This window comes from Cricetulus griseus, chromosome 5, assembly GCF_003668045.3.
Source record: "Cricetulus griseus strain 17A/GY chromosome 5, alternate assembly CriGri-PICRH-1.0, whole genome shotgun sequence".
Taxonomy (NCBI): domain Eukaryota; kingdom Metazoa; phylum Chordata; class Mammalia; order Rodentia; family Cricetidae; genus Cricetulus; species Cricetulus griseus.
Window position 1 is genome coordinate 68,339,992 of NC_048598.1, and position 135,776 is coordinate 68,475,767.

Below are 135,776 nucleotides of genomic sequence, written 5' to 3' on the forward strand. Positions count from 1 at the left end.
TTTGCCTAATGAGGCAGCAAGTTAGGCGGGACTAGGAGTCAAGGAGGATTGTGAGAAATGTAGTAAAGAAGCGGTGATCCAGACAGGATCCAGCAAGGAGACTTATACATAAACAAGGGCAGGAAGGAACTGGGCTGGGCCCCTTCTCTCTTCCTCCAGAGTCGCCATGTGAGCCCGGGAAGACAGGATGCTTGCCACTGGCATCCGATAAGATAAGTCTTATAAAATATATAAATTTATGATAATTAATACTGAGCTGGCAGATGAGAAATCCTAGTCATTGGCCAAGCAGCATTTGTACCTAATATAAGTCTCTGTATATTATTTTGGCCATCTACGTGGCAGGCAGAACTCGAGCATATGGCGGAAAGATTTATCGTAACAGAATGGTGTCAGTGAGTGGGATGACCCTATGCCCCAAGGTTCCCAGAGGAAGAGGGAAACCTGCTGCTATAGCAGCCCTATCAAGCCAGGCCACTGAGAGGCATCAGAGCAGCTTCCATATGCTCTCGAAGTCCCTGCGCTCTTGGGGGTTGGATTCGGCACTCCCGAGATGGCCTGCAGCCCTGGAGAGTTCTAGGGTTAGGATTCTGAGCTCTCACCGCCTCAAGCTGCCTTCCCTCGGCTAGTCAAACAGCAGCAGAACCCGGGCAGCTGGAGGTAGTGTTACCAACTTCCATGTAAACTTCACAAAAGCTTAAAAAGGGATTTTAGCAGCAAAAGATCAGAGACAAGCATGACTTCTTGTTAGCAGCATTTTCTTGGGTGGTCTCTGTTTTGCTACAGACAAGCAGAGACTCGAGTGGTTGCTTTAAGAAAGATTTCCTGACTTAGCAAAAGTGGAAAAAACCGAAGGACTCTTTTTAAGAGGCCCGCTAGCTCAGTCGGCAGAGCATGAGACTTTTGATGTGGGTTCAAACCCGATGAAGCTGGCAGTGGCAGTGACCACATCTCCAAGCTAGCGCCATGCTCCTTAAAAGACAGCGGCTAAGAAAGCGCCACTTTAATTTTGGCGGTGTTGTTTAACAGTTAAAAGACTGGTGGCCAGAAAAATGTAAAGATTTACAGTAAAGACAGATCCAAATAAAGAAAAACCTCTAAAGGTTTACACTATGTTTAAAAATATATGTAGGCTTGTGAGAGAAAAAGTAACAGGAGGAAATAGAGAAGCTGGGTGTGGTGGCACACACCTTTAATCCCAGCACTCCAAAAGCAGAGGCAGGCGGATTTCCACAGAGAAACCCTGTCTCAGGAAAAGAGAAAGAAAAGGAAGTAAAAATAGAATAATAGAAAAGCCACCTTAAGATGAAAAATACACAGAGTCTGGATACTATATGCTATATTGTTGTCTTTAAATTGTTTGATTGCCAAGGAAAGAGTTACAGCTGTTAAAATACATTTGATTATAAGTGCTGCTAAATTAATCCAATTTATACATTTTAAAAATGCTCTGACTTCAAAATTTAAGTATAAGGACAGGCTACTTGGAAAAAAAGTTTTTGCTTGTATTTCCACAGAAAATGAAAAGCTGTGGATTCCTTCCAGACTAATATGGTTTGATCAAGCAAGACCCCCAGAAGCAGTGACCCAACTGATCCTACATCAAAAACAGCTGAGATGATGCAGCCTTGCAGACTACAAAAACAAGGACTTGGCCAGATTTCTGTGTTTCATCATGATCCCCAAGGTATGGACATTGCCCCCAATCAGCAGGAAGCAGTTCGGAATGAACGATGCCCAAATTCCCAAATATTGTTTATAAATGTTTTCATTTAAATGGGGTTGGTTATAAATGGTAATGAGCATAGTCAATCTCCTTTTAAAAGAAAATAAAGGGGAATAGGATATAGGAATGAATACTTTGCATTGGTATGGATTTTCATTTATATGTATATGTCTCCTATTGTTTAGGTATTGTGTTTATACAGATCTTTTAAAATGATATGTAAAATTAAATACAGGTTATATAGTCACCTATAATAGTCAGAACTTATAATTAGGTTAGTTAGGTTTTCTAGATATACAGAGATATATTTGAGATGGATAGGTATTCTTCAAAACTTTCAAAGACCAACAGAATATATAGCATTTAAATGGTTTAGAGTTTTTCTTGGCAGTGAGACACAACTGCTCCTGGCACACCTATTACGCCAGAAAGGAGGATGGGCATCAAAGAAACTCGTTATGGAGTTGGCTTTCAACATGGCAAGATTAGCCATTTGAGCAAGAAACTGCTCTTGCCTAGACTATTGCTGTATAAACTGGACATACAGGACCCACAAAAAAGTGACTGCTGAACTTAAAAAACAAGACAGTACTGAAGGGTTCCTGTTGAAATGGAGAAGTGTGCCAAACACACTATGGCCTATAGGCTGAAGATGGATGCCCCAATGTTACAGGGGAACTTTGGGTGACTGTCCAGGTAGCAAGATGTCTCTGTCAATTCTAGAGTTTATATATTATCCTTCTGTAGTCTTTGATAGAGTTGAAGACAGATAGTTATGGTTATAGTTTTCTTCAGTAATTATAAAAGATAAGTTTCCCTTCTTTTTATTTAGACAGAAAAGAGGAGATAATGGGGAATGTACTTCTGTGTATGTTCATCTTATTGATTGCTGAATAAAGTACTGTTTGGCAAACGAGGCAGCAAGTTAAGCGGGACTAGGAGTCAAGGAGGATTCTGGGAAATGTAGTAAAGAAGTGGTGATCCAGGCAGGAAGTGACATAGCAAGGAGACTCATATATAAACAAGGGCAGGAAGGAAGTGGGCCCCTTCTCTCTTCCTCCAGAGTCACCATGTGAGCCCGGGAAGACAGGATGCTTGCCACTGGCATCTGATAAGTCTTATAAAATATATAGATTTATGATAATTAATACTGAGCTGGCAGATGAGAAATCCTAGTCATTGGCCAAGCAGCATTTGCACCTAATATAAGTCTCTGTATATTATTTTGGCCATCCACATGGCGGGCAGAACTCGAGCGGGTGGCGGCAAGATTTATCATAACACACACATACACTAAAAATGTAAACATCCTTCATTCCTTAGAGCACACAGTTTCCTCTCTTCAAACACCAGGATTCCCAGCAGCCTCTGTAGTTAGCCAGGACTGACTCCAGTTGCACATCGTCACTGTTCGCAGTAGGAGTGTGCCCTGTGAACCACACAGCCTTCATCCCCCACCAATGATGAGAGGTTCTGCCTCTTCATGCTCTTTTGCAAGAGCAGCACTCCCCACTCAACCGCAGAGCCATCTCTACAGCCCCTATTTACATGTTCTTACGAAAACTGCTTAAAAATTGAGAATGGAGTCAAATCCAAACAATACACTTGCATTTTCTAGAATTATCTGCAGTGCATTCTGAAAAGATGGAGTGACGTTTTATTTAGTATGATGTAGTGCCATGGTCTCTGCACAGAGTGACCTTAACTGCTTCCAGACTCCTTCCTTATTTTTACTGCAACAAATCACAGTGGTGAGATAAAACCTTGATGGGTCACACAGCTACCTGTGCATGAATGCAGGCATCTCTGGGGACAGGGAGGAAAGTCTCATTAATCGACTTCAATGGTTGCTCCACACCCCACCCAGAGGATCTACGCTACCTCCTTTTCTATGTGTCAGGTCTTCAGTAGCTGGGACACCTCTCTGCCTCTTGTATTGCATCCCAGACTCGCATCCAGCTAAGTCTACAAATCAGTTACCACCAGGAACATAACCCAAAAGGTAACAGGGACTTTGCATGCAGAAACTGTGGCCTGGGCATGAAGCACAGATAATCTTGCTGAGCAATTTGTGCAGTGGCTGATGTATCTGGAGATTATTGCTGGTATCTGAATCTCCTAATATAAGTTCTGCCAAAGCCCAGTAAATTCCAGAAGAATATACAATATAAGATAGAGAGCCAACTGACTCATCCATACACAGATAAACAGATCCACACTTGCGTTAATTCTCAGTGTGTGCCAGAGAGTGGAGACGTAGAAAAAGCATAGCCCAGTAGCAGAGGTTTGACCACCATGCAGTAGGTCCCGAGACCCACCCCTGCCATGCAAAACAAAGCAAGTCACAGCATATTACCAGTGTTCTAATAAACTGGCATGGTCACAGTTGTACGAAAGAGAATTCCTAGAAAGAAGCTGTGTCTGCAAAGGCTGGCTGATGTGGACAGGTTGGGATGTTTCTGGTTCAGAGCCTAATCACAATTTATCTTGGGCCATCTCTAGCCCTGGAACAGCCATTCCTTGCTCACTTCTGTCAGACCTAACATCCCATGGCTAATGGATTAAACCTTTCAGGATATATTAACAAAAGCCCATTCTCCAACATCAAAGGGCTAATAATACTATCTGGTGCCCATAGTTAAGGTTTTTCTGCTGGGCTGTAACCCACCTATGGGATGTTCCACCCATGTATTTGAAAAATACCCTGATTTATCACTGTTCTGTTACCATGAAAACATCATGAAGTGACTTCTGCATTGGAAGATGGAGTTTGGAGTGACCTAAATCTGTGTCCTTGAGCCATGGTCACTCATATGTGGCTCCAGAATAAACTAATTCGTATCCCTGTTCAGGTGAGAGCTTTTTGTGTTCACAGTTGCTAGGGTCAGAGCCTGGCAGTCCTAACAAGCTAGCATCAGTCATCATCCTTGGCAGGCCAAATGAGGACACATGTGTTAGCGAAAAGGTAGAGAAAGGATAGCGCTCAGTCTAATGATTAGAGATGGTAGTGGAGTAGTGGGGTGGGGGTTGAGAGGGTTGGGTGGAGTAGTGAATGGGGGATGGGAGGGTTGGGAGGAGTGGTGGGTGGGGTTGGGAGGGTTGGGGATAGGCAGTGGGACAGGCAAGGTCTTAGGGATGTGCTCCTGGCAACAACTCACAAGACAGAAAGGAGTCTGGAACAGGACTGGGGAGCAGGGCATTCCAGAGAGCAGAGAAAGTTCTGGGCAGTGTGGTGACCTGGTGTGTCCAGGGAGAGCAGGAGAGGGATAGAGGGCTGTGTCAGACAAGGCGGGGCAAAGCAGGTGGTGAGAGACTACATGGGAGAGTGCACTTTATTAGGAGGGAAAGAGGACCCGTCAGATGGAGATGGGGACACCAGAAGGGACAGAGGCTGAGGAGATGGTTCAGTCAGTAAATTGCTTGCCAAACAAACATGAGCACCTACCTGAGTTGGGTCCCAGAACCCACATTTCTCTGAAAAAGCAAGATATGGTGGTGTTCCTTTGTGATCTCAGCTCTGGAGATGTAGAGGCATGCACATCCCTGGGGCTGGCAGGTTGACCAGCCTATTTGGTCATCTGAGGAATGACACAGGTTGTTGTCTGGCCTCCATACACACATGTGCACCTGCATGCACATGAACATGTACACACAAAAATTAAAATGTGTTTATGAGGATGTGTGCAAATCAAAGGCAGCTCTGGTACCATTTTATAGAGGGCACTACAGCATCATGGGATGTGGCAGCCACAGGTCCTGGAAGCAGTTCTCCAACATTATAGTGGACAGTTGTATATGCAAGTGCTTTACCAAGGCCTGGTACAGTAAGCATTCTGCACACACTATCTCTTAGTCTCCCCTGAGACCTTGCTGACCCCTGTTGCTGGGCAAATCAAAATTGTGAAATGTGGCTTTTGTTGCTCATGGGAGGTTTACAGAAAGACAGTGAGCATCAGCCAGGAACCAGGAGCGTCTGGTTCTCACCACGTTGTAATAACAGCAGTGCTTGCTCTCTGTTAGGTGTTGGATGTGGGGAGACAGGTGGTTCAAGAGGACACAGACATGGGTTATCAGAGGGGTTATTGATGCCATGGACAGACAGACAGGGGCAGCTGCATGGCAGAGGCTCCAGGAAGAGTTCAGGTTCTAGCACCCGAGATAGACAGCACAATTGGGTGATAGCCAACATGGCAGAAGTGGGGTCTTCCCTTACACATTCTGAGGATGGGGGTGGGAGGTTTACAGCGACAGCCTGCAGCCCAGCGAGAAAGGGAGTGGAAAGCACTAGGCTGTCACCAATACCTGAACATTAGTACCCTTTGTTGTGAACTAACAGGTGGGAGGGAAATCCAATCAACAGCTTCCTGGGAAGGTGCCTGTCAGTGTATGTGACAGGGGGAGCTGCTGCAAAGCAGAGGCTAGATCCTAACCTTAGTTTTTAAGGTTGCAATTATTTGTTTGTTTGTTTATGGGAGAAGGGGAATGTGTGTCCATGCTTGTAGAAGTCAGTTCTCTCCTTCTACCATGTGGGTCCCAGGGATGCAATCTGGGTTGTCAGGCTTGATGGCAAGTGTCTTTACCCACGGAGCCATCTCACTGGCCCTCTTCTCAATAAGTTTTTGTTGATGTTGTTGTTGTTTTTTTTGTTTGTTTGTTTTTTTTTTTTTTTTTTTTTTGGTTTTTCAAGACAGGGTTTCTCTGTGTAGCTTTGGAGCCTGTCCTGGAACTAGCTCTGTAGACCAGGCTGGCCTCGAACTCACATAGATCCGCGTGTCTCTGCCTCCCGAGTGCTGGGATTAAAGGCATGCACCACCAACGCCCGACTCTCAATAAGTTTTTAAGTGACATAAGGTCCTGTTGGTTATGAAGGAACCTGATTTTCTCAAGCATCTTTCTAGAAAACAATAAACCTCACTTCGTGCCCAAAGGATAGAAATAATAGTCTGGTGGCTTTTTAAATGTATGCATGTGTATACTTGTTTATATGTGTGCAGAGGTACATGAGTACATATGTGTGACCATGCGTGTGGGAGTCAGAGGACAGCTCTGATGCCATCCTCAGGAATGCTGTCCAGTTCCTTTGAGACAGGACCTCTCATTTGCCTGGAGCTCACCTACTTGTCAATACTGCTGGGCAGTGAGCTGCCGGGATCCCCCAGCTCTGTCTGCCTCCCTGGTGCTGGGATTGCAAGCATGTGTCACCATGCCTTGCATTTTAATGTGAGTTCTGAAGACTGAACTCAGGTCCCTCTACTTGGAATTCAGGACCTGGAAAATGCTACCCAAGCACTCGAACCTGAACCGTGTATCTTCAGCCTCTGAAGTTTTAAAGAGGTAACCGATTCATATTGCTTAAATATGTGTCTTTTTTAAAAAGTTAAATTTTGTGTATATGTGTGTTGGGGAGGGTTTATCCATCAAAGTGCAGTGCCCACAGAGGCCAGAAGTGGGCGCCAGCTCCCCTGAAGCTGGAGTTACAGGTAGTTGTGAGCTGCTATAGGTGGGTGCTGAGAACTGAACTTGGTCTCTGCAACAACAGTATGAACTCTTAGCTACTGAGCCATCCTCCTTCCCACTTCCCAATATCTTTGAATAAGATTTGTTCTTTTGTTTGTTATTTGAGACAGGGTTTCTCCGTGTAGTCCTAGCTGTCCTGGAACTCAAGAGATCTGCCTGTCTTTGCCTCCCAAGCACTGGGATTCTAGGCGTGTGCCCCTACTGCCTGGCAAGATTTGTTTTTATCCAGAAGCCTCTCCAGCTGTGGCATCTGCATTGAACATCTACAGAGTGATAACAGAACTTGGACTGATCACACTTGGGGAGTCACCAGACCTATAAGGAAACCCAGTCACTTGAGCCCATGCTCTTAGCTTCGCCTCCACTCCCTGTCGTCAGCCAGTCATGGACCGACCCAAACAGAGAACCAAAGGGACACAGCATTTTGGCTTTATTCTGTTTGCTACTATGATGGTTAATCCCAACCGACAACCTGATGGAATCTGGAACCACCCAGGAGACACACCTCTGGGGCATCTGGGAGGGCAAAACTGAGGAGCAGAGGGAAGACTCATCCCCAGAGCAGGTGGCATCTCCTGTGTGTGGCTCAAACTTGAAGAGGTCCAACACATGTAGTCAAACTGCCTTCTCAAGTTACACCTTTAGAACAGATTAGGGGTGCCATCAACCTTGCCAGAGAAGTTTCTGTTGCAGTGGGTAGGGTTAGTGCCGAGACTCCAAACTGCTCAAAGTGTCAAGAATGAGTGACGATTGCATGCTCAGCCCTAAAGAGGACATCTGTGTCACCCTGCCAAGGCACAGAAAACATCTCAGAAGGACAGGGAAGAGCTGTGGAATGCTGTCTTCAGGACACAACACTTGTCACTTCAGAGCACTTGTGAATTCATTGCAGCTGTGGTCACCTGCACAAAATCAGTCAACATTCCAACAGGCAGCACTGATTGAACACACTGGGTTACCAGACTGGGGCGGGGGAGGGAGAGAGAAGATATAAAGGGGGATCTCATTTGGAGGCATCTGAGGGAAGTGGAAGGGGGAAGTTTGGGTGCAGATGATCAAGATACATTGTTTACTTGTATCAAATTGTCTAAGGATACAGAAAGGGCAGCATCGCTTGCCTGCCTCTGCTTCTTGCTGGCAGAGCATCTATCCTGTCATTGCTGCTGCAGCTGCTGCCACTCCATCCTGCACTGACATCAGAACCAGCTTCTTCAAACTTCCAACACAGCAGGAGACCAGCAGCTCTCCAGGGATCCTCCAGGCCCTCAGCTTGCAACTTTGTGGAGTGAGTATCTATCTACTAGGTTCTCAGCTTCTCCAGCCCATCATGTGAATCAATTTAGTGAATCCCCTTTAATAATATATATTCATTCTTGTTCTCAGTTCTAATCCACGACCTAAATGTGAAGTTTCTTAGCTTTTAAAGTATTTGAGAGACAAGCATGGGGTTTTCTACAAGATTTGGGGTCAGCCGCACTGCCCCCATCCTCTATGAGCACTTTCAGCCTTCAGGATGAAAAGGGAGGGTGTCCCCTTCTTCAAAGTAACTCCCAAAATCCTGCCACAGGTGTCCCCATGCCTCCAAAGCTCTGGTAGTGCCAGGTGGGTACAAGAAGACAGCTCCCATATTCCCTGCTGAGCAGGGATTATCTCTGTCATTGGCTAGGGAAAGTTTGTCTTAGAACCTCACAGGGCCAAATGGAGGCTGCCAGCTGCAAGGGTACCAGGAGGCATCAGGCAGCAGAGCTTCTAGAACTTGCTCACCATCTTCAGTCCTCAGCTTTGAAAAATGAACCTCAACACATAACCAGGGCATTCTGTGAAGTGTTAGCACCTCCTTGACATTCTAGAAATCAGCAAGATGGGGGCTGGGGAGATGGCTCAGTGGACCATGTGCTGGCAGGAGGAGCCAAGTCTGATCCCCAGCACCATGTAAAGTCAGGTATAGTGGTCACACTTGAAACCCCAGTGCAGATATGGGAGGCAAACAGCTGGATAACACAACTCCCTGGCCAGCAAGCCTAGTCAGTCTTTGAACACTAGGTTCAGGGAGAGACTCAAAACCTAAGGTGAAGAACAATAGAGGAAAGCACCTGGTGTCAACGTCTGTCCTCCACACATGAACCTGCACACACACACACACACACACACACACACACACACACACACACACACACACACACACACACACACACACACACACACACACACACACACACACACACACACACACACACACACACACACACACACACACACACACACACACACGGACACACACACACGGACACACACCAGCAGGAATATCAAATCTTGGACACTAGCCATCCCACCACCACTTCTGAGCCCTGGTATGGGCCATACCAGTCACAAGTTAATGGGTTTGACTTTGAGCTAAAGAACTCCAAGGCCAGCCACCCGCAGGGGGGCCATCCACCCACTCTGGGTGATGAATAAATGACTCACAGGCTCTGCCCCCAGCTTCCGGTCCTCGGCAGACTCTGCTGCCACCTGGTGGCTGACAGAGGGCAGCCAGACACCAACTACCGCCTGAACTTTGTAAGGAATGCAGGCTAAAACCACAGGAAGATATCTCACTGGAAGACCAGTGGTGGGGCAGTCATCGCTGGTCCTGAGCTTCGTATCTAGAAAATTCAGACTGCAAAAACTGACTCTGCTAGACCATTCTACCCAGAAACCATGTTTGGCCTCGCTAAGTCCATTTTTTCTATACCTGGATTTGAAGCAAGTTGTGCCAAGGGAACAAAGAAAGTGTAATTGTTCTGCTGTTTTGATATGGAGTCTACTTTTCCTAACTGGAAAACAAAGCAGGCAGAAAAGGGGGGGGGGGACAGAGGAAAGTAACGGGTCACGTGCTCTGGTTGCCTGAACCCAGGTATGATGCATCTGGAAAAGGAGACAGGAAGGCAAGGGGTTCTGGGAAAATGAGAGTCCTTCCTGGATGAGAACACAGCTGGGCCGTTGCAGAGCTGAGGGTTTGACTGGCAGACACTAGCAATCTGCCTGCCTTGTGGGAAGGCCAGCACCATGCTCACTTCATGTGGGATATAGCATTTTGTTCATCATCTGCAGTTTCTTTTGTGAGTATATGTGTGTGGCATATGTATGTGTGTAGTGTTTGTGTGTGTGCATGAGAGTGCATATTCGTGTGTGTGCACGCCCATGTCAAGTGTCTTTCTCAATCACTCTCTACCTGATTTCTTTTTTTTTTTCTCCCCGAAAGATTTCATTTTTATAACGGTGTAGATACGTGCACATGAGAGGCCAGAGGAGGGTGTCAAATCCCCTGGAGCTGGAGTTACAGGCACTTGTGAGCCACCTACAATGGGTGCTGGGAACTGAACTCATGTCCTCTGTAAGAGCAGTACATGCTCTTAACTGCTGAGCCATCTCTCCACATCCTCCACCTTGTTCTCTGACACAGTGTCTTTCGCTGAACCCAGGCTCCCCTATCTGGACAGACTGGCTGGCCAGCGAGCTGCAGGGAGCTTTTGTGTCTGCCTCCCTAGCCCTGGAATTGTAGACACACCCCACCATGCCCAGCTTTTATGCGAGTTGCTAGGGACGAGAGCTCGGGTCAGCCCCTACCAATTGAACCATCTCCCTAGCCCCAGGGTTAATGAAGCACAGATGTCCTATAATAACATGTATGCTACACACCTTGCTAGGTCATTTTCTCAAAGCCCAAGAGCAATCCTGTGAGGTCAGCATGGACATCCCCATTGAATGGAGCAGAAGACTGAGGCATCTGCTTCACCAAGGTCACTCTGCTAGATTAGTGGTGGTGGGTGTTGGTTCTTCATGCTGCCACTGCCTGACTGCCAAGTGGATGTTCCTTCCTTCTCCTCACGCTTGTCTAAAGCAAACACAGTAAGACAAATAACAACCCATGCAAAAGTGCACCATTTGCCTTTTGTAATTTGTATAATTTTAAATGTCGCCACAAGTTCATTTCTAGGTCACTTCTAAACAAGCAACTTTGCTTTAAGGCAAGTGAGGGAAATTGTGCAGTAATGTGTACAGTTCTAGAAGCCACCACTGAGCTCTCTTCAGCTTTCCAGGGACAGTTCAAAAGGAAACAGATGACAATCTAGGACACTTATCTTTCCTATGGTGGATAATCAGAACAGTATTTTGTTTTCTGGCCGGAAAAAAAAAAAGTCCTTACAAGGCACAGAATTGCCTCTGGGCACACAAGGAACTTCCTTCCAGAGAAATCCACACACAGAGATGCAGATGCAGTGCCTATGGGAGGAGACGGACACTAACTAATCCCTGGCTCTCTGTCTCTCTTTTGGAGACAAAGTCTCATGTAGCCCAGGCTGACTTTTCTGTGTAGCCAAGGGCAACTTTGAACTTCTTATCCTCTTGCCCACATCTCCCAAATGCTGGGATTATAGGCATGTACTACTATGCTCAGTTTAGTGGTACTAGGGATCATACCCCAGGCTTCAGGAATACTTAGCAAGCAGCCTACCGACTCAGCCATCCCCAGGCCCTCTAACACAATTTTTAATCATGTTTCTCAACTCCTTTTGAAATACATAAGCACTCAGATCCACTGAGCACTTTTTCCAGAGCCCAGTCCATACAAGTTTATGAAGCTGATGATATAAATGTGTTCCTTCTATACAGACCAACCGAATTTATTTTGCTATAAAATGAGTGTCAGGAACTGCCAAACTTTATTTTAAAACCCAAACACAATCTCCAACTCATTCATTCATGCAAGAAAGAGTTGAAATTAGAGTTGGTTGCAGAGAGGAGGCAAGGGTTTGTCAGCTGGGACCTCTAAACCTCCTCGGGAAATTAGCTTTGACTGAACATGGCCTATATGGGTGCGTGAGTGGGTGCGTGCGTGAGTGGGTGCGTGTGTGTGTGTGTGTGTGTGTGTGTGTGTGTGTGTGTGTGTGTGTGTGTGTGTGTGTGTGTGTGTACACCACAGCATGCATGTGAAGGTCTCAGGACAATTTGCAGAAACCAGTTCTCACCTTCTACTATGTAGGTCCTGGTGATTAAACTCAGGTCATCCGCTTGACCACACACACCTTTACACATTGAGCCACCTCCCTGGCCCACCATTTTTTCTTTTAAAAAGTATTTATTTTATGTATATGTAGGTGTGTGCTTGAGTGTTATGTGTGTGTAGCACATGCATACAGGAGCCTACAGAGGTCAGAAGAGGGTGCTAAATCACCTGGAACTGGAGTTGTGGGCAGCTGGTTGTGAGCCACCATATGGGTGCTGGGAACTGAACCCAGATCCTCTGGAAAAGCAGCTCTTGCTCTTAGACACTGAGCCACCTTTCCAGCTCATCACTGGTTTTTCTTAAGTGAGTTCTGGGGACCTGAACCCAGGTCCTCATGCCTGTGCCACAGGAACATTACCTACTGCATCCCACCCTGCCTTTACTTAGTTCAAGAGTCATACAGCATCATCTGGATACAGCATCATCTGGGACCCAAAGCAGATTTCCTCCATCTTCAGTCAGGTGCCTACAATGTCATTATTGTCTGAGTACTCACTCAGAGCCGTACAGAACAGATCTAGGCACATTTTACAAAACACAATGTGAGCAGTATGACACGCATCCTGGCAGCTTCTCTTAAGCCATTACACATTGTATGATCTCCCACTGACTAATGACAAAAAAAAAAGGGGGGATGAGTCGCCAAAGGCCATTATCTAAACTCTTATGTTCATGTTCTCACCCAAAAAGCACATTTGGGAACAGGAGGCTGACCACAGGTCTGATTCATTGAATAAATGGGTCAGATGGAAAGAAATGACAAAGTCACACCTTTTCCTCCATACCTGCACTTCCCAGAGATGCTGAAGGTGTAAAGGGGAAGGGAAGAGGAAAGCTGGGGTCTCATACTGTGGGGTCACTGTGAGGTATGGGGATGCCGAAGCCTGCAGAGCCCTAAGCCCCTTGCCCTGATGGCAGAGTTCAAGTCGCTATTAAATCAACTGAGAGAACATCTTCACATTGAGTTAACTTTCCTAATGTGACTCATCAGGAGTTTCTGAGAATAACATGAAGTGAAACAGCCATCAGGAGCCAACCCTGTCCCCCAAATTACACACAATGGGAAATATATAACAGAAGTCCAGTTTCACGGGGCATTGGTGGCACATGCCTTTAATCCCAGCACTCGGGAGGCAGAGGCAGGCGGATCTCTGTGAGTTCGAGGCCAGCCTGGTCTCCAGAGCTAGTGCCAGGATAGGCTCCAAAGTTACACAGAGAAACCCTGTCTCGAAAAACCAAATCTCCAGGACCCATGTAAAGCTGGTGGCAGTAGAGCCTGTCTATAATCCCAGCAATTATACAGTGGAATGCAATACAAAGAGGAGTATTTTCCAGAAGCCTGAAGGCTAGCTGGCTTAGCATTAGAAGGAACAAAGAACAAAGACCCTGTCAAAACAAGGTACACAGTGAGGACTGACACTGCTGACACAGGAGATTTTCCTCTGACCTCCACACATGCACACATGCTCACACATGTGAGTTCAATGCACAGAATCTACATAAAAGAGTCTCTAGGAGAGAGGAGACAGGTGGATCCCTGGGGATCCATGGCCAGCCGGCCTGGCCTGTTCAGCTAATTCCAGCCCAATGATGGAATCTATTCTTCTCTAGTCTCCATGTGCATACGCACATATGTGCATTCATACCCCACAATACACATGTGTACATACCCCGCACATGAACGTGTGTGTGTGTGTGTGTGTGTGTGTGTGTGTGTGTGTGTGTGTGTATGCACGCATACACACACACACACACACACACACAGAGAGAGAGAGAGAGAGAGAGAAGAGAGAGAGAGAGAGAGAGGGAGGGAGGGAGGAGAGAGAGAGAGAGAGAGAGAGAGAGAGAGAGAGAGAGAGACCTGTGATTGGCCTCCTCTGCCCATTAGGAAGGCAATGCAGCAATCTCAGAGCCTGCCACAAATGACAAATGTGTTACCGGAAGTGGGGATGCTTCGCCCTCCCCTCCTGTCTTCCACAGAGACCCCAGGCTGGGCCACATCCTCAGGTGTCCCATATGGATAGGATCACTGTCATTGCACATATCTGGAAAAGCATGGAAATAAGCACATTTGCTGTGGTGAAAAGATCCCCCAGGCTCCCACAACCTACCTGCTAGTGGCAGGGCCTGTGCGTTCATGTGACACAAGAAGAGAGAACAGGTCCTTCCCACTGAGGATGGCAATGATGGGCATTAAGTCCTATGGGTCAGCATGGCTGGAAGCTGCCTTCTGGTGCAGGGTGGGTGACATTCCTATCATGTTCCCCAAGTGCCCAATGCCGCTATTTTCAAAACATCTCTGAAGTCAGAACCAATGTGCATGTGTTTACATATGTAGACACATGCCAAGCTTGAATGTATACATGCGTGTCTGTGTGCATACACACATGCCACAGCTTGAATATATGGGTATATGTGCATATACACATGCCACAGTTCGAATGCAGCAGTCAGAGGACAACTTGCAGGAGCTGGTTTTCTCCTTCAATCATGTAGGTCCTGGGGATCAAACTCAGGAAATCAAGTTTGGCAGCAAGCACCTTTCCTTGTTGAGCTATCTTGCCAGCCCCAAATGTGATATACTATTGACCCAGAAGACTCAATTCTTGCAATCTAAAACAAAACAAACAACAACAAAACTCTAAGGATGTTATGCCCTAGTGAGTGGATCAACATCTATGAGGGCCTGAGTTCTTTGTTCCAAAATGAAGTTGCAGCATCTGAGACAGTTCACTGCAAGAACATGAGACATGTGATGAGAACTTACTTTGTGTCAGGCTCTGCCTATTAAGGGACCTACAGGCAGCATCTAATTTGACACTAATGTGTGCACATGTGTATTGCATAAGCTATAAGTTGTGCTACTGTCACAAGAATGCAATCCTCTCCATGGGGAAAGCAAGCTTCCTTGGTGCCCTCTGCCAGGTCTACTGAGAGGCTGAATGACCATCTGACATCTGACTGCTATGACTGAAACAAAAGGAGGCCTTTCAACCTTACTTAAGATTACAACCTTGGCTGCCCAGACGGCTCAATGGGTGCTCACTGCCAAGCTTGAGGACCCGAATTGGATCCCTCAGTCTCACATGGTGGAATAAAAGAACTCCCAAAGTGTCCTCTGATTTGCACACATTTACCACCACCACCCCCACACACATACAGAGCAATAAAATTATAACCCTTTAAAATGCATATATGTACAAAATGACAACATGTGTGTGCTCTCCTCCCACCTCAGCCTTCTGAGTACCTGAGACTACAGACTTATGCCAGTGTGCCTACATCATGCCTATATATTTAAACTATATGAGCAGGAAATGTCTTATAATGTGTACAGAAAGGTGAGCAAAGAACTAACCTTAGAATAAGGAACTGAGGGGCCAGGGGTGTGGCTCAAGTGCTTGCCTAGCACCCATGGGGTCCTATGCTCAATCCCCCTACACTAGAATTAAACTGGGTATGATGGCGCATACCAGAATTCCAGAACATGGAAGTAAAGGCAGGAAGATCAGGAGTTCAAGTTCATCCTTCGCTACAAAATGAGTTTAAGGCTAGCCTAGGCTACAGTATATATTATATATATTTATGATGCCATGAATGTAAATATATAAAATTTTATATATCTTGCACCTCTAAGATGGTTTTCACCTCTATTACTTGTGAAACTTAAAATACACAAAATAAGATAAACACTAAAATATTAACACAGGGGAAACAATTCAGAGGGAAATAATATACTAAAATGTTCACTATGTTCATGACATTTAGTTGAAGAGTTTCTTTTCTCTTCTTTTTCTCACTGTTATTTTAAATTTTCTGTCTATGTATTGGATTTATTTTTACTGACTTTGAATGCAAATATATTCTGATAAAATTAAGCATTATAGATTAAGACTTTTTGTGTCCCAATCCTAGCTTCCTTTTGTGCTCATGCATATTGCTTAAGCTATATGTCTTGTTCCTGTGACAAAATTCCCAACAAAAGCAGCTTAAGGAAAGAAGAGCTTATTTTGCTCACAGTTTGAGGTACAGTCCATCATGGTGGGGAAGGCAAGGCAGCAGGAGCATGAGGCAGCTGGTCACGTGGCATCCACAGTCAGGAAGCAGAGATACGGATGCTGGTGCTCAGTCCACTTTCTCCTTTTTATACAGCCTAAGACCCAAACACAGGGAATACTGCTGCCCACAGTTAGTCTAGTCCTTCTAAACATAATTAACCAACACAGACGCTAACAGACATCTTCAGAAGTGATTCTAGATCCAGTCAAATCCTGGTGATTCTAGATCCAGTTAAAGTAAAAAATCAATACTGACCATCACATAAGTCACTGTGTGCATTTGTGTGCAACTTATGGGAGTCAGCTCTCTCTCTCCACCATGTGGTCCTGGGAATTGAACTCAGGTCATAAGGCTTGGCAGCAAGCTTCTTTACGCATCAAACCTCATCTCACTGGCCCAATGTGCTTTTGAAAACTTGCATCACATTTGAGACCCTCTATAATTTCATTCATCATTATCTCTCAGACTCCATGTCATTAAATGACATGATGACATCATCATTGACTAACCAGGAATCTAGAACACAGAGACACACGGTTATACAAACTCTCTATTACCATCATTTAGCTTGGTTAGTTTCCTATTTTAACACTACAGCGAATTCCCTTCTTAGAGATTTCTTTGGAAAAAAGACTCCAAGAATTGGACTTCTGAGGCCCTATAATTTAAAGCTATTTCAATAGATACTCCTCCAAATTTCTCATTTAAATGACTGTATAAGATTTATTCTCCCATCAGCAGTACCTGGCACACATCATGGTCAGTGACTGCCAAACCCTTTCTTTTTTGTCAGTCTGTTAATAGAAAGTAGAATCCTGTTGTTTAACTTGATTTTCCCTGGAAAAAGGACGTGATCTTCAATGTGTCATACATACATATATTCTTTTTATTCTCTCTCTCTCTCTCTCTCTCTCTCTCTCTCTCTCTCTCTCTCTCTCTCTCTCTGTGTGTGTGTGTGTGTGTGTGTGTGTGTGTGTGTGTGTGTGTGTGAACACTGCTTGCAGTAATCAGTTTTCTTCTACCATGTAGGTCTTGGAGATCAAACTCAGGGATTTAGGCTCAGCATCAAGTCCTTTAGTTGATGACATCTTGTCTGCCCCTGTATTCCTTCTACATAAATGTTTTTAAATTTTCATTACATGGTTATCTTCTTTTCATTGATTTGCAAGAGTTCTTTAAATAGTCTAGAAACTAATCCTTCATTTTTTATGTGCAAATAGACTCTTTCAGTCTTTGTGGTTTGGCTTTTGTGTGATTTTTTTTAAAGATTCATTTTTAATTATATGTATGAGTGTATGGTTGTGTGAGTTTGTGCACATGAGTGCAGTGCCCACAGAGGCCAGAAGAGGGAGTGAGCTGGAGTTACAAGGTGGTTGTGAGCCCTGGTGGTGGGTGCTGAGAACTTAACTTAGGCCCTCTGTAAGAGTAGTATGCACTCTTAACTGCTGAGCTATCTCTGCAGCCACTGTGATCATTGACCTAGTTTTTCATATTTGTAAGTCAGATTTGATGAATATCAGAAGCCACATTTTGAGGTCTCCATCCCAAGGTCATGTACATTATCCAAACTTTCTTTTACTTCTTCCATGTTTATTTCCACTATCTGAAATGAAACCTGCACTTCTTACTGAAGTCCCAAGCTCTCCCATGCTACCTGCCTACATGCTTGCTAGTGCCTCTTAAAAAAAAAAAAAAGAAAGAAAACACAAAACAACAAACAACAACAAAGACAAGATACTTTCAGGCTGGTGGCATGGCTCAGTGAACAAACCACTTGCCGTACAAGCCTCAGGATTTGAATTAAATCCCTGAAATCTCATGGAATTAGAGAGAACTGACATTGGTTCCACAGAGCTGTCCCGAGACTGCCTCGAGCACTGTGGCACCACCTGTCCAAAAACAGCAGCAGCAGCTGCAGCAGCAGCAGCAGCAACAACAGCAATTCTTTCCCTCAAAAAACCCATCTGTTCAGTTCTTAGAGATACAGCTCAACCAGGAGTTAGAAGAATAATAAAACAAAACTAACACCTCACAGAACTGATTGCCCCTTGTCTGTGTTCCTGTAGCAGTTTGTCCTGCCATTCTAGTAAAAGCATATCTATCTTTCCCACTTACTGCAGCAAAAACTGTCTGAGGCCATCTGTGTATTCAGCACTTTGTTTAATGAACGAATGAATAAAACAAACAATCTCTGTTTTAAAAAAGGACTCTATTAAACCTTTCAACAAAGCAGAGTGCTTCTGACCATGCTAATCAGACTCTTCGAGATGATTCCTCTAGAGAGAAAACATTAGCTGCCTCAGGACTCCACCACCACAATGAAACCAGTTTTCCCTCTCTGCAAAAGAAGAGGCCAAAAGTGGAAATCCAGAGCCAGCTAGCCCTTTCAGACGATCTGAGTGGACACAGATACTGCTCAGCACCCCCAGGAACCAAGAGAATTACATTGCTCTGGAAGAATGTGGCTTCCAGGACACAGACTGCATCTCCACAATTTTCTCCTGGAAGTACACATATCCAGCTACCTACTCTCTCAACAAATGAATTTGGTTCTATCATAGTTTGCTATAATAATAGTCAGGAAATGACCAGAAAAGAAAAATGCTAGCAGCATTATTTGTGTAGGCTGATGAAAAAAAAAAAAAAAGACAAAACAAGACGACATACCCTTTTACATCAGGAAACCTCCCTACCTAATATCTCATACTCCTGGAGTAAGCAATGGCCTTGACTGTCTCTAAAGAGCCTCCTGAAATCTCTGCTCATCAGAGACAATAGCAGTTTCTCTAAAGAGTATCTCTAAACAGTATGATCTTGGTTGCATCTTTCTCTAAATTTTTTAAATTGTGTGTGTGTGTGTGTGTGTGTGTGTGTGTGTGTGTGTGTGTGTGTGTGTGTGTTTCATGTGCAGAGGGCACCCACCCCTAGCACATGCAGAAGTCAGAAGAGGATGCTGACTGGCCTGCTCTATCACTGTCTGATTCACACTTCTGAGAAGCGTCTCTTACTGACCCTGGAATTAGGCTGGCAGTTAGCATGCCCCAATGACATTCTTATCTATCCCTCCACAGCTCTGGAGTTACAAGAGCACCTGTCACAGCCTGCTTTCCATATGGGTGGTGGGGATTTGAACTCAGTCCCTCACGCTTGTACAGCAAGTGCTCTGAACAATCTCCCCAGCTCTGATTGTGTCCTTTTAAATACCCCAACATTTTAAGCCACCAGATACTTCCTAACTGCAGAAACAAATTATTTTTGAGACAGATCTCATGTAGTCAAAGCTGGCCCTGACTTCCTATACAGAAAAGATGACCCAAAGCTCCCAAATCACCTCTCAGGTTCTGGTGTCACAGGCATATGCTCCCACACAGGGTTCATTCATCACTGGGGATGGAATTCGGGGCTTGGTGCATGCTAGGCAAGCAAGAACTCTACCCACTGAGCTACACTCCCATACTCCAAGATGTGACACTTTTTAAACAACCATTTATTCCATTTTCCATTCATTTTATAACAAGAAAGGAAAGAAGGAAGCAATGAAGAGAGGGGAGGAAGGAAGAAGAAAAGTTAATGGCAGAGAGAGACCTCTATAAAGAAAAATCAAGCCAAGGATTAATTTTTTTAAAGATTTATTTGACAATTTAAAAAACTCACTTGTGGAACAAAGAAAGGCAAAGGTGTCCCCCGGGCACCTTCACCAGGATGAGGTGGGATTAGCTTTGTATCTCTTATAATCTTCTTCGCAGAAGAATGCAATTTCAGTTTCACTGGCTGAAAAGAAGAAACACAGAAAAGGAGAGAAACAGGATTTTAACGCGAAACTAGATTTTATGCAAGTATGGAAATCTGTATTACACCTAGTGCTTAAAATGAAAAGACAAGTTGTTGGTTGGACTGCATAATAACTTTTTACCAAAACAACCAGAAGTTTCAGTGTGGTTATGGGAGATTAAAACTCAAATAATTCAAAGATAGAAGGAAGAATAGTTCATGCTAGTGAGATGATAAAGGAGCTTTCCGCCCAGCCTGGCAGGCCGAGTTCAATCCTCAGAGCTAACATGGTGGGAAAGAACCGACCCTCTCAAGTTGTCCTCTGACTTATACACATGCTCACTCACATGCACGCACACATACCGCAGTGTGCACACACACACTCAAAAATAAACATAATTTAAAAATCTGAAAAAAATGACTCCTAAAATTAAAATCCAGAGTTAACACAAGAGTGAAGATTTTCAAGAGGTACCTACATTGCTCATTTATATCCCTAGGAAAAGAAAAAAAAAAAAAAAAAACCTTGATCTCTTTCAAATAGACTAGTCAGTTCCAGAAGGGAAGGGACTCCCCCGCCCCATGAAATTAGCCCGTAGGTATAATAATTTAATACTTAGAGGATCAGTAGAATATTTTACAGATCACTTTACATTCTCCCTCATGACCCATCAAAATATGTGTCTGAAGAAGTTAATTTTTGGCCCTGCTTATGATTAATTCATGAGGCTTCAGCAATATGCAAAGTGAAAGACACAAATTGGCTTCTATGCAATACCTTCAAATGCCTCTAATTATTCACGGGGGAAATGGCGCAGCTAAAGGACCCACAGAGGTTCAGGGCGGCCACGAAGCTTTCAACCTAGCGGGTCAAGGACTCTGTCTTCTAAAACAATAAGTCAGCATCATTATTAATTCAGATCTGATGGAGAGCCTTCCCATTATTAAACATGCGGTTCTTCAAGGTGTTGGCACCCACAAGTTCCGCACTGGTTTTTTAAAATTAAACCAGGAGTTAATACAGTCTGCTTGGCTTTCACAGAAGGCAAAAGGGCCTTCCGAAGCTCAACAAGAAAACAGACATGATTATTCGTAATGAATACTGAGTACTCAATTAACATAGGCACTCCAAAGAGACAAGTAAAACTCTTCAACCCAAATAAACAGGATGAGGAGTGCAGAGGATTAGCGCAGGTCTGCAGCGTACGGCTCTAATCTCATCATTAGATTCTATCACAAAAGAATGAAATTCAAGAGATTAGTATGACATTTCATTAAGAATGGTTTTGCTGTTTGCAAGAATATCATATGTAGTGTCTCTCTACCAAAAGCTATCCTGTGTTCTAGAGAAAATAAACAAACATTGAGAGAAGAAAAATGATATAGTCATATCCACAGATCCTTGGTCCAGATGTACTTAGTCCTCGGAATTAAATTTAATCTAAGTGGTTGATAATTTGATTGGGAACTCTCATCGCACTGAGTGGGGGGGGGGCACCACAGAGAGAAACTGAGAATCAGAGAGGGGTTGGAAATGAGACTCCCTCAGCAAACAGTGAGGGAGTGTGCAGCGCAGTTGTGCAGCTTGGCAAGCAGTCACATTTTAAAGAATCAACTGACTGTGTATAAAGGGGGCTGGAGGGGCTGGGAGATAGCTCCAGTGGATAAGAACACTTGCTCTGCAAGCATGAGGACCTGAGTTCGAATCCCCAGAACTCATGTAAAAGCTGAGCATGGCTGTGTGAGCCTGTTACCCCATCACTGTGGGGTGCAGACAGGAGGATCCTGAGAGCAGCCGGCCTAGCTGAAACAGTTTAAACAGTGAAACAGCGAGTTTCTGGGTCAGTGAGAGACCCTGTCTCAAGATAATAAGGCACAGAGTAATAGAGGAAGACACCAGATGCCCTGGTGTCATCCAGGGGCACATCCACAGCGCCAGAGCCATGTTTCTAGTAGAGAAAGCAAAGGCGTATGATCTATCCACAGGGCAGGCTTTGCCTTCGTGCACTGTTACATACAGAGCTCTACATTCTTTGCCCACCTGGCACTTTGCTCAAGTCCCTGCGTTGTAATCACACTGCCTGCCTTTGACACTCACCTGCCACCTCTCAGGAGTTTGATTTTGAGAAGACCTCGAGAGCAACTCAGTATTTACAGCTTGGCTTCTGCTTTCCTGTTTGTTTTGAGACAGGGTCTGACTATGTGGGCCAGGCTGACCTCACCTCACAAAGACTACTTTACTCAAGTTTGGAATCACTTTTTTTATTGGTTTAGTTTGATTGGGTCTTTGAGACAAGGCTGAACTGTACAATGCAGGCTGATGGCTGGGAGCTCAGGACCCCTCCTGCCTCTGTGTGTGCCACCACATCTAGCTGTGACTCGGTATCTACACAGCGTGGATGGATACAAAGGCTCAGAACAAAAGCACTGAAGGTGGAGATTTTATTTTCAGACCATGACCCCCAGTCTCCCTGGAAAACTGGGCTAACAAATGGGTTAATTTTTTGTTTGTTTGTTTGTTTTTTCGAGACAGGGTTTCTCTGTTAGTTTGGAGGCTGTTCTGGAACTCGCTCTAGGCTGGCCTTGAACTCACAGAGATCTGCCTGCCTCTGCCTCCCAAGTGCTGGGATTAAAGGCGTGCACCACCAACGTCCAGCCAAATGGGTTAAATTTAATGCTTCAAATTATATATATTTTAAAGCTTGACTGTAACAAATCAGAAAACACAAACTACATGTTAACTATTCAAAGGTAAGACATGAGTAGTGGGGAGGTGGCTCGGGGATAAGGGCACTTCCTGTCTAAGCACTGGGGAGGTGGCTTGGGGTAAAGGCACTTCCTGTCTAAACACTGGGGAGGTGGCTTGGGGTAAGGGCACTTCCTGTCTAAGCACTGGGGAGGTGGCTCAGGGGTTAAGGGCACTTTCTGTCTAAGCAGGAGGGGCTGAATTTGAATCCCGTACACCATGTAAAAACTTGGTATGGTCACACAAGCCTATAACCCCAGTTCTGTGGGAGTTAGAGACAGGAGGCTCCCCAGCACTTGGTGGCCACCACCTTAGCTCCAGGTCTTAAAGAAATGAGGTGGAGAGAGACAGAACAGACACCTGATGCCCTCCTCTGGCCTCTGTGAATGCACTCCCACACACGTACGCTATCCAAACACACACATACAAAGTAAAGCATAAGGCAGTTTTAATCTTGGCATAGTGGCATGTACGGAATCCCAGTACTTGGCAGGCTGAGGCAGGAGGGTCATGAGTTCCAGGCCACCAGCATGGATTACACAGAGATAACTTGCCTCAAAAAACCCCAGCTAAACTAACAAACAAACAAGAAGTACATTTCTGACATTAACACAAAGTTTCCAAGTAAAAGGAATTTTTCTTTAAACTGGATATCTTTTAGAAATATCTGCAAACATGGGTTCACGTATTTAAAATTTTTTTAACAATTTAAACAGCAATTACAAATGATTTTCTGTAAACCAAGTCTTTCCTGTGTAGATGAGGATGTCTCCAAACTTCTTACCCTGTCTCCACCTCCCAAATCTGGGGTGACAGGTGTGGACCACCATGTGCAATGCTGGGGCCAAAGCTAGGGGCTTTGTGGTGATCCACAAGCACTCTCCCAACTGGACTGCACCCCCTCCCACACGTGATAATGACCACTATATAATCACTCTCTCCACTCCTATCCCAACAACTCTTACTCCCCAAGTTCTATTTAAAACAGTTCTTTAAGCACAGCAGAGAAGAGCTGGCAGGAAGACGGCACCTGGCTTTAAATTAAATGTGCTTTGAGCACATTACAGTCAGTGCAGGGGTCTCGGTGTGGGAATCTGATGACTGTGTGAGATCTAAAGCCAGGTGTCTTCATGTCACTATCAAATAAAAACCAAGGAGAGCCCCCCAAATACATTGTGGAACCCCTTCATACTGGTATGCCATTGTAACATGAGCCAGGACATCCAGACTTTGGATATAACATTAAGAATTTGATAGCTCTTCTAAACAGATTTCTCTCTCTGCCTCTCTCTGTCTCTCTCTGTCTCTGTCTCTCTCTGTCTCTCTCTCTCTCTCTCTTTCTCTCTCTCTCTCTCTCACACACACACACCTCTTTAAGGGGAGACTGATGATTACTTGAATTTAGAGAAAGTAAGAATAAACTATTCTAACTCTGAAATCTCATGAGAAATTAAATACAGTTTAATTAATCCTCTGGCCTACTGAAACAAACCTACCAGGTATCAACAAAGACACACTACAAGCTCTCTGTCTATATCCCTGACCTTAAGCTGTGACGTATATAGTCTGAGAAAAACTGACATGTGAGTGCTGGCTTTGTGGGACATACAGGACAGACTGTCAAGTGAAGATAATAACATTAAAAAAAAAATAGTTCTCAGAGCAAAATGAGGTCCAAAGAGAAGGTTTCACTCTCTCTACTACTCCAGGTAAATGTTTTATCCTTCTTTTTGTATATATGTGAATGTATGTATGTGTACATGTATGCGTCCATGTGCATACATGTCAGTTCTCAAACATCATACACCTGGTTTTTGAGATTTATTATTGTTCATTTTATGTGTATAGGTTTTTGCCTTACATATGTCAGTGCATCACATGTATACAGTGCCTGTGAAGGCCAGAAGAGGGAGTCAGATTCCCTAAACCTGGAGTTACAGATGTTTGTGAGCCACAATGTGAATGTTGGAAATTGAACCTAGGTCCTCTGGAAGAGTACTCAGTGTCCTTAACTGCTGAGCCATCTCCCCAGGCCCCACTTGGTTGTTTTTGAGGTAGGGTTTCTCACTGGGTAGAGTACTTGATGCAGTGTGTTGGATCTCTAGCACCCATGTAAAAAGCTGGGTATGGAGGTCCATGTCTGCACTCCAGTACTTGGGGAAGGAGGCAGAGACAGGAGGGTCTCTGGAGCTCATGGGCCAGTCAGTCTAGATGAGTTCCAAGGTCTCAAAAAATAAGGTGGAGAGCTGGGCCTTGGTGGCGCTCAGGAGGCACTCAGGAGGCAGAGGTAGGTGGATCTCTGTGAGTTCGAGACAAGCCTGGTCTCCAGAGCGCGTGCCAGGATAGGCTCCAGAGTTACACAGAGAAACCCTGTCTTGAAAAACCAAAATAAATAAATAAATAAATAAATAAATAAATAAATAAATAAATAAGGAGAACAACTGAGGAAGATATTCAGTGCTGATCTCTGGCCTTCACATGAACATGCACACACATGAACTTATACCACACTGTGGTGGATTGAATAAAAATGGCCCCCATAGGTTCACAGGGAGTGGCACTCTTAGGAGGTATAGCCTTGTTGGAGGAAGCATGCCACTGAGGGTAGGCTTTGACGTTTCAGAAGCTCAAGCTAGGTCCAGTGGCTCACTCTCATTCCTCCTGCTTACCTGCCATGTCTGCCCGAGTGCTGCCATGCTTCCTGCCATGCTGACAACGGACTAAACTTCTGAAACTGTAAGCTAGACCCAATTGAACACTTTCCTTTAGGGGAGTTGCTGCGGTCATGGTGTCTCTTCATAGCAATAGAAATCCTAACTAACACACCCACATACACAAATACGTACATAATCTACACACATTTTACAAAGGTATTCATAGAACTAGAAGGCTTGCAGGGGTCAGGATATGGTGTATTTCAAAATGGCTAGAAGGACAGGTTTGGCATATTCCCAACAAAAATAAGTAATAAATATCTAAAGTGACAGACTTGTGTGTGTGTGTGTGTGTGTGTGTGTGTATGTATTTGTGTATCAAATATGGCACCCTACTCCACAGAGTGCACAAATACCTTTACTTATAAATATATACAATTGTTACAAACACATAAAATCATTATGTGTCAAAAAGCGATACTTTAACAAAAAACCATGGTAGGGGTAGAGCTTGGTGGTGCAGTGCTTGCCAGTATGTGCAAGGCCCTGAGTTTAAGCCCTAGCATTGCCAAAGAAAAGGAAAAGATAAACAAAACCTTCAATGACAAATACTAACAGGGATACAGGAGGATGAACTGAGGAGCTGGCTCAGTTGGTACAGTGCAAGCTTGAGGCTCGGCTTTTTTATTCCATTCCAGAGCTGGGGAGGAGAAAGCTGGGCATAATGGCATGTGATAGCAATCCCAGTGATGTGACAGCAGGAGCAGGTGGCCCCCTAAGGCTCACTGGCCAGCCAGCCTAGCCTACTTGATGGTTTTCAGGCTAGTGAGAGACCCTGTCTCAAAAAAACAAAGTGGACAGCTCCTAAAGAACGATAGTTGAAACTGTCCTCAGGCCTCAACACTCACATGCACACATGTGCACACCTACCTGAACACACATACACACACACACACACACACACACACACACACACACACACACACCACAAATAAAGGAAGAAGCATCTGTAGAGGTGCATTCTGAATCTGTTTTGGATGCCCAGCCAGCATTAATCACTGAGTCTAGACTGTCACTGTTACAATGTTAATGTAAAGGAGAGCCATTGTGACACTGTCAGGAAAGAAAACATGCCTGTCCCAAGAAAAGAATAGGGAAGGGCCTGGAACCCTAAAGAAATGCGAATCTCGCACTGTGAAGCAGTGGGAGCAGAGACCTGTACAGTGCTTTTCTATGTAGTACGTAGGATGTGCAGGGAGGGGGAGTGTCTGGATGGAGGCAGAGGTCAGGGAAGCTGATAGAAGAAGTGACCCATAAAATGGAAACCAACCCCAGGGGAGTTGTGGGATTATTACAGAACCAAGGTTGGCAAGAGGCCTTCCTTCAGACAAGCAGTGCTGGCGTGGTCCACTGTCACCAGCCCTCACGTCTTTACAGTAAAACACAGCCTGCTCTATGAAAGTCACTAAGCCATGGATCCTTTCTCGAAGCAGAAGAGATTCAAAGAGAACAATAGGAACACAAAGAAGAATGAAATAGACAAAATAGCACTTTTCTTTCTGAGGTGAATTAGACCATGAAACTTTATTAAGAACAACTTTTAAGTCCCATAAGTTAAATATCTTGGTGAAACTCCCTCCTCCTTCCCAGAAGTAAGTTGTATTTTCCTTTTTGATGTATGCTGTGTTGGTGTGTGCAATATCTGCATACATGTGCACTTAGAGGCCAGAGGAGGATGTCAATGTTCCGTTCCATCACCGTCCACCTTGTTTTTTCCAGAGGGTCTCTCACTTAGCCTGGAGCTAGGGTGGCAGCCAGCAAGCCCCAATGATCTCCTGTCTTTCTTTCTTTTTTTTTTTTTTTTTTTTTTTTTTTTTTTGGTTTTTCGAGACAGGGTTTCTCTGTAGCTTTGGAGGCTGTCCAGGAACTTGCTGTGTAGACCAGGCTGGCCTTGGTGATCTCCTGTCTTAGTCCCCCACAGCTCTGGGGTTACAGGTGAATGTGTGTGGCCACGCCCAGCTTTTTATATGGGTGCTGGGGATCTGAACTCGGGTCCTTATGCTTGAACAACAAATGCTCTTTAACCACCGAGTGATCTTCCCAGCCCTAAAGCAAATGATTTTCTTTATACAAGTCCACCAACAAAAATGGGCGATATGTCAGGAATATACCGTGGGGTGGTATATGCTGTATACTACTGTGTGGAATATACCACAGGGTTCCCAGAAAGAGGAAAGGCTGCAGAGGAACAGATCTTGCTCTCTTCTCCTAGTTCCCCTGCCCGCCTTTCTTTCCTACTCCTGCAGAAGTCAGGATGACACATTTATCACACTGGCATTATTCCCATGGCAACTGGCTGTGATAGCAGACTGACAGCTCTTCAGTGAGATCAAGGAGTGAAAGGGGAGCGAGTGATGACTTTGAGTTTGTCTCTTAAACCTCCCTGAAGCCTAACCAGACGCAGGCGGGAAGGAAAATTCCCTAGAAATATCACACTTGACAACTCGACTCCCACTTGTAATTTCCTGCCATTCTCGGGGGACCTTGAGTCCTCCCCGGATATAACCAAGGCTTGCTCCCCAGAGGACAGAACACAGCTCTCAGAAGCAGAGGAAATTGTATTTAGGCAGGACCCGCGTGCTGCCTGCCAGGTCTAGAGGGCATTTTGGGGATCCCTGGATCACTCTAAGCCCAGAGGTAATCCCACAAAAAGGATTCCATTTGAATCAAAGTCTGATCAAAGCCTTAAAACAAGAATGGGTAAAGCACTTGCTTGGCAAGCATCAAGACCTGCATGTCATCCTCAAAATCCACTTTTAAAAAAATGCCAGATGTAGTGTACACACTTGTAACCCCCACACCTGGAAAGTGGACACAGGCAGGTTTCCAGGGCTCACTGGCTGGCTGGCATGTGATCCTTCCTTTATATATACACCTACAAACATAGATTACATACCTTTTATTATTTAAAGACATTTAAAAATGGTTATGTATGTGTGCATGTGTGTCTATGAGTGGGTATGTACATTGTGTATTGGGGCATTGATTCCCTGGAGCTGGAGTTACTGGCAGTTGTGAGTGCTGGGGTGCAGACTCTGGTCTTCTGGCAGAGCGTCAAGTGCACATAACTGCTGAGCCATCTCTTCAGCCCCATGTGTATGTTTTAAATGATGACGACATCACACAATATATTCTTTATCCATGGGATAAATACCCACATCAGTGATTCAGATGGGGAACATGAGAAGGAACCTGACACCCTTCAGAAGGTGGACCTGAGGAGGCAAGCTCCTGTAGACCTAAAAGATACAAGGAAAGCGGTGCTTGACCACGGAGCCCGAGAAGAACACACTCTCAGCAGATGAGAAGAAAAAGTCCTTTTCCTCACTGTAACCTCCCTGGGGCTCACCAGTTTATTTACAACTGTCAGTCTTGTACTAAAGGCTGCTTGTCCAAGGTCACCCATAATGGACATAAATGGGTTCTGAGGCCAAGGCTTGGGAGCTAGGGCGTAACTCTCACCTTCTTGACTGCTATGCACACAGCATCTATTTCAGCATGCATTTGTCACCATGACAAATGTAAGTATATTTTGACATGCTTTTTCTTCAATCTGGATAGTTTTCCATTTATCTTTTCTATACTAGTTACAAGGTTTTTTGAATGCATGTCTATGTTGTATGTGTATATATACATGTCTGTTCAGGTTCATATGTCTCTGTGTTTGTGGGTGCGTGCGTGTGCACATGTACATGTGGAGGCCAGAATTTGATATCAGAAATCTTCCTCATACCTTTAAATTAATTTAAAAATAGTGTGTGTGTGTGTGTGTGTGTGTGTGTGTGTGTGTGTGTGTGTGTGTGTGTGTGTGCTCATGCTCAGTAGTCATGGAAGTAAGAAGAGGGTATAAGAATTTGAGTTATAGGAAGTCATAAGCTGCCCAGTATGGGTGCTAGGAACTGAACTTGGGCCCTCTGCAACAGTAGTGTATATTCTTAGCTACTGAGTCATCTTCCTAGATCTTCCACCTTTTTCGTTTGAGACAGGGTCTCACTGAACCTGGAGCTCACTGACTGGTTAGCCTGGCTGGCCAGTGAGCCCCAGGGATCCTCCTGTGTCCACCTCACCAGCACTGAGATAACCAAAGTGGGCTACTGCACCTTCCTTCCTTCCTCCCTCCCTTCCATTTTTTTGTTGTTGTTGTTTTGTTTTGTTTTTTGAGACAGGGTTTCTCTGTGTACCTTTGGAGCCTATCCTGGCAATTGCTCTGGAGACCTGGCTGGCCTCAAACTCACAGAGATCCACCTGCCACGGAGATCCACCTGCCTCTGCCACCCGAGTGCTGGGATTAAAGGCATGTGCCACCAATGCCTGGCTCCTCCCTTCCATTTTAATGTGAGTGCTAGGGATTGAACTTGGGTTTTTTACACAGTAAACAATTTACCCTTCACCGCTCCAAGTCCTGAAGAGTTCTTCAGTCATGCTAGTCACTTTTTATGTGTCATCTAACATACTTAACGTAAGTATTCATAGTTTGTTACTCTTCCTTTGTGTCTGTGTCTTATTTAGTGTTTACAGTGCTGTGATGAAGACCATGACCATAAACTAATTGGGGGAAATGGGAATTATTTCAGCTTATAGTTTCACATCACAGTTCATCATTGAGGAGTGTCAGGACAGGAACTCAAGCAGGGCAGGAACTTGAGGCAGGAGCTGAAGCAGAGACCAAGGAGGGGTGTTGCTTTGGCCTTGCTCCTCATGGCTTGCTAGTCTGCTTTCTTCTAGCGCCCAGGACCACCAGCCCAGGGGTGACACCATTCACAGTGATCTGGTCCCTCCCACATTAATTATCAATTAAGAAAATGTATCACAGGCTTGCCCACAGGCCAGTCTGCTGGGGGCATTTTCTCACTTGAGGCTCTTGCTTGCCTGAATGACTTTAATTTATATCAAGTGGGCACAAGACCAGTCAACACAGTCTCTACCATTTTCAGGGTCATATTATACCTTTTCCCCTCTAAAGCCTCTCCTCTGAGGTCATGAACTCATGTTTTTATTAGATGACAAGATGGCTCAACTGGTACAGGCACTTGCTGCCAAGCCAGAAGTCCTAAGTTCCATTCCCTGGGACCCACATGATGGGAGGAGAGAATCAACTTTCACAGGTTGTCCTCTGACCTCCATACGGTTACCAAGGTACATACACATCTGGCCATCCACACACATGCATAGATGTGTACAAAAAATAAGTATAAATTTGGTTTCTGAAACAGGGTCTCGCTGTGTAGCTCTGGCTGTCTGTCCTGAAAGTCACTCTGTAGACCAGGCTATCTCAAACTCACAGAGATCCACAGCACTTCCAGAGTACTTGGATTAAAGGCAAGTGCCACTATACCCAGCAAGAAAAAATACTTTAAAATTATTTTTTCATTGTAACATTAATTCATCTAGAATTTCTTTTTTAAAGAAATTTAAGATTTAAATTAAAATCTTAATTTTAATTAAGTTGAAAGATTTGAGTTTCATTAAGTTAAAGATTTAATTGAGTTAAAGATTTGTAATTTATTTCCTAGAATATCACATGGTTTTTTGGCTAATTCATTTATTTGCAAGATGTCAACTTTATTATCTCACAGTCTTTTTACAATTTGCATTGGATTTTATATTGTTTTTCACTGAGCTACCTATCCATTCCAACATCAAAAACAGTCTATAATGTTCATTTTGGTGTAGACTTTTAAAGCAAGCCAGGCTTCATCTAGGTTTGAGAAGTCTCAATTAGACAAGTGCCACTAGCTATAAAAGCTGCTTTTGATATACCAAGTGTCAAGTTAAAAATCATCTCTCACTAACATAAAATAAACATTCAATACCTATTTGGTGGATGACTTTTTCCAAACAGCAAAACATTAATTCATTATTTATTTATATATTTATAGGCAGCTCTCAGCAGATAGTTTAGATTGGTCTTGCACTTGCTATGTAACCCAGGATGACCTGAAACTCACGATTCTCCAGCCTCTACCTCCCCTATGCCAGGACATGCACTCCGATGCCAAGAAAGAATCACTATAAATAGTCCCAAATTTGATTTACTTCCAGGGAACTTGATCCTGGAGGAAGTTACAGAAAATGATATAAGCATCGGAGAAAACAATTCCTGTGCACAATTCATAATATTGTTATTTTAATAACAATAAATGTACTATATTAATAATATAAACAGGCACTAATTGTAGCAAATTATGAAGACTTAATACAGAGATCAAGTTTATGATTTCATAGCCCAACATTTATTTATTTGTGTGTGTGTGTGTGTGTGTGTGTGTGTGTGTGTGTATAAGTGCCCATGCAGATGTAAGAGTCTATGCACACAGAGGTCAAAAGAGGACATCTGTTGTCCTGCTTGCCATCTTATTTTCTTGAGGCAGGGTCTCTCACCAAATCTGTAGCAGCTGGCAGCTAGCAAGCCTTAGAGAGACCCTCCTATCTCCACCTCCCACCCTGCTGAGGTTACAGGTGCACACATGGCCACACTCAGCTGTTTTACAAAGGTGCTGTGGATCAAATTCAGGTCCTCGTGCTTGCTTGCACAGCAAGCTCACGGAGCCATCTCCCTAGCCCCCTGACCTGTTATTTTAAATCCTGTTTCAATGAAAGGTCACTGTCAGGAATTCACATAAACAAAGTGAATCCCTCAACAGTGAATTCCTGACATGTGGCAAAAGTGACTCAACAGAACACCTGTCCAAAACAACAACAAAGCCATAAGGCTTCCCAGGGCAGCCCTCACTGTCCATGTCTCTTACCTACTGTACACGGGGACTTAAGGAGGAAGTGTGCACTGTGACACTACCTGTTCTCTAACCAGAGAGGTGCGCCACAGGCAGCATGAGCCTTCTGCTCAGAACTCCTGCTCATATTCATGCACATATTGAAGATGTAAGTAGACTAACACTGACATCTAATGGCCAGGAGATGGGCCACACAGCATTTTCTTTCAAATGGAACTGAACGTACATTCTAGGATGAAAGGCTAAATCAGGTAATTTCCCCACTGTAAACACCAGGCTTATAGTTTAAATTCCACTGCTTGTCTGGCCCTGAGAGTCTTGAGTGACTATCAGAAGTTATGCTTCGTGTTATACAAACAACATCTCATTTCATTATTCTACATTAGTTCCACTAGGTCCAATTCTCTCCAATAGTGCTGATGACAGTTGGCAGTTATTGTACTAATAGTCTGTCAGTCATTTGAAATGACCCTCACCAGAGTTCTGAACAAACCTTTAAAGAACTATTTGCATTCTGCACATATGCAGAGTGAATTCCAGTGCCCTCGGTCAAATGATCGGAACGCAGAGTGGTCTCAGCACAGTGGCTTTGCTTTGGGAGATTTTCCAGATACTATATCATCCAGTGCCCCTCCATCCACTCCAGTCCTTCTCACCTATTCCTGAGTCCTTCAGCGTTCTGTCTTCCTTCAGCAGGAGTGTGTCGTCGTCCTCCAAACCCAACACAAGCTCATTTGTCTAGAAGGAAAGAATCCCCACTTGATCAGTATGCTTGGCCAAGATGTCCCGAAGACCTGAGAGTGGTGCTTGGAAGGGATGCGGAAACAGCTGAGTCAGGAAAGTGTTCACCCTACAAGTACAAGGACCTGCATTTGGAATCCCATGCTATGTAATTCCAGTGCTGGGGAAGTGGAGACAGAAGGATCCCTAACACTCACTGGCCAGCCAGTCTAATCAAACAGCAAGTCCCAGGCCCAATGAGAGACCCTGTCTCAAAAAGGAATGTGGATGGGGCTGGAGAAATGGCTCAGAGGTTAGAGCTCACTGCTCTATCATGAAGACTGGAGTTTAGATCCTAGAACCCATGTCAGACAGCTCACAACAGCAATAACTCTAGCTCCAAAGGAACCAAGACTCTCCTCTAGACCTACAGGCATCCTCACACACTCACATGGCCACACGCAAGTAACAAACAAATATTTTAAAAAGTAAAGTGAATAACAATAGAGGGAAACACCCAACACCAACTTTTGGCTTCTCTATGCATACACCCAGCATGTACCTGTGTACACACCCATGAAGATGCACATAACACACACACACATACATACACACACAAAGAGCTGTTACGTGGAGCCTCAACAATAATCTAAGTATGTTAAATTCTACTATGGTAAGGAGATAACAGAGAAGATGCAGAATGTGGACCTATTAAGTGCCAACACTTTAAGTTACATTGTAGACAATGCTACAAACAGGCTTTGGAATTACAAGAGTTCCAAGGCAGGTTCCCTCTGTGCACGCAACACTGCAAACCTCTACAGTGTTGCAACTACAGAAGGGGAAGTGAGCGCAGTTTCCTCTTTCCCTAGTATTAATTAAGGAGGATGTGCGATGATCCAACTGGACCCTCAGTACTGCTGTCTGCTGTCATCATGTTGCATCATCAACACAAGAACCTGGGAGGAAAGCAAAAATGCAGGCCCAGGGCACGTGGCTCATCAGAGGTGGAATTGAAGACACACTCTTGACAATGTGACTTCTGAGAGAAGCAACTTGGCCTTAGTGGTCCCAAGAGCACATATCCAAGCTGACAAGGATTTCAGCCTGTGTCTTATTAACTGTCATATTTCCATGTGATTTGGAGTGGCGGTGGATGTTTGTTCTCCAGTGATATTTGCAAATCTAGTTGGATGTCTTGGGAGACAATTTAGGAATTGCTGTCTCCCCTGAATAACACCTGGAAGTTACTGTGAATTGGGCACACGGCACCACCTGCCAATCAGAATTCAGCTGTTTAGTAGTATACTCTAGTTCCATGTACCTGTGTGCATATGAGTGCATGGGTATGTGTGTAATGGGAGGCTAGGAGTCAATGTTGGGTGGCTTGCTCAATCTCTACTCCATTGTATTTTTTTGTGACAGGGTCTTTGTTGGTTTGAAAGAAAATGGTCACCAATGGGAGTGGCACTACCATGAGGTGTGGCTTTGTTGGAGTGGGTGTGACCTTGTTGGAGGAAGTGTATCACTATGGAGGCAGGCTTTGAGGTTCTCATATATGCTCAAGCCACACCCAGTGTCTCAGTTCACTTCCTGTTGCCTGTAAGATATTGAACTCTCAGCTACCTCTCTAGCACCATGTTTGCCTGCATGCTGCCATGTCCTACCATGATGATAATGAGCAGAACCTCTGAACTATAAGCTTCTACTTCAATTAAATGTTTTCCTTTTAAGAGTTGCAGTGGTCATAGTGTCTCTTCACAGCAATAGAAACACTAAGATAGGGTCTTTCACTGAACCTAGAACTCACTGATTAGCTGACATGAACCTGAGGATCTGCCTGTCCTGCCTCCCTAGTGCTGATTACAGTGCTTGCCATTACACCTGGACTTTCTTGCAGGGCAAACACTTTACTGATGGAACTGTTCCCCAAGTCCAGTCTACCCTAATTCTAGAATATATCTAAGATAGACTCCACTGAAAGGTTTCCCCACTGCCAAACAGAAGCCCCACAAGCCAGAGGCCATGTTCCATAGATCATGAACATCACTTAGTACAGAGGGCCATTACATTCCCAAAAGAGAGAGAGGGAGGGAGGGATGGAGGGATGGAGGGAGAGAGGAAAAAGGAGGAGGAGGAGGAGGAGGAGGAGGAGGAAAGAAAAAATTCATTTAGAACACAGAATCTAAATACAAAATTCCCCACGAACACAGAGAATGAAAATTGCAAAGCCACCTACCCCTATGCCCCAGCTACTGAGCTGTCCTCTGCAGAAACCGTACCTGGCCATGTGTGCTTCCTGACATCATTGATGTATATGTCACACATGTGGATATGTGCCAGTAAATTTTGCTGTGCAAAAAGAAATGTATCATGTGCATCTTCTAAAGTATTTTTTTCCTCTTAAAAATATGGATGTATGGCAGGAGAAATGGCTTACTAAGTAAGAGCATTTTCTGTGCAAGCATGAGGATGTGAGTTCAAATCCCAAGTACCCTCAAAAAGCTGAGGGTGCTTGTGACTTTAGTACTATATTGAGTGTAGACAGCAGTTGCTGGGGTTTACTGGCTGCCAGTCTAATTCTAGGCTCTGTGAGAGATCCTGTCTCAAGGGAGTGTGGTAGAGAGTGATAGAGCATGACACACAACACTCTCTGCTGGCCACTGCAATACACATATGCACATATACACACAGCAGGGTGCTGAGTCCAGCATTGGTGGTTCTCTCTGCTTCTTATTATAAATGCCATGCTTTCCCCTCCATGATGGACTACAGAATATAAAATGATAAATAAATAACTCTCTCTCTCTTAAGCCACTTTTGTCAGAGAGAAAAGTAATTAATAAAACATAAAACAAAACAAAACCATACCTTGTCTTCCCTACTATTTAGAAATCAGAATGAAAACACTCCACGGATGAAGTCTGTGGTCAGACTATGGTAGAATGTTCTGGTAGTCATAAAAGGAGCAGGTCCCACATGCAGCCTCAGATGTGTGTGAGCACAATATTTTGAGACACTGTCAAATTTTCACATGCAATAAATGTTACTAAGTCCCTAACCTGAAACCAACTGGCACTCTCAGCCACTTGCCCTGTGTCATCTGTGACACATATTTATCTGAAAGCTTGAGTTTACAATGGCATCAATGACTTGAAACAAGAATAAAATGAAATCAATTCATAAATCAATACTTCACTCAAAAACTTGTCTGGGAGAGCCAGTGAGATGGCTCAGAGGGGAAGGCACCTGAGGGCAAGCCTTAAGACCTTGATCCTGGCTCAAGGAAGCCTCCTGTCTCCACCTTCCTAGTTCTGGGATCACAGGTATGCACCACTGTACCTGACTTTTACCTGGGTGCTGGGAAACCAAACTCAGGTCCCAACGCCTGTAAGGTAAAAGCTATTGACTGAGCCATATCCCAGTCCCTACTTTTTTCCCTTTAATGGGGAAGGGAAACTGTAGAAAGTAATCCCCCCACAAATAATTCCTAAAATAGGAGAGATTTTAGGTACACGTGTCCATTTGCTTACTCCTAATTCTAGCAACACTGGTGAAACTAGTGTAGCAGAAACCGCACTCATCAGAAACCCCACCCACCAGATAACCCACTTACTAGATACCCCACCCACAGACACACCTTTGCTTTGTGAGCTTGATGAAGAATCTTTAGTGTATCTGAAAGAAAAAAAAAGTTCTTTGTTCACAGATTTATCTAAAACCTCTGTTGTGATTATTAAATGAAGAAACTGGAAAAACTGAAAGCCTTTCTTTACAAACATACCTATTTAAAATCCGTCCTACTATAAAAGAAAATGCACGTTAGCAAATTATTCAAAGTATAGGAGGCCAGAAGTGAACTCAGTAATGGACTACTCACCTGGCATATGGAGGTCCTAGCAGGAGGAAGGAGGGACCACAGGGAGAAACAGGAGAGGAGGGAAAGGAAGAGAGAGGAACAGAGAGGGAGAAAGAGAGGGAGAAAGATATACAAAGTTACTTTAAAATCGGGCTGGAGAGATAGCTCAGCAGTTAAAAGCACTGACTGTTCTTCCAGAGGTCCTGAGTTCAGTTCCCAGCAACCACATGGTGGCTCACAACCACCTTGAATGAGATCTGGTGCCCTCTGCTGGCATACAGGCAGAAGACATAATAAATAAATAAAATCTTAAAAAAAAATACTTTAAATTGATAGGTGTACAAACTTTTCACATTGAGTGATACAAAACTGTCATCTACAAAGTTCATAACCAGGAACCACTGAATTACCAAAAACAAATCACAGAAAACTTTGCAACGTTTTAAGTGTTGTGATGGAAAAATTAATAACTAAAAGACATAAAAGTTTAGGCTGTGACAAAGAGAGAACAGAAGCTCAAACCCACGAGCAGCTGCAGCAACATCTGCTCCTACCCCTTTGCCTTGAGAAGACTGGGAACCAGATAGCCTCTTGACTTACCAGTCATAAAACTAAAACTTTTGGATTGCAGGATGTACTCCGGTCATAAGCCCCTAGCCCACAGAAGTGCCAATTAATTTTTACCTAGCCAGGTGATAGTTACTGCCTTCTTCAAGGCCCTTCGTTTCATGACAACCCTGTATGGTTCAGAACCTTGTGAACTGAGATTTTCGGTCTCAGGACTCCCCCTTCCCTTTTTCCCTTTAAAAGCTTCTCTTTTTGGCTGGCTGGCATCTCATTTGCCCACCATGGAATAGGATCCAAGTTGGCCAGCTTGAACAATAAAAAGTAACTTTTTGCTTTTGCATCAGAAGTATCGACTCCTTGGGTTAGTCTCTGGGATTCTGCAAACCTGGCACAACAGTGTCACTTTTGTACTGAGCTTCATGAGGCCTGTGGGTCAGGCCTGCCCATGTGGGTTCAAAGCTTAGGCCTTTGACATATAACAGTGGGGCAGAACTAGAAGTCTAAACAGCAAACGCAAAACTCCATTTTTATCTTCTGGAGCCACTAAAAGCTAAGAGTGAACTTTTAAACTATCCATATATAAATCTTAAATTAAGACATAAGTTGGGTGTTGGTGGCGCATACCTTTAATCGCAGGCAGACCAGCTTGGTCTACAGAGAAAGTTCTGGCCAAAGCTGCAAAGTGAGACCCAGGCTTTAAATTCAAAAAAGATACAAATGAAGAAAAGTAGCTTTAAAAAAAAATCCCTAATCCCTTGGGGTAGTTACAAGGCCTGCAGGTCAAATAATTGGATGGGAAAAGTGCATTCAGAACTCAAACATTCTAGGCTCAGTATCAGGTGAGCATGTCAATGCCCACAAGACACCAATATCTGTTATTGTTATTGTTTTTATGTATATATGTGCACTTGTGTGCCTGCACATGTGTGCATGCATGTGTGTATGGGTGTATGCATGCATGTATGGGTACATAGCATACACATTTGTATGTGCACACACATGAAGACCAGAGATTGATGTCAGGTGTCTTCTCTTATTGCTCTCTACCCACTGTTAAGAGGCAGTCTTTCACTGTACCTGTAAGCGTTGGAGCTTGGATGGAAAGGTGTCCTGGCAGTTGGGAACCAAGGAAAGTCACAAGGTCACTGTAAGCTTTGCAGCTGACAGCTCTGTTCCAGGGAAAGGTTTCCCCCGTGCAAGTGTAACAACTCTGCTCCTGCTGCAGGGGAGGTTTTCCCCAGGAAAGTTGTTACATCTCTGCTCAGTTCCAGTGAAATGATACAGCTGGGCTCACCTAGCGGAAAGTTTCCCTATCAAAAGTATTAACGGTTCTGCTCCACTTCATCTCAGGAGAAAGTTTAATAACTTTGTGTATACATTTCTAATACAGCTGGGCTTCTCTTGAGCAAAAATATCATACCACACAACAAATCTAACGCAAGATTTATTGGGAAAGAAAAATCCAGGAGGGTGGCTGCCTCTATGGTGAGAAGAAGCAGCAAAGTACAGAGTTTATGTACAGTTTCTTGGGTGTGTGTGTGGGGGGGGGTGCTTTTCCAGGGTGACTTGGAATTGGTGGGTTTTTGTAGCCTAATTCTGGGGCAAGTTCAGGGATTGGTGGAATTTCATGCCCAGGGATCTCAGGGATTGGTGGGATTCCATGCTCAGAGATCTCAAGGATTGGTGGAATTCTGCAGCCTGACTCTGAGGCAAACTCAGGGACTGGTGTGATTTCAAGCTCTGGTCCTGAGGTCAAGTCAGGATCAGATGTTTTTCTTCCGCCCCTTTTACCCTATAGAACCTGGAATTCACATCTCTGTTCAACTGGCTGGCAGTGAGTCCCAGGGATCTTCCTGTCTCTGCCCTGCCAGAGTTAGCATTTTGGTTGTGTGCCACCACATCCAGCTTAGTATGTGGGTACAGGAAGTCAAATTCAGAGAGTTATGCTTGTTAGACAAGCATTTTAGCCACTGAATCTGCTTCATTTGAACCTAACCCCACTCTGGAACTACTTGTGCTGAAACCAGGCCTATCGCATTTTTGCCACATACTATTTCTCTACACTTGGGTGAAACTCGAACCCTGAATTCTCTGCTATCTGCATGTGGCTGAAGATGTGATGATCTCTGAGCTACCTGATCAGGCATCTGCTGCCATGCTTCCTCCACCATTATGGACTCTGTCTGGAACCACAATCCATATAAGCCCTTGCATTTAAAAACATTTTACAGACCCCTCTAACTCTAAGATAATAAGTCCCTGGTTATACAGCAGATGCAGGCATTCTGCATAATGAATTCTAAAAGTATCTGGTTCTCCACTTCATTTCCTAAACCACTTAATTACTGTATTATGATCACAGCTCTATCTGAATAAGCTCTCAACAGTCCACTAAGTTCCATTCTACTGCTTACATTGTAAATAAAAGAATCTAAATGAAAAGCCAGGTCTATTGAGCACACCTCAGCATAGCTAGATCATCATAAAGTCTGTCATCCAGTGAAGAATGGTACTATGCAAGGGCACTTGTGGCTCGTCTGTCTTCCTTGGGCACCAGGCTTGGACATGGTGCACATATGCACTGCAGGTAAACACTCACTGTCTTAATTAAGGTTTCCATTACTATAAAGAGACAACATGGCCAAAGCAACTCTTATAAAGGAAAACATTTAATTGGGGTGGCTTGCTTACAGTTTCAGAGGTTCAGTCCATTATCATCATGGCAGGGAACATGGCAGCGTGCAGGCAGGTGTAGTGTTGGAAGAAGAGCTGAGAGTCCTACACCTTGGAGGCAACAGGAAGTGCACTGACTCACTGGGTGGTATTCCAAGCATAGGAAACCCCAAAGCCTGCCTCGATAATGACATTCCTCCTCCAACAAAGCCACCCCTCCTAACAGTGCCACCCTTTGGGGGCAATTTTCTTTCAAACTACCACATTTATACACTGTGAATTACTCATTAACTTCAACAGTCAGGCTGGGGAGAGGGATTAGTCAGTAAAGTACTGACTGACCTGAGGTCCATCCCCAAGACCAATGTAAAAAAAGCCAAGTTTAGTGGCGCACACCTGTAATCCCAGCACTGGCGAGATGGAGACCAGTAGAGCCCTGGAGCTCATTTGCTGGCCAAGTCCAGCCAAGTAAGTGAGCTCCCAGTTCAGTGAGAGACCCTGTCTCAAAACAAATAAGTAAGGTGGATAGTGCTAGAAGAAAATACCAGATGTCACTACACAGTTGCATATATGTCCAGTCTTCCACACATATGTACACATACAAATATACATAAACACACAAGAGAGAAGATTAAACTTTCGATTGTCTATTGCAATCTTTGTTAGTTATTTTTATGTGCATTTGTGTTTTGCATTCATGTATGAATATGTGAGAGTGACAGATCCCATGGAACTGGAGTAACAGACAGTTGTGAGCTGCCATGTGGGTTCTGGGAATTGAACCCAGGTCCAGGGCTCTTAACTACTGAGTCATCTCTTCAGTCCTCACCTGGTCTGCCCTGGAACTCTCCAAGTCAGCAAAGCTGACTAACCAGCCCACACCAGGAATCTGCTTATCTCCACCTCAGTGCTGGCATCACAAGAGCCCACCACCAGGATGAGATTTTTCGCACGGGTGCCTGGGCATCAAACAAAGGTCCTCATATGTGCAAAATAAGTGCTTTACCAAATGAGCTACTGCTTAATGCAAAATACATATCTTATATTTATTTGTTTTCTATTATGTGTGCATGAGTGGATGTATATGCACCATGCAAATGCCTGGTGCCATCAAAAGTCAGAGAAAGAAGTCATGAGGGAGCAGAAAGGTTGAGTCAGGTGAAGAATAGAAGAAAGGGTATGTGATAGGTAGGGTTTTAGTTGGGGGGGTGGTAGGGGAGGAAGGGAGGGAGAAGGGAACTGGGATTGTCATGTAAATCAATCTTGTTTCTAATTCAAATAAAAAAATGATTAAATAAAAAAAAGTCAGAGAAAGGCATTTGGTCCCCATGGAACTGTAGTTAAGGATGGCTGTGAGTGACCATGTCTGTGCTGGGAGTCAAACCTGGGTCCTCTGCAAAAGCAACAAGTTCTCTAACTGCTGTGAAATATCTCCAGACCCTAATGCTCCAGTAGGTTCAGTAGGTTGGGTTCAGAAAACCCACAGTAGGAGATGCTACATTTTCTTAGCAGGACAAAAAATGTTGTGAGCAGAAATTTTCACCTAAATTTTTTCTCTTCAATAGAAATGGGCAAAACCAAAGGTAGTAAAGACAAATGTCACTTCTTCTACAGTGAGATCATCACTCATTCTGACTTTGGAATGGTTTGTTTTATTGTTGTTTTTGCCTGGTTTTGATGTCTGTTTGTTTGTTTGAAAAGGGTCTCAAGCTGCCTGGTCTGGTTTTGAACTTGCTATGTAGCCAAGGCTAGTCTTTGAATTTCTGGTCCTCCTGCTGTTAGCTCCCCAAGTACTGGGATTACAGACATGCTTATTTTGACTTCTTAAAAAATAAATCCCACAGGGCTGGAGAGATGGCTCAGAGGTTAAGCACACTGACTGTTCTTTCAGAGATCCCGAGTTCAATTCCCGGCAACCAAATGGTGGCTCACAACCACCTTGAATGAGATCTGGTGCCCTCTGCTGGCATACAGGCAGAAGACTGTATACATAATAAATAAAATCTTTAAAAATAAATAAATAAATCCCACAAACCACTTTACTAACTAAAACATCTTTCCTTAATGAAAATTCCTTGAAAAATGAAATTTTATAACATATTATCCCAGGGCTAAGGAAATGGCTTGGGGTTAAGAGTGTGTGCTGCTCTTTCAAAGGACTAGGAACCCATGCTGGGTATCTCACAATCACCTGTGACTTCACTTCAAGGGATCCAATGCTCTCCTCTGACCTCCACAGGAATACACACACATAACATCCACACGCAGAGACACATATGCAAATAAAAATAAATCTTTAAAAATGTAAACAAATGGGGTTGTAAAAGTGGCTCAGCAGTTAAGGATGCAGGATTGGTTCCCAGAACACACGATAGCTCACACGTGTCATAACCCCAATTATGGAGGATCTGATACCCTCTTCTGGCTTCTCTGGACACAGTATGCACATAAATACACAGGCAAACACAAACACACACATACAGGTAAACACTCGTGTACAATAATCACTATAACAGAGAAAATGGGGTTCTAAATATTTAAAATAAAAAATAATATTGTGTATTTGTGGAACATTTAATGTGCTAGCTCACTCATTGTTAAATTTCATACTGCATCAAAAATACACCAGGCTAGCCGGGTGTAGTGACATGCACCTTTAATCCCAGCACTCAGTAAGCAGAGATGTGCAGATCTCTATGAGTTTGAGGCCAGTCTGGTCTACGTAGAGAGTTCCAGGTCAGCCTGGGCTACATAGAGAGACTTGGTCTCAAAACAAACAAACAAACAATAAATAAATAAAATCTAAAGAACCACACACAAGGCTTAATAAGAGTGTAGACAAGTCAGGATTACTATGTATCCAAATGCATGGCAGCTGAGTCCTGGGACAGAGCGCTCAATCAGCAGCTGTAGATGATAATTAAATAGCAGAAGGGTCTCAGAAATCACAGACACTGGTGGCTGCAGGTGTGGGCCCTTCACCCAACAGCACAGAACCAATGACCTGCAGCAGAAGGGAAACCTGATGCTGCGCCCTCAACACTCCTTCAAACTCAGTGCACTGCTCTGTTGCCACAAGCCGGACAACCACCAGGTGACCATGGTAGGTGAAAAGCTGGCACCAAGCTTTTCCTAAGTGAGCCAAAGCAGTGGACTGTTCCTCAGCTGGACCCAAAGAGCATCTCCACACCTGTCAGGGTCCAGTGCTTCTGCAATTCCTCCCTATGTCCTGTCTGGTCATCTGAATATGCAGAAGCGCTGTGATGAAAGGAGGTTAATGAGACAGAGTCATCTAGATGACATATTTTCTACCCCATTGAAACTTAGCAACCTAGAATGAGTCTCCGATGGTTACACTATCTTGCTTTATATATTAAGTGTGTGTGTGTATGAGTGTATACTGTGTGTGTATGCTGTGTGTGTGTGTGTGTGTGTGTGTGTGTGTGTGTGTAGGCCAGAGGACAACTTTGACTGTCCTTCCAGGAGCCATCCACCCTGCTATTAATTAATTTATTTATCTATGTACTTACTCATTTATTTTTGAGACAGAATTTCTCACTGGTTACATTAGGCTGGTCTGGCCAGCAAGCCCCAATAGCACACCTGTCTCTACCTCCCCAGCTCTGGGATTACAAACATGTGCCACTGTGCCCAGCATGTTTTATAAGGGTTTTGGGGATTGAACTTGTCCAGCAAACACTTTACCAAATGAGCCATTGACATCTCCCCAGCTCTGCTTTCATTGTTTTAAAAGTTATCTTTTAAAAGACCTGACCTTATACACATTTGCCTTCACACACATACACATACAAAATATGCAAAAAGGGAAACTATATGTAATTTGCAGGTGGATTTAAACTTAAGATTTTGAGGTACTATTCAAGGCATTCTCCTTCAAAAACTGTGAAAGCCACAATTGAGAAGTTTCATATTTACCTCAATCATGCTTTTTATTCCTTTCTCTGCTTCAATATTGAGTATGTAAATGCTTGAGGTCTCATAAATCAAAGTACTTTCCACTTAATGCCTCTGCCTCCTGCCTGGCTGCCTCTGCAACCTCACAATTAGACACTGGGTATTAAAATGCAGGCACACGCAGACTGTGATTTCAAAAGATTGTAGGTCATTGGTTGCCCTATTAGATGGGAATGGAATGAGAAGCCACCCTGGAAAATGACTTAAGGTAATAAAAAATTTACACTTTCAAATGTCTGTGCTAATTAGCAGAAATATTTATTAGATGCATTGTAACTTTCCAGCAGGGACTCAAATTCAAGTTTGCTCAGTGCCACTCAGAGGATGGGGGACTAGATGGTCTTTATAACAAATAATGACACATAGCCTCTGGATTTATTACTGTATTTTTACTTTTTATTTATTTTGTGTGTTTATATATGTGCATACATGTGTGCCAAGGCAGCAGGTAACTGTGAATTTTAGTTCTCTCTTTCCATTATGTGTGGGTCCCAGGATTGAACTCAGGTTGTCAGGATTGTCAGCAGGTGCTCTTACCTGCTGAGCCATCTCACCAACCCTTCTCTCTCTCTCTCTCTCTCTCTCTCTCTCTCTGTCTCTGTCTCTCTCTCTCTCTACCTACCTACCTACCTACCTACCTACCTTCTATCTATCTGAGACAGGGTCTCATGTATCCCAGGCTGGCCTTTATAGCTAGCTTTATACCTAAGGATGATTTTTCACTTCGGATCCTCTTGTCTCCACCCCCCAGGTGCTATGGGACTACTCACTTTATGCAGTAGTAGGGGTCTCACTGAGGACTCTGTGCATACAAGGTAAACATTCAAACAACTAAGCCCTACCCTCAACTCCTGTTATTTAGGTCACTAATCGCAGCATATAAAGCAGGCATGTTCAAGTTGCTGGCATTAAAAATGCTAAACCACTTAGGAGACAGGGTCGGATGCACCCAGGTTAGCCTTGAGCTCCATTTGTAGCTGAGAATGACTTTCAACTTCAGATTCTCCTGTCTCACCTCCTGACTGCTGGATTACCAACCAGTGTGCACCAACACAGCTGCATCAACCAACACACTGGATTATTCCAGCACACTGGCATCGACACACCAGATTAAGAGTGTGCACCAGCACACTGGATTAAGAGTGTGCACTGGTACACTGGATTATAAGGATGCACCAACACTCTCAGTTTTATTCATGTCTGGGATGAAACCCAGGGATTCCTACAACTGTGCAATCTCCTGATGGAGCCACATCCACAACCCTAAATGACTTGTCTTAATTCTTAGGCCCCTTTCATTTGTTTTTCTTCTCTGAAAGAAAAGAAACCTCATTTATAAACAGTTTTGCCAAGCATGCTATTCCTCACAAGCATGCTACTTCTCTACACAATTACAATTGACTTTCACACATACTAACAGTCCTATATTCCTTACCAAACTTCCAGATTCTGTGTGTGTGTGTGTGTGTGTGTGTGTGTGTATGTGTGTATATATGTATATATATATGGTCAAAGACCCTCAAAAGCATCTCTGATTCATATACTAAGCAAACATCAATGATATAAAAATAATAATGGCTCACACATGCATAATAGACCATGAGTGTATGTAGATCCCTTGATGTATACATATATATATGTGCTAGGATCAAACTGGAGTCTTGCCCATGCTAAGCACACATTCTTCACTAAGCTATGCCTCCTGCCCCTCCAAAGCAACTTCAATTCATAGTAAATTAATATTTGAACACCACATTTGAACTCACACCAACAAAAATAATGCAAAATTATGTATTTTTTTTAAATTAGTTACCATATTTGTAATTTCTGAGTGGCGGTGGCAAGCTGGTTCTCAAAGGGACATCTGCAAGAGAGAATGATGATTTTTCATTACAAAATATTCAAATAGGATGCCGAGTCTTTCAGTCCTGTTCTCTAAGACCCACAGGCCAGATTCTTCCCCCCTTTTCCTTTCCTTAAGCAGGGCCTCATGTAGCCCACACTGGCCTTGAACTCCATATGTAGCCAATTATGACCTTGAGCTTCTGATCCTCCTGAGTTTACTAGTATGGAACTCAGGGCTTTGTGCATGCCAGGCAGGCACACTCCCATCTGAACCACGTCTCCAATTACAGAACACTCATTTTAAAAATGAGACAAAATGAAGCTAATGTAGCATCAAAGTCCAGGGGCCATCTACTGTAAGGAAACCATCACTGGGATGCTGAGCTGGTAGTGGATGAACTGAGAATCCAGAATGAATTGAAAGAATGATTACTGGGAATGGTGAGAAGGCTCAAGCAGAAAACATAGCTCCTTCATAAGCATGAAGATCTGGATTTGGAGCCCCAGGACCCACAGAAAATGTCAGAGAATAGTGGTATACTTTTGCAACCCTAGCCCTGGGGGAGGGAGGGGTCCAGAGGGACCCCTGGAGACCAGCTGCCATCCTACTCCCATAAATGATCTTCAGCTTTAGTGACAGACCTTTCTCAAAAAATGAAGGTGGGGAATGATGAAGGAAAGGCATTAGACATTGACCTCAGGCCTCCATACAAATGTGTGCTCACCTAAGTGTGCACCTGAACACACACGTGTAAACATGAGGCCCTGGGTTTCCATTCCAGCACTGCATAAACTGGGAATGGTGACACATGTCCATAATCCCAGTACTTGGGGAAGTTGAGGCAGGGGGATTAGAACTTCAGGGTCATCTTTGGCTACACAGAAAAGTTCAAGTCCAACCTGGGCTACATGAGATCCTGTCTCATAAAAATAAATCAACATTATTTTTCTCAAGATTTGCTTTTATTAATGTGTGGGGGTAGGGCATACACACATGACTTCAGGAGACTGCAGAGGCCGGGATGGGGGGTGGGGTGGGGTTGGATCTCTTGGAGCTGGAGTTTTAGGCAGTTGTGAGCTGCCCAACATGGGTACTGGGTGCAAATTTGTGTCCTTTGGAAGAACAAGAAGAGGCCTTAGCCTCTAAGCTGTCTCTCCAGAAGTTTTAAAAAACAAATAGTAAAAAATTACCTGGGCAGTGGTAGCTCATGCCTTTAATCCCAGTACTCAGAAGCAGAGGCAGGTGGATCTCTGTGAGTTCAAGGTCAGCTTGGTCTACAAATCAGGTTCCAGGACAGCCTCCAAAGATAAACAAAGAAACCCTGTTTCGGAAAACAAACAAAACAAAAAACCAAAACAAACCTAAATAGTATACAGGTTGGAAGGAAGGCAGTGGGGAAAAGGAGGGAAGAGAAGGAAAGGGAATCTATGTAATGTTTTGCCACTAATGGCAAATCAGGCGGTGTGCCCTGAGCCAGACAACTAAGTGATCAGGTAAAGAGCTGGCTCTGATGCAACTGTCATGTGGAAATGACGGGAGAGGGGACCATGACCAGTACACCTTTCATGGCATCTCAGCTTCACTGTCATGTCCACCGACAGCTCCATGGGCACTAGCTCCTTGGATGTTGCTATAGCCACACTGGTTTACCCAAAATGTCTCCATTCTCTGCTAATTCATAAATCCCCGAAGATTAAGATACTATGGACTGTCTTTTCAAATTCTGGGCAGAGACCACACCTGCTTTTCTTACTGTGTCGTTACTATCTAAAAAATCTTCCCTGGTGTGTGGCAGGCACTCATAAACTCTGGAGAAGGAAGAAACACTGTCACCCCTTCCTGGCAGTTGTGAGCATCAAGGCTCCAAGTAGGTAATTAATGACACTCGGTGGCTGTGGGCTGGAACATCTTGTACCAAAAATTAAATAACGCACATGCATGTGTACATATGTGCACCCATGCCAGGAATGCCAACGAAAGCCAAACACCAGGGCTACAACAATGCAAGCTAAGCTCATTATTAATACAAACGACACAGAAAGCCCACCCTCAGGAGTGAGGAATAACTCCCTGATCTTCAACTGGGGACTTCACAGAAATAGCTTCCAAATGATGGGCCCCAGGGGCTGGGCCTGGGCTCAGTTTCTGGTGTGCTTGCCTGGCAGGAGTGAAGCTCTTGGTTTGATGTCTAGTGCAGCAAAGATCAAGAGAAATGATCTATGCCTGTTATTCAAAAACTTAGGAGATAGAGGCAGGAGGATTAGATGTTGAAGGTCATTCTCAGTTCCACAGCCAGTTTGAGAACAGACCCTGTTTCAAAAGGAGACCAAAAGTAGAGCCTGAAAGGAGGGGAGAGCCGGGCGTTGGTGGCCCATGCCTTTAATCCCAGCACTCGGGAGGCAGAGGCAGGCGGATCTCTGTGAGTTGGAGGCCAGCCTGGTCTCCAGAGCCAGTGCCAGGATAGGCTACAAAGCTACACAGAGAAACCCTGTCTCGAAAAACCAAAAATAAATAAATAAAATAATAAAAAAGAGGGGAGAGCACAACTTTACAGCGGCATGTCCCATGGCAGGGTCCCCACTAGCAAGCAGATCACGGGGAAAGCAGGTGGCCTCGACAGGATGTGAGGATGGTGCCTGGGTCTCCATGATCTTCCTTCCACAAAGTCGAAGCCAAAGCTCCACAACCATGTAGAGACTTCCCAGAAAACTCTAACCAATGGGAATCCTCCCATAAACCAACCAGTCCTCAGGGCTGCCAGAGCATGCAAAGTCTGAATAACTGTCACAGCCAAGAGGAGCTAAGGACACCAGACATCCAAGGGCCCAGTAAGAGGCCACACAATCCAGATGACCCCCAGACCCTTGTACAGGCAAAAGAAGAGAAATGACTCCACAGACTTATCCTTTGATGCCACACAGGCAAGTGTACAAACACATCATACCATACTATACACAACAATAATAAAATTAGAAAAAAAAACTTATAGGCAAAAAAAAAGAAATTAGAATAAACTTTAGTCAATGGTGGTGTGTTCATCAGTTTATTAACTGTAGCCAATGTAGTGTTCTAATGTAAAGAAATACATAGATAAAAAGGAAATGTTGGGGCTAGGAGAGATGGCTCAGTCAGCAAAGTTCTTGCCACATAAGCATGATCACCCAAGCTCAATAACTGGCATCCATGTAAAGAGAGGTGTGTGGCTGTGCATGCAAGTGACCCAGCACTGGGGAAGTGGAGCCAGGAGGATCTTGGGCAGCCAGCCTAGCCAGTGAGCTCCAGGCCTACCAAGGAGAGCCCTATCTCAAACAAACAAACAAACAAACAAACAAACACAAAGAGGACAGAAGCTGGAGAGATACCTCAGTGGTTAAATATGCACACTGCTCTTGTAGAGGACCAGGGGTCCATTCCCAGCACCCACATCAGGTGGTTCAAAACTGCCTGTAACCCCAGTTCCAAGAGGTCCGACACCCTCTGTCCTCCACAGACAATTGCACACACAATGTGCACACAAACTCACATCGGGGCACACATACACATACCAGTGTGGACATGCACACACATGCACCAAAAAGAAAAATAAAAGAAGAAAAAAAGAAAAAAAAAGTCTTATAGTAGTCGGCTGTAGTGCAGTCTCGGGGAGAGCAGGCTGCTTCACAAGAACCCAAAAGCTGGACAAGGTCATTAATCACAGCTCATCAGAGATGTAGGATTTGAAATCTTAGAAAATACTGAAATGTTTCTAAATCAAAGAATACCTGGAATCTCCTCTCACCTATGTGATTGGTGTCTGTACTCTTCTGATTCCACTTTGGAAAACTGGCCATTTATAAGGAATTATGGTATTTCTATAATCAAAATGTGTGACTAAGTACTTAGGAGGCCGAGGCAGGAGGACCACCTGGTCAAGGACAGCCCTGGCTATGTAGTGAGATCCTGCGGTGGTCTGAATACATTGGAACACTTGGTTCCCCAGCCAGTGGTGCTGACTGGGGAGGTTATAGGATCTTCAGGTGTGGAGCCTTGTAGAGGAGTTAGCAAACTCTAACCTGCTGAGCCATCTCACAGGCCTAACTGGTTTTCAGTCAGGTCTCTCATTAGTCTGGAACTCATTAAGTTGGCTATGCTGGCTGGCCAGCGAGTCCTGGAATCCTCTTGCATCTGTCCCCCAAACTCTGAGATTGCAAGTGTGTGCCCACCATGCCCAGTGTCTTTTCCTGAGTGCCGGGGAATTGAACTCGGGTCCTTGTACTTGCATAGCAAGCCCTGTAGCAACTGAGCCATGGCTGCTACTTAATTTCTTTTTCCCATATTTTCAGCCCCATACTTCCTGATTTCTTTGTTCCTCCTTTCTTTACTTTTAAAATGGGGATGCCACCAATTTCTGCCCTAAAGGGAGGTTAAACTGTACAACTTTTGTTATGTATACAATTCAGAAATGCAAATATGTGGCTCTATCAACTTTTCAGCGTTCTCTAGGTCCTCAAATCAGACAGGCTGGGACACAGAGTCCACAAGCTCAAAAGAGTCCACACCCTAAAGGGTCTGGGTTTTTGTTGTTTGGGGTTGTTTGTTTGTTTGTTTGTTTGTTTGTTTTGGAAACCAAGTCTCCAGTGACACAAGCTAGCCTCAAACTCCCTAAGTAGCTGAGAATGACCTTGAACTCCTGATCCTCCCCACTCCACCTCTGAGTGCCAGGATTACACGTGTGTACCATCATGTCCAGTTTGTACAGTGTCTGGGATGGAACCCAGGGCCTTGAGCACGCCAGATCAGCACTCTACCAACTAAGTTATGTCCCCGCCACGCCTAGTTTACTTTCATAGCTACACTTCCCCACATACTCAACAGAAACAGGCAGGAGTTATGTCACTGCTGTGGCGGGTGAAAGGTCAAGCAGGCAGGTCTGAGCATCTAGCTATGATAGGCACGACTATTCTGTTGGGGACAGTGATAACCAACAGTTACTGTGAATGAATACGTTCTGTGGTACCTGGGAGGCAAAGAACAGAGTGACCCAGGGAAACCACTGTGCCACCATAGCAACTTGAAAATCACATCTTATTCCCGAGGACTTCAAGAGGATCCTATTGTGCCTGACCAAGAACATCTCGCTCTTGCTGCATTGATGCCAAGAAACACTAGAGCCCTCTACACCTGTGAAGACTTAAACACATGGGAGATGGCTCAGCAGAAGGTATAAGCACCTGTCACCAAGTTTGACAACCTGTGTTTAATCCCTGGGACCCACGTGGTAGAAAGGGAGAATGACTTCCTCCTCCACACACATACTGGTACATACATGTGCACACACAAGCACAAGAAAGCTGGTATGTGTGGTGATATATTATTTATGATTTATTAAAGCTTGCCTGAGGATTCAGAAAGCAACACCAGCTCCGAGCTATAGAGATCAGGCAGTGGTAGCACACACCTTTAATCTCACGACTCAGGAGAAAGGCAGATGGATCTCTGAGTCCAAGACCACCACCCTGGGCTACCGGAGAGTGAATCAGAGCTCATGCCTTTAATCCCAGGATTTGCGAGGTATAAAAGGCAGAGGCATTCAGTCTGAGAATTAGTCTCTAGTCACACTGAGGAAAGGATAGCAGTTTGAGTGACTCTGAGGAGCAGTGGAGTTGGGAGCAATTTGAGGATCACCCCTTTGATCTGAACATAGGTAGAAGTAAGAGCTAGTGGCCAGCTCTGCTTTGCTTTTCTGATCCCCAGCTTGAAGCCTGAACCCCAATATCTGTCTCTGGGTAGGTTATTAATCATGCTACAGACATCCACATGAACATGTGCACATACAAAGAGAAAATAAATAAAATGTTAAAAATAATTTGAAAATAACTGTAGAAATGTGTTTGTAGTTCAAACTTCGAATGTGCTGGGGGATGACTTTGCAAAAGCAGGCCACTCTGTAACTGGCACTAGAGGTGGCCAGAACATGCCACCCCAATATATGCCTACCTGGTACAAGGACTGTTTGGAGCTAAAAGCTGGTGCCTAATTTCTCTGCCCTCCCTGTTTGCCTAAGACAAAGCCTATACACCCTTTCTCCTGGAGCAACCTTAGAAGACTGTTGTGTCCCTCATCAGCCTGCAGGGGGCATCAGAGTGTGCCATAGGGCAAAGCTTCAGCAACCAGGCCTCCCTTGCCCACAAGATTCCACCCCTGAGAATCCAAAGTCCTCTTCCTTGTCTGGGCACTTCTCTGGGAATTTTTCACTCCCAAGGAATCCCACATGTATGGCATGCACTTAGCCATAAACTCCTGCTGGTTTTTCTCTTGTTCACCTGTCTCTTCCAACTGAGAACTTATGGGGCTGGAGCTGGGGAGATGGCTCAGAGGGTAATGCACTTGCTTGCCCTTGCCATGAAAGTGTGAAGACTTGATTGAATCCCCAGAGCTCACATAAAGCCTGGCATGGTAGTACATGTCTGTAAAACCAGAGCCACAGGCAAATAAAAGGCAGAGAATGGCCAGAAGCAGGAAACACAAAATACCCTGTTTCAACTGAGATGGAAGGTAAAGACTGACAGGGGAGGTGTCCCCTGACCTCCATAAATAAATAAATAAATAAATAGCAACATAACATTACATTCTAAGTGTAAGTCAGAAGTTACTTCAGGAAATGCCTTAAACAACCCCAGCAAAGGAAACTCATTACCAAACCAAGCCTGTCTATTCATCATTCAAAAAGAGAGCCCAAAGAATCAGGGTGAGTAGTTAGATCAAGGAAACAATTTACTCAGGCATGGAGAGATGGCTCAGCAGCTAAAAGCCCTTGATGCTTTTGCAGAAAACCAAGGTTCAGTTCCCAGGACATGCAGAACAGCCCAACCAAGTTGAATAAAAGAGTAGAAAAAATCATAATGATTTTAGTAAGTTTTTTTAAATTATTCGTGTGTATCTATGTGCACTTCCTTGTCTGCGCATGTATCACATGGGTGCAGTACCCACAGAGGCCAAAAGAGAGCCTAAGATCTCCTGGAACTGTAGTGATAAGAATCAAATCCAGGCCCTCTGCAAGAACAGCAAGCACTCTTAGCCAATGAGCCATTTATCCAGCTCCCTAAGTAACTTTCTGATTATCTATTGGGTTCATTCCTAGTGCACACATGTCCCTTGGGCCTGGGTTAGACACACATGCTTGAAACCTGGAAAATATCTCAGCCACTCCTATCTTGACACCTTTTGGCTTGAAGAAAGAAGAAAGATTAGAGGAGTTTAAGTGCAAGGCATTTTTACCACTTAATATACCCAAGTACATATTAAGTGACTGACATGTCTACAATCTGACCTAAAAGTTAGGGTAGCAAAGGGACAGACACAACACAAATGCAGAAACACCCAGCTTTGTCACCTTGTTTTACTCACCCAACAGACATCTACGCAGACCCAGGAGAAAAGTGAGGGCTTTAAACCAAAGTGGCTTTCAAGTCCCTGAAAAGTAACTCTAGCAACCTTCATTATCATGACACACAGCCTGCATACACATGCACACACAGGCTGGGAAGATGAATGACTTAGTGGTTAGTGCCACAAAAATACAACAACTAGAGTTCAGACCCCAAGAGCCCAGTGGGTGGGTGTGATGGTTTGAATAGGTATGGGCCCCATGGACTCATGTGTCTGAATGGTTGGCCTATAGGTAGTGGCACTATTAGGAGGTGTGGCCTTGTTGGAGGAAGTGTGTCACTGTGGTGGTGGGCTTTAAGGTCTCATATGCTCAAGCTATGCCCATTGTGAGAGACAGTTTACTTCCTGTTGCCTATGGATCAAAATATAGAACTCTCAGCAACCACTCCAGCACTATGTCTGCCTACATGCTGCCATGCTCCTCAATAATGGGCTAAACCTTTGAAACGGTAAGCTAGCTCCAATGAAATGTTTTCCTATATAAGAGTTGCTGTGGTGGGCTGGAGAGATGGCTCAGAGGTTAAGAGCACTGACTGCTCTTCCAGAGGTCCTGAGTTCAATTCCCAGCAACCACATGGTGGCTCACAACCATCTGTAATGAGATCCAGTGACCTCTTCTGGTGTGCAAGCATGCATGTAGATAACTGTATACATAATAAATAAAATCTAAAAAAAAAAGTACTTTTAAAAAAAAAGAGTTGCTGTGGTCATGGTGTCTCTTCACAGCAATAGAAATCCTAACTAAGACAGTGGGCATGTTATAACCCCAACCTCAGAAGGCAGATACCCCATGTATCTGCACTGAGCTGGCTAATAAAACCAGTCTTGTCAGGGAACTCTGGATTTGACTGAGACTCTGCACCTCCATGAATAAGGTGGAAGAGCAACAGAGGATGATTCCTGATATCAACCTTAGGCTTCCTCATGCATGCATGCATGTGCGAGCACACACACACACACACACACACACACACACACACACACACACACACACACACACAAATACACACACGTGCAAAAATGGAAAAACACAATAGTAAAAATATAGACATAGTTTTCAATTCCTGGAACTAAATATTAAAAACTGCACTGTACTCTATATCAATTTTACTTCACTTAAAAGAACAAAGGCACATGCCAGAGACTGTATCAGATGACTTTGGACTGCTTCAGTAGTGAAGAGTAATAAGGCTGTCTCAGGATGAGGGCTACATTTCTGCCCTCTGCACAATCAGAACAATAAACTAGCACCACCAGAAGACTTCCATTTCTGAGCCAGTGCAACGGCTTGGCTGGTAAAAGCACCTGCTTCCAAGCCTGATGACCTGAGTTCTATCCCAGGCCCCTCATGGTGGAAGGTGAAACTGTCCCCTGACTTGCACACTGCTGCACAAGCATCTACCCACCCCACCCCACAAGCATATACAGATGCACACACAATGAGTAAACATGAAAGATGTAAAGCATGCCATCTCTGTGACCACAGTGATCCAGTCTCTCCTGATTTCTTCAGTTCCCTGCTGCCACAGCCACACTCCCCAGCAAGGCTCCTGTGTGCTGGGAGCTACACTTCACTTCCTTGCTATTCAGTCTCCAAAGACATAAACTCACTACAGGTAGACTTGACTTTCTTTGTGTGTATGCACATGTTTATATATGCATATGTGTCTGTGGAGAGCAGATGTCAACATTGGATATCTTCCTCTATCCCTCTCCACTTTATTTCTTAAGATAGAATTCTCACTGTACCTGGAGCTCATCAATTCTGTTAGACAGGTGTAAGGAGCAAAGGAAGCCCAGAGTGAGCCAAGTCCCGAGTAAATGTGTATTTTGACATAAGCAAGGCCTGTTAATGACTCCAAGATCAATTGGTTCATGGTAAATTGGCAAAACCATTAGCCTATGGGTCAGGCTCAAGAGGGATGGCCAAGCTTGGGCATCTGAATATGAGTGATTGTGAATCAGTGCATGCAAACATTAGCAAGTGTGTTTTCCTCCTCCCAGAAGCTTATAGCCTGGGACTGCTTGCCTACAGAGACCTCCTAACCAGACTAGCCAACCCCCACCCCATCCCTTGCTGGACCAAATAAACACACTGAGGTTCCAGACAGCAGAGGTGTCAGTTAGAGAATCCCACCCAATCTCATTGTCTGTGCTTCACTTCACTCCCTTGCAATCCCTAGCCAGGGCTCTGGGACCCAAGTTATGTGGGATGAGGCAGGCAGGCTAGACAGTGAGCCCCAGGGATGCTCTGTCTCCACCTCCCCAGTGAGATCATAGGTACACACCTCCATTCCTTTATTACATACTTCTGGAAGATCAAACACAAGGCCTCCTCAGGCTTGTGTGACAGGCACTTGACAGTCACCTCCCCTGCAAACACAAGTCCTCCTCACACCTGTGTGGCAGGCACTTGACAGTCACCTCCCCTGCAAACACAAGTCCTCCTCACACTTGTGTGGCAAGCACTTGAGTCACCTACCCTGCAGACACATGTCCTCCTCACACTTGTGTGACAGGAACCTGACAGTCACCTCCCCTGCAAACACAAGTCCTCCTCACACTTGTGTGACAGGCACCTGACAGTCACTTCCCCTGCCTTGGACCTTAGTTGGTTTGAGGCTAAACATGATGGCTATAACTCCTGGTGAATATGCTTACACTCACTATTCACTAACAAACTGTGGCAGCTAGTGACAGGGCCCAGGACACAAGCCAGTCTGGCCCCTGTTAGCACCAGCTTCCAAACTACTTGTGGACTGGGGAAGAACTGCTTCAGTGCTTTTCTTGGTTGATTTTTTTTTTAATTTAAGCATAAATATTGCTATGTAGTCCAGGCTAGCCTAAAAGTCACTATATGGCCTAGGCCTAAAACTTGCTAGATAACCCAAGCTAGCTCTGCCATCATGACTGTCCTGGCTCTATCCTGAGTTCTGGGATTACAGGTGTGCACCAGTAGGCCCAGTCTAATTTTGTACTTTTCACAGATGATTATTAACATCACAGTCAGATGTTTTTCATTGTCAAAATACAAATGAAATAAAACAACTATACTTCGCATACCTTGCTTTAGAAATATTATAAATTCCTTCACAGTTTGGTCCAAATTAACTCTATGATACACTACAGGTTTGAAATTTCGATGCTCAAATGAACGGATGAGGCGAACTGTGACGGTTGCTTCCTCGGCAGCCATGTGGAGAGAATACCTGTGGTAAGACACATGGATAAAGTGCATAAAGACATTGCTGCAAAAGACTCAGCAGAGTTGTTCAGATCCACAAAAGCTGGACACATATGGCAGCCTTCTGCAATCCCAGAGCTTGGGAATCAGAGACGAGAGAGCCTGGGGCAATCTGGCTGGCAAGACTAGCCATAATTGGCAGCTCTGCCTCAATCAATAAAGTAGATTCTGACTGAGAAAGGCATTCATTGCCAACCTCAGGGCTCCTCCACACACATACATGTGCACCCAAACACACATGCACACACACTACACATACATACACACATTAAAATAAATAAAATTCAAATAAAAGTTGTTTCTTGGGCCTAGAGAGATGGCTCAGAGGTTAAGAGCACTGATTCCTCTTCCATACGTCCTGAGTTCAATTCCCAGCAACCACATGGTGGCTCACAACCATCCGTTATGAGACTTGGTGCCCTCTTTTGGTGTACAGATATACACGGAAGCAGAATGTTGTATACATAATAAATAAAATCTTCTTTAAAAAGTTATTTCTTAGTCAATAGCAGGGGCTTTAATAATTGGCATCATTTTATGTCTTAAGCAAGATATTACATATAGTGATAGTGTGTTATTTTTATGCCTTTCAATTTGTCCAAAATAAGTCCATAACACACAAATAAGTCACATAAACTTGGCTTTAAAAGTCTCTCTGAATAACTGAACTCTTGTCCAACTGTTTTACTAAGTTTGGGAAAAAACGCAGCACATTAAGCATGAAAAGCCAGACAGTTTGCTGTTTGAATGCATCAAATAATTTATAATTAAAATTAACATATAGCTATAATGAAATGGCTTCTATAAAACCAGAAATAGATTTTCCCCATAAAATAAAGTAAGGGTTCATCTAATCTGTCTCATGGCTAATAAGCCTAATAAATCTTTTGGTAATTCCAATATTGGTTGTTATAGCATTCCTCATTACCTCCTTCATAATTCTCCTCAGAAAAACATGGTTCCAAAAACTACCAAACAATAGTTCAACAAACATCTACAAAATAAAAAATTTCAACATACTGAGGCACTTAATATTATTGGCACAATCCATGGTTTCAGGGATCTTGTGATCAAATATTCCAAACCTCTTTTGCATGCTGGGGCACAGTCTCAGAGCCTGACATATCCTCTGCCAGCACTCTTCCTGTTTGTGTTCATACATGAGTGAGAGCACAGGCGCATGCATGTTGCATGATTGGCGGAGGTAAGAAGACAAAGGCGCACGTGTTGTGGTGGTTTAAATAGGAATGGCCTCCAGAGGTTCACATATTTGAATGCTTGGTCATTAGGAAGTGGCACTGTTAGGAGGTGTGGCCTTGTTGGAGGAAGTGTGTCACTACCGGTGGGCTTTAGGGTTTCAAATGTTCGAGAGGCCTAGTGTCTCTCTTCCTGCTGCCTGAGGATCCAAATGTAGAACTCTCAAACTACTTCTTGAGAACCATGTCTGCCTGTGTGCTGCCATACTTTGCAGTGATGACAATGGACTAACTTTCTGAACTGTAAGCCAGCCCCAATTATAAATGCTCTCCTTTATAAGAGTTGCGGTGGTTGTGGTCTCTCTTCACAGAAGACGATTCCGACTAAGACAGATGCCTTCTACTTTTTTTTTGTTTAGGGCAAACAAAACTCATGTCCCAAACTGACTGAGCCATCTCTCCCGCCCAGGTTTTCATTCTCATCACATTTATTTATTTATTTATTTATTTATTTATTTATTTATGATACATTTGGGTGAACTGTGCATGGAACATGTGGAGGTCAGAGGACAACTGGTGGGAGTCAGTTCTCTCTTTCCACCAGGTGGATCAAACTCAGTTTTTGCAGCAAGCACCTTTGCCCATTGAGCCAGCCAGCCAGCCCATGCTCTGGATCTTGACTGCAATCTTATTCATATTTATCTATACATAATAAAAATGCATAAAATAAATGCATGCACACATAGACATGCCTAGACATACACACACAAGTGCATATAAAACTAATGAAATCGAAACTGAAATCATAGATCGTGCCAACAGCAGTTGTTTAGCCATGAAAACAGACTACATGCAAGCCAGGTACCACCACCAGGGGGGACACTGGGTGAGAGGTATAGGGACTCTTATCTGCAGTATTTCTTATGATTTAATATAAAATTAGAACTATCTCAAAGTAAAAAGTTTCTAAAAATTATCATTCAGTGCGGTGGTTTGAAAGAAAATGGTCCGTAGGGAGTAGCACTATTAGGAGGTTAGCCTTGTTGAAGTATGTGTGGCCTTGTTGGAGGAAGTATGTCACTGTGGGAGTGGGCTTTGAGGTTTCTTTTGTTCAAGCTTCAATCGGTGCAACACTGAGACTACTTCCTGTTGCCTGTAGGTCAAGATGTAGGATACCTAGCTCCTTCTCCAGCACCATGTCTGTGCACCGCCATGGCCTGCCATGATGATAATGGACTGAACCTCTGAAAATGTAAGCCACTCCAATTAAATGTGTTTCCTTTACAAGGGTTGCTGTGGTCACGGTGTCTTTTCACAGCGATAGAAACCCTAACTAAGACATTCAGAAAAGCCTGATGAAATTATGAATGGAGGGAATGCATGGGTTAACAGAGTACTAAAACAATCAGGTAAGAGACTGGCAGAGACCTTAGAACAGAGACACCGAAGCAGCCATTGGCTGACAGCATCTAAATGCACCAGCTAATTTTAATGGATGCATCAAGCCCAGAACTTCCAGTGTAACTGCCATGACACAGTGTGAAGCCAAGCTCAGAGACACCAGAAGCTAAGAGAGCCTACGGGAGGCATGGCCTGGTTTCTTCAGAAAACTCACAAGAAATAAAGAAGGCAGTCTAGGGAGATTGCTCAGTGGGTAAAATTGCTTACTGTCCAAGTGTGAGAACTGAGTTCAGCTCCTCAGAACACATAGAAAGCCAGACTTGGTAGAGAAAATCTATAATTCCAGTGCTTCTGTGAAGAGATGGAAAGTAGAGACATGAGAATCCCAGAAGCTTGCAAGCCAGATAGCCTGTCATACAGAGAAGGAACAACATGGAACTCTGGATCAATAACATGGTGGGAGGGGCTGGAGAGATGGCTCAGCAGTTAGGAGCACTCACTGCTCTTACAGAGGACCTGGGTTCGATTCCCAGCACTCATGTCAGGCAGCTCACAAACACCTGTGATTCTAGCTCCAGAGGATCCAATACCCTCTTCTGGCTTCATGTACACCAGTGGTTCTCAACCTTTCTAATGCTGTGCTCCTTTAATATAGTCCCTCATGTTGTGGTGACCCCCAGCTATAAAGTTATTTTCATTGCTACTTCATAACTATAATTTTGCTAGTTATGAATCATAATGTAAATATCTGTGTTTTCCAATGGCCTTAGGTGACCCCTGACCAGAGTTCCATTCTAATACCCACATCGGCAGCTCACAAACACCTGTAACTCCAGCTTCATGGGATCCAGTATCCTCTTCTGTCCTACTTGGTACCTGTACACATGGGGCGCACACAGACACAGACATATAAGTAAATCCTTAAAAATAAGTAAAATAATTACCAAAGTGTGGAAGGTGAGGACCAACCCCTGAGGTTGTTCTCTGATGTCCACAAGCACACCATGCATGTATGCAACTTCATTCACACACATGACGACACACACACACACACACACACACACACACACACACACACACACACACATCATACACACTGAGAGTGGCAGTCATGTATCTGGACTGATATGGTTAGATGTGGGTTGGCCCCCAGTGTAGTGGTATGAAGGACTGGCAGACCCTTCAAAAGGTGGGAACCTTATCTGGAGACGGGGCTCAGTGGTAGAGCACATGCTCAGAATGAAGGGGGGCCCTGGGCTCAATTCCTAGGATCATGTGTTCATATTCTAGCTACATACTGAACCACCGTAATATATCCAAACAGTATTCAGTGGTTGGGGCACCAGAATCAGGTCACATGCCTGGAAGGAGTCTGAACCTGCCCGCCCAGCGCCGAAAGCCTCCCACACTCAGCCCAGCCTGGGAGGACTCATCATCACGATCCAAGTCTCCGTGTACCCTTCCGGCTACAATGACAGCTCACAGCTTCCCACACATTCACCGAGTTTGTGCCACACTCTCCCACTGTCAGTCTCCTCACCCTCCAACAATGGGACCATTCAGGAAGCAGGTCTGAGATTCCCAGAGCAGTACAGATTCAATCTCAGTGCCTCCCCGCTCAGGCTGGGCTCGGGACCTGTCTCTCCCAGGAGCTGCAGGGTTCCTTACAGCTATAGGCCTGCTTTCTTTGGGGCTAACATGATGTGCTGCAGAGGCTCCAGGAATGCAGGGCTGATAAGCAGGGCTGAGAACAACACGCATTCCCCAGGAGACACTAGCAGAGCAGTCCTGCAACAGCACAGGGCCACAGGAGAGGTATGCAAGCCAAGAGTGGTACAGCGCCTGCCTGGCATGTATGGGGCTGGACCCCAGCACCCCAAAACGCATCGGAGAGGGAGGGAGGGGTGAAGGAAGGACATACAGGAAGGAGATAGAGAACAGGGGAGGGAAAGAGGATAAGAAAGGAGGAGAGCAAGGAGATCACAGAGGAAGGAGAAAAGGAGATGAGACAAAGAAACCTTATTGTTTTCCAACAACAACAACAATTTAAAACCAAAATTAATATTTGAATTCTATAACATGTAACATTCAACAGCAACTCAGTATCTGAAGTTGAACTTAGAGTGGGCACACCCTAATGTACAGGCTTGGGCTGGACTTTGAAAAGTGAGAGTGCCTGGGGCTTAGGAAGGTCTTTAAATCTCCCATCTACAAAACCTGTTCCGGCTGGTGCCTTCTAGAGCACCCAATTCCCTGGTGGCCACATCACTGCAGCCCAGATACTCAGCAACCCCTCCAAAGCCCTCCCTTGGAACTGAGGGCCACACTGCCTCAGGGCTAGGGGTTTAGTGTTACTAGAGCCCCAAGGCATCCAGACTCCAGTCCTCTGAGCAGTAGAAATTCAGGAACCAAGGAAAGCAGGGACAGGCTGCTACAACATTCCAGGACTTTGCAACTTCCCAAGATGGCGCCTTTCCACCTGGCAGAGTTCCTAGTGGAACAGCTATGCACCCAGCAAGGCTGGCTCCTGAGGCAAGAAAAGCAGCATAGCACATGAAACATTCCCACAAACATGGAAAACACATGTTCACATGACACTGGGTTGTGGGCTTTATACTGATCTATATCAGCTCAAGAGAAACATGTAACTACGGTTGATTTTGGCTATTTGTGCATGTAGTTTGTGTCTACAAAGTTGGCTATCAACAATGAATTACGACCCATAAACCCCTGCTAAGACAAACACAGGGTCAGGTTCCTAGGAACCATGTTCTGTGCATGTTTGTAAGTTAACATTGAATTCACAGATGATGACACTGACTGTGTGTGGAAAAAAAGCTGTCTACCATACCTGTTTGCTCTGTAAGGTATACGTGGCCTTCTCACACTTATGAACACTCAATGACTCAGATCTACAGCTGGGGGTATTATCTATAGCAAAAGACAGGGCCATTGAGATGGTTCTGCCAGTTGAAGACGCTTGCTGTGAAAGCCTGAAGACTGAATTTCAATCCCAGAACCCAAGTGAAGATAAAAGGGAAAGCTGTCCAGGACAACCAGGGCTGGGCAGAGAAACCCTGTCTCAAAAATAAAAAAGGGTGGGAGGACTGATTCCACACAGTTGCTCTCTGGGCCTCTGTATGCACACTGTGACACATTTATGACCCTCATACACAATAGTACTAACTTTTTAAAAGTTAAAAACAAAACAAAAACGTAAAAGATGGGGACAGGAGATGGTTCCATTGGCAAAACGATTACCTTATCAGCATCAGAATCTGATTTTGGACCACTAAAATCTACATAAAAAGCCAGCCCAGGGGCCTGGTAAGGTGGCTTAGCCAACTAAACGCCCTTACCAGTGAGCGCAACAACCTCAGATTGAGTCTTCTAACCTCCAGTGTGTACCCCCACCACATACATATAGAGATAATTTTTAAATAAAAAAAATATATAGTTGGGGCTGGGCTCTAGGGACTCACATAGTGAAGGCGAAGAACCAACTCCTCAAGCTGTCCTTGGACCTCCACATATGTGCTATGGCAGATGCACATACACAAATATAATTTTTAAAAATTAAGGAGTCAACTTAGAAGTGATTCTTGGAAGGAAGGAAAGAAGGGAGGAAGGAAGGAAGGAAGGAAGGAAGGAAGGAAGGAAGGAAGGAAGGAAGGAAGGCCAGCACAGTGGTACATGCCTGTAAGTCCAGTGGTAATATGGTAGGAAATGCAAATCAAACTCCACTGAGAGTACATCTTACCCCAGTCAGAATGGCTGTCATCACACACGTGCAAACACACACACACACACACACCACACCACACCATACACACATACACGCTGGTGAGGATGTGGGGCCATTACAGTCCAGACACTATGAAAATAAGAATGGAGGGTTCCCAAAACAAACCCCCAAACACCCTAGAAGTAGCATTTCCATATGACCTGAAAGAAGCAAGGTCACCATTCAACCCAGATACTCATATACCATGCTTACTGCAGTACCACTCACAACAGGGAATTATAGAATCAGCAGTGTGTGTGTGGTGTATGTCTTGTGATGGTGTGATGTGTGTGTGTGTGTGTGTGTGTGTGTGTGTGTGTGTGTGTGTGTGTGTGTGTGTGTGTGATTTAGTCACAAAAGAGTGACAATATATCTTTTGCAGGCATATGGATACAATGGGAGATACTGTGTTAAGCAATATCTCTGAGGATAGTGATTTAGAGCTATGTTTCCCACCCAGTGGGTCACAACCCCTTTGAGAGAAACAAATGGACCTTTCACAGGGGTCACCTAAGACAATCAGAAAACACAGATATTTACATTATAATTCATAACAGGAGTAAAAGTACAGTTATAAAGTAGCATCAAAAATATTGTTATGGTTGGAGGCCACCACAACATGAGGACCTGTATTAAAGGGCCAAAGCATTAGGAAGGTTGAGAACAACTGGTCTAGAGTCTTTCACGTGTACATTCAAGACTGGTATAGCTGGAGGATCACTGTTTTTAACTGAGAAACCTCCATACTGATTGCTGCAGTGGCTGCACAAGTTCACTTTCCCACGGGGGTAGGGGGAGGAAATAATGGTTGTTTTTTTCCCCACATGCTCATCAGCACTGGCTGCCAGTTATCTTCTTGACTAAAGTGAGATAGAATCTCAGACTTCTTTCTACCAAGTAATTCCTGGGCATTGAACTCGTGATTGAACTCGTGTCTTCAGGCTTGGCAGCAAGTGCCTTGATCTGCTGAGCCAGCTCAGCACCCCATGAGACAGAATATAAATGCAGCTTTAATTACATTTCCCTGAAGGTTAAAGTTATTGGCTATTTTTTTCCAAATATATACTGGCCACAAATATCAATTCTTTTGAGCACCATTTCAGTTCTTTAAGACATGTATTTATCAGGTGATTTGCTTTTTCTGGTACTTTCTCCAGTCATTTCTGTGTTCTACATGTCATTCCCCTGTCTGGTATTGGTAAGGATGTTTGTTTTTTCCCAATTCTGAAGCCTTAGCTATTTCCTCTGCTATCCTAAATTTATCTCATCTTACCTGTCAATTCTTAGGACTATTTCCTATGCTCCTTTTTCAGATGCCTACATCTGTATCATTTTTAAGTGCAATGGTAGAGAAGGTTAGATGTATCAGATCCCCTGGAACTGCAGTTACAAGCTTTTATGAGCTGCTAGACGCGGGTGCTGGGAACTGAACTCAGGTCCTCTGTAAGATACACACTCTTCACTGACCATCTCCCAAGCCCCTGCTTGTATCCCAAAAAAGTTCTTCATCTAGCATTCTCTAAGTTTTAGGCTGTACACTGAGGTTTGTGCAGGGTGAGAGCTGTGTGTTTGGTTTTATTGTCTTCCTGTGGAGATCCAGCTTTCCCAGAATGTTTGTCTTTAACCAATGCATGATTTTGACACCTCTGTCAGAATTAAGTGGCTGTAGCCATGTGGGTTTATTTCTGGGTCCTCCGTTCTATTCCATTTGTCTATATGCCTGATTTTGTGTATGGCTGGAATTTGAACAGGCACTTGGATGGAATTATTTTAAAAATCTGAATCATTTTAGAGTTACATTTATTCTATCAATTTGAGTATTACAAAACTCAGAATTCCCATTGGCTTTAAAGGTCATAACTGTAGCAGACAGTGCAGCTTTCCAAAAAGGATGGTTTAACTACACCAAACAACAGTCACACTCATAGTGTAGAGATTAGTAATGTAAGTGAAAAATCTTACTGATTTAAGTTCTATTTATTGGGGTGGGGTGGGGTGGGGGTTAGAGGTCAGAGGACAGTCTACAAGGGTCCATTCTCTCTTAACCATGAGTCAGGAATGGAATTAAGGTTACCAGATTTAGCAGCAAGTACTTTTACTTGTAAGCCATCTCACTGGCCCCATTTTCTTTAAAAATGAATTTGCCTTGTATGTGCAATCCTGTGATGGCTTCTTGTTTTATTTATTCATTAGTGCATGCATGGGGGAAGGAGGCATGTCACACTGCACAAGTCAGGGTCAGAAGACAATTGTGGGATGGGCTTCAGGGATGGAGCTCACACAGTCAGGCTTGCACAGCGAGTGCTTTAACAGACTGAGTCATCTTAGCCACCAGATGGTTAATGTTGGTTGTTAGTATGTTAAGAAACACCCAGGAGACTGGCGCATACCTCTGAGTATGTCTAGGAGGCCTGTGTAGAGACCATTAGATCACAAGGACTCTGGCCTAAGGAAAGGATTAGAAGAACTCAGGATAATGGCACAGTGGGAGGCAATGAAAGGTGGGAGGTGAGGCCTGGGTGGAAGAAGTGGATCACCAGGAGCTTGTCCTTTGAGGTTATATTTGCCTTGGCCTCTTCCTCATCCCCTTTTCTCCACGTCCTATCGCATGTGACATGAGCCACTCAACTATATCCTCCTTGCCATGACAGACTGAGCCCTCTGCTGTACCCTCCCTGTATGAATGGGCTGAGCCCTCTGAAACTGTGAGCCATAATAAACCTTCACCCTTGAACTTGTTTTCTTGGGTATTTTGGTGACAACAAGAAGAAATTAACTTAAAGTATAAAAGATGAAAAATGCCTGCCACACAAGCATGAAGCCTTGAGTTTAGTCCCTGGTCCCACACAGTAGAAGCAGAGGGCTAACTCCTCCAAATTGTGCTCTGACCTCACACACACTATAGTACATGTGCCCTTCCACACACATACACAAATAAATATTCATAATAAAAACAGAGAATCTAAAACCAATAAAACCAAGGACTTAAAAACTAGGACCATTTGACAATCAAATGAACCATTTGAAAACTTCCTGCCCCTTTAGTTTGCTTACATACCACAAACCAAAGTACCATTATTCTAGAAAGACTGATGTGATCATATTTCACTGACAAAACTTTTAAGACACTTCTAACATTAATTCAAGAATGATTGTAGCTGGAAAGATGGTGTCTTAGTCACTATTCTATTGCTATGAAGAGACATCATGACCATGGCAACTCTTACAAGGGAAAGCATTTCACTGGGGGCTTGCTTATAGCTCCAGGGGATGGATAGTCCATGATCATCATGGCACAGAGCATGACGGCAGATTGCATGATAGCAGGCAGGTGTGGAGCTGGAGAAGTAGCTAAGAACTACTTAGCTGATCTGTAGGCAAGGGATGGGGTGGAGGGGGTGACTGGACCTGGCAAGGGCTTTTGAAATCTCAAATCCCACTTCCAGTGATATGCTTCCTCCACCAGGCCACACTTTCCCATCTTTGTCACTCCCTGGTGACTAAACATTCAAATAGATGAGCCTATGGGGCCATTCTTACGGAAACCACCACAGATGGCTTACTAGTTAAGAGCATGGTGCACTTGCAAGCAACTGAGTTCAAATCCCAACACTCAAATTGGACAGCTTACAGCTCCAGCTTCAAGGAATCCAATGCCCACTTCTAAATTCCATGGGCAATGGCATTTATGTGCACAAATCCACACACACACAAACAAATCTAAAATAAAAGAATGCTTTTAAAATTTGGATCATTTTTAGATAAGTTAAAAAAAATAAAACCTGTCAGTGTTTGGGAGCCAGGTTCCAAACCCCGCCCTCAGGGTGCCAAGGAGTGGGGGAGGGGGGACTCCCCTGGATTTGCCTCAGTCCACACTCTGCCCCTAAAAAGCCAGCCATTGGCAGTTCCATTCCAGAGGGCATTAAAAGCCCCCACCTCTGGATTCACCTCATGGTTCCTGTTTTTTTTCCTACCCCTGGGCCTCCCTGGAATGCTTTGCTCAGATTAAACGTGGGTTTACTAATTTGGTTTGATTGGCTTATTTCCGACAGTGGTGGGTCTTCAGTAACCAGGGATATTTTTAAACTTATCAGTCAGTATTTAAGTAACATGGTAGGTTCAAAATAAATCTGAAATAATCTAATAACTCCCACACATTTCCCATGTTGCTGAAGCTAATCACATGGTGACCTTAGCAGCTGAGGATGGGTCATTATCAATGCCAAACAAGTAAATAAGCAGAAGATCCCTGTTCACTCCCCAGCTGACCAGCTGGCATCAACACCTACAGCTCCACAGACTTGCCTTAGCCATGACCTTTCATCTTGGGCAAATGTGCAAAACAATCACTTGTTTTCTGTGCTGAAGATGTGAGACACTTAGGAAATAATCCAAGGCAGCCAAGTTTTCCAGATTTGGGAGAAAAACTATTTCATGCACACTCTCTCTCTCTCTCTCTCTCTCTCTCTCTCTCTCTCTCTCTCTCTCTCTCTCTCTCTCTCTCTCCTCTCTGTCTTTTCCTCATGTCTGTCTTCTGTCTGTGTGTCTCTCACTGAACCGAGACCTCACTGATTTGGCTTCACTGGGCTGGCAAGTGAGCTCCAGGGACCTTCTAGTCTCCACCTCCTTGGTGTCAGGATTACGAACAGGGGCCACAGTGTTTAGGTTTTTGGCCTCACTGTATATCTTTAGCTGGCCTAGAACTCACTGTATAGATCAAGTTAGCCTCAACGTTACCGAGATCTACCTGCCTCTACCTCTACTTCTGCCTCTGGAGTGCTGGGATTAAAAGCATGTACCACCATGCCCAGAGTGTGTCCAGCATTTTATGTAGGTTCTGGGGGATCTGACCTCGGGTCCCCATGCTTGTAAAGTAAGCACCACACCCACCTAGCCACCTGTCTAGTCCTTGTACTTTCCTTGTTTAACAAGGCACACAGAACATGAACCTATTTCCTTCGCTCACAATCATCAGGGAGAAGGTTCACCCTGTATGCTGGGTGTCTTACCAATTCTACATTCAGTATAAGCAGAGGGGGTGGCTACTGCTGGTTTAAGGCATTGTTCAAGGATGTGTGGCTTCTGGCAGTTCAGCAAGACAGACACAACCTCCTGCTAGCACAGCCACAGGTCTGGTTACTGTCTGATAAAACGCAGACAGGATCTCCCTGGGGGCAGGGGAATTGCTTCGGGTCCTACAAAAGGTTCAGATTGCCTAAAATTAGGGTTCTACAGCTGTGACATAAACACTTGTATGTGTACCAATTCTGAGCCACACAGCCCTGACCCCTGGGACTTTGGGGCAAGAAGAAGTAATATAAATGATAAGAGCTGTTGGCTGTGTCATGAACAACAGAGTGCTTTGTCTCTGACCTGACTCTCATGCCTTCCATCAATGTCAACAGTTAGGTCACCTGGCAGCAGATGTGGCTTGGTTGGTAGAGTACTTATGTAGCATGCACAAGGCCTGGATTTGAGCAAACCACGCCTGGTAGTGCACACCTGCAATCCCAGAATTCAGGAGGTTGGAACAGGTAATCAGAAATTCAACGTACAGTGAGTCTGAGAATGCCCTAGGGTACAGGAGACTCTGTCTCAAAGAGTGAGGTGTGTGGGACTGGTGAGACAGCTGTATGGCTAGTTCTAATTGTCAACTCCTCACAATCTAGAATCACTTGGGAAGACAGTCTCAATGTCTAGACTGGGCTGGTCTGTGTGTGAGGGGATTATCTTGATTATGTTCACTTAAGTGGGAAGACCTTTCCAGTTGGGTGACACCATTCCCTAGGTAGGGGATCCCATATCTAAGAGTGGAGAAAGTGAGTTGGACACTAGCATGCATGTGTTAAGTCACTGTTCTTTGTTCTTGACTATCTATACAGCTGCTTCAAGTTCCTGCTGTCTTGACCTCCCCACAATGATGCACTATAACCTGGAACTGTGATCTAAAATAAACCCTTTCTCCCACAAGACGTTTTCACCAAAGTATTTTATCACAGCAACAAGACACAAAACTAAGATGATGTCTCAGTCAGTTGGTGAAGTACTTGCTTTTTTTTTTTTTTTTTTTTTTTGGTTTTTTGAGACAGGATTTCTCTGTATTGTTTTGGAGGCTGTCCTGGAACTTGCTCTGTAGACCTTGCAAGCATGAGGACATGAGTTCAAGTCCCAGAACGCATGTAAAAAAGCCCAGTGTAGTAGTTGTGTATCTTTATACTACAGAGCTGGGGAGGTGGAAACAGGCAGATCCCTGGGACTTGCTGGCCAAAAAAGAAGTAGAAATGGCCTAAGAGACAACGCTCAAGGCTGTCCTCTGACTTATATATGAGTGCACATATAGGCAGGCACACTCAGAAGTATATGTACCCATACATACACACACACACATGAGACAATTCAGATGACCTAAATGTGAGGTTCTCCATTCTGATGGAAACCCATTTCATGGGAGGCACCCACAGAGGCCACTCCCTGGGACTACAGAGTTCAAGGAACTATAAGAGTGAAGCCATTAGCCTGAAGCAGTCTCCATAACCAGAGTTCTCAGGTAAGCAACTGGAAAATTGACCTGGCAATATTTCAAGTAACACACCAAAAGGACAACCCTCAATCCACTGACAATGGGACCTCCCCTCTGACCATAAATAAGCAAATGGCTCACTCCCCATACTCCTAACAAGGCAAACACCTCTCTACTTGTATCTGGGTTGTAAAAACACAGGCTGGAGATGTGGCACTGTTGTTAGAGTGTTTGTCTAGCATGCACAGAGCCCTGAGTTCTACCCCCAGCATAACATTAGCCAGTACTCAGAAAGTGGAGGTCCAAGAATGAGAAATTCATGTTCATTCTTCATTATGTAACAATGGCTAGCCTGGGCTACATTAGGCCCGGTCCTAAATAAACAAGCAATTTTTTTTAAAAGTCAGAAGAACTAATTTTGTGATTTGTGGAAGAGGGTCCTCTGTGAAGGTACCACAACATTTTCTGCCTGGTAGACCATGTATCTCTTCCTCCTGGGCCAGAAAGGTGGCTTAGGACTTGTGTGCATTGAGCTGTTAAGTTCCCACTCCCAAGTTCTCCAGAAGGACTTGGACTTGGGTAAGAGAGACAGGCCTAGTGTGACCCTCTCTTAGGTCATTTTTCTCTTGTTATGTATGCCAGTATGGACTCGACTCTAGAGCCGTGGTTCCCTCTCTCTCCCTCCCTCTCTCTGACAGAGACAGCGACAGAGAGAAACAGAGAGTGAGAGAGAGAGAGATCTGAAGTGATTTTACTTTTATTTCCTTCACTTTAAGCCAGTCATGAAATTTCACAGTGATTTCTGGGGTGGAGCAGAAGAAAAGCATCATTCAGAATGATTGAGGCCATGGCCTGGTTGGCCTGAGAAGGTGCAAGCAGGGAAGGCCTCACTGGGGAAGCTGGAGGAACACCGAGTGCCCCACTGGCACCTAGGTAGACAATGTTCCTAGAGCACGGAAACAACATCTTCAGCAGCATCCGGCTTGCATGGCTCTGTCAGGCCATCACCTACAATAGCTGGTGATTGAGCAGCTCAGCTGCCTTGGAGTCACCCTCAGCAGAGACGATGGCTGCCTTCTGCTACTCAACCTTTTCCACCACAAATCTGGTCCTTTCTGCTTCCTGTTGAGCCACCTGTTTGGCTTCCACTGCTTGTCCTAACTCCTTCCCCGAGGTCAGATGTGTGCTTCTGGAACATGTCACTCAAGATGAGTTTAAATGTTGCTGCTCACTCTGTGAAGTCATAGCTCACCTGCCTGGAGACCAGCTCTCGTTTGGGTGATCAATTCTCCAGCATCAAAGCAAACCACTCCCAACTTGAGGATATCTGTGGTGATGGATAGCAGCACCCGCTCATCATTAGTCCTCACCAATACTGGTATAGATACAAGGAAGCTAGCTGGCCATCAGCCAGAAGAGAATGTGTAGTGTGACACTCATGTTCTGCAAATCTTTGCTACCAGTGACAACCAGTACATTCCATGGTCGAGAGCAGCAGTCAAAGATAATTGGTTTCTATGCCCAGTAGATGAGAAAGTGAGTCCCTTCCCCTACCACAATGTCCTTCCCCCATGGAATTGGCCAAAGATGACAGCTCTGTTCCCAGCATCCATATTATATAAGGCAGAGTTCACCATGCTTCCTGCAACTGCTAAACTTAAGTCGAACTTTCCAATGGACTCACTTTGGCAGCCATGATTCCCCTCTGTTGCACCCACTCATACCTGCTTTTACTCTGACCTTCACATGAATTCCTCAGCCATTCTCAACCTCCCTAATGCTATGACCCTTTAATGCAGTTCCTCATGCTGTAGTGACCCCAACCATAACATTATTTTTGTTGCTACTTCCCTAATTAATTTTGCTACTGTTATGAATTGTAATGTAAGCATCTGTGTTTTCCAATGGTCTCAGGTGACCCGGACCCCCAAAGGGGTTATGACCCAAAGGTTGCGAACCACTGCTCTAGATCCTCCTGCTTCAGACCTTGAACCACTGACCTTCCAAGAACTAAGGCTGTAGGTATATGCCACTATGCCTGCCAATGCTACTGCTACAACATATTCATGGAACCCAAGGGCCAAGAGTACAGTAATAGGCCCAACAGGGATGGCTGGTATCTACTCAGTGCTGCCTAAACCCTGGCTGGGTGGGTTCTTTCTCTAGCTCTGACCTAGGAATGCATCGTCTGACACCTGCTGACCTGGGGCACAGCACACACTGGCCCCTGTCTCCCATCCTCATGCTGTATCACCTTTGGGGTTCAGCCCTATGAAATACTCAAATTCTACTAGCAGGGTTTAAATAGGATTCACAACTTGTCAAGTTTCCCATGACTATATTGCTATAGATATCTGAGATGATCAACTTATAAGTGTGCTGGTTTGAATAGGAATGGCCCCATAGGTTCTTACATTTGAATGCTTGGTCATTAGGGAGTGGTGCTACTTGAAAGGGATCAGGAGGTGTGGCTTTGCTGGAGGAAGTGTGTCACTGGAAGTGAGTTCTAGGGTTTCAAAAGCTGAAGCCAGGCCCAGTGGCTTTCCTTGCTGCCTGTGGATCTGTATACAGAACTCTCAGCTATCATGTCTGCCTGCATGCCACCAAGCTTCCTGTCATGATGATAATGGACTAAAGCTCTGAAACTGTAAGCCAGCCCTAGTTAAATGCTTTCCTTTATAAGAGTTGCCTTGGCCAGGTGTTGGTGGCTCACACCTTTAATCCCAGCACTCAGGAGGCAGAGGCAGGCGGATTTCTGTGAGTTCGAAGCCAGCCTGGTCTACAGAGTGAGTTCTAGGACAACCTCCAAAGCAATACAGAGAAACCCTGTCTCGGAAAAACCAAAAACAAACAAACAAACAAAAAAGAGTTGCCTTGGTCATGGAGTCTCTTCACACCAATAGAACACTGACTCAGACACAACAAAAAGAAGAAAAGGTTTACTTTGGCTCACAGACCAAAAGTTCTCAGTCACTTCACCATCTATGGCCCCACTGCTTCAGACCTATGGCAGTACCAAATGGTACAAAAATGTGGCAGAGTGGAACCTCTCACCTCAAGGTTAGGAGAAAAGACCAAGAGAGAAACAAGGGCTTACACCCAGTGATCCAAAGGCTTCCTACTAGGCCCTATTTCTCAGAGAGTTCTGCCACCTTCCCAATAGGATTAGCTAGAGGGCCATGCCTCTAACATATGGACTTTCAAGAGATGCTCTCTCTCTCTCTCTCTCTCTCTCTCTCTCTAAACTTTTTAGTAAAAATCTAAAAAATTCAAACCGAAGAAGGGAAGGAACTGTCACAGCCTAGTGGGTAGTCATCAGTGCCAATTCAACACACTGTTGACTCCCACAACCAGGTGTGCCAAACAAAGGGGCATCCACAGATGCTGGTGCTGCCCCACCCTCAGCAGCAGGGCCTCCCCAGTCTGCAGGAGCTACATGTGGAGAGATGCTAGCAAGGCAAGCTCCCTGCCATCTGTCATCAGTGGGTGGCCAGGTAAAGCAAATGACCTAGCTCTGGATGTCCCAAGAGTCTATTGCATAAAAGAGAAAGCTGTTGGCTGCTGAGTCACAAGTAATAATTTTGCATCCCTGACTATGCTGGGATCTCATCTCTGTCAGCAAAACTTGGTAGGTACTTCACTACTCTGGGGATGGCTAACAGCTAGATGACAGCCAGCTAGATAGGACCTAGACTCACCCAGGAGACAAACCTTTGGATAGTCTATGACAGAGTTTCTAGAAGTAGGAAGACCCACCCTGGATGTGAGCAGCAACATCCCATGAGTTGGAGTACTGGGCTGAATGAAAAAGAGAAAGTGAGCACACCAGCCTTTGTCTCTCTGCTTCCTGCCTGTCGAAGCCATGTGACCCACTGCCTCTGTCTCCAGCCGCCATGCATTCCCCACCATGATGGACTGTACCCCAAACTGTGGGTCAAATCAACCCCTCCTTAAATTGCTTTTGTCAGCTATTCCATCACAGTGACAAAGAAAGTAACATTAATGTAAGGCACATCACTTGCGTTCCTTAGGACAAGATAGGCAGCCTCATACAGCCCAGCCCCTTTGAACATCAAGGAACAATGGCTAGCTCTTCAGCCTCTCACCACCAAAAAGGAAACCTGACACACTGCTCCATTTTTGTTGTTGTTCGGCTTTCTGGTTCAACTGGCTTGAACATGAAGTCCAGTCTTTCAAGTACTGGAATTACAGGCATACAAAAACTGAGACAGATATATTTCCTTGGCTCAGGGGGAGGAACCCCTCCAATGTGGCAGTATTGAGAGGTAAGGCCAGGGAAATGACTGGGCCATGGGGGCAAAGCTTCATGAATGAGATCAGAACCTTTTAAAAGAGGTTCCAGGGGCTGGAAAGATGGCTCAGTGGATAAAGCACTTGCCATGGAAGAGTGAGACTGGAGTTTAGGCCCCATAACCCACACAAATGAGTGGCAGGCATGCTGTCAGCTGTAATTTCAGCACCTGGAAGGCAGAAACAAGGGATCCCTAAAGCAAGATGGGGGCCTTACCAGGCCAATTGTGTTTGAGAGATCCTACTTCAATAAAAAGGGAAGAGAAACAGGAAGATACCCAATGTCAACCTCAGGCCTCCACATGCACACACACACATACATACATACATGTACACAGACATATACCGGAAGGGGTGGGGGAATATACCGGAAGGGGTGGGGGAAGATCGATCAACACGTTCAAACGCTGCCTTGTTCCTTCTGGCATGTCAGGACATAGAGGTACATATGAAACTGAAAGCCAGGACTCACCAGACCCCTGACCTGACCTCTAAAATTTTGTCACAGCAATTAGACCCTAATCCAACAAGACTGGAACTCTCACAGGAAGAGTTCTGTAAAAACAGACCCTTAAGAACACCATAAAGACAGAGGACTTAGTTTACCTGTGAACCAAATGCCAGGGTCCACAAGAAGTGGGGGAGACAGACACAAGCATATTCTCCCCCAAAGGCCTTGAAGGCCTCAATGCTGCTTGTCCTGTTAGCTCTTCCTGTCAGCTTGACAGCCTACAGTCCCCTGAGAAGGAAGTCTTAATTGAGGGCTGTCTAGATCAGTGGGTACTGGGCGAAGGGCTGACTTGAGAGTTTAGCCCACTGGGCAGCGCCATTCCCTGGGCAGGTGAGGGAGCCAGCAAGCAGTGTTCTCCCATGGATTCTGCTTCCCATTCCTGCTTGAGCTCCTGACTTCACTTAATGAGCTGTGACCTGTGAGCTGAAATAAACCCTTTCCTGGGACCCCTCAGTCGCTTTTGGTCAGTGTTGTTTTGTTTTCAATTGGCTTTGGTTTTTCGAGACAGGGTTTCTCTGTGTGACAGCCCTGGTTGTCCTGGGACTTGCTTTATAGACCAGGCTGGCCTGGAATTCCCAAGTGCTGGGATTAAAGGTGTGTGCCGCCATCACACGGCTTGGCCAGTGTTCATGTAGCATCAGCAGAAAGAAAACCAAAACACTGCTGACACTGTTTCACAACGTGTGGGCCTCCAGAGCCTGGAGACAGCAGATTTCTGTTGTTTAAACCATTCTACCTGTAGCACTTTGTGTTTAAGAAACCGATAAAATGCCAATGAGTGAAGAGAGCACTCTTGAGACCAGAACAAGCAATGCATGAATGCAGGGCCCTCAACATGTGTGTGCACGTACCTGCACATGGTTGCAGAGGCTAGAGGACAACCCCAGGTGCCATTCTTAGGATTGTTGTCCACCTGCTATGGGACAGGCAGGGTCTCCCACTGGCCTGGAGCTCACTAAGACTGGCTGGCCAGAGAGCCCAGGGATCGGTCTCTGCCTCCCACTACTAGAATTCAGTGCTTGCCACCACACCTGTGATTCTCACATAGGTGCTGGGATCAAACTCATATCTCCCCCAGCCCTGAACAGCAGTTTCACATTACGTTTCTTTGTTTAAACTACAGCTTCCAATTTTTTTTCCCAAGACAGGGTTTCTCTGTGTAGCTTTGTAGACCAGGCTGGCCTCGAACTCAGAGATCTGCCTGTCTCTGCCTCCCAAGTGCTGGGATTAAAGGCAGGCGCCACCACCACCTGGGACAGTTTTTATTTTTTAAAGTAACCCAATTATTCAAATACAGACTACCACTAAAATAGGGCCTCACCAAGATCCTGGAGTACAATCCAAGCAAAGGAGGAGCGATTATATGAACAAAGGAGTCACAACCATGATGGGGAAACCCACAGAATTAGCTGACTGGAGCTAGTGAGAGATCTGCTGACAAGGGGGGAACCTGCACAAGACTGAATTAGACTCCCTGAATATAGGTGTCAATGGTGTGAATGGGACAATATATGAGGCCACTGGCAGTAGGTCCAAGATCTAACACTAATGCACAAACTGACTTAGTGGAGCCCATTCTATATAAAGAGATACCTTGCTCAGCCTAGACACAGGGGTGTGGGGGTGGAGAGGTGCCTTGGTCCTACCTCAACAAAATGATGGGACAGACTTAGTAGACTTCCTAGGGGAGGCCTTACCATCTCCAAAGAGCAGATGGGAGGAGGAGGGAGGGAGGAACAAGAGGAAAGGAGGGAAGGGGAACTGGGATTGGAATGTAAAAAATAATAAAAAGAAATGATGCCTCACTACAGGCTCTACCCCTAAATCATGCAAATGCCTTTATTCCACAAGTCCATGCTAAGAAGAACAAAGTAATTCTTGACTAATTACAACAGTGTCAATAAAGAAAGGTCACTTGGTTTAGCTGTAGTTTAAACCAAGTGGTTGCCAAATCCAAAGGCCTGAGTTTTAACCCCAGGTGGTGGAAACTGGGGTTTCTACCCCATGGTGGAAAGACAGGACTCCAATAAGTTGTCTTCTGGCCTCCACGTACACACTAGACACATGCATTTTCACACACACACCCCTACACACAGACACAGACACAGACACAGACACAGACACAGACACACACACACCCCTACTGAGCCGGGGAAATGGCTCAGTAGGAGAAGTACCTGAAGCACAAGTGTGAGAACATGAGTTCCATCCCCACACCACATAAAAGTTGGCTATTGTAGCAAATGCTGGCAGCCCCAGCACTTGGGGACTGGGGAGCAGAAGCAAGATGATCCCTGGGGCTTATTGGCCAGCCAATCTAGCCAAAAACGGTGAGCTCCCAGTTGAGACATACACACAAATATTTTTTGTGTATGTGTGTGTGTACGCGTGCATGTGAATGCACATGTGGAGATCAGAGGACACCTGTCCACTTCTGGTTCTCTCCCTCCACCACGTGGGTCACAGGGATAGAATTCGGGCTGCTAGCCTTGGCAGCAACCACCTTGACTCACTGACCCACCTGTCTTGATTCAATTCTGACATCATAGAAACACGAGCACAAGATTTGACCTCTGCCCTTATCACGTGTCTATTGAGCTTTCAGACTATGACACCACCCATGTGACAGTAACAACTGCTATTCAGGGTGTCAGCCACAAGCAAAGCTTCAGGTGCTCACTCTGTACTGACCCTCACTCTACAGATGAGGAAAGATGTTTGGAGGAGTTAAGAGTCATTCGTAGATGTCTGACTTCCATCCAGAGCAGAGGCTATGCTACACCAAGGAAGCATCTAACACACTAGAAGGAACAGCTAGCATCCGGGGGCTTCAGGGAGAACACAGAGGAGAGGTCAGTTCCAGCTGTCATTTGGCAATGCTCGTGCCAGGAAGGGTGCTTTGTAAGACAGACTATTTCTGCAGAATGCTCAAAAGTGTGTGTCTGGCCTCAGCCTTAGCAGGCAAATCAGTGAGCAGCAAACAGCTACCACTTGGGTTCTTTCTCATTTTCTTCTCTTCTTTTTTAAAGATCTTGTGTGTTAGGGGTGGGGTTGGCCATGCTGTGGCACATAACTGAAAGTCAGAGGACGGACAACCTTTGTCTCTCCTTCCACCCTGTTTGAGAAAGTTTCCTGTTGTTTGCCTGCTGTATGGTCAGGCTAACTGGCCCAACTGAGGTTGTCCCCTGGCCTTCACACATACATGTACATGCACACAAACACACACACATATGCACAAAGGCACTAAGACAGGACATGTAGCCGAGGGTGACTTAGAACATCTGAGCCTTCCCTTTCTCCCAGTGAAGGCAGGACACTTCCCTACAGTCCTCACCGCCAAGCCCTCTTGGTGCTCAGTGCTATCGCCACTGGACACCACCACACATGCTGCCTGGGTACAGAAGAGGTGAGGAGGGGAGAGAGTGATACCAAGCGTGTGCCACACACACTCTCTTCTCATACTTGCCCTGATGCAGTCCTCTCAACATAAGCATCTGAGGAACGAACAGCAAAGGAGAGGACTGTTCAGCACTTCACTGACAAGCCTCTCTTACTGACTGCAGTTGTGGGAATGTCAAGCTCACCTTCCCACCCCACTCTCTGGACTCTTTCCTCAGCCTTCAAGAGCCCCAGCCTCCACCCTTCTGTCCCCACTCCTCTCCAAAAGCACTTCCCAATCCCTTTAAAATACACTATTCTCCTCCCAGTTCTGCTGGAACCTGGCCAGAGGAGTCAGTCCAAGAGAATGGGAACCAAGTAGCGTGTTAACTGCCCGTGTGATACCGCCCTTGCCTTCCACGAAAGCTCTCTTGCAGCAGTAGTTTGTTCTTAACTCTTTTCTTAACAATTGGGTTACTTTTAGGAATTAGAGGTTTCCTTTAGAGCAAGAAACTTAATCTTAAACCACTCTTCACACTCACTGGGTGGGGACAATTTTCACCTGTTCATGCATCTTGCCCAACTGGCTTAAACTAACAGTAAGGGAAACCTGTAGATACAGAAACAGAAATCAGCCTCAAAGTGACAGAAACTTACCCTGCTGGCTAGCTTATGCAGTGCCCAAAGGTGTAATGTGTGAGAAAAGACCTCAGTGGTCTGTCTCATCCAGTATTGGATCCTGTATGCTGTAATACTGACCTGCCTGGCAAAACATGCCTTTTGGTCAAAGAGTGGTATGACAGTTATAAGGGTAACCAACTGCTTTCTGATGTGCCATGAGGCTGCTTCAGTGCAGGAATGTCATACCTGGTAAACCCAGTTAATCTAACTAAGCTGAGAGCAAGGGAAGCCTGTGGACAGACAGAATGACACATCATAGATTCATATCCACAAGAACAAGCTGCAACGTTGACAACTGCTATTGACTGGCTGACAAGTTGGCTGGGTCAGGTACCCCATCCTCCCTAAGCCCTCTGCTTCCAAAGCTGGGAATGCTACCAAAAGATTGCACAGACGTTGGGCCAGAGTTCATCTGCTTTGTTCCAGCCCATGGTATCATAATCAGCTCTAACAAATTCAGTTGTATTCCAAGTTGGCAGCTAAATAAAAGGAGCATTTTGATTTTTTTTTTTTTTTGCTATTTTTTGTTGGTGTGTGTGTGTGTGTGTGTGTGTGTGTGTGTGTGTGTGTGTGTGATGTATGCCTTTGGATGCAGGAGCATGCATGTGTGCATGAGTGCCTGTCTCTCTGTCTCTCTGTCTCTCTGTCTGTCTGTCTCTCTCTCTCTCTCTCTCTCTCTCTCTCTCTCTTTCTCTCTCTCTCTCTCTCTCTCTGTGTGTGTGTGTGTGTGCTCTGTCTGTGTCTCTGTCTCTCTCTCTCTCTCTCTCTCTCTCTCTCTCTCTCTCTCTCTCTCTCTCTCTCTCTCTCAGAGCGCAGCAATAGGCTAGAATGGCCACCTCGCAAGCTCCTGGGATCTGCCTGTATCACCTTCTCAGTGTGGAAAATAAATGTTAACAATTATGTGGGGGCTGGAAATCTTAATTCAGGTCTCTGTGTTTGCAAAGCAGACACTTTACCAACTGAACCACCCCCCAAGTCCTTTTTGTTTGCTTTCTAAGACAAGGTTTTAGTGTGGAGTCCAGGTTGTCATCAAACTCTCACGATGCTCCTGCTCCAGCCTCCCTAGTCCTGGGATCACAGTGTGTGCCAGCAAGTCTAGCCAGAAGGAACACAGCCTACAGAGAAAAGGCTTTACTCAGTCAATAAGTATTTGTGAGTTCCTAGGAAGAGCAAGCATCAAGAGATGAGGCAGTGGCCAGTGCATGGTGACTCTACTCTCCTTAGCTTATGTATGGGAGAGAGCAAACTGCAGAGAGTTGCTCATGAGGACAGAACACAGCTGAGGACTCCATGATTTCTCAGCATTCTGAGAAATATTTTGTAGAAGTATTTAATTGTTAAGAATCCATAGGACGTAACCCAAATATACTGAGCAGTTTATTTTTAACATATTTATTATTGTATGTTTGTGCAAGAACCATGGGCATTCCTGTATGCCACAGCACATATGTGGCACTCAGAGGGCAATTTGGTGGACTTGGTTCTCTCCCCACCTTTATACAGGTTTCAAGGGCTGGAGTCAGGTTATCAGGGTTGCATGGCAAGTGCTCTCCCTGCTGGGTCACCTTGCCAGCTCCTGAAGCTTATTTTTAAAAATGAAATTCCAAGGGCTGAGAAGCCTCAGTCAGGAAAATGCTTGCCACACAAGCATGGGAACATTGAGTTCAATTTCCATAAACTATGCAAAACATTCAGGTGGCATGTGTTTATAATCCCTGTGCAGGGGAGACAGAACAGAAGGGACCCCTAGGGTTCACTGGCCCAGCCAGTCTAGCCTACTTGGTGAGTTCCAGGACAAGGAAAGGCGCTGTCTCTCAACCCAAAAGGAAGGTACCTGAGGAATTACAGCCAAAGTTTTTCTATGGCCTCCAAATGCCATCCCAACTCCCTGGGGTAGAAGCACTAAGGGCAGGGCTTTAGATGACACTTCCATAGATAATACACTAACAAAGAGTCAACGAGCAGCAAGGAAAGGGACAGGAAGTGTGCTGAGAAACAAGCCCTCACTTACCCTGAAACTCTGTCTAGGGGAGACTCCAAAACAAGAAGTGCTCTTCCTTCTCAACCCTGGCTCTAGATGACTCAGCACCCACAACCCTTCAGCATGTCTGTCACCCACTTGAAATAATTTTTGTACCCTCATCTGGAGCCACTACATGGAATTAAGAAAGCGAATCTTGTTCCTAACAAGCACCCAACAGATCAATCTTGAACTACATACAGACTATCAAGATAACGGCAGCACTTGCACTGATCTGCCTGCCTGCATCTCAGTCCATTCAAAGGCTCATGGTGCCATGATCTTTTGAAAGTGACAAGGAAATTACAGAATGGAATACAAGTCTACCACAGCTATTCATCTGACCCTTAAGAGGGTAGGGTCCCCTAAATCACCACAATGGGGGAAATCCATACCCTTTATACATCACAGGCAATTTCTCCAAGTATAACTCCAAAATTTTTGTTACTCTTGCTTTCTGAGCAAAGTGGCTCGCAAACTGACCAACCTAGATGCCTTCCTTGTAATTAAATTCCTCCTTAAACATTCCACAAAACCTGACTGATGCTGTTGGTGACATCTGAAAGCTTGGGCTTAAGTTTTTGATTTTGCAGAGCTAGGAATCCAACTCACGACCTCAGATATACTAACTAGGCAGACACTATCCAGCACTGAGCAACAGCCCCAGCCCTCCCTTTGTAAACTACTAGTTATGATGAGGTGGAGGGTAGAAAGGGTGGCGATCTGTGCTCCAGGCCTCTTGCCACACATTAGATTTAAGAGGAACAATATCTTTTTTTTTTTTAAATGACTTCCAGAGAATTTTTCTATCACTCTTCTCTTCCACCTTGGTATCCAATGGCAGAAAATTCTCCTTTTGTCCCACTAAATTCTTCCATCCACTTGTGCTGCCTCCCTTCCTCCCACTCCCATGGAGCTAAGCTTCCCATGACAAGCTTGCATAAGACAGTTGTGCACTCCATCATCTCTGCTGGAAATCTGGATGGCTTCCATCTCCATCAGAATGAATGCCTGCATCCCCAGAACGACTAACCTCTGCCATCATTTAGCCAGCCTATCTCTTTCTTAGTTCTCCAGCCTCATCCCCTTTTACTCTCTCATTCCCTGCATTTCCCTTCTTAATAAGCTATCTCTAAACCAGGCGTTGGTGGCACAAGCCTTTAATCCCAGCACTCGGGAGGCAGAAGCAGGAGCATCTCTGTGAGTTCAAGGCCAGCCTAGTCTACAGAGTGAGTTCCAGGACAGCCTCCAAAGAAATACAAAGAAACCCTGTCTCGAAAAACAAAACAAAACAAAAAAAGCTATCTCTATTTCTATGTCTAAACACAGGCCTCTGGTGCAATCCTCTGCCCTGAGACAGGATGCTTGGAATTGAATACCCTTGAACCCAACGCCCTGCTGAGGGCTTTGTCACTGTTTCTCTAACCTCAGGCCTAGCTTAAAAGGCATTGACTTTTCCTCCATTTCCTTTCTTTCTAGTGTGTATCAGTATTTTCAGCTTGTCTTCCCTGTTGTCTTAAACCTCAAACTTCAATGAAATTGTCCTCAGGCTTCCTTCTGAGTCAATTTTAGATTATTTTGTTAATGAGACAAAGAACTCAAAGGGGATATCAATTTCCACAGCAACCGTTGCTCACCCCTGCTCTCTGCTAGAATGCTGCTTCCCTTACTTGCAGGAATTGCTCAGTGAAATGTTCAGGTATTATTACATTGGCAAAAATGCAGATGTAAAAGACCCCTTTAAAAGACAGACCCCTGCCCACTTCCTGTGTCTCTCTCGTCTCTCCCACTCTCGCTCTCCTTCCCCGACCTGGAGTAAACTATGGTTAATGTATCTCTCGTTCCCACATCTCATCTCTTGTGCCTTTCTTATATTTTTAAACTTTTACAAAATAACAACTCTCAGGCTGTATCTTCTCTCCACCGTGCCCCCCACCACACCCACCAGTTAAAACTCCCAACTCTTCACTTTTCTTAAAAAAAATCCATAATCTAGTATGCCAACTATTACTATAAGGAGCTCTAAGGTTGCAGAGATTCATCTGTCCACTGCTGCGTGTCCGAAGTCTAGAAGCCTGCACTGATGAGGCCGAGTGTTTAAAAAAGCATTTGAGAAGAAAGGTTATTCACTGAACAAGGGTTTGTTGGGCACCTCCCCCGTGCAAAACGTATCACACTGCCTCGGCCTTTATAAAGCACTGGTGGAACACTGGAAGGTGTTAGGGGTACAGGACTGAAAACCATGGGCAATATGCATAGGTCAAAGAATGTGCCAACAGTTCAGATGAAAAGGCTTGGGCCTGGGCTTGGTCCAAAGAACGGTTCACCGTCGCGCAGGGCACCGCGGGTTCTTTCCTAGAGTCCCTTAAAGGTGTCGCAACATCCCGTTTTCCAGGCTGAGAAGTTACTAGACCAGAGATGCAACTTCCGGCTTCTTCCCAACCGGCATAGTATTAAAGGGAAAGAATCATACTGACTACTACTCTCCTGGAGCAGCACCCCATTCCACGCGACCTCAGTTCCCGCCCAGCTCCTGTTCAACCGCCCTCACCCCGAGTACACCCCCCAACACCCGCCCAAAAACCCGTAGTGCTGCCCACCTGCTCCCGGCGTGCCCCGCGGCTCCTCGCGCGCGTGCGTAACAAACTCTCTATTGGGTACGGGAGGGGCTGGACCCTCCTAGGCTGGACACGCCCCCGAAAGCAGATCCGACTTCTGATTGGCTGCAGGCGCTCGCCCGAGCTCTGTCGGAACGCAAGGGCAGTGCTTTTAAAGGAGCTAGCTGCCTTGTGCGCTCTAGAACTTTAGTGCTACCTGCCTGTACTTGCTCCCGCGCTTTCGAGATCCAGGTCACCTCGCCAGAAATGTCTCAGGTACTGCGCGTGCCCTGCCGGGCTGCGAAGATGCAATGGGTTTGGGGCAATCAATCTGCAGGAACCCCGCGGGGTGTCTTCCCCCCGGATGCTAGCCTTCTGCTCTGGGATCCGAGCCCAGCTCATAGCCTGGGGAGCGGAACTTTTTTCCTTGCAGATTTCTGAAACTGCCACCCACGCCGGAACTGCTGGAGGGTTGCGGGTGGGCTGGACTCCTGGGTGAAGCAGGCACAAGGTCCTTGAAAGAAAGATGGAGCGAGAGGGGATGAAGGGCAGAGAAGATTGAATCCCTTTCTGAGAAGGACCGGAGTGAAACTGTGGGGCACTTATGGAGGCCCTCCCTGGCAGGGGAGCCTGGAGGTCGGGGGAAGTAATTAGTCTTGTGCCTGGCATGCCCCTGTACAGAAGAGATGCGACTATATGAGGTGGCCCAGAAGCCTTTGCCTTCCCTCCAGTGGAGACCCCTGTCTGGGACCGAGAGGGTGATCCCTGGCTCCTCCCACTGGCCTCTCCCTAATCTGGGCACTGGGACAGAGGTCAACGCTGAACTCCAGGCCCCAGTAGAAAGGGACCAGTGGGCTCCTGACCCTGGATTCCACTGCATTCGTGTCCTAAACCCTAATCGACTGTTTTGACACTCCACGTTTTCCCTCACTGCCGGGTCAATCCGCTGATCGGAGGTCTGGGCTTTGCAGGAACCCCAGCAATTGCTGGATTTGGGCCAGCGGTGGTCAGGCAGTTGGGAGGAAAATTTTCAAGGGCCTGTACATCCATTGTGTGCCAAATCTATTCCCAGCACTTGACACAGGGCTGTAACTGCATGAGTGGACAGGTGGGCCTTTACCAAATGTTGGTGAGAGGAGAGAGTTTGGGAGGAGTGCTGCTTTCTTGCCTTCCCATCCGTCCCTGTTCCTCTGCCTCTCACTTAGGCTGAATTTGACAAAGCTGCTGAGGAGGTGAAGCGCCTCAAGACCCAGCCAACTGATGAAGAGATGCTCTTCATCTACAGCCACTTTAAACAAGCCACTGTAGGTGATGTAAATACAGGTAGGTATACCCGACTTCTCATCAGAGCAAGCCAAGTTGGCTCGCAGCCCAGGAATCCAAGAACCTCACTTTCCAACTGCCTGAGGCCCTAAGGTTCAAGAGGGGTATGGTGACAGATCACTGGTGTCAAGACTTTAAGCTGGGAGGTTTTTCACTTGTAAAGACCATCTTCCTAAATTCTTTGTGTGACCCTGGGAGCAGATTCAATCTGGTTTTTAGAAGGACCTTACTGATTGTCGATTATCTCAGGAAGCAAAGGCCCCAGAGAGGAAGCCTTCCTCGATCTAAGCCCTGTTGCTCAGTAGTAGCTTTGTTGAGCCTCCTGCTCCCATCAGATGAACAGGGCCATCGAGCACTTGGCAGCCACCCCAAGCCTAATAGATGAGCAGGGACACATGTGGTACCCTGGGGCAAGATGAAAGTGATACTGGCCAAAGTCTGCACTGTTCAAATGACTTTTTCCCTCTCTTTGAAAATCTTGATGCAGACATTTTTGTACGGGCCAGGAGACCAGAGAACAGTCTTGAGTGTTGTTTCCATGGGCACCATCTACCTTTGGTGTCTTGCTTTTATTTTTTGAGACAGGATCTCCCACTGGCTTGGGGCTTGCCAAATAGTCTAGGTTGGTGAGCCAGCAACCCCAGTGATCTGCCTGTCTCTACGTCTCCAGCACAGACTGCCCTGTACCGCTGCCGCCCACCCCCTCCCCAACCTCTCCCTTTTTTTTCCCCACATGAGTTCTAGGAATAGAACTCAGGTCCTTATACTTCAAGATAAGCACTGTATTGGCTGACCTATCTCTCCAGCCCCTTGGCACAGATTTTGAAACTATGCTATAGATTACCTGGGTGTATAATATTGTCTTTGCTGCTGCCTCAGGCAGTGGCTATATACTGAGATAGAAGCACAGTGCATTCTAGCAAGGACTCATGACAGCATAGAAGAAAATGTATCCCTCAGCTACCCACCAAGTGTGGCTTCCAGTTCCCCTGGAGCTGAAGTGGCAGGCCAAGCAGGTCAGAACAGAGGGCTTATCCAGGAAGAAGAAGGAAGTGAGAAGGGAACAGGGAGGCTGGGATGCTTTGCTGCCAGAAAGTATTTTGTCAGAGCCTGGCCTCTAGCCAGGCTAGAGGTTTGCTGGCATTTGAGCATCAGGAGATTGGCTTGGAATCTATCACTTCCTGATCAGGAAACTTGTCTGCTTTTCGGCTGTACTATTCAATACAACAAAGACTAGCCAAGGCTTTAGCTGAAAATGGTTAAACCTAAGCAATTCACAAAGCTCAGTCTGTAGCTGCATGAGCTGTGTCTCAAGGGCTCAGCAGTCACGTGGGGCAAGTGGCTGCTGAATTAAATGTTTCAAGAACCAGTGAAACGGCTAGCAGGTAAAGGCTCTTGCTGCCATGCCTGGCTGCATAATGGACCCACTTGGTGAAAGAACTAACTCCCAAAATCGTCCTCTGGCATCCACACATTTGGCACAGTCTTCCTATAAGGTTCCCAGGACTTTTCCCTCAGTCTCAGTCCCCAAGCTGCATGCTCTGCAGTGTCTGCTCTTAGCAATGAAATTGTTCCCCAGGAAGGGTGTTGTGAGAACGTCTCTCCCAAATGCAGTTGCTCAGGAAGAAGCCTGGTCTTCAATTAAAAATAAAAAAAAAAAAAAAAACCTACAAATCAACAAGGAGTGCAGTGATGTGGAGGGAAAATAGGGTCAGGTTATAAAGACAAGTCACCAGGCAAGGGCACCAGAACACTGATGACAGTAACGCAATGGAAAGAAACCAGGCCTCTGAGAAAGGGGGTTGGGGGAACCTAATAGTATTTCTTTTCAGAATTGTCTTTGGGATTTTGTTGTTGTTTTAATGTTGTGTGCACTGGTGCATTACCTGCATTACCTCTTTCTGTGTGAGGGTCCCAGATCCCCTGGAACTGAACTTACACACAGTTGTGAGCCTCCATGTGGGTGCTGAGAATTGAACTTGGGTCCTCTGGAAGAGCATCCAGTGCTTTTTAACTGAACCACCTCTCCAGCCCCATTTTTTTTTTCAGAGTTTTTGGATGTTTGTTTAATTTGATTAAAGTGTATAGGTTTGATTTGATAATTTTTTATCTTTTTCCTCACCCCCTTTTTTTTCTCCCCCTCTGTTTTCTTTAAAACAGAGTCTCATGTAGCTTAGGCTGACACAAATTCACTATGTAGCCCCCCCAATAAAAACAACAAAAAAAAAAACTTGAAGTTCTGATTTTCCTTCTTCCACCTTACAGATGTGGATCACCAGGCCTGTTGTATCTGGTGCTGGGGATGGGACCAGGGTTTGGGGCATGCCAGGCAAGCACTTTGCCAACTGAGCCATGTCCCCAGCCCTTTTATTATTTAATATTTTTCTGATTTTGAAATAGATCTAACTAAGCCACCTAATCTGGCTCTAAGTTTTTTCTTTGTAGGCCAGGCAGGCCTTGAACTTCCAATCCTCCTGCCAGCCTCTGGAATGGTTGGTATCATGGGTATGCACCACCAGGCCTATCAGTTTTCTTTTATTTGTTTGTTTGATTGGTTGGTTGGTTTGGTTTTCTTCGAAACAGAGTTTCTCTGTAGCTTTGGAGGTTGTCCTGGAACTGGCTCTGTAGACCAGGCTGGCCTTGAACTCACAGAGATCCACCTACTTCTGCTTCCCAAGTGCTGGGATTAAAGGCATGAGCCACTAACACCCAGCCTCATTTTATTTTGGGGGACAAATTCTCATGTATCCTGGAGTGGCTTAAAAGTCACTGTGTAGCTGAGGTGACCTTGAATTCCTGATCCTCCTGCCGCTACTTCCTGAGTGTTGGGATTATAGGCGTGTGCCACTATTTCCTATTTATACAGTGCTGAAACTCACCCAGGCTTTGTACATGTTGGAGAAGCACCTACCCACTGACCCTCATCCCCAGTCCCAAAGAATAGTGTTGTTTTTATATAATATTTTGGGTTTTAAACATTTAACTTACAAAAAAAAAAAAAAACAAAAAACCTAGGAACATTTTTTATCCTGTTTTTTTCTCAGTTTTAAATTTGGGCTGCTATAAATCCATCTGGGTTTCTTACAATAGAATCCTCTGTGTGAGACACTGGGAGTCTGTGCATTAAAAAAAAAAAAATGTCTTTGTTCTAGGAGGTGGTGGCATACACCTTTAATCCCAGCATACGTGAGGCAGGGGTAGGTAGATCTCTGAGTTCAAGGTCAGCCTAGTCTACAGAGTGAGTTACAGGATAACCAAGGCTACACAGAGAACCTCTGTTCTGGGAGGGAAAATGCCTTGCTTTTCATGGAAAAAAAGTTGATAAAGTTCTCTATTAGAACTTGTAACAAATCTACTGTCTACCCTTCCATTGTTGCAGATCGGCCCGGGCTTTTGGACCTCAAAGGCAAGGCCAAGTGGGATTCCTGGAATAAACTTAAAGGTAACTTGTTCTGATCAACTTCCCTCCCTTGTGAGGCTGGGCATTGAAGACTCCATTCTGGAGTAGAAAGGACAAAGGTCAGGAGGCACACACCAGGAGCCAGCCCAGCCAGGCCTAGCATGGCGAAAACTAGGCCACCTCCTTTCCCTCCGAATGTTGCCAATGTCTTTTCTAAGAGCTCCTCTCTGGGCAGAGGTGTTATCTGGAGGGAAGGGATTTGGGGACCAGCCACTGAGAAATAGGCTGGGGAGTGACACTGTAGTCATGTCTTCAGAGTAAAAAGAGTTTTCTCGTCCACACCTCTATCTCCCCAACAAGGCCAGGCAGTGACCCCTTAGCCGAGTGGCCCTTCCCCAGTTCCCTTTCAGCCATAGGGCACATGAAAAAAGGGGATGAGGTAATGCATGGACAGTGAATGGGACTATTATTTGCTAAGCACAAGCATCCAAAAAGTGTCCAGGCTCCACTAAATCACGTGTTCCCGTGGCAGCAAGCCCTGAAAGCTGGCACCAAAGCTGTTGGCAGCTTTCGTACCCTCGCCAGCCAGTTGCTGAATAAGCCTCTGTCCTCACAAGGGGAAAGGCATGAACTCAGGAAGGGCCCAGCACACTAAAATGCACTGCCATGGGGCCCTGTGGGTCTGTCCATCTTCCACACCATTCTCAGGCCCCAGATACCCTAGTGCTTCACAACAAGCCTCCTCAGTCCCTGAGGACTTCTCATTACCCTGCGGGAATCTATGGCTGTCCCTCAGGGTGTATTCATTGTCCCTTGTGCTGTGACCAAGAGACAAAGATTTGCCTCATTCCTTTCCAAGATCCAGCTGCTTTTCTTCAGTCTTCACCTCTTCTCCCAACTTATCTACCTTGAGGGTAGCTGACTCATCTTTTCACAGCCAACAGCAAAGCTCTGGGAGATATGAATCCAAAATAGAAGCTGGGCGGTGGTGGTGCACGTCTTTAATCCCAACACTCAGGAGGCAGAGGCAGGCGGATCTCTGTGAGTTCGAGGCCAGCCTGGTCTACAGAGTGAGTTCCAGGACAGGCTCCAAAGCTACACAGAAAAACCCTGTCTCGAAACAGCTCTCCCCCCCCCAAAAAAAAATCCAAAATAGATAGTCTGTAAGGCTGAAGCCAAAACACGAAATCGGCAGCATAAAATCACTGCAGGGACACTTCCTTGCCTGTCTAGAGGGCTGAGGTCCATGCTGCCCCACTTTGACGGGTGGCCCATCATGTAAGAGCTTGATGTGTGTTGTGAAGCAGAACTTGTGCCCTGGAGTGCAGTGATCCCAGTCCTCAGCCCATCTCTGAGATATAAGAGAGCTGTGCTGTATGTGTAAGAAACAGCCCCCAGATAGTAAACTGGGATCATAGCAAGTGTGCCCAATACGTGTGTAGATCCTAACATCGTGTCATATGTTGAAAGCTTGAATATCTGGAGCTAGGAAGATTGCTCAGTCAGCAAGTTGCCTGCCATGCAAGCACAAGAACCTGAGTACCTGTGTAAATAAGCCAGACACAGCAATATGCATCTGTAACCCTAATGCTGGAAGGGGAAGAGACAGACAGATTGACCCTCGAGCTCACTGGCCAATCCAGAAGCTCCAGGTTCCATGAGAAACCTTATCTCACAAAATAAAGTGGAGGGTCTGGTGAGAAGGCTGAGCGGGTAAGGGTGATTGCCACCAACCCTGACAACTTGAGTTTGATCCCCAGAGCTCAAAGGATGAAAATCAGTTCCCACAAGTCTTGCCCCCTGATCTCTACCCTAGCCTTAGTAGGTATATGCACCCCTCCCCTGTCTTAATTATTGTTCTATTGCTGTAAAGACACCATAACCAAGGCAGCTCTGCTTGCTTACAATTTTAGAAGGTTAGTGCATGACCATCGTGGCAGGAAGCAGACAGACATGACGCTGGAGCGGTAGTTGAGAGCTTTCCATCCTGATCCACAGGCGGTAGAGAGGGAGACTGAGCATGGCATGGGTTTTTGAAACCCTAAAGCCCACCCCCAGTGACACACCTTGTCCAATAACACCATACCTCCTAATTCTTCTCAGACACTTCCACTAACTGGGGACCAAGCATTCAAATATATGAGCCTGTTGGGGGCTTTTCTCATTCAGGCCACCACACACCCCCTTGCAAAATAAATACATTTTTTTTTTTTTTTTTTAGGTAGCTAAGGTGGATCTAGACAGGTGGTTAATTGATCAAGAGTACATGCTGCTCTTACAGAGGACTTGGATTTGGTTCCCAGAACCTACAAGTGGCTCACAACTGCCTGGAACTCCAGTTCCAAGTGGTCTGACACCCTCATCTCACTTCTTCAGACACCTGCATGCATTTGGTTCACATATTTTCAGGCACGTATGCACACTAATTAATAAAACAATAAAGGTCTTTTTAAGTAAATAGAGAGCGATGGAGAAGACACTTGATGTGGAACTCTGACCTCCACATCGCACACAGGTGCACATTTGCTGGCAAACATGCAGACACATACATCCGTATTACATCCACTGTACAGATACAAGTTTTTTTAAAAGCTAAGGCCAGACACCCCACCAGACAAGGATGCCTCTGCATCAGAGTGCCTCCCTAATGTGTGCTCCCACCAATTCCTCCCAGGAACTTCCAAGGAAAGTGCCATGAAAACCTATGTGGAGAAAGTGGAAGAGCTGAAGAAGAAATACGGAATATAATAAGCCAGATTTGGTGGCCAGCCGCACATGTGACCCATGAGACCCATGAGGACATAATGCCTTGTTTTTTTCTAATGTAGATAATATGGTTCTGATAAATTAGAGCCAGAATTAATCGCTGATCCTCCTCCCTGTGTAGTTTTTACTTGAAAAATCAATTAAAAGTACATTTGTTACTTTATTTACTTCTCTGGGCTCTTTTATATTTTTTTAAATTTTTATTTATTTAAAATGTATTTGTTTTATGTGTGTATGGGTGGGTGTGAGTGTAATAGCACATGTGTGTAAGTCAGAGGAAAAATTCAGAGTTGGTTGTCTCCTACTATGTATGTCCCAGGGATCAAACTCAGGTTATCAGGTGTTTCTATCACTGAGCCATCTCACCAGCCCATTATCCAGGTCCTCAACATGACTTGCCTTGCTCCAATCTCTAATCCCATGCACTTTGGAGCTGGGTTTGAAGCTCAGTTTGGTAGGGTGCTGCCTAGCATACACAAATGCATGAGTTCAGTTCCCCAACACTGCACAAAGAAATCAGGCATGGTTGTGAACACCTGTAACCCTAGCACTCAGGAGGTAGAGTCAGGTGTCTCAGAAGTTCAAGGCCATCTCTTGGTGACAGCAAATTTGAGACCAGCCTGGGCTCCATGAGAGCCTGGGTCATGAAAATCAAAGCAAAGTAAAAGTAAATGAAGATGTGTTCCTGAAGCGCTTCTGCCCTCTTTCTCTGTACCTGGATGGAATGTAAGGGGTGGTCACACGTATGTGCAGCCATGGTGAGGGACGGGGTTGTAGAAGTGGTGTTTATTTCTTCCTCCTGCTTCCAGCCCCCTCAGATCAGGTGAGCTGGCTGGGACCTGAGCCCACAGATGCTCTAAGAGCCCCATCTCCAAGGCCACCCTCAGGTTCTAAAGAGGCAGGATTGACAGTGTTTCATCACTGTCTGGGTCCAACCTCTCCCTGGATCCAGAGCAATTGAGCAAGAGTGAGAGCATCTTGGGAACAGTGTGTGTGCCCTTGGTCTGAGGTCTCCCAGGGTTCCTGGGCCACAGCGGGGTGGGGGGCAGGAAGGCTGGTCAGCAATGAACCAAGGACTTCCTCAGTGGGAAGAAGGGAGAGCAGGGCTTGGGGAGGCCACAGAAAAGCAAGGCTGGACTTTCACAGAAGGATTGCTGTTCAAAAGAAGAAAAGAGACAGCAGCCAAAGCCATACTACAGGTAGGTCCCTTCTGCAGCCCTGAACATAGGGTACTGTAGTGCTTTTCCCATTTCATGGGTGAGAATATTGAGACTGAAAGGAACTCAAGAATACTCCAAGAGCAAGTAGTTCTCTCTTAACTTTCCTTTTCCAAAGTCCAGGTCCATAGCCACAGTTCAGCCTCACTCCCAGAACAATAGGAGGGCCTGAGAATAACTCTTGCCAGCTCCCGCCACTGATAAATAAATGGAGAATTAGCTTTTAAATATACGTCATTACCCTGGTTCCAAAGCCAAAGCCTGCAGAGAAACGAATGAGGCTAGCAACCTTTGTGTTTGGGTGTGGTACCCTCTGTGTCACAGGACAGGAGAGAGCAGGCTTAAATGTGTGTGATTCTGTGCTAGGCAGTGAGAGCTCAGAGGAGATGCCTGAAGATGCCATCTGAGGGCTGAGCAGTTGGTGCTGTCTATAGGACCTGAGTTCAGTCCCCAGAACTCATAAAAAGCTGGGTGTGGTAGCATGCACTTGTAAGTCCATCACCAGAGACAAAAGCAGGCAAATCCCTAGGGCTCCCTGAGAAACCAGCCTAGCCTACCAGGTGAGTTTTAGGCCAGTATGAGCCTGTCTTTTAAACAAGATGAACAAGGAAGGTGGCTCAGCAATTAAGAACACTTGCTGCACCTGCAGAGGACCCAAGATGGCTCGCAACTGCCTAAAACTCCAGTTTCAAGGGATCCAACACACTCTTGGCTTCTGTGGGCACCAGACATGTGTATGGTACACAGACAGATAGACAAGCAACACACTCATACATATAAAAATAAATCTTTTAAAAAGGTAGACAGTGCCTGAACAATGACCCTCAAAGTTGTTCTTTTACCTACAAACACAGACACACACACACACACACACACACACACACACACACACACCACACCTGAGTGTGTAGGAGATTGGGTTAACATAGCAAGAGGCAAAGATCAAACGTCTACCCAAGCACTCAGAGGGTGTGACTTCCTAAGTAACAGGGTCTTTTATGAGGAAGTGTTTTCTTGTTGTTAATGTAATACTGTGTTTGAGACAGGGCGCATACTGTCTTATTCTACCCTTCCTAGCTCCATTCCACCGAGGCTGTTAAGACCACTCCTCAATCATTTGCTTGCTCTGTTATTGCTCCCAAAGTAAACAGGCTTGATACCCCGCCAGAGAGGAGGCACACCAAAAGTGAGGCATGGACTGATGCACACCTAGATCCCCGTTACCTCAGAGGTTGAGATGGGAGGATCACACGTTAGAGACCAGCCTGGGCAAGACCCTGTAGAAAGCACAGAGGTACTTGTGCTCACAGAAGAGCACTGGGGAAACTAGGAGTGTTAAACACACAGTTTGTCTCTTCAAGGGGAGATATATCATCTGTTTTCCACCCATAAGACTGGGAGCTGAGGTGGCTAATAGCCTGGTGATGTCTGCCATCTGTATGGCCAGGCTCCCCCAGATTGTTATCCTGAGCCCATTTATCTCAGTCAATCTGTAGCACTCTCCTCTCCAGCTCTTAGGAACATTGCTTACCTTGAGCCTGCTTCTTTACCCAACCTCTACGAAAGATTTCCCTATCTTTATGGAAGATGTCACTTGTATTTAATAAGAGATGGGATATAAGCTTTGTTGTGCACATAGGATTGAGTTAATTATTGCCAGGAAACTTTTTTCCAAATTGTGCTGTCCTATGCCTAAAATAAACACGCTGGTTTTAGACTCTTGGAGTTTGAACCAATACTGGCTACTAAGTCATGTTGAAACCAGACTTCTAGCCTCTCTCAGATTGACACTCTGACATGATGCTTGCAGAGATCCCTCCCCAAAAGACACATCTCAAAGTCAACAACGAAATACACTGAGGGTAAATCACAATAGTAGAGGGTATGTTTAACGTGGAAAGAGGGAAAGACAGACAAAACATTAAGGGGAAAATATCCTTAAATGAAGTTCAAGATGTCCCTCTCCATTCAGACTTGGCTCAAGGCTCAATTTAGCAAACTCCCCTGGAAGGCAATAGTGAACCTTCATGAGACTGTGAAAGGCTTCCAGCATGGAGCTGGTGAGGCTTACGACATGAAGCTGTCACCATCAAGACTCCTTTATTGGGATCTTGTCTCCCACCAGCTTTCAGCTACCATCACTAGCGACCTTCCAATCTACAGTTGTGGGAATCCAGGAGGCCTTAGACCTGGGGCCCACAACTGTCAGCTGGTAACATGGTGTTGAGTGGATAAGGAACACTGGGCAGCCTTCTGACTGGCTTATGGCTTGTGAGGCAACTGGCCCTGCAGGGAACAGTGTCCTTGTGTTTCCTGGCAAGGAAGCCTTCAGGCCTGACACTACAGTTACATGGCTCTAGGACTGCCTTCTGACCACTTGACAGTGCTTCTCTGGGGATGGGAAGGGACCGCCCTGTGGAAATGAAAAGTTGGTGGCCTTGGGCCATTAGGGTCACCATTTCCATGGCCTCCTATCAGTGGCCTTTGTTTACTAAGGACCCCATAGGGTTATCATTAGCAGTCTTCATTTTGAATTTTGCATCCTCGGGTGTGGGGAGTGCACCCTATTACAGTGAACTTGTTCTGGGGGAACACATTCCAAAATCTGCAGACATACCTGTGGCCACTGAGTACCAAGCTGTATACACACTACTTTTTTCTTTATATGATATCTGGCTAAATTTATAGATTATACACATCAAAAGACAATAGCTAATGAGATAGAAAAGTATAATCATACACTAGTTAACCTAAAAATTATGAGTTGCTTACTTGTGGAGTTTTCCACCCCTAGCCTACGCAGTGGTGGGCATAGTAGGGGTGGGGTTGCCCTACTCTATCTCTACCTTATATTTTAAGATAGGGTCTCTCAGTGAACCTGGAATTTACCTTTCCCCACTAAACTAGCTGGTCACTGAATTCTCAAAATCTACCTGTCTCTATTTCCCAGCCCTGCCACACAGGGCATCTTATGTGAGTTCTCATTCTGGCTCAGCAAACATTTTACTCACGGAACCTTCTCTTTTAAAAGCGTTTGAAAACTTTGGCTTATTTATTATGTGTGCACTTGCATCCGTGTGTGCATTCAGGCAAGTGGTACACTTCAGCCACACGTGGGAGTCAGAAGAAACTCCTGTGCCCATCACCACCTCTCACTTTGTTTGGGACAGTGTCTCTTTTGTTCTTCCTCTACTGTCTGCCAGACCAGGTGGCCCTTGGGCTCCTGGGGATCCTCTGCCTCTGTGGGAGTGTTGTGATTACAGACCATGCTACCCAGGTTTTTGTGTCATTCTGGGGTCAGATTCAGTTCCTCACACCTACACAGTATGTGTTTTTACATCCTCCCCTTCCCATCCCCTGCATCTTCCCTTCTGTCATGTCCCCTCTCATGGCCACCGGCCACACCTCAGAGCTGTGTCTACACTGATTGTCTGAGGGCAAGAAGGACAACTTCTTGTGCTCCTAGAAGCTGAAAGTCCTGAGAACACACTTGCAAAAGCAGTTCCGTGAGTTCCATGGAGGGGGCCCAGATGAGTGAGCTTTTTAAACTTGCTTCTTAAGGTGATTCCCAGGCTGAGCAGGTGTGTCAGCCTTCACCTTCCCTTCCTCCTCCCCTGCTGCCACCCCACTACACACACTAGAGAGCAGTCCTACTGGTATTTACCTGGCATTCTAAGGTGTCAGCAATAGCTTCCCCTCCGGGGTTCTTCTGGGCTTCTGCAGTAACACAGATCCTGGACTGGCGCCACAGTGCTGTGCCTCACCTTGGCAGAGCTCCACAACAAGCAAATGTGGGTTGATCAAAGATGTCCTCCCTACACCAAAGTGGTTCCAAGATCAGAAGTCTGGAGACAAGCATCTCCAAGAAACTTGGAAGTGTCATTCACTGGACTGCAAGTCAGGGGTCTTCAGTTCTGCAGACATCCAAGTTAATGAGAGATGGGGCAAATTATGTCACCTCAGGGAGCCTTGGGTTCTTCAACAAGATGGAGTTGAGGGCTGGGAGGTAGGGAGAGCTCAGTGGGTAAGCATTGGCTGTGCAAGCAAGAGAACCCGAGTTCAGCTCCCCAGAACCCACAGAAAGCAGGGGCTGTAACACACTTCTGCAATCACAGTGCTCATACAGGGAGCAGAGACAGGAAGATCCCCGGGAGCTCTCGGGCCAGCCAGCCTAGGGTATACAGTGAAAATAAGAGGCTCTGTCTCAAACAAGGTGAAAGGTTATCACCCATCTACAGTTGTCCTCTGACCTCAGCATGTGTCTCTCTCTCTCTCTCTCTCTCTCTCTCTCTCTCTCTCTCTCTCTCTCTCTCTCTCTCTCTCACACACACACACACACACACACACACACACCTTTTTAAATAATAGAAACAAATATTTTTTAAACTATGCCAAGGAGGTTACTGTTCCAAGAAAGACCCCAGAGGTGGCTGCGTTACTAAAGTCAGGTTGGAATATTGTAAATAGATGTCTTAAACAGCCAGATGATTATAGGTACTTAAATTACAGTTATTGAAGTTGAGAATGGGACCATAGAGGTCACCAGCAAGGCAGGCTTTCCTAGAGCTTTGCCTTTGGGCTCTGGATCAGGCATCATATCTGAGGGGACTGTGTGTGACTTTGCCATGCTACGCAGGCTAGTGCACACTGTAAGTGATTTCTATGTTTTGTTTCATTTGACATTTTGGGACTGCAACTGTGTGCAGATAACTGAACTAACGGAAGTGAGACATTGATGAGGAAGGGATTGCTCTGGGGTCTTTGTAAGTATAAAGGGAAAGATAAGATCAACCTGGATTCAAGGTGGGGCCTAGCTCAACAACCAGAGAACCTAAGGTAGACAGGAGTACAAAGACCACATGAAAATGGGGCCAGATTGGAGTAGCACAGCTCAGGGCATCCACAGTCTGCTATGGCAGGGTACATGAGAGAGAATGAATTGGAAACTAAGCTGCAGTGTAGAGTCATCTCTAGCTGATCCCAGGTGAGCCTGACACAGCCATCAGCAGCTAGACACCTGTGAGCTAGAGACAGGTGGACCAGTGTATCCTAAATGAGTGTGTCTCCAGAGCCACGTAGCATCACTTGATGGTTTGTCAATGCCACACAATCTAGAATCACAGGGAAGAGATTTGCAAAGAAGGATGTCTAGACTGGGCCTGTCTGGGGAGGTGTGTCTTCATTATGTTAACTGAGCTGGGAAGACTTGCCCACTGTTGGAGACATCACTCTATGGGCTGAGAGACTGGATTATCTAGAGAAGTGAGCTGAGTGCAGGCATACATTCCTCATTGCTATCTGTTCTTCACTGTGGAGGCAATGCGGCCATCTGCTTCAAGTCCCCTCTGACTCGACTTCCCCTAGTGATGGGAACCTCACCCCAGGATTAAACAAGATAAAATTTAAGAAAAGAAAAGAAAAATCTCCACGTGGAAGCTGTAGGGTGACATGCATTGTTACTTGCAAGGGTTCATTGAGTTGTTAGTCTGCTTTGAGGTCTTTGGTTTTTGTTACATCATCAGTTCTGGGCCCTTACTGGGGCTCCTCTTAGATATCCTGTTGTTGTCCTGAGTCGTGGAGATCCTGTAACTTGTGTCTGCAGGACCGGTCTCTTCACATGCTACAGCAGATCACAGATGGGGTGGATGATGGGATGGGTCAAATCATAGTTCTGGTTCTGGGTTTGATTGGTTGCTGGGTTGGTCAGCCTGCCAACTCTCCTTCACCCTCAACACCAGGGTGAGCTCTCCAGTACTGCCCTCCCCCACATAGCTTATCCTATATAGTAAGCAGCAAGGGGTGGGGATGATTCTTTTGCTCTCATGTCCTTGGGGTCCACTCACCCACACCTACACCACCAGGGCCAGCTCTACTGTGTAGCTTAGTCAATGTGCAGGGGCTACTCTGCCTAGTGCCAGCTCTCTGGTTCTAATGACCCCAGGGACAGCTCTCCCACCTACCACAGACCTCAAAGGGATAGGGGTGCTTCTCTCCCTTGCCCATATCACCATATGGTAAACAAGGGGCAGGGCTCAGTCTCTCACACTCACTCTTAGGGCCAGCTCACCATACTTCCATCAACAAGGTCAGCTCTCCTGTGTTGCCCAGGCTCAGTGCAGGGCCCACTCTCCCTCATTTTGCATCTGGTGAGTGATGGGGGTGTCCTTCTGTATATATGTTTCTTTTATTGGTTGATGAATAAAACACTGATTGTCCAGTAGCCAGGCAGGAAGTATAGGTGAGGCTATGAGAGGAGGAGAATTCTGGGGAGAGGAGACAAGAGAGGCTGCCAAGGAGAGATGCCATTTAGAGACTGGGAAGATAAGACATGAGAGGCGTTCTCTGGTAAGATAAAGCCATGTAGAAATTCATAGATTAGTAATTATAGGTTAATAATTAAGAGAGCTAGCCAGTAAGAAGCCCTAACCATTGGCCAACAGTTCATAAATTAATATAAGTCTTTATGTGTTTATTTGGGGCTAAAGGGTGGCAGAACCAGGCAGGACAAAAACTTTTGTCTACAGGTGAGGGTCAGGGTTAGCTCTCTTGTCCACCACAGGTCTGCCAAGTATTTTTTATCACAGCAACAAAAAAAGTAAAACAAGCGCCATTGCCCCAGGTGCTTGGTGCAGAAATTCCACATTTCTGAAGTCTGTGTCCCTTCCCACACTTCACTCATAATGACTCATTTTTTCTTTGTTCTTTACTTTTTTGTATGTGTACCAAATATCTATATATATTTTGCAAGTATAAATATTTTGTTTGTTTCATGTGGGTGTTCATGTGTGTATATGCATGTGCATTTGGAGGCCAAGGATCAACCTCTGGTATCTTTCTCAGCCACTCTCTGCCTTTTCTGAATCAAGGTCTCTGACAGATTCAGCTAGACTAGCTAGCCAGTGAGCCCCGAGGTCCTGCTGTCTCTACCCCACCGCCCCAGCTCTGGGATTAAAAGCTCTTATCACCATAACCAGCTTTTTAAAGGTAGATTTGGCCAGTGCAGCTCAGGTCATCATACTTTCATGACCCTTCCAAAAGGGGGTGCTGGGAGGCTGCCCCTCACCGGAACTAAGCACAGACATGGGAATACCACAAGTCCTCTGAAGGAAGAAGGAGGGAGGGAGAGAAAACAAACAGGAGGTCCTTTTCAAAGTCCATGGTCAGCAAAGTAATGGTCTCCCTAAAGATGTTTCAAAATAGTCCAGAATGTAATCACAAGGTGTGGAAGTAGCAGGCAAAGAAAAACAAATCAGTGTCCAAGTGAGAACCACGGGCTTTGAAGACCAAACTCACAACAAGGCACAGGGAAGCTCCTAGAGACTAGAGAAGTCAAGGAAACAGTCTCCCCTGGAGATACCAGAAGGAAAATGGTCCTCTTATGCCTGGACCATGGGACCCATGCCAAACTCCTGCCCTACAGAAGTGATGGTGTGTTTGTGTGATCCCAGCATGGTGGCAGGTAGAGGCAGGAGGAACAGAACTTCACGGATGTCCTTGGCTACACAGTGAGTTCAAGGCCAACCTGAGCTACATGAGACCCTATCTCAAAAAGATGGAGGGCCTCAGTTATCTACCCCTATGTGATTATACTCCCCTAAAATTAGTATCTTCAAATGCTAACATTTTCTAGTCTGCATGGATCTGGTGTTGCTGTGGTTAGAGAATGGCCCAGGCCTGAACCATGTCAGTTTCCCTGCTTATCAGGCTACTGGCTGCCTCTGGCAATAGCCAGACACCCACCCATGTCCCTTCATGTGGCTGGAGCTTCCTCACAGCATGGTGGCTGAGTTCCCATGCAGTGTCCCCAGAGATCCACACACCTTTGTGGGGGGGGTCTGTGGATGCATGTGTATATGAATTTCATGTCTACATGTGTGTACACACATGTGGGGGCCAGCTTCAGGTGTCATCCTTCAAGACACTGTCTACTTTGTATTTTGAAACAGGGTCTCTCACTGGCCTGGGATGCAGTGATTCCCCAATGATTCAGGTAGGCCAGCTGGATAGCGTGGCCCAGTCACCTGCCCATCTCTGCCCCGCCCCCAACTTTTTTAGTTTGAGTTTCTATTGCTGTCATAAAACACTACGGCCAAAGCAGTTGGGGAGGAAAGAGTTTATTTGGCTTACATGTCCATCACTGAAGGAGGTCAGGACAGGAACTCAAGCAAGACTGGAACCTGGAGGCAGGAACTGATGCAGAGGCCATGGAGAAGTGTTGCTTATGGGCTTGCTCCTATTGGCTTGCTCAGCCTGCTTTCTTATTGCACCCAGGACCACCAGTCCAGGGGCAGCACCACCCATACTGTGTTGGACAATCCTACATCAATCATCAATCAAGAAAATGTACCCATAGGCTTGACCACAGGCCAATATGGTGGACACATTTTCTCAATGAGCCTCTTTCTTCCAAATTGACAGCAGCTTGTGTCAAGTTGACATAAAACCAGCACACCAACACCAGGGATACAAGCTTGTGCCACCATTTTTAGAATAGATAGATAGATAGATAGATAGATAGATAGATAGACAGATAGATAGATAGATGGATCTTTTATGGTATGCTTTGGCTTCATGTATGTGTACCACGTCTTCTCTCTCTTCCAGTGACCCTTCAACTGTGGATGGTGAAAATTTTACTGCTCTTGCCATCTGTGTTGCAATAGAGCAGTAGCAGCAACCTTTGCCACTTGGGACAGTCCATAGCCTTGCAATGACACTCTGCTGGTTTATGGTATATTTGCTCCAGCCTGGTATGTTTGCTCCAGCCTGGTGTGGACAGAATTCTGCTCCTCCATCCTGCAAACCTTTAGCATTTCCATTAGAATGATTCTAAACTAGGACATGTTTGTCATTGTTGTTGTTTTTAACAAGCAAAGATCTTGCAAATGGATTTGTTGTTTGTTTGGAGTTTTGAGACAGAGTCTGATGTAGCCCAGGCTGGCCTCCAGATTACTATGTAGCTGAGGATGACTTGGAAATTTTGATCCTGCTCTTACCTCACCAGTGCTGGGAGTATGGACATGCATCGCCATGCTTAGTTTATTCAGTGCTGGGGACTAAAGCCAGGGTTCCTTGCATGCTGGGCAAGAAGCTCTACCAACTAAGCCACACCCCTCAGTCCCACTTTACCGTATTAAATGTTAATGTGTCTTTGCTAACTTGAGTTATCGGGGGTTTTTTTAGAATGATTTTATCTCTATAGTTTAGCAGACAAGGATGATATTTCGCTACTTCAGGCTTCCTTGAAAACGAAAAGTTTGACAGTTGACTTCTTTGTGGGGTTCACTTTGGCTTTCCCTCCCTCTCCTTCACTGCCTCCCTCCTGACCTCTCCCTGCAGACTCTTTGGTCCAGCCCTGCTCTCAGGTCAACTGTGCCCAGGAACAGCAAGTCAGATGCTTCCCAGTCACCAAGGTCCTGTGTGTGTGTGCAACTGTGCCCAGGAACAGCAAGTCAGATGCTTCCCAGTCACCAAGGTCCTGTGTGTGTGTGCAACTGTGCCCAGGAACAGCAAGTCAGATGCTTGGTGGGGGAGGTGGGATGGTGTTACCAAGCACCCTCTGGGGCCAGAGGGAGTGTGGACTGGGCCTTCCTACCGGCACTTCCCATCTACTTCCCCGTCCCCAGGGATGAATGTGGCAGTCAGTGAACAAAAACAAACAAACAGACAAACAAACAAAAGCAGACAGTGTTTGAGGAAGCAGGCCTTCACGCACACCATCAGGACTCAGATCTTTAGAAAGGAACCGGAAGGGTGCCTGTGGCCAGACTGTGAGTCAGTCATCTGGGACCGTTTTCAACAGAGCGCGGAGGGGAGAAAGCTGCGCTCCAGCAGAGAGTCACAAGAGGTTTGAGGGGCTGACAAACATGAGGGGCTTAGCAGGCCCCAAACCGGAAAGCCTTACTTTAGCTGCTCCCAGCTGTTTCTGGTCAGTGGGATCCTCCTGTCTCTACCTCCCCCTGGCTGAGATTTCTACTGCGCACCACCACACACGGCTTTTAACATGGATCAAACCCCGGGTCTTCAGGCTTGCACAGTGCAGTGCTTTGCCAGCAGAGCTGTCTCCCTGGCCCTGTTTGGGACCATTTTATTATACAATATTTCAAGCACTCTGCTGTGAGCAGCCATGTGCCCACGCAGTAGATTCTTATCTCGGCATTTTATTCCAGGCACTTTTATCACACATCAAACCTTTATCCGTCCAGCAAACTGAGTGCACTTTCATACATTTCAAAGTAATGTATGGACATCAGTACACTTCCCCATAATCTTATGCATGTACATTTTCAATTAGTGCTTGTATTTGTGTATATGTCTATTGTTTCTTTGGTACGAAATTTGTGTACAACATGTTGAAGGCTTGGTCGACACATGCACTATTAGGAACCAGTAGAGCCTTAGGGATGTGGGACCTCATGGAAGAATATCAGGCCATTTGGGGATGCGCCTCTGGAGAGGTTATTAAGATCCCAGCTCCTCCTCTCTCCCCTCCCCTTCTCTCCTCCTCTCTTTCCTCTCCTCCATTATGGTGTATCCAAAAAGCCACAGGACTAAACAACCACGAACGGAAGCGTCTGACACTGTGAGCCAAAGTCGCTCTGCTTGTGCCATCGACAGGAAGGGAGAAAACAAGAAACAGAGAGGAGATAACCAGCAAAACTTCACTTTCAAGGGAGTCTGAAATGACTTTTATCCGCTTGTATAAAAACAACCTTTAACAGGAGCATTGGAGCGCCCTCTGGAGTTCAAGAAAAGAACAACACTACTATCTAACGGTTCCAGCCCAGAACAACCAGCCAGTTCAAATTCCTGCGGCCAGGCTAACTCTCCCAACATCTTCTTTCGCTAGCTGGAAAAAGTGCTGTGAAAAGAGATTCCTGCTGAGTCCTGAGCTCTCCCGGCAGATCTCAGTCTGAGACTCCACTACCTGCCTGATGAGACTCACAAGGGCCCTGCTTCTCTGGTTCACCTCTTCCTGCTCCACCAAATCCTGCATTCTTGAGGAATGTCCCAACTCTCCCTTACTCCATAGATCCCCCTCCTACCCTACACACTCCCACGTTTCTGTCATGGAGCTCTAAATACCAAGTGCAATTAGCACAGAGGACTGTGCACTCTTAAAGAATTGGCCAGCTGGAGGCCCTTGAAGACAAGACCTACCTACCTTCCTTAGTCCTGCATCAGTCCTTACTCAGACATCAGCTACATAAATCCCTAAGATGGTGTGTGTGTGTGTGTGTGTGTGTGTGTGTGTGCGCGCGTGTATGTATGTATGTATGTATGTATGTATGTATGTATGTTGAAATCCCATCTCCTTCTTAACTTCCTCAGTTCTGCCCCCTTCAAAGGACACACACTCCTGACTTAAGAACCCTGGCACGTTGATGTGGCTCAGTTGGTAGAATGCTTGCCTATCATTCACAAAGCTTAATCACTCCCTACCACTATATAAACCACCCGTGGCAGCACACACCAGCAATCCCAGGACTCGAGAAGTGAAGGCAGGAGGACCAAAAATCTCAACATCATCCTCACTTACATGGTGAGTCTGAGGTCATGGCCCCCATCAAAAGATGAAAGTATCATGTAGAAATGGATTGGCTCTATCTGACCAAACACCACAGCTAAGCATCTGACACACTGTGGAGTGTCTGCATTTACAGTAATGACTATGTAGTTGATTGCAGGGTTACAGTGCCCCACTCTAAGAATGAAGATCATTGTATACAGCCAGGTAAAGATCAAATTCCAGAAGTGAAAGTGTGGGTTCTACTGAATAATTCCCTGAAACGCTAGTCCAGGAACCAGAAACCAGAGCTCACTGCCTGCTTTTATAAATAAAGCTTTATTAACACATAGGCACATTCTCACATACAACCTATGACTGCTCTGTTGCCACAATGACAGTGATGTATAGTTAGAACAGAGATCTAGAGGAAGCTTCAGGGATTGGGGTGCAGCTCGGGTGGTAGAGTGTTGACCTAGCATGCAGGAAGCTCCAGGTTCCACCCATAGCACCACGTAAACCAGATTTGCTGTCATATGATACCTATACTCCCAGAGCTAAGGAGATGGAGGCAGGAAGAACAAAAGTCTCAAAGCAAAAGAGCATCAGGTTTAGAGTATGGTTCATTGGTAGAACACTTGTATAAAGTCCTGAGGTACCATGGGAAGCACTGAGGAAAGAAGATAGAATGGAAACTTGGAAGATTAAGGCCAAAGTATCATTGCACACCAGAAACTGTATAAAGAGAATACAGTTAGGGGCCAGCTAGGTGGCTCAGTGGCTAAAGGCACCTGCTGCCAAGCCTGACTCCTGCCAATCAATCCCTCAGATCCACATGGCAGAAGGGGGGAACTGACTCCTGCAAACAGTCCTCTGACCTCTATGTGTGGGCACACACACACACACACACACACACACACACACACACACACACAATAAATGCTTAATCACATTTTAATTCAGAAGATGACATATTTACAGTCTGCTCTGAGGAGTATTTTCAGGCCATAGCAGGAAGGAGTCTGTAAGGAGACTCAGAGGGAATCAAGTAGGGTAGGGATGAGGCCAGAAACAAGCCCCAGCATCTTAGGGTGATTAAGTCTCAGGAGAGCAGACCATCAGGGTAGCTGGGGAGGGGGCCTGGGCTAAACAGGCTGCCCCGTTTCCTGTTTCTGAACACCTGAATGAACCTTGGGGTAGTGTTGAAGATCCTTGCTGAGGAGGATGAAGAGGCATCGAAGGTTCAGGCCTTACCAAGATCCAATATGGTGGGTATAGAGCTGCCTTGGGAACCAACCTAGTCTAATGAAGAGGCTGAAGAAAGGCTCCCAGGAGAAGCAGCTGCAGGAATGCAAAGCCAGGGCTATGCAAAGCACAGGGCTGCAAACGGGACATTCAACGAGGGCAGTGGTGAGACCAACAGCCCAAAGCCTCTGCTTTCTCAATTTCACCTTCCCTTCAGTCCGGACTCCCACCCACTAATGCTTAGCGCTTAATGTTGACTCCGGAGAAGGCTTAGCAGGTCAGAGCCCTGAAGCCACCCACATATCAGTAAGGGATTTCTGGTGAGCAGAATAACTAACCCTCTGACACCTCACCCGACTCCCCACCCATCCCCCCACCCTCCACCACACCCCGCTGAGGAGAGGTGAGAGAGAGAAGTTCTGAAGTCTTGACTCTGAAAAGACTAGGTCTTTACAGAAATGTCTCTTAAACCAAACGATACCATGGTGCTATTATCGGTCTAGTCCTCCATCCTTTATCATTGGTATCTACCCTCCTCTGCAAATGAAAGCCTGAGGCCCCCCACCCCACCCCACCCCACCCCCGAGCCTGCATGGTCCGCACTGCACTTTGGGATCCTGGACGCTAGAGGGCGCACGTTCGCTTTGGTTACCCAGACGCTGGAGCTTCACCGTCAGCACCTGCTATCAGACTTTTGCAATCTGTGTTGCACTTCAGGGGGTTGTCCTTTTTCTAAATGTAAATTCTGTAATTTGATCTAATTTGTGAACACGCATACCCCACCAGGAAAGTCAGAGAGAGCCATTCCTTAATGCACCATACAGAGTACAGATGACCTGTGAGCTTCTGAACTCCGGGCTCTCCTCCTGGTTACTAAGGATGAGAGGCCGTAGTGATTGTTTATTTATTGTGCTAGACGGTTTCATTCCACAGTGGCCAGACACCGAGAAAAACAAGTGAGGAAGACTTCATTTTTGACTCATAATATCAGAGGTCTCAATCCGTCAGGGCAGAGAGAGTGGCAGAACAGAACAGTTCACGCCATGGCGGATAGACCTTAGAGGGAAAAAAAAAAAATGAAATAAAGGAAGGAGCCAGAGCAAGATATAGTCTCCAAAGGCATGCCTGCAGTGGCCTAGTTCCTCCAATAAGACCCTACTTCCTGTCTCACCATTCACCAATAGTGCCCTGATACAACGATCCTATCACAGCATCAAACCCATTTAGATCAGAGCTCTCACTTCCAATGACTTCCCTAAAGACTATCCGTGGGGCTATCAAGCCCCAACAGAAGCCTGTGAGAGACATTCCATGTCCAACCATAGCAACTGTCTCCCTGGTCCTCAATGCTTACACGGACACAGCAGATGAACATCACATGTCAGGTGGGGTTTGCTTAGGACTGTCCTGGCATTAGCAGTGTAAGTCATTTGTGAAATGCTTAGTGCACAGAAAACAAATGGCCCCTCAGGTCCAACTGGCGGCAAAACTTCCATTCTTACTACATGAAATTGTGGCTTTTCCAAGTTGGTAAATAGAATGGTCTGGTTTGTGAGCCGTGATGGTTAATGGCAATTGTCAATTTGATACCTTGTATAATCAATCACCTGAGAAATGGGCCTCTGGACACGCCTGTTGTGGATTATCTTGATTAGATCAACTGAGGTAGGAAGGCCTGCCCACTGTGGGTGGCACAATTCTCTGGGCTGAAGTCTGGAGTGGGGTACAAATTCAGAACGTTAACCTATCTGCTTTGTGATATCTGACACAATGTGAGGAGCTGCCTCAAGCTCTCACCACCAGGACTGTAGGCTAGCTACTGTGACAAGTGCTCTACACACACACACACACACACACAGGCATGCATGTCCAATTCTTTCTTTCTTTTGTTATTTTGCTTTTCCATAGAGACCCGCCTGCCTCTGGTCCTGAGTGCTGGGATTAAAGGCATGTAGCACCACCGCCTGACGCATGTCCAGTTCTTAATATAACCAAACTCAGCGTTGTTATTTCACAGGTGAGAAAAACCAAGGAGGAAAGAGCATGGTGGGATTCCAGGGTCACATAGGGACTTCAGAGCAGAGGAGCAGTTTCCCTGCTCTTGGTCCATTGTTCTACACCAGAGACTGTCAGTGTGACCCAAACCCTCAGGCTCAACTTCTGGTAATTTTTAAAAAATAATATTTTTATTGATTTTTGGGGGTAATTTCACATAATGCACACTGATCACACTTGCCCTCCCCCCAGGTCTGCTCCCTACCCTTGTGTCTTCCCCAAATAAAAGATGAAAAAACAAGTCCAATTTGTGTTGTCCATATGGTCACTGGAGTATGGTCAAACTCCCAGTGGGTGGTCAGCCCGTTAAAGAAAAATGCGTCCTTCCCCACTCCACCGCCTCCAGTGGCCATCTATTCAACTGGGGACTTGATCTAAGACATAGTTTCTGGTCTCAACCCAGACCTTTGGAACCCAGGCATGGGTCTGGTGGTATGGGGTTTTGCTGTTGTTTGTTTTTAAGATTTACTTTTATTATTATTTTATTATTGTTGTTATTATTGTTTAGTATTTTTGAGACAAGGTTTCTCTGTATAACAGATCTGGCTGTCTTGGAACTTGCTTTGTAGACCAGGTTGGCCTCAAACTCAGAGATCTGCCTGCCTCTGCCTCCCTAGAGCTGGAATTAAAGGCATGAGTCACCACGCCCGGCCCACTTTTATTATTTTTAATTATATGTGTGTGAATATGGGTTTGTACACATGTGTGCTGGTGACTGGAACTGAAATTACATGTGGTTGTGAGCTATATGACTTGAGTGCTGGGAACTGAATGAAGTCAGGTCCTCTGCAAGAGCAGCAAGTGCTCTTAACCACTGAGCCTTGGTCTGGGTTTGAACAGCTCCCTGGGAATTTTGATGCACACTCAAGTTTGAGGACCTATGTTATGCATTCTGCCATTTCTCTGGGCCTCTAGCCCACAGCCACTGTCAGCACTGTCAGTGGAGAAGCTTAGCCTGCTACAGCTCTCTGGGAGGTAATCCTTTAAGGACCTCCCCTCAGATGAAGCCAGATCCCTGGCTCCAATGCAGAAAGGGATCTCAGAATGAGCCAGCATAAAGAGGAGATGAAGTTTGTTAGATGTAGATAGACAGATGATGGCAGAGACTACTCAGGCAGTAAAGTGTTCGCTGCACATCCGAGGACCTGAGTTTGGATCTCCGGCACCTACATAAAAAGCCAGAGGTGCTCATGTACTGGGGAGGAGACAGGAGACTCTCCAGAATTCCTGTTTCAAAAAAATTAAGGTTGAAACTTAAAAAAGATAGCTGTCATCAACCTTTGGCCTCCCTATCCACATGTACACACGAACCACACATACACATGAGTGCACACAAACACACACACACACACACACACACACACACACACACACACCAGACAGACATATAGAAAAAGAAAAGCCAAGGCACTGAGACAGGGACTAAGGCACTCCAGGAGTTTGGGTGTAGACTTCTCAGAGTCACAGTTAAGTGTCTTAGTGATGACAGTATGCAAGGGGTTTGGAAACTTTGAGAATTCCATTGCTTATTGGGATTCTAAGAGACCCTACTCTCCTCTGTCCTTTTTTTGTTTTGTTTTGCTTTGCTTTGTTTTGTCTGATAACTAAGACTACGGGGTGGCTCCAGAGGTGATAAGGTAAACCAGGAGTCACAAGGTTGCACACATGTGCTACCGTGCATTGGCGTGCCAGTGAGTGTCCTGGAAAACTGCAGCTTCACATCTGGGAAGGGAAAAGGCCTGAAGCAGATGGCACTTGTGTTGGCCTCCTTCCCAGATGATGAGAGGCTTCAAGCGGACTCCTTGTGAGGGCTCCTGTCCTTCCCATGTCCCCATGGCTTGGCTTGGTTTCTGTCAGCACAACTACACCATGGGAAGAAGTCTGGCACTTTGGAGCTACAGCCCCCCAGGCTCATGAGCAGAGAGAGGGCAGGAGAGATGACAGTGACAGTGTGCTTGGAACTGAGACAGGACCCACAGTGCAGGGTCAAAGGTCTTCTGTTTATGAGCCCTCCTGCTATACTCTACTGTAGGGAGACACCGTAACCACTCCTCCTAAGGGCTGGCTACAGGTGTGCTTAACCATGCCTGTCAGGGCGTGGTCGGGGGGATGTTCAGGATGATGGTGGGGGGGGGGGAGTTCTTAAGGTTCGGGAGACACGTGGGAGCACTTCATCTCTGACCTCCCTAGCTTGCTGCCTCTGGGCACGCTCTTGTGCTTGGCTGGTATTATCTGAATAAAGATATCTTAACCTACAGGCTCACGTCTCACTCTACTCTGTACAAGGCTAAGGACTTTCCCCTCAGCATATGAAAGAGGGACCCAGGGGCTAAACCTGAGAACAGTTGAGGTATCTTTCCCTTTCTTTTCACTTTCATTAGTTGATTCTTGGAGCCCTTACGGAGCACTGCTGTGACCACCCACCCAGTCCAGTACTGGAACACAAAGGTTAATTCAGCTGCTTCCGGGAAAGTCCCCCCATTCCTCCAGGCATCTCCTGAACTCTCTCTTGTAGGGGTCCCAGCCTCCAGCTACAAAGGATCAAGGCTAAAGTAAAGAAGCAGGATCCTGGGTTGTCAGCTGGGAAGAGCATGGAGAAGAAGGAGCAGCAGACAGACCATATGATCCAAGGACAAGGCTAGCCCATGGAGGAGGCCACCAGGCCAGACTCGGAGAACAAGAGTCTAAGAGTTCACAGTGTCCACAGCTCATCAAGCTGTAGATACCGTGGTCTACACCAACGCTAAGGAGCACACTGGAGCAAAGCTTCTGAAATTATTCCTAAAGAGTGATGTAATCAGGAGGAGTCTGACAGAATTTGGCCATCCTGGTGAAGAGCCAGGAATTATCTGTGGAGTGTCCTTTGTGTGGTGGCTACTGTATATAATGTTTTAAAACCCTGACTTCTTAAATCTGTGGCTCACAACTCCATACGGGGTCACTTGCCTGAATATGAAGGTAACAAATCTGTGGCTCACAACTCCATACGGGGTCACTTGCCTGAATATGAAGGTAACAAAAAATTCACGATAGTAAAATGTTTCTGAACAGCTACCAAAAAATAATTCAAAATCAAATAGATACCAGATCCAAGGTGCTATAGCAGTCTCTCTCATGCTTCACTTTGTGACTTCCCTGCAGCCCTAGTTCTGAACACATATCCACATGGAAGATCACTTATATACACACACCTTAGCACACCACACACGCACACACACACACACACACACACACACACACACACACACACACAAGACTAACATTGGATGGCCATACAGGAAAATTTATTTCAGCATTGGCTCAACCTCTGGCATCTAATAAAAGACATTTTTGTTTGGGGAAATTCTTAAGTGTTTCCATAGTGCCCACCCCCAAACCCAGACTTCCCTAAAAAGTGAATTTTACAGCCATCCCTAGAACACAGGAATTTTAGGCCTTTGGCCTGGGTGTGGAACCGAGGGCCTCCCAGTCCCCAGCAAGTGTCTTCCCACTGAGCCTCAGCCCAGTGTCCAGCTGGTTCTCTCAGTTGACCTTCCTGACTCTGCCTTCCCTGGAGTGGGGACGACAGCCAACTCACTGTCCTCTGTCCCCTTCTACATGGGGACATCCTACAGGGCCCAGTGTCACCACAGACAGGGGCTGTGGCAAGATGGTGTGCTCCTACCATGTGACCTTCAGCATTTCACTTGGCCTGATGGCTTTCCAGTCTTAAAATGGGGGACCAGGACCAGGTGAAATGACAGACTTTGTGTCTGTACAGGCTAATGAGGGACTCAGCTGTGGACGTGAGGACAAAAGAGCACATGCAGGGAGTGGCTGACGATCCTGGAATCTATCTCTGGGTGGAGATGCAGCCTCAAAAGTGGGCCAAGCCAGGGACCCCTAGGAAGGCAGGTTCACCTTCAGATAACGGGCTTCTTCTTTCCCAGAACTCCCACTTCCTAGTGCAGTCCCTTCAAGAGGCCACTTGGTCCAGCAGGGTCTCCCACCTTTCGGTGTCAGAAAGGCACAACGGCTTCTCTTTCTTGTCCTTTCCCTTTGGGTGCTGGCCAGAGCCCTTTGGGCTTCCTGACTCTTTTCCCAAAGCTTCTTCCCTGTGTGATTGTCTGCCACCATGTGATGACCTCTATGCTGGCTTTCTGTCTCCCTTCTCTGGGAAGCTGTGATGTGTTTTTTTCTTTAAACTCTACCAAATTGCCCTGGAGCTTCCATTTAAATCTGTTCTTAATTTTTTTTTGAGACTGAGAACCCCGATTTCCCCTGTGCCACATGGTGATTCCACCACAACCCCCAAGATTCTGGTAACACCGATTTTATGCCTTTCAGTTCTTTAATCCATCAGCAATAATGAACTGCTCCAGAACTCTTAGCATCAAAAAGGCTCAGTGCCTCCCTGTGCATACAGTGAGGACGGGAGACGAACAGCAGTAATTAATTACAGGTAGTCATTACAGCAACAGAGAGCTAACTAAGACACATGCTGTCTGGGTCTGCTCTCTATTGCTGTGATAAACCCTGACCAACACCAGCTTGGGAAGAAAAGGGTTTGTTTATTTGACTCCCAGCTTACAGTCCATCCTTTAGGGAAGTCAGGACAGGAAGGATAGGAGCCTTGAAGGCAGAGGCCGTGGAAGAACACTCTTTACTGCCTTGCACTCTGTGGCCTCCTCCATTTGCTTTCTTACACACTCCAGGACCACCTGCCCAGGAATGACACTGCCCACAGTATGCTGGGCCCTCCTACATCAATCGCCAGTCAAGAAAATGTCCCTCGGTTTCCCTCTTTTCAGGTGTCTCTAGTTTACATGGAGTTGACAAACAACTATCCAACACAGGTTTTCACAGAGAATGAAGTATGGTCCTGAAGAACAAAAGAGGATACCAGGCCCTGGGTGGCTTTGCTCTATTTATTTATTTACTTTTGTATGTGGGTGGGTTGGGGAGTGCCTCTACACATTTGTGGGTGAATGTTTAGAGGGTGACATTTGGAACATCCGTGTCTTACACAGTTGCTATAGACCTTACTTTTTAAGACAAGGTCTCTCACTGAACATGGAGTTCCCTGAGTCAGGGGGGCATTTGAGCCCCAAGGATCTTCCCAACTCTGCTTCCTCATCTCTCAGATGAGAGGTACAGACCTCAAACCTGGCTTTCTTATATGGGTGTTGGGGACTGAACTCAAGTTCTCGTGCTTTCAAGGAAAGTACTTTATAGACTGAACCACCACTACCTCACTACTCCATCCCCATCCCTAAGGCACTGTTAGCTAAGTGTTTGCCTGGCTTCCCTGGGAGAATATATTGACTGCAATCTCAGCGAGGGAACAACAGAGGGAGATGTTGGTATTTGCTGATATGTGCCCAGTCTTTTGCCTCACACAACTTTGCTCCCAGCTGGCACCATTTTGTAGGGAGCAGTGTGGGGAGAGGGACATGCTGAGGGAAGAGTAGCCCAGCCCTGACATCCTGACTAGGGACCTGGGGCCAGAAGGCTGAGAGGTCACGAACACAGGATTGTCCAGTCTGTTCTGTCAACCTGGATTTCCCTACAGTATGCATTTCCTGGTCCTCTGCTCACCTACAGAGATAAACATTCTGAAACATCTCTCATAGGCGCTGACACCAACACAATCCTTTCCTGACACCCAAATGGGTAAGTGAAGAATGTGGGTGTCAGGCAGGGGACCTCTCTAAAGAGAAGCCAGGACTTAAGTCCTCCTTCCACAGAGGGTGCCGGGGATGTTGTGTGGGCAATCAAACCCAGAGCTGGCTAATAGGTAGCTTGCTGGCTTGCTCTGGGGAATCACCTGTCTCTGTTTTGCTAGGCTGGAATTATAGGAAGGCTGACACACCCACTGGCATTTACACGGTTCTAGGCAAGGAAACTCCTGCCCTAACTCTTGCACAGTGTGTATTTTAACCACTGAATCACTTCCCTAGCTCACTCAGCAGGATTTTACACATTAACTGTTTCCTTCTTGGTCTGAGGGAATAGTGCAGCAGTAAAAATGTGTGTTGTTTTTGTGTGTGAGGCCCTGGGTTCAGTTGGGGGGTGGGAAGCAAACTCTTACTCAATAGAAGGGTTAAATTGGCTGCTAACAACTTAATGCTCATTAGTTTTACACCCAGATGAGTTTCAGGCCAGTGGAAGAAAGAAAGTTGGAGAATGTTGGGTAGGGTAGGGTTCTGGGGCTTGCTGTGTCCCAGCTGTGCTCAGCCCCAGCCAGTGACTCTAAACCTCTGCAGTGGCAGTAAAAAGTACTCCAGAGGGCAGGGAGAGGGAGGAGGTGTGAGGGAGAGGGAAGGAGGGAAGCAGAGTGGGGGAAAGTGTGAAGTACTCCAGGGTATTTCATGGAGTTGCCTGGACTGGGAGCTGTAGGTCAGAGAAGAAAGTCACCCGGAAACAGATTGCTGATGTGGGAAGGAGGATGGGAAACTACGGTCTACCATCAGCAAGGAAGTATTTCTCTGCCCTTTCAGCTATTGGAGAATCTGTGGCTTAAAATGACAGAAAGACCGGTGGGCAAGAGAAAGTTTGATTTCATCATATACCTGTGGATTCACACACACACCATCACACTCACACACACACACACACACACACACACACACACACACACACACACACAGAGCAACTCACAAAGTGGCTAGGATTTGGAATTTATATGCCAGTTTCCAGGGAAAGGAGCTATGACGGTTAACCTTGTTACCAACATGATGGGATTTAACTCACTACAGCAACAAACCTCTGGACATGTCTATGAAGGAGTTTCCAGTCTTCACTCATAGGTGTGGGAAGACCCACCTAGCTGTGGGCAGTGCCATCTATGAGCATCCTGGATTTAATGAAAAGGAGAACTTGAGTTGAGCAGAGCATTCATCTCTCTATACAATGGAGTAAGCTGCCTCTTTGAGCTCCTACTTCCTCCACTTCCCACCACGAAGGGACTCTACCCTCCTGCTATCTTCACAGATATACCCAGGGCTCAAAGGTCTGTTTCCAAAGGGATTCTAGATCCTGCCATGTTGACAGTCACCATTCGCCACCACAGGTGTTGAGTCCTGACCTCTGGATCCACCTGCCTGGGTGGTATACTTGGAAGCTTGTAGCATGTCCCCAGGAGACAGACACAGATGAAGGCATTTGCTGAGGTTGGCAAGACGACTCAGCAGGCAAAAGCTCTTATCACGAAGGCCTCACAACTGAGTTCAATGCTCACGCTGTCTTCAGACTAACTGCCCAACAGAGAAGGACCTTGAACTTCTGATCTTCCACCTCCATGTCCATAGCACCAGGAACACGAATGACAGTGAGGTGGGATGGAAAGATGGGGAAACTTGGCAGAACATGAGAAGAGAGAGGAGGCTCTCACCAGCAGCAGGACCAAAGTTCTAGCAAAATTAACAACTGCTTTGACTTTCTCCCTTCCCAGACATAACCCTAAAGTTTTCTAGAAAGTATACTGGAAACCCCAGTTACAGAGAGAGGACACGGCTAACCATCTGTGTGGCTGTTGCTTTTATTATATCGGGTCTTCAACCTATCCATTCCTGAAGCCACCAATCACATTGCCCTTACCAAGAGTGGGGTGTTTCTTAGCAATTTTTTGAGATACAACTTGAGAGTCTATAACAAATATGGTACCATGTGGCTCACATCAAGACAATCACTTACTCAGACTTGGAGAAGCCCCAAAGAATTGGCATCCTGAAGTGAAGGTGCCTGCCTGCAGGGGTAAGGGCAGTTGTAGGAAATGTGGGAGGCAGATCTGAGGAGAGTTGGGCATGGGAGGGCTACAACCAGTTACAAGGAACAGAATCTATAGCCTAGCTGGGGAAGCAGCTAGCAGCAGGATGGGAAGGGATGACACCTGAAATAAGGGAAATAAGTCTGGACCGACTTCCATCCTGCTCATCACTGAACTGGGCTTACACACTGTATTTTGGAGTCAGGCATGCCGGAGCACACATGTAAACCTAGCATGCCTGAAGCAGAGGCAGGAGGATTCTGAGAGAAACAAAAAACAAACAAGCAAACAAACAAACAAACAAAAAAACCAGCCTGGTAACTTAGTGGGATCATATCAAGAAGAAAAAAATGGACGAGCTGAAAATTTAGTACAGTGGTCAGTTTGAGCCCTAGTACTTCTGGGAGATATACAATATACCCCTTTAGCACCAGGCCAGCAACAGGGGAGTAGACAGAGCCTGAGGTAAGGCTGGTGGCCTCTCAAGGCAGGATTTGTCTAAAATAGAGAAGTGATCCTCAAGCTCCCCAGTGATCTTGTTTTTTAAGAGACGTTTAAAATGCAAGGTGCAGCATGAAACCCTCTGAGTTGATAAGTTTTCAAATTGTATTAAATACACTTTATGGTTAGGCACAGTGGTACACACCCATAGTCCTAACTACTACCGGGGCTGAAATATGATGATTTTTGAGCCAAGAGTTTAAGGCAAACCTGAGCAACATTAAGTCAATTAATTCCACCACTATGTTAACTTACACATACCCACAGCCAACCCCCACCCACCCCCACACAGAGACAGAGACCGAGACAGAGACCGAGACAGAGACAGAGCATGCAGAGCCTAAGGGTACCCTGGGAGCTAAGGATATATTGCAGTAGGGAGAGTGCTTGCCTAACATTCCTGAAGACATGGTTCAATCCTAAGCACTGCATAAAAACAGAAGAGTCTCAGAGGCAGGAGAATCTCTGTGAGTTAGAGGCCAGCCTGGTCTACACAGTTAATTCCAGGACAGCCAGGATTACAGAGGAAACCCTGTTTCAGAAAATATTTTCTGTATGCAGGAGTTGGAGAGATGGTTCAGTGATTAAAAGTACTTGCTGTTCTTACAGAAGACACAGGGCACACGGTATCTCACAACCAAATTTAACTCTTGTTCCAAGGGATCCAAAGTCTTCTAACTGCCTCAGATCCCAGGCATGCATGTGGTGCACAGACATACATACAGGCAGAACTCATATATATAAAATAAAATAAACCTGATTTGTAAAAGTACACGCACACACATGCTTATGTGGTGGGGGTTACAGCTGAATTCATCCATCCATCCATCCATCCATCCATCCATCCATCCTTATATAAAGTAATAAAATAAAAAGGTCTGAGACTGTATCTCAGTTGTGGAACACTTGCCTAGCATGCACAAGGCTAATCAAACAAGGGTTTGATCCCCAGCCCCAGAGGGAAAAAAAAAATTAGGAGAGGGTATGCAACTAGCACAAGGAATCAAAACACCCAGTCCAAGGTCCAGAGGCTGCCCCACCCTTCCAAGAGCACCTCTCTGAACCTTCCCAGATGAAGTGTCTGGAAAGCCATTGTCTCTTCCTCTTACGTTGTTGGACCCGGCCTGCTTCCCTTGTAAAGTGCAGTTATAAGAGATTGGGTGGGAGTATGTCTCAGGCTTCCTCAGAGCTCAGACAAAGCCCTGCCCAGGCTTTCCCACCACCACACCGCCAACTCTTGGGGCCTGTTTTGCTTCCTGGGCCCTTTGACCTTTGACCCTGTGGGGCTCCAGATAAGGGAAGAATGCTGACACATTCCTGGAAGTGATGAGCTGGCAGTGTGCTCTATAGGATAACCCTGGGGGCATTTGTTTATTGTCTCCCACCCCCACCCCCAAGTTACAGGGTATTTCAGAATGTACTGACAAGGTAGGTGTTCTAAGTTTGCATAAAAAAAAACAAAAACAAAAACAACCCCCCCCCCCAAAAAAAAAAAACCCAGATAGGGTCCAGGGAGATGTGTCAGTCTGTAAAGTACTTGCCGTGCATGAGGACTGGAGTCTGAGCCCAGACCCTGGGTTAAAGAGCTGGGTTTGGTGGTATACAGGTGTGACAGCAAAGCTGGGGAGGTGGGGACAGGTGGGTATGGGGCTCACTGGCCAGCCAGCCTAACCTAATTAATGAGCTGAAGGCCAATGAGAGACACTGGAGGTGGACGGTGCTCCTGAGGATGACATCCAACATTGTCTTTCAACACACACAACACAGGCATACCCCCTGCCCCTCACACATACACTCACACACACACACTTAAAAAAAAACAAAAAAACAAAAAGAGGAAACCGGGCCAACATCACACCCATGGCCCCACCTACTACTGCCTATGGCTTAGGAAGGAAGGCTCTGGCAGGGTGGGGAGCCCGGAGCTCCCAGTAGCACTAGAATGCATTGAAAAGGGTCTGTGTTGCAATAAGGTACCTGCAGGTAGGTTGAGATCAGAATGCAGAGCTGGAGCTCAAAGTAGCAGAGGCAAAGGGCGCTAGGAGGAGGGGAAGGGACCTACCTACAGGGATCAGGGGTTGGGAGAAGACAACAACCTGGAGCAGAGGTTGTTCACAACTCTCTCTGCCGGACCACACACCATAGAGACCTGGAAAGAGGCCAGGAGCCCAAGGCCAGTGGAGTGAGGGTTAGCAAGCCAGACACCTGCACCTCTCCAAATGCCCCTGTGAATGAATTCCTAGAAGATTCTGTGCTCTGACCCCTGGGCCTCTGGCATGTGCCTGACCCACCTTGATGCCTTTGGTTCCCCTCCCCACTTCTAGCCACATAAAATAACAAGTCAGCTTTAAGTCTCAGCAAGTGGTGTGTGTCTATAACTAAGCACTCTGGGTGTTCCACACAGTTTATGCAGTGCTGGGACTCTGTCCTGGCTCTATGCGTGCAAAGCAAGTGTGCTGCCAGCTGAGCCCAGTAAGTGGCTACTGAAAGGCACTAAAGAGATTCTAACATCGGATCTCCCCTTCCTCTCCCTTCTCTTCCCTTCCCCCTCTCTCTTTTTTCTCCCCCCTACAACTCTGAGATGGTCTCCTCCAACTATTCATCCTCCTGCCTCAGACTCCCTAGCACTTGGATTAACATCCCTCACCCCTGGCTGACCTGGGCTCTCTCTAGTCATGATGCTCCACTCAGCCAAGGTTAGGCAGAGAAGCTTCTACAGAGAGCTTCAGTTCATGCACCCCACTTTTTGAGGGTCCAGTGACCAGAGCCTCCCCAGACTGATGTTTAGCACAGATGGACCCAACTCTCTCATCCAAGGTTCCTGGGGGACAAGACCATCAGACACTGAACACCCTGGGTAGAGGAAGACCAAGATCATAAGGCCCCTATACATGTAAGGGACTGATGACTGTTCTCATGCACTGTCTTCTGGGGTCCTCACAAGGCAAGAAAGTCACATATTGCTCTGCAGTAATGGCGCACACCTTTAGTCCCAGCACTTGGCAGGCAGAGGCTGGTGGATCTCTTAGTTTGAGGCCAGCCTGGTCTACAGGGCAAGTTCTAGAACAGCCAGGGCTACACAGAGAAACCCTATGTTGAAAAACAAAACAAGTCACAAACCACTGGATGGAAAACTGAGGCCCCAGAGGAAAGCACTTGTCCAGAACACATTTGCTGTTCAGTCCATTATCAATCCTCATTCATGGCCTCTTCTCCAGGGACCTGACACAGAACAGTGACAGAGAGACAAAGTCCCATCACTTGGGGAGCTCAGTGTATTTAGAGAGGGCAAGAGGAAGTATTACAGTGCACTCCTGTGATCCCAGCTAGTTAGGAAACTGAGGCAGGAGGACAGAGAATTTGAGGCCAGTCTGGGCTACACAGGAACAGGAGGAGAGTTGGGAGAAGGAAGATGGAAGAGAATGGAAAGGAAGGGGAGGGAAAGGAAGGAAAAGGAAGGGCAAGAAGAAGGGGAAGGAAATAAAAGGAAGATACAGAGGAAGGGAATGGGAAGAGGGAAGGAAACAAGTGGGGAAAAAAGGATGGGAAGGGAAGGAATGGGGGAAGGAAAATAGGAAACATTCAGTATCCAACTGCTGATGGAGACTATAGAGGTAGCTGTGGGTGTAGCTCAGTGGTAGAGTACTTTCTTAGTATGTACAAGGCACAAGGTTCTGGGTTTGATCCCAAAGAACGCGTGTGTGCACGCGCGCACACACACACACACACACAGAGAGAGAGAGAGAGAGAGAGAGAGAGAGGGAGAGAGAGGGAGGGAGGGGAAAGAGGAGAGAGAGAAAGAGAGAGAAAGAGAGAGAGAGAGAGAGAGAGAGAGAGAGAGAGAGAGAGAAGCAGTTTGGGGATGGGGAGGGGTACTATTCTGGCTGGAGAAGTCAAGGAGGCCCCACAGACACCCCCGGAGGTCTATCACACAGAGAGCAGTCAGTCTAGAGTCTCTGAGAGCAGACAGAGCTCTGTCCAGGTCTGAGCAGGCACTTGGAGTTGGAACCTTGAGCACGAGGAACTGGGAACAGATACAGGGCAGATGGCTAAGGGAAAAGTCCCTCCAGCCTCATGGGCCTTGGGAAGGGGAAATGAAGATGCCCAAAGGGTATAAAATAAAAAGTGCTACACAGGCATGTTAGAGAGATGAGGGTTCTGCAGTGGGCAGAGGCTGGGCTACTAGAAAGCCAAAGATGAGAGGGTAAGAGGGAAAATATGGGGCTAGATTGGTTAGTTCGGGTTACTATTGCCGTGATAAACACCATGGCCAAAGGCAACTTGGGGAGGAAAGTGTTTATTTCATTCATGGTTTTGTATAACAGTTCATCATCAAAAGCAGCGAGGGTAGGAACTCAAGGAGGGCAGGGACTTGGAGGCAGGAGCTGATGCAGAGTCCATGGAGGGGAGCTGCTTACTGGCTTGTTCTCCCTGACTTGCTCAACCTACAGGCTTGCTACAGCCGGATCTTATGGAGGCATTTTCTCAATTGAGGCTCCCTCCTCCCTGATGATTCTAGCTTGTACCAAGTTGACATAAAACCAGCCAGTACAACTGGGAGGGGGGGCAGGGACAGGAAGAGAAATGAAAGGGAGAAGATACTGTCAAGGATCATCTCTATAGTTCAGGAAATGAAGTGTGTGTGTGCATGTATGAGTGTGTCTGAGTATGTGCATGCCCATGTGCAAACAAGAAGCTAGAAAAGGCACTAGCTGTCTTCCTATATCACTCCTTCCCCAACTTAAAAAAATATTTTAAACTAAAATACAATTGAGTCATTCTCCCGCTTTCCTCCCTCTTGCCCCTCCCAGCTATCCTGGCACCTACCTTGCTCCATTTCTTTTCTTTGTACTGTTACAAATATATGTCTCAATATATAAATATATCCTGCTTAGTCTAAGTTTAGCATATATATATTATATATATATATATATATATATATATATATATTTCCAGGGCTATTTGGTATTAGATAACCAATTGGGGGGGTCTCATCCCTGGGGAAGACTGTTTCTCCTACTCTCAACATTCCTTGGTTGCCTGTACTTTTTTGTGGATGGGGCCCCATGAGATTTCCCTCTTCCATGTTAGCGTGTCTATTGGTATTATATTTCTCTCTTCCATGCTAGCGTGTTTATTGGTGTTGTATGTCATCAGGTCTTGTTTAGGCAGCCATGTTGCTAAAGTGTCATGGGTGAAGCTTCTCTGTCTTACAGCCAACTTCCTTGTCCTCTGGCTCTTACAGTCTTTCCACACCCTTTTCCATGATGTTCCCTATGCCTTAGGTGCAGGAATTGTGTGGTAGAGGGATGTATTGGGGCTGAGCAAGCCATGGTCACTTGTTCTCTGCATTTTGACCAGGTATGGTTTTCTATCATGATCTCTGTCTGTTGTAAAGAGAAGTTTCTTGGATGAGAGGTGAGAGCCACACTAATCTGTGGGTGTAAAGGTAAATATTTAGAATGCAATTACATACCCAGAGAGGATCTGAACCCCGGTCCTCATCTCACACAGGAAGCATCTTTACACACTGAGCCATCTCCTCAGCCCTAAGAGAATTTACCCCTAGACCCAAAACACTTTTCCCATGGAGACTGAATTTTCCTTCCTTCCCATACTGTTTACTTGGAGTGTGTGTCCCTGGCCAGCACAATGTGATCAACTCACTTATTCAATTAATGTTTGTTAGGGCATTCACTGTGTGCCTGGCTCTGTTACAGCCTAGCAAAGTCTCTGAGCTGCTAAAAACATAGCTCCAGGTTGAGTGGCACAAAGCTGTCCTTCCCAGCCACGCAGAAGACTGAGGCAAAATGACCAATTGATGGACCCCAGCTCTGGACCAAACTGGACGATGTAATGAGATCCAGTGTCTAAAGTATAATTAATTAATCTTGCTGTGTGTGTTCATGTGACTGTGTGTATATATGCAGAGAACTCAAATCTTGTTCCTCAGGAGATATTCACTGTTGCTGTGGTGGTGGTGGTGGTGGTGGTGGTGGTGGTGTGTGTGTTAGGGTGCATTCCTGCAACAGTGTGCATATGAACAACTTCACAGAGGCTGTTCTTTCCTTTAACCTTCATATAGGCCCTGGGACTTGAACTCAGACTTGCAAGGCAAGTAAATGCTTTATCCACTGAGCCACCTGGCTATGTGCCACCCACCACCCCCACTCCTGTCTTTTTTATTTTTTTAAGAATCTTTTACTGGCCTGAAGATGACTGAGTAGGTTAGAGTGAGCGACCAGCAAGCCACAGGATCCCTCTTCCTTTCAGTCCTTGGGATTACAAAAACAAACTCAGATCTTAATGTCTACAATAATAAGGTGTTGGCTCAGACATTATTGACTGAGGCATCTCCCAGCCTTTATTAATTAATTAATTAATTGTCCAAGTTACAGGTCACCTGCCTGTAATGAACCCATTATCTGCATTCTGAGAAATAAGGATTAGAGAAAGAACCCAACTCCCAAAACAGGCCAGATAATGAGGCTTCTCCCTGCATTAATCCTTTTGCTCAAAAGGTATCCTGGAGTAATCTGATGCTAAATTGATGCTGGTGTTTTTCTACTGTTCCCACCTTACAAGGAAGAGAAACTTTGAAATGATCAATCTGCCTTTTTGTTTCAAGTTTCCATTTTGTCCAGACCCCCTTTTGGTCCATAAAACCAACCTCCCTTGCTCAGTTTAATCGAGCAAGCATGTCTCCTCACTTAAGGGATAGATGCCTGATTTACATACTTTTGTGTACATTTGTTCGTGGACATAGCTGATACTATGAAGGAAGGGAAAGGGAGTGGCGGGAGCTCGTGTAGATGTGGTGGTCTTATCCTTTCTCAAGGGGCACCTGAGCCCAAAAATCAAAAGGATGAGTGGCATCTTAGATATTAAAAGCTTTTCTCTTTTCTCTCTTCCTTCCTCTTACATTTTATTTATTTATTTAGTGTGTGTGTGTGTGTGTGTGTGTGTGTGTGTGTGTGTGTGTGTGTATACATGAACATGTGCATCTGTGCACACTTGCTTTAGCCAGAACAGAGGACAAGTTGTAGGAGTTGGTTTTCGCCTTCCTGGGTTCTCTCCTGGGAATTGAACTCAAGCCATGAGACTTGGCAGCCAGTGTCTTAGCTTGATAAGCCATCTTACTGGCTCCCCTCCCCTTGCTGTCTCTCTTCTTTTGTTTGTCTGTGTATGTGGTATATGGGTTGATGTGTTTGTGTCAGAGACAGACACATACACACACACACACACACACACACACACACACACACAGAGAGAGAGAGAGAGAGAGAGAGAGAGAGAGAGAGAGAGGACAATCTGAGCTGTCATCTCCCAGTTTGTCCACAAGGTCTTTCACTGTCCTGGAACTCACCAAGTGGGCTAGGCTGGATACCTGTCTCTGCCTCCCCAGTGCTGGGACTATAAGCATGTCATAGTGCCTAGTTTGCTTTATGAGGGTTCTGGGTGTTGAACTCATGTGCAAAGCAAGCCTTTTACCAACAGCACTGTCTCTCCAGCCCTCTGTTTCTTTTTATTTGTGGGGCTGGCAATTGAACTTTGGGACTTGCACACACGTGTTCTCTGTAGGCAAGCCCTCTTTCATTAGCTGCACTCCTTGCTCAGGTGTGATGTCTTAAAGACGAGTGTTCTGGGCCCAGGAGGGAATGTGTGTAAAGACCAAGCTGAGTGGGAAGAGCTGTGGGATAACCCTTGTGGACCGACCAATGAAGTTAGTGCTTATTGATTCACCAATAAAGCATGCATCCCCTAGGGAACTTTAGGGACCCGTGCCTGAGTCTTATCAGATGAAAGTGGTGGGACAGGGAGACAGGGGTTCCTCTTTTTATGCCTTTCCTTCTTCTCTAAGTCTGACCAGGTTTATAACTATGAGGAGGAAGGCTCAACCTTCAGACCATCTGAAGAAAAGGCAGAGAAAGTCAAGGAAAAGAGGTTCTGTGATGTCTGGAAGGCCGCCATACACGTCCTCACTGCCTCTGGCTCTAACACCTGGGACCCCACCCTGCCATCCCTGTCCACCATGGACTCCATTACACGGACACTCCCCCTGTTACTGAAGTTATGAGGGTCACAGCCTGGACCCTGACAACCTGACAAGCCTGACTCTGCCACTGGTCCTCAAGTGGCCAATCAGACAAATGGGGGTGAAAGAAACAAGAGCAAATAAACACGTCCAGTGCCCCCCAGTCCAGCCCCAGGGTCCTGGATGTGAAGTCCAGGTATAAACAGAGGGCAAGAGGTGTGCATAGCTAAGCTGTCCTGGTCAAGGTGTGGTCCCTCCCACCACTGACCCACTGTTGTCTCAGCTTCAGTCTCTCCTGCAAGGTGGTCTAACAAGTTACCTGGGTTGTGCAAAACCTCTTCCTGGAGACAAATCTTTACCATCTCTGGGCTGGCCATCAGCCTTTCCTTCCCCAGCCCATACTTCCTGGGGAATTCCAATTCCTTGGAGTCCGTGTTTGACAGCCAAAGGGAAAAAGGCATGAGGCTCTCTTTCTCCCCCCCCCCCTCAGTTTTTGAGACTGGGCCTAACAATGCAGCCCTGGCTAGCTAGAACTCACTGTATAGATCTCAGAAAATAACCCGCCTCTGCCTTGAGAACACAGGGGCTCAGAGGCATGCACCACCTCACAAGCACAGGAGTCTCTCTTTAAAATATCTTTGTTTCTACTAGGACAGTGTTTGCCTCTGCTGTGTCACTGGGAAGAGGGTGTTCTGATGGAGCATCATGGATGCCTCAAGCCAAGGGTGTCAGATCTTGGCACAAGCCCCACCCAGATTCCAGGCCTCTGTCCCGTGCTCCTTTTGGGAACTGGACAGATACTTCCTCATTTCTGCTTCTTGGACCTTCTTGCTGACAAGGCATGCTACTCTAAATTCAACTGATTCAAGACTTTTCTATTCTTATAAACAGCAGCCAACAGGCACCCTACCCACAGACATGCATGGCCTATCTAGCAGTCTCAGAAGGCACGGGATGAGTGCAGATTATGAAACTGGACAACTCCTTTCTTTTTTCCTTTGTGAGACAAGGTCTCATGTGGCCCAGGCTGGCCTTAAGTTTTTCATGGAGTCAAGAATGACTAAGCTTCCGATCCTCCTGCCCCCACCTCCCAAGTGCTGTGATTATAGGTACCTGTAGCATCACACCCATCATGCAGTGCTGGGGATGGGACCCAGGGCCTGGGTGCATGCTAGGCAAGCACTCTACAAGCTGAGCCACAGCATCACCTCCTCCTGGTACTCACTCCAGACACCCATCAACCTCTGGTCAGGTGAAAAAGAGTAAACCAGGTCCCTCTGGCACAATATCCTAGAGCTGTTTGAAAGAATTGCCAGCTGCCCCCTCCACCAGATTGGAAATGGGCTAGGTCCTTCTTCTCTGTGAGCTCTTCCACTGGAGTACAGAGCTTCAGAAAAATGAATGCCTGGCTTCTAGAATCCTGGACTAGGGAGACAAAGACTAACGTTAAAGAAAAGCCCAATTGCTGGACTTGGCCTTAGCTCAGGTCTCTAGCCCCAGAGCTAGCAGCACCAATGTCACTCACTACAGGTTTCACCCCAGTCCCGCTGGTCAGAAGTTCTGGGGAGGGCTTGGTATATTTGCCAGTCTCTCAGGTGGTGCTCACTCAGAACAGGAAGGCAAGAGACGGCCAGGAGAGGCCTCTATACCACATCTGCCTGCCCCTGGACTGGCCAGGTTTTTCTCTGATGGTGAAGGAACCGGATGAACACGGAAGCAGAAGACCAATGCCTGACTGTGTCTTCCTGTTTGTCCCCAGGGCTCTTGGAGGGAGACGTATGTATAGTGCTTTCAATGTCCAATGTTTCTGGATAAACCAGAGAGAGCTGCCTGCTGGCCAGAAAAAGCTACATGACTTAATCCATCTAATCTATCCTTTAGTCAGCATCTTGTTTTACCTCAGTCAGGACCCCACCACCTCCTTCCCCAGATGGGATGAAGGAGGTAGGTAGCACTAGTTGAGACCCTTGCCTTCAGACCAGACCTTCCATCCTTTTGAGGTGGAAGTATTTTAGTATACCATCCCCCCCCCCATTTATTTATGCTTTTAGGAAAGGAACCGGGGACCTTGAGCATGCTATACAAAGCTCTTCACCTCCCTCCTCTTCCTCCCCGGTTTCTTCCTCTCCTCTTCCTTCTTCCCATCCCCCTCCTCTCTCTGGAGCTGCTCTGGATCTGACCACCGAACCCAGACTGGCCTCCAACTCGAGGCAATCCCTCTGCCTCAGCCTTTCAAATGCTGGGATTATAGGAGTCTGCCACCACATCCGGCCTGATATTTGCTGACAGTCCCTGAGGGGATCAGGAGACAAGGACGCTGTGAATCCTCCTTAAAGTATAAACTAAGGCAAGTGGTAGCCCTAGAAGGCTCCACTCACACGTCACAAAGGCCTTCCAAGAGCCCAGCCAATCACACATTATCTCACTTATTAACCAAGGCTCAGCAACATTAAACTAGCAGTCCAAGGTCACACAGCGGGTGTAGAAGACAGAATCCTGAAAGGATCCTCCACCTTTTGCACCCAGGTGCTCCTTTGGGACACGAGGCCCTTCAAGCTTGGACTGGAACCAAATTTCCCAGCCCTCGAAGAATCTGCATCCAGGCGAGGATCGCGAGCCGGGTCACCGGGTACCCCGTCTCGGGGACCCAGGACGCTGAGTCAGCGTCACCCGAGAAGCCTAGTGAGCGCGAAGCCCCCGCCCTCTGACTTGCGCCCCGCCCCGGGAGAGGGCCAGCCCCGCGGCGGAGCGCAGCCGGAGTGCGACAGCTAGGCCAGGCAACAGCGCGGCTGCCCAGGGCGCAGCATGACGGCCATCGGCGCGCAGGTAGCCCGAGGGGCCCGCGGGGCGCAGAGCCGGGGTACAGTCTAGCACGGGGGAGGACTGGGGACCCTCAGTGACTGAAGCCTTGGGTCAGGGTGACAACTCCCCAAAGTGCCCAGTTCTTGCTGGGACCCTCCCGCTCCCCCGAAAGTTTCTCTGAGCGAGATCTGGGGGTACCAGCTACCCCAGTGCAGCTGGCTCTTTGCGGTCTTCTTGGCCCCTGAGAGCACCAGAGGCCACCAAACTTTTCTTCGGGGTCACCAGTGAGTGACCTGTCAGTTAGGCTTTTCTCAGGGGTGTCGTTGGGAATTTTTTAAAACTGGGCGTCTGGAGTGGAGGATGGACTTGCAAAATGCTAGGCTTGGTTTATGTAACGGTGGACTAGTTGCTTGCAAAGACAGAACTTTCTGGGAGTGGGGACTGTAAAGATCATCTTCCTCTAAAACGCGTTTGGGGAGCTCGGTAGAACTGAGGTGGGATTGTACTCACTGGGGACCAGACGCCCCAGGAAAAAGGCTCCTGAGACAGGAGCCTCCGCTTCCCTTAAGATCTGGCTTCTTTTGGAGCTGAGTGTTTGTGTTGGCCGAGAATCTCTACATTCCTACCCCCTTCAAAGGGCAGTTGGGAAGTGTCCACTACCCCGCGGGCTTGCTTCCTGCTCACCCAGGCATCTCGGTGGCTGGCTGTCCTCCAGGCTGTCCACTGTTCTGTCTTGTCCTGAGGAGTACAGAGGTCAGTTGACTCTGCCTTCAGATGCTCAGGCCCCATGACACTGATGTTAGGTATCGTCCCACCCATTAATCACTATTATTAGTTTTATCTTTATTGATACTGCTTGAGACAGACAGGATCTTGCTTTCTTGTTCAGGATCGTCTCAGATTCCTGGGCTCAATTCATCCTCCTTCCTCAGCCCCCTGAGTAGCTGGCACTATAGGCATAGGCCACTCCTACAGTTCAACCCATTTTACAGAGAGATAATTGAGGCTCAAAAATGACCTAGCCACAGTGAATAGCCAGGTGACAGAATGTAGACAAATTCAGGTCTTCCTGCCTCCAAATTTTACTCACCACTTTGGTGACAAGAAAAAGACTCTGTACCGATCACCCCGGACCCTTTTAATCAGAACTCAGTTGCTGAATGTGGCAGGGACTTTGATTCAGTGGCTTCTTTTTCTTTGTTACTGGCCATATTCCAGACCATCTCCAGGCAGGGACCTTGGGAGGAAGGCACGGGGAGAAAGGAAGATGAGACCAGATGTGGGGCACCCCAAAACAGATGTGGAGCACCCAAAAACAGGTGTGGGGGCGCCCAAAAAAAGATGCTTAGAGCTAGGTGGTGGCGGCACACAGCTTTAAACCCAGCACTCGGGAGGCAGAGGCAGGTGAATCTCTGTAAGTTCGAGGCCAGCCTGGTCTCCAGAGCAAGTTCCAGGACAGGCTCCAAAGCCACACAGAGAAACCCTGTTCCGGGTGTGTGTGTGTGTGTGGGGGGGAAGATACTTAGAAACCAGTGTGAGTATGGGAGGAGCTAGGCTAGGAGGTGCAAAAAGCACAGATAGGAGCCCTTTTTGGGGGGAGGAGAAAGGAGAGGAAGAGGAAGAGGAAGAGGGAGGAGGTGGGGGAAAGCAAGGGGAGGAAGGAAAGCGTGGGGAAGAGGAGAAACAAGGAAAAGAAGTAATGGAAGGGGAGGAGGGGGAGGATGAGGATGGGAAGGAAGGGGGAGGAAGATGAGAGGAGGAGGGGGAGGAAAGGAGGCCAAGGAAGAGAGGAGCGGCAGAGAGGGTCTGGAGGAGGAGAGGAAGAGGCAGTAAGAGGAGGAAGGGTGGGAAAAGGAGAGAAAGGAAGGGAGGGGAAGAGGGAAAAGGAGAAGGGTGGGTGGGGGAGGAGGAGAGGATGAGGGAAGAGAAGGGAGGACAGACAGCACAGGCATATTTGCTCCAGGCTCAGCCGTGCGTGGCAATGAGGAAGATGAGTTACACCCATGTCAGTGCAGGATGCAGGGTGCACTTGTCCCTACTCTGAGAAGAACTCGGCCATGACTTCATCCCCATAGCATGATGAAAGGGGCTAGGTACTGTTATCACCCTTCGGTGGAGAGGAGGTGAGAAGGGGAATAAGTACAGCTAAAAGGCAGCTCTTCATTCCTGCTTCTTGAGAGGCTGAGGCAGGAAGATTGTAGGTTCAAGCCTGTCTGGACTAGGGTGACTGACTATAAGGCAACTTAGTCAGCTCTGTCTCAGAATAAAAGATTAAAGTGTGTGTGTGTAGGGGGGGGTAGAGCGTTTGCCTAGCATGCACAAGGCCTGGATCATGGAAGTAGAGGTAGAGCTGAGAGCAACAGTTAGGCCGGCTCCTTAGCAGGCTACAGAAGAAATGTCATTGTGTTAGGGTGATTGATGCTTGGATGGTGGCCTGACCCAGGCCTGGGCCAAGTCACATTACAGAGTAGTGGATACAGGGATCTGAGGAATGAATATGCATACTTGGGGTGCTATTGGTCTTGGGGAGCAGAGGACGATATATATGACATGACAATTGGGTTGGCCTCAGTAGCCCTTGATCTAAGGCAACAGGTTGGCTGGAACTATTCAGGGCCCCAGGGTCAAATAGGGAACAAAGAGGGAATGAGAGGTGTTATTTAGTGGAGGAGGTCAAGGCCCTGATGGAAGGGATGGATGGCTTAAGGTACAGAGAAGAAACTGGCAGGCCAGGGGCAGGACTGGCTGCCCACTTCCCCTTCCACTCAGCTGCATGTCCCTTCATGCCCCACCCCCCATGCCTCCAGGAGAGGATCCCAGCCCCTAGGGTCACTGGAAGTTGGTGGAGGTGCCAGCAGTATGGGGTGAGATACAGAGCGGTTCAAGATGAAGGCTAAATATACATGATTCTTGCTGGTGTTACTGACCTCTCTCAAGAATCGGGAGCCCTCTACGGCCACACATTTTGTACGTTGGGGCTGGGGGGAACCTGAAGTGTGGTTCCTCCTCCTCTGTCTACCTTGTTTTGTGAGACAGTATCTCACACTGGCCTAGAACTCATCAGCTAAGCTAAACTGGAAGACCAGCAACTTCTAGTGACCGGCCTATGTCCCTAATGCTGAGATTCCTGGCATGCATTTTCTTTCTTTCTTTCTTTCTTTCTTTCTTTCTTTCTTTCTTTCTTTCTTTCTTTCTTTCTTTCTTTCTTTCTCTCTCTCTCTCTCTCTCTCTCTTTCTTTCTTTCTTTCTTTTTTTTTCAGGAATGGAATTCATGTCTACATGCTTGCAAGGCAGACGTTTTACTGACTACCCTTTTGATGTGGCTTAAAACTCAGTCTCCCCAAGTAGGGGAGAATGGCTGGCCAGTGAGCCACCCCATCTCTCTCTCCCCAGTGCTGGGATTATAAGTGTGTACCAATATACCCAGATTTTCCCATGGGTTCTGGGATTGAACTCAGGTCCTCATGCCTGCAAGCATTTCACAGACCCACACATCTTCATCTACATGAGCCTTTAATTCTTGCAGTTTAACTGGTGGTCAGGGAGTTTAGATGAAGCCTGCTTCAAGTCAATAGAAGGAAAGGTGACACCAGATCTCTCTGTCACTTCTGTCTGATCCCGGTGCGGCGTCTTAGGGCCTGAAGATTAAAGTCCAGTCTGGGCCTGGGACAGGCGGGGCTGAGGAAGGGACTGGATGTGCCTGTTTTCCAGACAGCATGAGGTCTAGGGTCAAAAGGTGTCTGAGCTAGCCGGCTGTCTTGTGATTTGCTCTCTGCATCTGCGGCTGCCCCATCCTGTGACCGTATTAGTCTCTAGGGATTTCATAACCTTGCCAGGTGCTTTCCTGTGGGGATCGCCAGCTTCACTGGGCAGATGAGCAAACAAGGGCACTGACTAGAGATGGCTTGGTTGGTAAACTGCTTGCTTAGTGTGTGAAACCCCGGTTTTAAACCCTAACACCGAATAAAAAAATGTGGAGATGCTCTCTGTCATCCCAGGAGGGAGGAAGGTTACAAGTTCAACATCATCCTTGGTTATATAGTGAATTAAAGCCAAGCTTGGGTGTATAAAACTGTCTCAAAATAAAGGGGGGAGACAGAGACAGAGACAGAGAGAGAGAGAGAGAGAGAGAGAGAGAGAGAGAGGAGAGAGAATATGAGTGCATATGAGTGCACATGTTTGAGACAGGTCTGGCTAGTCAATGAGCTCCCATCTACCCCCTAGCCCCACCCAGCACTGGAGTTACAAATATGGCTCATTACCATGCCTGACTTTTTTCGTGAGTGCTGGAGATCTGAACTCAAGTCCTCATGCTTGTATGACAAGCACTTTAATGACTCCCCCATCTCCCCAGCCCCAGCAGACAGCTTCCTAAGGGCTCTGCCTGCAGTCTGGCATGAGCCAGGCTCAGTGTCACATCTTTCTTAGAGACACAAGGCTGGCTCACACTTGCCTTTGGGAATCTTATTCCCAGCTGGCATACAATGTTTCCCAGCAGTCCCCTTTTCCTCACTCCCCTCATTTCCCAACACCAACCATTCTGTGTTATCTGTTTTTCCTACCTCCCAGTGATGTAACCTGCTTCTGTGCATCCTCTAAATGAGTCAGTTAGCGTAAATCTGGGCAAGAGGTGCAGTCTATACGGAATTTCAAGCAGAAAGCACAAGTTGCAAACTCGACCAATTCCCCCAGTGTTCTTCCTCAAGTACCTACCAAGTACACAGATCTAACAGCATGCCAGGTGCTGCAAATACAGCAGTCTCTTGACATGTGGCCTTGCCTTCCTAGGGGGACACAGCTGTCCAGGTAGGACAGCCAATGACATGTTACTCCAAAATACCATCAGAATGGAACAGAGAGTAAAACCGTGCACCTGGTGGAGCAGTAGAACAGTAGAGGACCCAGCAGGCTGGGTGGGTGGTTATAGCCTCTCCAAAGAGAATAGGAACAGAGAAGGTGTCATTCTTGGGGGTAGGAGAACTGCCCAGGAGCAGTATGGGATTGGTTTGCAACTGGTAAACACCTGGCCAGGCTTTGGCAGAAGAAGGAGGACATGTAGAAAAGGGAAGGGCCCCCAGAGGAGGTGGGTCTAATGGGAAGCTGGGGAGGTCAGTTCATGGTTTCCCATGGTATCGGAGCAGAAAACAGGGCTGGAGGAAGGAGGTTGCCTGCTGGGAGTTAACCCAGGTGTCACAGGCCCTTGCCAACTCATTAATTCCCATGGTGTCTTCCAGACCCAGAGGCTGTTGGGCCCTAAGAGGCCCCACCGGTCCTTCTTTGAGTCCTTCATCCGGACACTCATCATCGTGTGCACTGCCCTGGCTGTGGTCCTCTCTTCAGTCTCCATCTGCGATGGCCACTGGCTCCTGGTAGAGGACCGTCTCTTTGGGCTGTGGTACTTCTGTACCATCAGCAACCACAGTGAACCTCACTGCATGAGAGACCTGAGCCAGGCTCACATGCCGGGGCTGGCTGTGGGCATGGGCCTAGCACGCAGTGTGGCGGCCTTGGCTGTGGTGGCTGCCATCTTTGGCTTGGAGCTGCTCATGGTGTCCCAGGTGTGTGAGGATGTCCGCTCACGACGCAAGTGGGCCATCGGTTCTTACCTCCTGCTGGTCGCCTTCATCCTCTCTTCTGGGGGGCTCCTCACCTTCATTATCCTCCTCAAGAGTCAGATCACCCTCATGGGATTCACCCTGATGTTTTGGTGCGAGTTTACCGCATCCTTCCTCTTCTTCCTCAATGCCACCAGCGGCCTTCACATTAACAGCCTCACTCAGCCCTGGAACCAGCTAAGAAAAGTCTAAGGCCCCTCCAGGGGGCGCCCTGGCTTCTATAAGAAAGTGTCGTCATGAAGGGACTTCTCTGACAGGACCTCTGGCTGGGATTGAGTTGGACGATGGTCTTGAAGCTGCCTCTTAGACACTAAACTCTAGAAATGGCCCTGGGGGGAGGGGATGGGGCTCTTCAGCTGCCCTCCAGGCCAGAGGCCAGAGGATTGCCTCAGAACCATAGCACAGCAAGCTGTAGAGGTTAGCCAAGCTATTAAGCTATGTCAATTCTAAAATAAGAAGAATGTTCTAAAACTTCTTCCTTGGGTGTTTTCTTCTCTGGACTGGAATAGACTTTGAAAGACACCAGCTGTCTGTCTGTTCCAGGCTGGCTGCCCGGCTAAGTAGGGTTCACACCTGTTTCATTGATAGCACTGGGATGTGTGTGGGCTAGAGGTGCCCTGGGACACTTTTTTATTTTTTTTTTATTTTTCTTGTGTATATGTATGTGCTGTGTGCGTGCGTTTGCGTGTGTGTGTGTGTGTGTGTGTGTGTGTGTGTGTGTGTGTGTGTACATCTTCACATGTATATGGGATCATGTATGTGTGGATGTACATGCAAGTGGGTGCATAGATCTGAGGTTGATGTCTGCACTTATCCTTAGTTGCTTTTCCACCTTAATAATTGATGCAGGGTCTCTCAATCAAACCCAGAGCTTACCTGCAAGGCTAGTCTCACTAACAAGCTTGCTCTGGAGATGTCCTGTCTTGGCCTCCCAGGCTGGAATTACAGGTGAGCTCCCACACCATCCAACATTTATGTGGGTTCTAGGGATCCAAACTCTGGTCTTCTTGCTTGCATGGCAAGTGCTTTAGCCGAAATCTCCCCAGCCCTGCCCTTGGGACTATTGAGGTTTCTAGAATGACTCAGTCCTCCACCTAGAGACCAGTCAGTGGCTAGGACTTTCTCCCATCAGTTCACCCAAGGGGCTTTGCACACATTGCCCTGGATTTAGCAGGATTCTCCCAGGAAGCCTTTTGAATAGCAGATTTTTTTTTTTTTTTTTTTTTTTTTTTTTTTTTTTTTTTGGTTTTTTGAGACAGGGTTTCTCTGTGGCTTTGGAGGCTGTCCTGGAACCAGCTCTTGTAGACCAGGCTGGTCTCGAACTCACAGAGATCCGCCTGCCTCTGCCTCCCGAGTCCTGGGATTAAAGGCATGCACCACCAACGCCCGGCGAATAGCAGATTTTCAATCTGTTGATTTACAGTCCTCCCCTGTCCTTTGTGTGGGCCCACAGGTTCTGGAACACCCCAGTTTCTGGAAGCTAGCTGTCCTCCCTGTGGCTCAGTTTGAAGTCTTCCTTGAGCAACATCCCTGCAAGCGTGCTCAGGTGATTTCTAACATGGTCTTCCCTGAGGCCAGTTTAGACTCAGGACTGTTTGTGAGACTGACATTTGTAAGGGTCAGGTGACCTCCGTGTCCGTTTCGGATCCTGGAACACATTTCAAAGAGCACATGCTTGCACTGCCCAACTCCCCAGCGGGTGAGGGGACAAACAGATGTTGAGTAATAATTAACAGCTTGCAGGGGATAGGTGGAGGTGAAAGGAGTCAAGAACCAGTGGAGATTTCCATACTCATTGGAAGAACTGTGACCCCCCCACCCCACCTCCCCCCGTCTCCCCCTCTGTGTGTGTGCACATATGTGTGTGTGCATGTGCATGAATGTGTGTACAGATACATGTGTGTGCATGTGCATGTGCATGCATGTGTGTACAGGTGCATTGTGTATGGGTGCATGTGTGGAGGCCAGAGGCTGTGTTGTTTCTCAGATGCTATCCACCTTTGTGTGTGTGTGTGTGTGTGTGTGTGTGTGTGTGTGTGTGTGTGTGTGTGGGCATGCACGCACCATGGCACACAAGTCGAGTTTAGAGGTCAATATTCCCTCTTGGTCTTCACCTTCCATTTTGTTTGGGACAGGGTCTGTTGTTCTCAGCTGCACATGCCAGGCTATCCAGCCTGTGAGTTTCCAGGGATTTCCTGCCTCTCTTTTTTTATCCTATGAGCACCGTGATTGCAGATGTGACCACTACTGTATCCAGCTTTATGTGTGTGCTGGGAATCCAAACTCAGGTGGTCAGGTTTATGTAACAAACATCCCCTTGGCCCCATTTTACTTTTCATGATGGTCTCTCTCTGGTCTGGAATTTGCCAGCTAGTCTAGGTTGGCTAGCCAGTGAACCCCAGAGACCTCTGTGTCTCATCTCACAGAGCTGGGATTACAAGGACATGCCACCATGCCCATCTTTTATTACACTGGTTCTTTAGACTGAACGCGGGTCCGTGTGCTAACAAGGCAATTGATGGACCAGCTGAGCCTTCCCCTTAGCCCCGTATCTGCTTGCTCATTCTGTTGCCCCGTTTCTAGTTTTTACCACCCAGAAATAGGTGAAATGATTTCTTTTATATTCTGTAAAGTCCCTTTCTCCTCCAGCCACTGAGTGGGTTTTTAGACTTTGCCCTGATCTTGCCATAAGGGTCCCCCCTAGGGCTAGGTGAATACAACTGTGATGATTTCTTTTCTGCTGCTAGGAACCAAACCCAGGTCCTTCTACACTAATCAAATACTTCACCAGCAAGGGCTCATTTTATTTTGAGACAGATATTGCCCAAGCTGGTCTCTACTTTGTGGGATCAAGTGATCCTTCTGCCCCAACCTCCCCAAGCAGCTTCTATTGTGTTGTTGTATATGTATGTACACATATTCACGTGTGTACACATATCTGTGTGAGGGTACACAGGCATGCGAAGCTCAGAGGCCAACCTTCTGTGTCATTCTCCAGGAAACCATATACCTTGTTTTTGAGACAGTGTCCCTCACTGGCCTAGAACTCACCAAGTGTGCTTTCCTGGGTGGCCAGTGAGCCCCAGGAACCTCCTGCTTCTGTCTACCCAGCACTGGGATTGCAAGCCTGCACAGCCACACCAGCTTTTACACAGGCTCCAGGAACTGAACTCAAATGTCATTCACTTTACCCACCAAGCCATCCCTCTAGCCCCTTCTACGGTGATTTTTGAATATCTTTGTTTTACTTATGATTGTGTATGTGTGTATGGTTATGTACACATCGTGTGCATATGTGGAGCTTGGAGAACAGCTTGGTGGAGCTGGTTTTCTTTCCACCTTTACATGGGTTCCGAGGATCCAGTTGAAGCCATCATGCTTGCTCAGCAAGCACTTGCACTGAATGAGCCACTTCTCTAGCCCCAATTTTTAGGCATCTTTATTCCAGTTGAGAGTCATGAGACTACAAATGCTAAAACTGAACTACCACTAGTCAGAGATCTTGGAGATCCCCAGAACCGGTTGTTTGATTTGTTTGCTTGCTTGCTTATTTATTTTGCAATGCTAAGGATCACTCACATCCAAGGCCTGGTGCACCGGATGAGCCATATTGCCATCTCTAACTGAAGAGTTTGTGAGGGCTGTTTGATTTTATCAAAAACAGAGTTCATTGACCACTCATGCTGGGTCTCAGCCTGGGAAGGGGTCCTGCAGCAGCCTGCAAGATGCAAATAGGAGGCCATGACTTCATTTCTGCTTAGGTTTCTCTGCTGTGCTTTGTTTTGGAAGAAAGTTCAAACATTTCATCTGTCTGTGAAGCCAAGGAGTGCAAATATTGAGGCATGGAGAGCCAGCATTATGGAGGCTCAAAGTTCAGGACATGGGCCATTGTCCTTCCCTATTTGAGAGCTAGGAAATCACCACCTGTCTTGAAGCTCAGGTATTTAAAGTAAAAGACTATGCACTAGGGATCCATAGAGATGTAGCTCAACTGGTAAAGTGCTTGCCTATTATGTATAAAGTCATGAGTTTGATTCCCAGGACCACATAAACCAGGTCTGGTGGTGCACACCTGTAATTCTGGCTCTTGGAAAACGAAGGCAGAAGAATCAGAAGTTCAAGGCCATCTTCAGCTACCTAGGGAATAGCAGATCAGCCTGGGCTACAGGAGACACTTGTCTCAAAGTAATAACAAGACTTCCATATTGTTGCCAAGTAGCTTGGGCAAGATTTGGGCCTTTGAGGAGCTGTCTCGCATCCTTTGAGAGCATGGCTTAGTTCCTGATGTACCTACTTTCCATGTACTCCTCATACCATATCAGGGACAATGAAAGGGAGGCTTCAGATGTCATCAGCTTAATTTTGCTGCTGTCCTGAATGCTCTGTGAGAGTTCTAGGGCAGATGAGTTGCAGTGGGGGACAGACAAGATCTGTCTAAGGCCAAGGGTCTTGATTCCTCCTGTTTTCTGAGCTTCTAAGCTTGTTCTTAAAAGTCAGCTGGGATTTGGAGGCAGAGAGCTCCCTCTTCCTGCAGGG

The 135,776-nt window shown here is 46.2% G+C and overlaps 3 protein-coding genes and 1 pseudogene across 5 annotated transcripts; 2 read left to right on the forward strand and 2 right to left on the reverse strand.

The window, feature by feature from the left end:
• Window positions 1-19,964: 19,964 nt before the first annotated feature.
• C5H2orf76 (chromosome 5 C2orf76 homolog) lies at window positions 19,965-83,132 on the reverse strand. Of its 3 annotated transcripts, none has more exons than XM_027417789.1 (7): window positions 83,032-83,108; window positions 59,494-59,577; window positions 56,449-56,594; window positions 45,925-45,975; window positions 36,678-36,715; window positions 32,974-33,055; window positions 19,965-20,123 (listed from the first exon to the last, which is right to left on the reverse strand). In XM_027417789.1, exons 2-7 carry the CDS (start codon window positions 59,532-59,534, stop codon window positions 20,047-20,049), a joined length of 435 nt encoding a protein of 144 aa, XP_027273590.1. In that variant the 5' UTR covers window positions 59,535-59,577; window positions 83,032-83,108; the 3' UTR covers window positions 19,965-20,046. The 3 variants fall into 3 exon arrangements, with proteins under 3 accessions (XP_027273590.1, XP_027273591.1, XP_027273592.1); XM_027417790.2 differs by lacking the exon at window positions 83,032-83,108 and adding an exon at window positions 60,051-60,073; XM_027417791.2 differs by lacking the exon at window positions 59,494-59,577 and having other exon boundaries at window positions 83,032-83,132.
• LOC103163842 lies at window positions 70,272-75,211 on the reverse strand (annotated as a pseudogene).
• Window positions 83,133-83,146: 14 nt separating the features above from the next.
• On the forward strand, window positions 83,147-90,679 carry Dbi (diazepam binding inhibitor, acyl-CoA binding protein). The gene is made up of 4 exons (XM_027417792.2): window positions 83,147-83,304; window positions 84,234-84,351; window positions 87,731-87,793; window positions 90,426-90,679. Exons 1-4 carry the CDS (start codon window positions 83,296-83,298, stop codon window positions 90,497-90,499), a joined length of 264 nt encoding a protein of 87 aa, XP_027273593.1. The 5' UTR covers window positions 83,147-83,295; the 3' UTR covers window positions 90,500-90,679.
• A 34,949-nt stretch (window positions 90,680-125,628) lies between these two features.
• Window positions 125,629-131,432, forward strand: Tmem37 (transmembrane protein 37). Its single transcript, XM_027417793.2, has 2 exons — window positions 125,629-125,649; window positions 130,860-131,432. The coding sequence occupies exons 1-2, from the start codon at window positions 125,629-125,631 to the stop codon at window positions 131,430-131,432; spliced, it is 594 nt and encodes a 197-aa protein (XP_027273594.1).
• Window positions 131,433-135,776: the final 4,344 nt, after the last annotated feature.

Bases quoted from the DNA above. Each gene is read 5' to 3' on its own strand.
- C5H2orf76 (XM_027417789.1), bottom strand. From the start codon at position 59,534: ATGTGTTCTGAGGAGCTGAACTCAGTTCTCACACTTGGACA. The intron at 36,716-45,924 runs GTAACTAATTTA...TTTTTCTTTCAG, and splicing joins ACTCAGAAATTACAAATATG to ATACACTAAAGATTCTTCAT. The intron at 20,124-32,973 runs GTGAGAAGGACT...TCTTCTTTTCAG, and splicing joins GCTGAAGGACTCAGGAATAG to CCAGTGAAACTGAAATTGCA.
- Dbi (XM_027417792.2), top strand. The intron at 84,352-87,730 runs GTAGGTATACCC...CCATTGTTGCAG, and splicing joins TGTAGGTGATGTAAATACAG to ATCGGCCCGGGCTTTTGGAC. The intron at 87,794-90,425 runs GTAACTTGTTCT...AATTCCTCCCAG, and splicing joins TTCCTGGAATAAACTTAAAG to GAACTTCCAAGGAAAGTGCC.
- Tmem37 (XM_027417793.2), top strand. From the start codon at position 125,629: ATGACGGCCATCGGCGCGCAG. The intron at 125,650-130,859 runs GTAGCCCGAGGG...GGTGTCTTCCAG, and splicing joins TGACGGCCATCGGCGCGCAG to ACCCAGAGGCTGTTGGGCCC.